Consider the following 144,179-nt stretch of genomic DNA (forward strand, 5'->3'; position numbering starts at 1 on the left):
TTTAACCATGCTCGCTGTGGTACAAACGCTCGGCAGTGCCTGTGTTTTTAACCATGCTCGCTTTGGTACAAACGCTCGGCAGTGCCTGTGTTTTTAACCATGCTCGCTTTGGTACAAACGCTCGGCAGTGCCTGTGTTTTTAACCATGCTCGCTTTGGTACAAATGCTCGGCAGTGCCTGTGTTTTTAACCATGCTCGCTGTGGTACAAATGCTCGGCAGTGCCTGTGTTTTTAACCATGCTCGCTTTGGTACAAATGCTCGGCAGTGCCTGTGTTTTTAACCATGCTCGCTGTGGTACAAACGCTCGGCAGTGCCTGTGTTTTTAACCATGCTCACTTTGGTACAAACGCTCGGCAGTGCCTGTGTTTTTAACCATGCTCGCTTTGGTACAAACGCTCGGCAGTGCCTGTGTTTTTAACCATGCTCGCTGTGGTACAAACGCTCGGCAGTGCCTGTGTTTTTAACCATGCTCGCTGTGGTACAAACGCTCGGCAGTGCCTGTGTTCTTAACCATGCTCGCTTTGGTACAAATGCTCGGCAGTGCCTGTGTTCTTAACCATGCTCGCTGTGGTACAAATGCTCGGCAGTGCCTGTGTTTTTAACCATGCTCGCTTTGGTACAAATGCTCGGCAGTGCCTGTGTTTTTAACCATGCTCGCTGTGGTACAAATGCTCGGCAGTGCCTGTGTTTTTAACCATGCTCGCTGTGGTACAAATGCTCGACAGTGCCTGTGTTTTTAACCATGCTCGCTGTGGTACAAATGCTCGGCAGTGCCTGTGTTTTTAACCATGCTCGCTTTGGTACAAATGCTCAGCAGTGCCTGTGTTTTTAACCATGCTCGCTTTGGTACAAATGCTCGGCAGTGCCTGTGTTTTTAACCATGCTCACTTTGGTACAAATGCTCGGCAGTGCCTGTGTTTTTAACCATGCTCGCTTTGGTACAAATGCTCGGCAGTGCCTGTGTTTTTAACCATGCTCGCTGTGGTACAAACGCTCGGCAGTGCCTGTGTTTTTAACCATGCTCGCTGTGGTACAAACGCTCGGCAGTGCCTGTGTTTTTAACCATGCTCGCTGTGGTACAAATGCTCGGCAGTGCCTGTGTTTTTAACCATGCTCGCTTTGGTACAAATGCTCGGCAGTGCCTGTGTTTTTAACCATGCTCGCTGTGGTACAAACGCTCGGCAGTGCCTGTGTTTTTAACCATGCTCGCTGTGGTACAAACGCTCGGCAGTGCCTGTGTTTTTAACCATGCTCGCTTTGGTACAAATGCTCGGCAGTGCCTGTGTTTTTAACCATGCTCGCTTTGGTACAATTGCTCGGCAGTGCCTGTGTTTTTAACCATGCTCACTTTGGTACAAATGCTCGGCAGTGCCTGTGTTTTTAACCATGCTCACTTTGGTACAAATGCTCGGCAGTGCCTGTGTTTTTAACCATGCTCGCTTTGGTACAAATGCTCGGCAGTGCCTGTGTTTTTAACCATGCTCGCTTTGGTACAAATGCTCGGCAGTGCCTGTGTTTTTAACCATGCTCGCTTTGGTACAAATGCTCGGCAGTGCCTGTGTTTTTAACCATGCTCGCTGTGGTACAAACGCTCGGCAGTGCCTGTGTTTTTAACCATGCTCGCTGTGGTACAAACGCTCGGCAGTGCCTGTGTTTTTAACCATGCTCGCTGTGGTACAAATGCTCGGCAGTGCCTGTGTTTTTAACCATGCTCGCTTTGGTACAAATGCTCGGCAGTGCCTGTGTTTTTAACCATGCTCTCTTTGGTACAAATGCTCGGCAGTGCCTGTGTTTTTAACCATGCTCACTTTGGTACAAATGCTCGGCAGTGCTGACTGCATTGCAGCATCAACCACACCAGCACGGCAACTGACCAAGAGGTTCAGGCTTACCGAACATCAGTCACAGGCCTGCAGTGGCTGACATTATGTTTGGGAAAGCTGGGGTTTCTCTCCTGTGTGATGTTTCAACCAATCACCCTTGCCCCATAGTGCTTGCAAACTGCAGGCAGACTATTTTTGACTCCATAAATGCCTTCTCGTATCTGGGCTGGAAGGCCTCGCAAAAGCTGGTTGCACTAAAGCTTGTGTGGCATAGCCTTAGAAAGGACGTACCTGACTGGACTGAAGCCTGTGTGGAGCGGCAGTGGGCAAAAAGTAACCATCATGTCCAGGCGCCATTGGCATATTTTAATGTTTGACCATGTCAACGTGGACCTTGTTGGCCCTCTTCCCTGCCCCCCCCCCCCTCCTTGGGATCACGCACCTCTTTACCATGGTGAACCGGACCACCAGGTGGCTAGAGGTCGTCCCTCTAGCATTGATGATGGCTGCAGACGTGGTTCAGCACCCTATCTGATATTTGCTCTGACTGAGTTCCCCAATTCATATCAGATCGCCTGGGCTGCGATGGCCCAGAACCTCGGCATTAGGGTAGATCACACCATGGCGATTCAGCTGCAGTCCAATGGCCAATGCGTGTGTTTCACCGTGCCTTAAAATCTACTCTGATGGCATGACTGTCCTCCATGGGTCCTGCTGAGGCTCAGAAGAGATTCAAAAGAGGACCTTCAGTTGTCTACAGCTGAGTTGGTATATGGGTAGCCTCTCATCTGCGCCCCAGTCTTCTCAGTAAATTCAATTTCTTCATGCCTATTCCTACCTCCCATTATAGTGTGCAGCAGTCTGGGGTTCCTGTGGAACTACACCTCCTCCCTCACTACCATCCAAGGCCCTAACCAGTTCTTCCAGGTGAGGCGACACTTCACCCGTGAGTCTGTTGGGGTCATTTACTGTGTTTGGTGCTCCCAGTGTGGCCTCCTGTATACTGGTGAGACCCGACATAGATTGGGAGACTGCTTTACCAAGCACCTACGCTCCATCCACCGGAACATGTGGGATCTTCCAGTGGCCACCCATTTTAATTCCACTTCCCATTCCCATATGTCTATCCATGGCCTTCTGCACCGTTGTGATGACGCCAGACTTGGGTTGGAGTAACACCACCTTGTACTCCGTTTGGGTAGCCTCCAACCTGATGGCAGAAACATCGATTTCTCAAACTTCCAGTAATGCTCCCCCAGTCCCCTTTTCCCTGTCATGTCATCTCACCAATCTACTTCCCAACTCTACTTTATCCTGCCCCCTCGAGGTTTTACCTATCACCTTGTGGTTCTTGCTCCCCTCCTCCTCACCTTTTAAATCTATTCCTCAGCTTTTTTTCTCTCCAGTCCTGCTGAAGTGTTTTGGCCTGAAACATGGACTGTAATTTTTTCCATAGATCTGGTCTGCTGAGCTCTTCCAGCATTTTGTGTGTGTGTGTGGCTACATTCCACCTCATTTATTTTTGTCCATCATGATGCAAACCAACATCTGCTTAGGCCCATTTCGTGCTTTGGAACAGGAAGAAAAGATATTTGTCATAGATGAGAGAGGAAAGCCTGAATATATTTTGGTGGATCACCTTAAACTGGCCCACCAAGATCTGGAGGAATCAGCTACCATGTTCCTGCCATCACAACTTGACGATGAGCATGTCAACACACCTTTGGATGAGTCAGAGACCCCTGCTGTTCCTCCACCCACGGAACATAGGACCCAAGCTGGAACCCTTGTTCAAGCACCGAACAGGCTCACACTGGCAGTTTTAGTTAATTTTGGGGGTGAGCCACTGACGGGTAAAGTAATTGGTGGAAATGTCTAGAATTCAGAAGTTATCGTTGGGTTGGGGTTCACATTATTTGTGGAATTCTTTGCCACAGGCAGCTGTGGAGGCCAAATCTTTATGTACATTTTAGGCAGAGCCTGATAGATTCTTAATTGCTCAGGGCATGAAAGGATACATTGAGAAAACAAGAGAATGGAGTTATCAGTCATGATGAAATAGTGGACCAGAGTCGACAGACCAAATGTCTTAATTCAGCTTCTCTACCTTATGGTCTGACATGAGGAGGCAATTACATAAAAGACTTCTACTGTTTTGTGTGCAGTTGTTTTGGTATTCAGTGAGTCAGTTACTACAGTTTTTTCTCAACCTCACACTTGTGCTGTTTGTTTGTGAAAACCTGCAGAACCTCATCTGGAACCTGAACTGGAGCGGTACTAACATTCTTGCAGGAAAGTTTGCTAGTGCTGCTCGGGGGGTGGGGGGGGGGTTTAAACTAAATTTGCAGGGGGCAGGGATCCAGAATGTGAGAGAGGATAGCGAGATGAAGAATAAAGGACAGGTGGGGACTACACGGTTCCGGAATATTAAGTGTGTAGTAGAGAAAGGTGAGGCGGAACAAGTGATAAGGAGGACACATGTACAGAGGGATGGTCTGACGGAACATGGAGTTAAATGTGCAGAAAGAATAAGTAAATTTAGGAAGGACAACAAAATTCAAGGGGCATATAGCCCGATGGGAGTTCGGGGAGCTGGGTTAAGCACAATAGGCAGCGATTTAAACAGAGAGGAGAAATGGGCTAAAAATTCTATATCTGAATGCACGAAGTGTCAGAAATAAGGCGGATGAGCTTGAAGCTCAGGTGCAAATGGGTGACTATGATGTCGTTGGGATAACGGAGACATGGCTGTAGGGAGATCAGACCTGGGAAATGAATGTACAAGGGTATACATGCTATCGTAGGGACAGAAATGTAGGCAGAGGGGGTGGGGTGGCCCTGTTGGTGAGGAGTGAGATTCAGTCCTTTGCAAGGGGGAACATAGAATCAGGAGAAGTAGAGTCTGTGTGGATAGAACTGAGGAACAGTAAGGGCAAAAAGAACCTAATGGGTGTTGTCTACAGGCCACCAAACAGTAGCATGGATATTGGGTTCAAGTTGAATAGGGAGTTAACATTGGCATGTGGCAAAGGTAATGTCGCAGTAGTTATGGGGGATTTCAACATGCAGGTGAACTGGGAGAGTCAGCTTGGTGCTGGACCCCAGGATAGGCACTCTACAAACTCCCTACGGGATGCATTCTTGGAACAGCTTTTACGAGAGCCGACCAGGGACAAGGCTATTCGGGGTTTAGTGTTGTGTAATGAACAGGATTTGATAAGCGATCTTGAAGTAAAGGAGCCATTAGGAGGTAGTGACCATAATATGATAAGTTTTTATCTGCAATTTGAGAAGGATAAGGGCAGATCGGAGGTGTCAGTGTTGCAGTTGAACAAAGGAGACTATGGAGCCATGAGGGAGGAGCTGGCCAAAGTTAACTGGACGGATATCCTAGCAGAAAAGACAGAGGAACAGCAATGGCAGGTACTCTTGGGAATAATGCATAAAGTGCAAGATCAGTTCATCCCCCGGAGAAGGAAGGATTCAAAGGGGGGAAAGGGGCTACAGTGGTTGACAAAGGAAGTCAGAGATTGCATAGCATTAAAAAAAAGTATGACAGAGCTAAGGTGAGTGGGAAGACAGATGATTGGGAAAATTTTAAGGAACAACAGAACTTAACTAAAAAGGCAATACGGGGAGAAAAAATGAGGTACGAACGCAAGCTAGCCAGGAATATAAAGGAGGATAGCAAAAGCTTTTTTAGGTATGTGAAGAGAAAGAAGATAGTTAAGAACAATGTTGGGCCCTTGAAGAATGAATTGGGTGAAATTGTTATGGGGAACAGAGAAATGGCAGAGGAATTTAATAAGTACTTTAGATCTGTCTTCACTAGGGAAGACACAAGCAATCTCCCAGATGTATGGATGGGCCAAGGACATAGGGTAACAGAGGAAATGAAACAGATTGACATTAGGAAGGAAACGGTGATGAGTAGACTGATGGGACTGAATGCTAACAAATCCCCAGGTCCACATGGTCTGCATCCTAGGGTACTAAAGGAGGTGGCTTTGGAAATTGCGGATGCATTGGTAATCATTTTCCAATGTTCCTTAGATTCAGGATCAGTTCCTGAGGATTGGAGAATGGCTAATGTTATCCCACTTTTTAAGAAAGGAGGGAGGGAGAAAACAGAACTATCATCCTGTCAGCCTAACATCAGTAGTGGGGAAGATGCTAGAGTCCACTATTAAAGATGAAATAGTGGCATATCTAGATAGCAGTGATAGGATTGGGCCGAGCCAGCATGGATTTACCAACGGCAAATCATGCTTGACTAATCTATTGGAGTTTTTCGAGGATGTAACCAGGAAGTTGTCTAGACAAGGGAGATCCAGTGGATGTAGTGTACCTCGATTTTCAGAAGGCATTTGATAAGGTCCCACATAGGAGATTGGTGGGTAAAATCAAAGCTCATGGCATTGGGGGGAAGATAGAAAGCAAAGGGTAGTGGTGAATTGGTGTTTCTCGAAATGGCTAGTGGGGTGCCACAGGGCTCGGTATTGGGACCACAGCTGTTTTCAATTTACATCAATGATTTAGATGAAGGCATTGAGAATAACATCAGCAAGTTTGCTGATGATACTAAGCTAGGTGGGCAGTGTGACATGTGATGAGGATGTTAGGAGAATTCAGGGTGACTTGGATAGGCTGGGTGAGTGGGCAGATACTTGGCAGATGATGTTTAATGTGAATAAGTGTGAGGTTATCCACTTTGGTAGTAAGAACAGGAAGGCAGATTATTATCTGAACAGTGTAGAGTTAGGTAAGGGAGAAATACAAAGAGATCTAGGAGTCCTTGTTCATCAGTCACTGAAGGTGAATGAGCAAGTGCAGCAGGCAGTGAAGAAGGCTAATGGAATGTTGGCCTTTATTACAAAGGGAATTGAGTACAAGAGCAAGGAAATCCTTTTGCATTTGTACAGCACCCTGGTGAGACCACACCTGGAGTATTGTGTACAGTTGTGATCTCCAGGGTCAAGGAAGGACATCCTGGCTGTAGAGGAAGTGCACCGTAGTTTCACAAGGTTAATTCCTGGGATGTCTGGACTGTCTTACGCAAAGAGGTTAGAGAGACTGGGCTTGTACACGCTGGAATTAAGGAGATTGAGAGGGGATCTGATTACAACATACAAGATTATTAAGGGGTTGGACAAGATAGAGGCAGGAAATATGTTCCAGATGCTGGGAGAGTCCAGTACCAGAGGGCATGGTTTAACAATAAGGGGTAGGTCATTTAGGACAGAATTATGGAAAAACTTCTTCTCCCAGAGAGTTGTGGGGATGTGGAATGCACTGCCTCAGAAGGCAGTGGTGGCCAATTCTCTGGATGCTTTCAAGAAGGAGCTAGATAGGTATCTTATGGATAGGGGAATCAAGGGATATGGAGACAAGGCAGGAACCGGGTATTGATAGTAGATGATCAGCCATGATCTCAGAATGGCAGTGCAGGCTTGAAGGGCTGAATGATCTACTTCTGCACCTATTGTCTATTTGTGGTACTGAGGTTCTGCATTGGACAATTGAATTATGAACTGTGAGCTTCTTCAATCTTCTGGCTTTTATCTGCTGTGTTTTTACCCTTATTTTGTTAGCATGTTTTGTTAGTTTTCTGTTGTGCACGAGAGGGGGTGGGTTCGGCACTGATTATCTTGTTGATGTTCTTGTTTGTGTGGGCGCAGGGCAGGCTTGATTTTCTTATGAACCACTTCCATGCTTTCCTTTTTCTCGTGGCTATCTGGAGAAGATGAATTTCAGAGTTGTGTACTGCATACATACTTTGGTTATAGATGGATCATTTGATCTGAAAGTAGTTGTGCTGCTACTAGGACTGAAGCTTGGATACACAAAGGACTGTTGTTTAATTTGTGAATGGGACAGCCATGCTAAAGAATCTCATTACATTAAGGAGGATTGCTATTCCATAAGCAGTTGGTTCTAGGGCAGAAAAGTGTGCCACATAAGCCACTTGTTGACCCAACAAAGATATTTTTGACTCCTGCCTCCTCTTCTTATGCAACTGGGGCTTATGAAAAATTTTGTGAATGCAATGAAGAAGGAATGTGAAAGATTTTGTTATTTGAGACAAATGTTTCCCAAAATAATGGATGCCAAGATTAAATACGTTATTTTTGTTGGTCCACAAATAAAACTGGTAATCAATGACAGGTAATTCAAAGAACTTATGGGACTGGAGAAAATCTCACGGAAGGCATTCAAAGATCCAGATTTTGTTTTTCTTGGCAAATGCAAAATACCAAACTATGTGCAGCTGGTTGGAAACTTGCTTCAAGCAAACAAAACCATGAAGTGCCACATGTCACTAAAGATTCATTTTCTGCATTCCCATTTAGACTTCTTCCCTGCAAATTCTGGCTCTGTCAGTGACAAGCACAGTGAAAGATTTCACCAGGAGCTTGGTATCATGGAGAAACATTATCAGAGTATCTGGAATTCATCAATGCTAGCTGATCATTGTTGAGCATTTAAGAGGGAAGCATCAGTCACTGAGTACAAAAAATCATCAATAACACATTTTTAGCGTAGTTGAACTATTGCATGGTGTGAGCACCATTACACAATTAAATGCATTATATTCAATAGAAGTTAATTTCTTGTTTCTACAAATTCCTACGTGATACTGTTACGAAGGATGAACAACTCTGATGGTCAGAAGGGTGCAGAGTTACCCATGCCCCGCCTTTTGGAGAATCGCAAACAGGTACTATTTCGATGCTGCTAACAAGAGAGTAAGAGAGACAAAAGAGAACAGGCAAGGACATCTGTTACTGATAACAGCCTGAGAGAGAGTTATGTTTATCCTCCATGTTATGACTCCCGAAAGACTTATGGCTGTGGAGAGGGCTGTTTATGTGGTATCATCCTGCTCATTAAAATTCCTCAGCGGACATCCAGAGTGGGCTGGTTTGATGGGTTAAGTCATTCAAACCTGATTGACACCAGAGACCCCGTGAGTGGGGATAAAAGTGAGGGCTGAGGTGGTACCCCTCAGGCGCACCAGGAGACACACTAGTGAGCATCAGAAACCCACGAGAAATTGTGGGGCATCGGGGACTGAACAGATCAGTCAGTTTTACCTCACAGTGTTTGTAGCCAGGCCGGTAGGGGCTTGTGTGTGTGTGTCCACTCTTGCCTGGGTGACGAGTCCACCACGTAAGAACAGTCTAGCTAAAGGACAGAGGGGTCATACTTGAATGGCCACAACAACACCATCGACGGATCAAGATTGTAAAGGAAGGTTTGCGAGGACAATAGCTGTCACTGTTTGATCGCCCTCTCTCTTTCTCCAACAATTACAACACATCGACCAACAACTACCTCAGCCTGCACGAACTGAACTGAACTTTATATACTCCCATGATAATTCCTTATCCCCAGGTAACAATAGAGTTTGTTTATTATTGATTATTATTATACCCACACTTTTAGGTTTAGTATTGCTAACGTGTATTATCTGTATATTTGCATTGATATTGATTTGTATATTTTTACTAATAAACCCTGTTGAAAATAGTACCACCAGACTCCAACGGACACTTCTATCTTTGCTGGTAAGACACCCAGTTACGGGGTACATAACAAATTGGGGGCTCGTCCGGGATTTGATACCAAATTGGGGGGCCAGTGAATTGGGCTATACGTCCAGACTTTGATCTGGTTGCATGGGTAACCAGACAGGAAACCAGAAAAGATGGATTTAGACAAATTTTTAGCAAGTCCGACTTTGAAGGCGCTAGAGGATGCCACAAAGACGGACTTGGTGAATATTGCGAAAGGTTTAAATATCACAGAGGTGAAGTCGTCAATGAAAAAGTGGGAGATACAGAGGGCCATAGCCCAGTATTATATGGACAAGGATGTGTTTTCGGCTGGGGTATTGGATCTGTTCCCGGAAAAGAAACCAGTTGTTGGGATGGTTCAGTTAGAGTTGGAAAAATTAAGGTTGGACGTGGAAAAGTAGAAAAGGGAGTATGAGCTCCAGCTAAGGGAGTTAGAGGCGAAAAGGGAGAAGGAAAGAGCTGAAAAGGAGAGGGAGCATGAACTTAGGTTAAATCAGCTGGAAGCAGAGGAAAAGGAAAAGGAGAAACAGAGGCAGCATGAGCTGGACATGGAGAAGTTAAAGCAACAGGGAAGAGTCCAAGGGGCAGACCAAGCGGAGAAGTTTAATGTTAGTAGGGAGTTTAAGTTAGTACCTCCGTTCGAGGAGACACATGTTGACAGTTACTTCTTGCATTTTGAAAAGGTGGCAGTGAATCAGAAGTGGCCCAGAGATCAGTGGGTGGCGTTGTTACAAAGTGCATTAAGAGGGAAGGCTCAACAGGCATATGCGGCATTGTCCATGGACGTGCCTACGGATTATGAGGAAATAAAAGAGGCTATCCTTCGGGCCTACGAGTTGGTACCTGAGGCATATAGACAAAAGTTCAGAGATTTAAAGGAAGTGTGGAATCAGACGCATGCAGTGTTTGCCTATGAAAAGGGTGTGCTCTTGGATCATTGGTGTGCTGCTGAAAAGGTGGAGGAGGATTTCCATTGATTCAGAGAGTTAATTCTGATTGAGGAATTTAAAGGTTGTGTTTCGGATAATATCTGGATGTATCTGAACGAGAAGCCGAATAAGTCTATATCGGAATTTGCCAGGTTCGCAGATGAATATGCCCTAACCCACAAGGCAAAGTTTTCCTCAAATTTGAGTTACCAGAAAGGTAGTAGGGATGGTAAAGAAAGTCCACCGGCTAAGGTAGAGAATAAGCTGGGAGTTAGTAGTAAAAGTAAGGAGGAGGAAAAGCAGGCTGGCAGGAAAGTTCCTGGCTTGACCTGTTATAATTGTGGAAAGGTTGGTCATATTGCATCTAAGTGCTTTGCTCTGAAGAAGGAGACAGGAAAAGGGAAAGCCGCAGTCCCTACAGGGTGTATTGAGTCGATCAGCAAATCGACGAGAAAGGCCAAGGTAGATAAAATACGAGAGGGGCGTGAGAAATTTATTTCAGAAGGGACGGTGTCTGTGAAAGAAGGAGAAACCCCAGTTCCTATGAGGATCTGGAGAGATACTGGGGCTGATCAGTCATTGATCTTAAGTAAGGTGCTAGATTTTGGTCCTGAGACTGGAGAAGTAGTTTTGAGAGGCATAGGAAAAGGAACAGAAGCTGTACCTTTGCATGGGATCATTATAAATTGTGACCTGTGTTACGTATTCAGGCAACAATAAATATATGTGAGTTAGGCAAGGGTTTTCATAACAAATAACACGTTTATTAAATACTGAAAACAAACCCCCAAAAGTAAACAAATCACTAACGTAACCAGAAATCTTCTGCTGTGTGGCAGCTTAAACAGCCCTTAAAGCGATGCAGCTCAAACAGTTCTTAAAGCGATGTTGCAAAAACAGTTCTTTAAAGTGGTATTGCCAAAAGTTCAAAATGCTCACAGTCCATTTAAGGGAGAGACTTTTTAAGATGATTTAAATTCTTTTTCACATCGTTTTTCTTCAGTTTCCAAAGTCAAACTCTTCCCATGAAGAATTTTATGAAATGTAACGGCTTAAAGGCACTGACCTTTCCTTTAATACCATTCTCAAATCCTTTCTGGTCATCCCAGGGATTAACATGAGAATAGTCAACGAAATCCTTCCGAATAAGGATCAAATAAGGTCAAACCTTTTTCACCGTCGAAAATTGATTCTCCTCGATCTTTAACTCCCGAACTCCGATCTTCACTCTCCACTGATACTTAACCAACAGTATTGTAAAGAAACTGCTGGCAATGACCTTTTAAACTTTAGGCATTAGATAAAACTTCATCTTTCAACTAAACTGCGTCATCACATTAAATCACGCAGTGGCATGAAGTCAACATGGCAAATCCAGCCACGAACTGCCTCACCTCACAGGGAGGGGTCCTCCTCTTATACTCTGTAAAAAAAAACCTGTCACATGATCTCTACTGGTGGGAAAATGACGTCACTCCACCATCATAAGACCATTACCTCAAGTCCAGTATAGCTTCAACCCCAGTCACGTGACAAGGGTACCACTGTCACGTGTCACGAGTACGTAACACCTGGTATCTGGTCCAGTTGAAATAGGGGTGTGGTCAGAATTACCGAGAGACGGCGTGGACGTCCTTCTTGGTAATGATTTAGCAGGTGGTGAGGTGAGGTCAGCAGTGTAACTGACAAGCAAGCCTGTGAGTGCTGTGGACCCGCCCCTGGATTCTAAGATCTATCCTGCATGCGCGATCACTCGCAGCATGTTGAGAAAGGCAGCTGAGAAAGAGGACAGTTTAAATGAGTCCAGTGTTGATTTGGCTGAGACATTTTTACTGACCCTGTACCACGGAGAATAGGGAGGTGAAAGGGAGTAAAGGAGAGGAGGTAGACCTACCCTTAGCAAGAAGAGAATTTATAAAAGAGCAGGGACGTGATGAGGAACTGGTGGCATTGAGAGAGTCAGTTCTTTCTGAGACAGAAATTGAGAAAGAGCCAGAGGGTTACTGCCTGAAGGAGGGTGTGTTAATGAGGAAGTGGAGACCAACCACAGTACTGGTCGATGAGGATTGGGCGGTGGTACATCAGGTGGTAGTTCTGAAGGTGTATCGGGATGAAATTTTGAACTTAGCTCACAAGGGACGTTTAGGTGGACATCTGGGAGTAAGGAAGACAGTGGATAGGGTTATGAAAGATTTCTATTGGCCAAACATGAGAAAAGATATTGCTGATTATTGTAAAAGGTGCCATACATGTCAGGTGGTAGGAAAGCCAAACCAGGTTATCCCTAAGGCACCTCACAGACCAATACCCGCTTTTGAGGAGCCTTTCTCCCGAATCCTTGTGGATTTTGTGGGCCCTTTACCTAAAACTGTGAGTGGGCAACAGTAAGTCATGACCGTGATGTGTGCAGATACACGATTTCCAGAGGCTGTGCCTCTGGGGAATATTAGGACCCCTGCAGTGGTGAAAGCCCTCATTAAATTCTTTACCACAGTGGGGCTACCTAAGGAAATACAGTCGGATCAGGGGAGTACATTTACATCCAAAGCATTTCAGCAAATGATGACCCAGATGGGAGTCAAACAAATTTTAGCTTCTGCATACCATCCGGAATCCCAAGGAGCGTTGGAAAGATTCCACGCTACACTAAAGACCATGATTAAAACTTACTGTCAGGAAAACTTTCGAGACTGGGATGATGCATTACCACTTCTGTTATTTGCAGTAAGGGATACAGTTCAGGAATATCTGGGGTTCAGTCCGTTTGAGCTCGTTTTTGGTCACAGGCCCAGAGGACCTTTAACCCTACTTAAAGAGAAGTGGTCTAGTCCGAACGTTCAAGTCAGTGTGATTGACTACGTTTTGAAATTCCGGGAAAGACTCCATAAGGTATGCGCCTTGGCAAAAGAAAATCTTAAAGACTCCCAGACAAGAATGAAACAATGGTATGACAAACGAACGAGAGAGCAAGAATTTCACGTGGGCGATAAGGTTTTGGTCCTATTTCCTGTAGTTACCAACCCCCTACAGGCAAGGTTTCAAGGACCGTATAAAGTGATTAAGAAAATAGACTCACTGAATTATGTGATTGAAACACCTGATAGACGAAAGCCGAGCCAGTTGGTTCACGTGAACATGATGAAAGGTTATCATGAAACGACCCCCGCAGTGGTCGGTGCAGTCACGAAAACTGATGAGGCAGAAAGGAGTGTTGAGGAGGAACCAGAGCGGTTTGAAAAGATAAGCATAGTACCCAACAGATTAGAGAACTCTGTTATTTTAACAAACCTTGCTGATAAAGTCAGTCACTTAGAGCCTGAACAAAGAGAGCAGTTAACACAGCTCATTAAACGGCATACAGATTTATGTCCAGATGTTTCAAGGAGGTGTAAAGGAACAGAGCACGATGTGATTGTTACCTCGACCCAGCCTATTAAACAATCCCCTTATCGGATGAATTCAGAAAAGAGCAAGCTGGTAGAAAAAGAGATTGAGCATATGCTAGCTGCTGGTATAATCTGCGAATCCTCTTCTGCGTGGGTCTCTCCCTGTGTACTCGTACCAAAACCAGACGGTACCATAAGATTCTGTACCGATTACAGAAAGGTGAATGCTGTCATGCAGACAGATGCTTTCCCTGTCCTTAGGGTGGACGATTGCATTGATAAAATGGGGAAGGCGAGGTACATCTCTAAGATTGACTTGTTAAAGGGGTACTGGTGCGTTCCTTTAATGGACAGGGCTCGAGAAATTTCAGCCTTTGTCACACCATCCGGGTTTTACGAGTACAATTTTTTGCAGTTCGGAATGAAAAATGCACCAGGGACATTCCAGAGGATGATTGACACAGTGATAAAAGGGTTAACCAACACCAAGGCTTATATTGACCATGTGGTAGTTTGGAGTGACACCTGGGAGGAGCACATTGAGGCTGTAGAAAACCTGTTTAAAAGAATGTCTGCAGCCCAACTTACAGTGAACCTTGCAAAGAGTGAATTTGGTCATGCCACAATCATGTACTTGGGGTATGTGGTAGGACAGGGGCATTTGCCTCCTGTGCAAGCAAAAGTGCAGGCTATTTCCGAGGTTCCTGTACCCACCAATAAATGAGCACTGAGAAGATTTTTGGACATGGTGGGATGCTACCGAAAATTCTGTAAAAATTTTGCAGATATTGCCCTCCCACTTACAAAACTCCTATGAAAGGAGGAAAAATTTGAATGGAGCAATTCTTGTCAGGATGCTTTTGAAAAGTTAAAAACCATACTGTGCCATCACCCTGTGTTAAAGGCACCTGACTTGTTAGAACCTTTCTCCCTGGCGACTGATGCAAGTGATGAGGCTGCAGGGGCAGTCCTAATGCAGAAAGCAGGGGATGGAGTGGAACACCCGGTAGCGTATTTCTCTCGGAAGTTCAATGTGCACCAGAGGAATTACTCTACCGTGGAAAAGGAATTGTTGGCACCTGTTTTGGCAATACAACATTTTGAAGTGTACATTTGTTCAGCACAAAGACCCTTAATTGTTTATACAGATCACAACCCGTTGGTATTCCTGGCTAACATGAAAAATAAAAACAGGAGGTTGTTAAGTTGGAGTCTGATGCTGCAAGAATTTGATATTAAGATACAACATATTAAAGGAAGTGACAATGTAATCGCTGACTGCTTACCTAGATGCTAAGTTGAATGTATATCTGTATTGCTCTGTAGTAAAAAAAAACCCTTCTGTATTTTGTTAGATTCTGTAATTCTGTAAGACTCTGTATTAGTTAATTTTCCCCTTTGGTGAAAATTCCTAGAAGGATGGGGGTGTTACGAAGGATGAACAACTCTGATGGGCAGAAGGGTGCAGAGTTACCAATGCCCCGCCTTTTGGAGAATCGCAAACAGGTACTATTTCGATGCTGCTAACAAGAGAGTAAGAGAGACAAAAGAGAACAGGCAAGGACATCGGTTACTGATAACAGCCTGAGAGAGAGTTATGTTTATCCTCCATGTTATGACTCCCGAAAGACTTATGGCTGCAGAGAGGGCTGTTTATGTGGTACCATCCTGCTCATTAAAATTCCTCAGTGGACAGCCAGAGTGGGCTGGTTTGATGGGTTAAGTCATTCAAACCTGATTGACACTGGAGACCCCGTGAGTGGGGATAAAAGTGAGGTCTGAGGTGACACCCCTCAGACGCACCAGGAGACACACTAGTGAGCATCAGAAACCCACGAGAAAGTGTGGGGCATTGGGGACCGAACGGATCAGTCAATTTTAACTCACAGTGTTTACAGCGAGGCCGGTGGGGGCTTGTGTGTGTGTCCACCCTTGCCTGGGTGACGAGTCCACCACAGAAGAACGGTCTAGCTAAAGGACAGAGGGGTCATACTTGAATGGCCACAACAACACATCGACAGATCAAGATTGTAAAGGAAGGTTTGCAAGGACAATAGCTGTCATTGTTTGATCGTGCTCTCTCTCTCTCTCTCTCTCGCTTTCTCTCTCCAACAATCGACCAACAACTACCTCAGCCTGCATGAACTGAACTGAACTTTATATACTCCCATGATAATTCCTTATCCCCTAGACAACAATAGAGTTTGTTTATTATTGATTATTATTATACCCACACTTTTAGGTTTAGTATTGCTAACGTGTATTATCTGTATATTTGCATTGATATTGATTTGTATATTTTTACTAATAAACCCTGTTGAAAATAGTACCACCAGACTCCAATGGACACTTCAATCTTTGCTGGTAAGACACCCAGTTATGGGGTACATAACAATACAAGGAGGCTGAAACTATATTTGTGTTCAGCTTCAAGCCGTCTATCATAAGCAAAAAAAAAAATTCTCAGGAAACACCACTTTTGAAAACATTTCCTGTCTAGTGTTCCACTCTACGCTGATTGTGGTTTGTAAAGTACGTACATGAACAGCTCGCTGCAGTTCATCTGGTGACAGTGTTCTCAATGTGGCTCATGATGGAATTCGTGGATTTAGAGCAGATGACAAAATATATCCATATATATTCAGTGGCCTATTCATTAGGTTCAGGACTGGAACCCTGTGTGGCCTTTGGTTGCTGTAGCCCATTCACTTCAAAGTTCGACATGTGTGTTCAGAGATGTTCTTCCGCACACCATTGTTATAACGAGTGGTTATTTGCGTTACTGTCACCTTCCTGCCAGCTTGATCTAGCCTGGCCATTCCCCTTTGACCTTTCTCAATAACAAGGTTTTCACCCACAGAACTGCTTCTCAGTTGATGTTTGTTGTTTTTCATGTCATTCTTTGTAAACTCTAAAGACGATTGTGGATGAAAATCCAAGGAGATTAGTTTCTGAGATACTCAAACCACACAGTCTGCCACTAACAATCATTCCATGGCTAAAGATCACATTTCTTGTCTATTCTGCTGTTTGGTTTATACAACAACTAAACCTCTTCACCATGACTGCAATGCTTTTATGCATTGGCTGATTAGATATTTGCATTGATAAGCACTGCTAATAAAGTGGCCACGTAGTGTATATGATCAATGGCTTGGAGATTTCTGTGTTTCTGTTGCCGTCAGTTCTCAGTGGTGGGGCTGACATATTTGGGAAGCATTGTCAAGGTAGACTGGGGCGAGTCCATGTTATAACCATATAACAATTACAGCACGGAAACAGGCCATCTCGACCCTTCTAGTCCGTGCTGAATGCTTACTCTCACCTAGTCCCACTGACCTGAACTCAGCACATAACCCTCCATTCCTTTCCTGTCCATATACCTATCCAATATTTTTTTAAATGACAATATCGAACCTGCCTCTACCACTTGTACTGCAAGCTCGTTCCACACAGCTACCACTCTCTGAGTAAAGAAGTTCCCCCTTGTGTGTTACCCCTAAACTTTTGCACTAACTCTCAACTCATGTCCTCTTGTTTGAATCTCCCCTACTCTCAATGGAAAAAGCCTATCCACGTCAACTCTATCTATCCCCCTCATAATTTTAAATACCTCTATCAAGTCCCCCCTCAACCTTCTATGCTCCAAAGAATAAAGACCTAATTTATTCAATGTTTCTCTGTAACTTAGGTGCTGAAACCCAGGTAACATTCTAGTAAATCTCCTCTGTACTCTCTCTATTTTGTTGACATCTTTCCTATAATTCAGTGACCAGAACTGTACACAATACTCCAAATTTGGCTACACCAATGCCTTGTACAATTTTAACATTACATCCCAACTCCTATACTCAATGCTCTGATTTATGAAGGCCAGCATACCAAAAGCTTTCTTCACCGCCCTATCCACATGAGATTCCACCTTCAGGGAACTATGCACCATTATTCCTAGATCACTCTGTTCTACTGCATTCTTCAATGCCCTACCATTTACCACGTATGTCCTATTTTGATTATTCCTACCAAAATGTAGCTCCTCACACTTATCAGCATTAAACTCCATCTGCCATCTTTCAGCCCACTCTCCTACCTGGCCTAAATCTCTCTGCAAGCTTTGAAAACCTACTTCATTATCCACAACGCCACCTAGCTTAGTATCATCTGCATACTTACTAATCCAATTTACCAGTCCATCATCTAGATCAGGGGTGTCAAACTCATTTTAGGTCACGGGCCGGATTGAGCAAAATGCAGCTTCATGCGGGCCGGATCAGTCGGACGCATGCGAACGCAACTTTCATTGCCTCCGTTTTTTCAGCCTGCTCTCAGGTGTCTCAGTCTCTGCTATAACTACAAAGTGTTTCACTTTACAAATTCCGTTTTTTATGAAGAAGACTGTCGAATAAACACTAAAAACCCTGAAAACCTGGTACCTGAATAAACTTAGCATTAGCCATATCATACGCCATAGGCGCTTCGATTACTGGGGCCAGCTTTAATAGTAATTAGATATTATCTCGCGGGCCAAAGATAATTCCACCGCGGGCTGGATTTGGCCCGCGGGCCTTGAGTTTGACATATATGATCTAGATCATTAATGTATATGACAAACAACATTGGACCCAGTACAGATCCTTGAGGCACACCACTAATCACCAGCCTCCAACCTGACAAACAGTTATCCACCACTACTCTCTGGCATCTCCCATCCAGCCACTGTTGAATCCATTTTACTACGTCAATATTAATACCTAACGATTGAACCTTCTTAACTAACCTTCCATGTGGAACCTTGTCAAAGGTCTTACTGAAGTCCATATAGACAACATCCACTGCTTTAAGCTCATCAACTTTCCTAGAATCCTCTTCAAAAAATTCGATAAGATTTGTCAAACATGACCTTACACGCACAAATCCATGTTAACTGTTCCTAATCAGACCCTGTCTATCCAAATAATTATATATACCATCTCTAAGAATACTTTCCATTAATTTACCCACAACTGTCATCAAACTTACAGGCCAATAATTGCTAGGTTTACTCTAAGAAACCTTTTTAAACAATGGTACCACATGAGCAATACGCCAATCATCCGGCACCATCCCCATTTCTAATGATATTTGAAATATTTCTGTCAGAGCCCCTGCTATTTTTACACCAACTTCCCTCAAGGTCGTAGGGAATATCCTGTCAGGACCCAGAGACTTATGCACTTTTCTATTCTTTAAAAGCGTCAGTACTTCCTCTTCTTTAATCATCATAGTTTCCATAACTTCCCTACTTGTTTCCCTACCTTACACAATTCAATATCCTTCTCCTTAGTAAATACCAAAGAAAATAAATTGTTCAAAATATACCCCATCTCTTTTGGCTCCACACATAGCTGTTCACGCTGATTTGCTAAGGGATGAATTTTATCCCTCACTATCCTTTTGCTATTAATATAACTGTAGAAACCCTTTGGATTTATTTTCACCTTACTTGCCAAAGCAACCTCATATCTTCTTTTAGCCTTTCTAATTTCTTTCTTAAGATTCATTTTACTCTTTATATTCCTTGAGCACCTCATTTACTCCATGCTGCCTATATTTAGATAGATAGATAGATAGATAGATACTTTATTCATCCCCATGGGGAAGTTCAACTTTTTTCCAATGTCCCATACACTTGCTGTAGCAAAACTAATTACATACAATACTTAACTCAGTAAAAAAATATGATATGCATCTAAATCACCGTCTCAAAAAGCATTAATAGCTTTTAAAAAGTTCTTAAGTCCTGGAGGTAGAATTGTAAAGCCTAATGGCATTGGGGAGTATTGACCTCTTCATCCTGTCTGAGGAGCATTGCATTGATAGTAACCTGTCACTGAAACTGCTTCTCTGTCTCTGGATGGTGCTATGTAGAGGATGTTCAGAGTTATCCATAATTGACCGTAGCCTACTCAGCGCCCTTCGCTCAGCTACCGATGTTAAACTCTCCAGTCCTTTGCCCACGACAGAGCCCGCCTTCCTTACCAGCTTATTAAGACGTGAGGCGTCCCTCTTCTTAATGCTTCCTCCCCAACATGCCACCACAAAGAAGAGGGCGCTCTCCACAACTGACCTATAGAACATCTTCAGCATCTCACTGCAGACATTGAATGACGCCAACCTTCTTAGGAAGTACATTCGACTCTGTGCCTTCCTGCACAAGGCATCTGTGTTGGCAGTCCAGTCAAGCTTCTCGTCTAACTGTACTCCCAGATACTTATAGGTCTTAACCTGCTCCACACACATATTTATTGTAGATATCTCTCTTTTTCTGAACCAAATTTCTAATATCCCTGGAAAACCATGGCTGTCTCAAACTTTTAACCTTTCCTTTCAACCTAACAGGAACATAAAGATTCTGTACCCTCAAAATTTCACCTTTAAATGACCTCCATTTCTCTATTACATCCTTCCCATCAAACAAATTATCCCAATCAACTCCTTCTAATTCCTTTCACATCTCTTCAAAGTTAGCCTTTCTCCAATCAAAAATCTCAACCCTGAGTCCTTCTCCATAATTATACTGAAACTAATGGTATTGTGATCACTGGACCCAAAGTGCTACCCAACACATACCTCTGTCACCTGACTTATCTCATTCCCTAACAGGAGATCCAACACTGCCCCTTCTCTAGCTGGTACCTCTATGTATTGCTGCAAAAAACTATCCTGCACACATTTTACAAACTCCAAACCATTCAGCCCTTTTACAGAATGGGCTTTATAGATGGTACACAGCTAGTGGTGAAAGGTATCAATATTTTAAGTGGTGGGAAAGTGGTTTTATGGGTGCTACCAAACTTCCTGAGTGCTGTTGCAGTGCCATTCAATTGAACAACTCGAGGTTATTCCATGTCACTCCTGATGTCAACCTTCTGATGAAGAAAACCTTTGGAATATGAATTGAGGTATTTATGTGCTGATATCCAGCTTCTGACCTGCTCTTGTTGAATCACTTATAACAAAAGTTAACATTCTGCTAGCTAAGTTGAGCCGGAAAATCCTGATAACTCAGCATTTGGCTGTTGTGTTAGTGTTTTCAGAATCCACTTGTTACTCCAGCCTATGTCTGAAGCTCCCATTCACTATCTCCTGTGCTCCCTATACCAAAATAAAGCTCTGGTTGCCACAGGACTTCTAACATACTAGAGCCCTGATTCCTATTCCACATATTGGACCCCTGGTTTCCCTACTGCTTCTAACATTATCAGGGCCATAGACTCCATGCTGAAGTATGACTCACTGGAACCCCCAGCTCCTACACTCCAACTACAGTCACCAGAGCTCCAGTGCAATCTTACTGGAAAAAATAAATATCAAGCTGTGTAACGTTAAACAAAAAGTTGCTTTTTTGGAAGTCCAGAAAATCTACAAATTGACCATCAAAGACCTGAGTGTGCTGGACTAGCAGAGTTCAACTGCAGATGGCTGGCCCCTTTGGGATTGTAATCAATGGGTGATTCCACAGGATGTTGGGAGTAGGGGTTTTGGTAATGTCATCCCATTGAATGTCAAGAGTAGGTTGCTGCAGTCTCTGACTGGAGATGATACTTGCCTGGTGCTTTTCTGAAGCGCTTATCACCCATTCCTGAATGGTACCGAGGTCTTGCTGCATGCAGTCATTTCCTGAGGAATATTGAATGGAATGAAACATTCATTAATATTGCAACTGCTGACATTTTGAAGGAATGCAGCTGAAGATGGTTGAGCCTAGGAACTCCTGCAGTGACTTCCAGGGTAGGGACAATTGAGCTCCACCAAACACAATATGCAGCTTTCTCCGGCAACAGTTGGAACATTTTCCCCTTATCACCACACTTATTTGAAGTGTTGACTTGATGTCATGTGCAGACACACTTGCTTCACCTTTAAATTTTAGCTTCTGGATTCATGTTTCAACAAAAACTGCAGTAAGTGTTGGATCCTGTTCGCCTGGGAGAAATTCAGCCTGAGTCCATTCAAACTGAAACATTTGTGTTAAAATAACTTGTTTCAATCTGAATGCATTACTACTGTTCATACAGTCAGGCAGTATGCAAACTGATTCTTTCACCCAGATACTCCATATTAGCCAACATACTGATCCAAACTAGTCCCATTTGCTCAAGTTTGGCCTAAGGCATTATAAACCTTTCCTGTCCACGTATCCAAACAACTGTCTTTTAAAAGTTGTTATTGTACTGCATCTGCCTCAACCACTTCCTCTGACAATTCAATTTACATATGTACCACCCTTTATAGTTGCCGCCTTGAGAGGCAACTATACTATTTAAAAATAGTATAGTTGCCTCTCAAGTTCCAAGTACATTTTTCCCCTCTCAACTTCAAACTAAGCCCTCATGTTTGGGGGTTCCCAATCATAGGAGAAATATATTCATCCTATCAATGTCCACCATTATCTCTGTAAGATCGCCTCTCATTCTCTTATGAAGGAAAATAATTAAAGCCTGTCCAGCCACTTCCCTATAACTCAGTCCCTTGAGTCCTGGCAGCATCACTGGAAATATTTTTGGCAATCCTATTGATTTAATAATAGTATTATATAGCAGGATGACCCAAAGCTGAACACCATACTCTGACTGTAGCCTCATCTGCCTTTTGTGCAGCTGCATCATAACTGGCCAACTTCACCGTTAATGCCCTGACTCATGAAGTCTGCTGTGCCAAAATCCTTCTTCACCACTCTACCTTGATTCTACCTGTATGGAACCATGAACCTGAACTTCACGGTTCCTCTGTTCAACAAAACTCCCTTCACTGTGAGAATTCTATCTTGAATTGACTTTCCAAAATGTAATACCAGCCAATTATCTGAATTAAAGTCCATTTCCCATTCATCAGCCATTTACTCAGCTGATGAAGATCTAATTTTGGATATCCAAATTCCTCCAGCCCACAGAGAGTCACCGATGTACACCGGCACCATCAGACTCCAAGACAGAGAAGCCAGAAATCCATGAGCTGGGTATCAGAGGATCAGATTTGGAGAGGGTCAGTAGCTTTAAATTCCTTGGTGTCAGTATCTCAAAGGGCCTGAAATGAACCCATCAGAAGTAACCCCACCCCCCAACCATTGAACACATCTACATGAAAGGTTGCCATAGGAAAGCAGCATCCATCGTCAAAAAAATCCTCACCATCCAGGTCATGTTCTTTTCTTACTGCCACAATTGGGTAGAAGATACAGGTGTCCCAGACTCACACCATCATGTTCAAGAACAGTTACTACCCCTCAACCAACAAAAGGGGATAGCTCCACTCATTGAAGGACTCATGACACTCATTGTAATGTCATGCTCATTATTTAATGCTATTTATTTTATTGCTATCTGCATTTGCACAGTTTGTTTACAGTGAACAGTTCCTGATGTTTACAGTTTCTGTACTATCGTACGCCTAAGGAAAAGAATCTTAGGGTTTTGTGTGGTGAAATGTACTAACTCTGCTAATAAATTTTACTTTGAACTTTGACATCCTTCACTGTTGCCGTTCCAGCTGTTGTTGATATAATCTATCATTATTAGACTCTTTATCTAATCAGCCAAGTCCTGGCGTGTGTTTCCTGTAGATTTTCACATGGCATACCTGCTGTCAGTCCCAATAATGAAAGTCAAAGTTCAAAGCACCCAATCCATATCTGAAGATTTAAGTTTATAGTTGTGTTTACACAGTTCGGATGTATTTCAACAACTTTTTTCGTTATTTGCTTAGGTAAATGGTACTGGCTCACAACTGTCAAATTTGTCTTTGTTTACACAGCTGCATACATAATTTTAGTTGTTAGCTGTGAAAAGCACTGACAGTTTTTAGAACAGAAGAGACAGGAACAGGCAATTCAGCCTTTTGGGACTGTGCCATTCATTGAGATAATGATATACTGTCCCTCAGTTGCATTTACCAGAACTGTTCCCTTAACCCTACATGTCCTCACTATCCAGAAATCTATTTATCTCTATTTTGATTGAACTCAATGACAGGATCTCCACACCCTTCCAGGCGAGAAGAATCTAAAGATTTACTCGCTGTTACAGAAAGAAATTCCAAGGAACACGCACAAAAATGCTGGAACAATGCAGCAGGCCAGAGAGCATCTATGAAAAAGAGAAACAGTTGACATTTCAGGCCAAGATCCTTCATCGGGGCTGGAGAAAAAGATAAGAAATCAGATTACGAAAGTAGGGGGAGGGAAGGAAGATGTACAAGGGGGTAGGTGATAGATGAAAGAGGGGTAGGGATTAAGTTAAGAGCTAGGAAGTTGATTGGTGAATGAGATAAAGGGCTAGAAAAGGGGGAATCTGATAGGAGAAGACAAAAGGCCATTGAAGGAAGGGAAGGGGAAAGGAGCATCAGAGGGAGGTGTTGGGCAGGTAAGGAGATAAGGTGAGAGTGGAAAATGGGAATGGGGAATGGTGAAGGGGAGAGGGAACAATTAACAGAATTTTGAGAAATTGATGTTCATGTCATCAGGTTGGAGGCTACCCAGATAGAAAATAAGGTGTTTCTCCTCCAACCTGAGTGTGGCCTCATGGTGGGAGTAGAGGAAGCCATGGTCTGACATGTCAGAATGCGAATGGGAAGTAGAATTAAAATGGGTGACCACTGGTCGATCTGGCTTTTTCTGACTGAGTGTAGGTGAAGCCGTCTCCCAATCTAAGTCGTGTCTCACCAATTTACAAGAGGTTAATCGCCTGGAACACCGGATAGAGTAGATGAACACAACAGACTCACAAGTGAAATATTTGCTCACTTGGAAGCACTGTTTAGATCCTGAATGGTGATGAGGGAGAAGGTGTGGTACTTGTTCTGCTTGCAAGGATAAGTGCAGCAGAGAGATCAGATGGGAAGGATGAATGGACTAAGGAGTTGCACAGAAACTCCTTCCTGCAGAAAGTGGTATTTCTAATCTATCTACGCCTTTTATAGTTTTATATGCTTCAACAGCTTGCCCCTCTGGTATTCTTAATACAATCCATCCTCTCCTTATGGCAAATATTCTCCAGTCCAGACAACATCCTGGTAAAACTCTCCTGCACCCTTTCCATATACTTCCTATTATGAGCAGACAATGTTCAAAATGTGACTTAACCAAAGTTTTATATAGTTGCATCATGGCTTTCTCATTCTACCCTGACTGAGGAAAGTATGCATACCGATTCCTTTTGTTTTACTGCTCTATCTACTTGTGTTGCCATTTTCAGGGAGCTGTGGACTTTCACAATATTCTTCTGCATGTCAGTCCTCCTAAGAGTCAGCCGTACCACTTACCGTACACTTATATCTTTGGCCTCTCCAGATAAAGAAGAGGGATGCTTATGAGAGAATGCTGTTCGGACTACAGTTCAGCATTCAATACCATAATTCCTTCGAGGCTCAACAAGAAGCTCAGAGACCTCGTCCTTCACCCTGCCTTGTGCAGTGGGATCCTGGACTTCCTGTCAGATCACCAGCAGGTGGTAAGAGTGGGGTCCCTCACCTCTGCCTCTCTGACCCTCAACACAGGAGCCCCTCAGGGCTGTGTCCTAATCCCCCTCTTTTACTCTCTATATACCAATGTCTGTTTCACCACCCATGACTCCAATCTGCTTAATAAATTTACTGATCATACCGCAGTGATTGGCCTAATCTCTGTAGGCAGCTTCATTATTATTTGAGAACTCATCACCCTAACACAGTGGTGTCAAGAAAACAACCTCACCCTTAATGTCGCAGAAACAAAGGAGCTGTTTTGTGGACTACAGGAAGACTGGAAACAGGCTAACCTCTATTGACATCAATGGATCTGGGGTTGAGAGAGTGAACATCTTTAAGTTACTTGGCATCCACATCACTGAGGATCTCACATGGTCTGTACATACTGGCTATGTGGCAAAAAAGGCACAACAGCATCTCTTTCACCTCAGATGGTTGAAGAAGTTTAGTATATGCCCTCAAATCCTAAGACATCCAACAGGGGCACAATTGAGGGCATCCTGACCGGCTGCATCACTGCCTGGTATGGGAACGGTACTCTCTTTTTATATCTTTTTATTAATTTTAAACAAACATAAGAGAAACATAGATACAGAGAGTTTGAGAATACATAATTACCGGTAATAGGTTAAAGTATAAATACAAATAGATGATAATCCACATATAATAACCTCCCAAACTCATAGTAATTATGAAAAAAGGAGTAAATAAGAAAAAAAAAACCTCCAAAAAAAAACCTAACCAACATGGGCCATTGCATTATGTCAAATATACACAGTAGCGTCAATAACTCTGTACCTCCATCCAAATAATTAAGGATAATAAAAGTAAGGTTTAGGAAAAGTCAGTTTAGCTCATATGAAAATATTGAATAAATGGTCTCCAAGTTTCTTCAAATTTAATTGAAGGGTCAAAAACAACACTTCTAATTTTTTTAAAACTCAAACAAGAAATAGTTTGAGAAAACCACTGAAATATGGTTGCAGGATTAATTTCTTTCCAATTCAATAGGATAGATTTTCTAGCCATTAGCATAACAAATGCAATCATCCACTGAGCTGAGGGGATAAACAACTATTATCCACCATTGGTAAACTAAAAATTGCAGTAATAGGATGCGGTTGCAGGGAGCTGTACTCTCATTCGCAGGATTCTGCAGAGAGTGGTGCGGACAGCCCAGCACATCTGTAGATGCGAACTTCCCACTATTCAGGTCATTTTCAAAGACAGGTGTGCAAAAAGGGCCTGAAGTATCATTGGAGACCTGAGTCACCCCAACTACAAACTAGTCCAGCTGCTATCATCTGGGAAAAGGTACCACAGCATAAAAGCCAGGACCAACAGGCTCAGGGACAGCTTCTTCCACTAGGCCATCAGACTGATTAATACATGCTGACACAATTGTATTTCTATGTTCTATTGACTGTCCTGATGTATATACGATTTATTACAAATTACTATACATTGCACATTTATAGAGAGATGCAATGTAAAGTTTTTTTATGCAAGTAATAACGTCAATTCAATAACTCACATCATATCTCCGCCCAAATTTTCAATGAATCTAACGTATAGCCTGCTGCATCAGTTGACAACCTTTCTGAATACCCACGATTTGACCAACAGGCATGTAGATACAGACAACACACAGCATATACGGTAAATCACATAAAATATACAGGACCATGAAGAGAGGAGGGAAAAAAGACTGCAAACACAAGATCATGATGCAAGAGACAATCAGAGGCAAGTCCATGGTAGTGGTAGTGCAAAACGTGGTCCCTCGTGTTTATTGCTGAGGCAGGGTCGGGGTTGTGCAGGGCAATTCAAGAACCTCACATTTGTCAGAAAGTAGGCTTCTGTACCTCCTGCTTAACCATAGCAGTGTTGTAAAGTGAACAACGTCACCAGAGAGACACTGAAGCTAGTGGATATAGAAGTGTTTTTTATTTAGCAATAAACAAGCAACAGGCATCATTCAGCATTAGAGGCACTCTTGGAAGGAGAGGCCTGCCAGACCCAATGGTATACTGCGTCCAGTGCTCTACGAGACTCCCTTGTCCACTCATCCCCCCCCCCCCCCATCCCTTCCCACCAATCTCCCTCCTGGCACTTATCCTTGTAAGCGGAACAAGTGCTACACCTGCCCTTACACTTCCTCCCTCACCACCATTCAGGGCCCCAGACAGTCCTTCCAGGTGAGGCGACACTTCACCTGTGAGTCAGCTGGTGTGGTATACTGTGTCTGGTGCTCCTGGTGTGGCCTTTTATACATTAGTGAGACCCGACGCAGACTGGGAGACAGTTTCGCGGAACACCTACGCTCGGTCCACCAGAAAAAGCAGGATCTCCCAGTGGCCACACATTTTAATTCCACGTCCCATTCCCATTCTGATATGTCTATCCATGGCCTCCTCTATTGTCAAAATGAATCCAAACTCAGGTTGGAGGAACAACACCTTATATATCGGCTGGGTAGCCTCCAACCTGATGGCATGAACATTGACTTCTCTAACTTCCGTTAATGCCCCTCCTCCCCTTCTTACCCCATCCCTGACATATTTAGTTGTTTGCCTGTTCTCCATCTCCCTCTGGTGCTCCCCCCCTTTCTTTCTCCTGAGGCCTCCCGTCCCATGATCCTTTTCCTTCTCCAGCTCTGTATCACTTTCGCCAATCACCTTTCCAGCTCTTAGCTTCATCCCACCCCCTCCGGTCTACTCCTATCATTTTGCATTTCCCCCTCCCCCCCTCTACTTTCAAATCTCTTACTATCTTTTCTTTTGGTTAGTCCTGACGAAGTGTCTCGGCCTGAAACGTCGCCAGTGCTTCTCCCCATAGATGCTGCCTAGTCTGCTGTGTTCTACCAGCATTTTGTGTGTGTTGTTGTTTGAATTTCCAGCATCTGCAGATTTCCTCTTGTGAGACCCAATGTTATACTGTATAACATTTTTCAAAGCTACAATCAAATGTAACAGCAGGATAATTCTATAGACACAATGTTTCTACATCGCTCCCTTTGAATTACATATAACTTTGAACCCCTTCCATCTAAACACCCACTCTCCAGGCACCCAAAATGAATGTTAATTCCCTCTAACTCAGGGCTGTATTCATGCACATGCAGACTTCTACGACCAAATGGAGTGTTTCTTTGTCTACAACAAACCCCCAAAATGCAGCATTATTCAGAGCCACAGTTTAAATTCAATCTATAATCGACATTGAGGTCTGAAGACTGGCTGCTGTAAAAATCAGTATTTGCTTTATTCCATAAAGCAACAAGGCCCTTGGAAACCCATAGGCAGTCGTTGCTAAGTAACTGATCTATGCAGTTGGAGCATCAATATACATAACCAAGAAAGACAGACAGACACACACACACACACTCACAAAGAAACAGTAGTACAGCAGTCATTCTCTACAAATACAGCAGGGAAAAACGGATATACGATTTGCATAAAAACAATCGGAGAAAAGGACAATAACCTAATTAACATAATTTAAAAAGCATAAACTACCCCTCTGAACTGAATGCACTTTTCCATTGCCGTTTAACGAGTGTAATTTAATAACTTCGCTTGTGCTACCAGAAATAATATATTTTATCAAGAATATATTAAATATAAACCAGCTTACAATTAAATATTTAACTTTCGTAAGGCAGGCACTGCGGACCTCGATTTGCATATCTTACTTATCTTGCTTACTTATCTTATTTGCATATCTTACTTATCTTGCCTGTGAGAATTACAGCCCCAAAACGGATATCGACATGGGCGGGGGCGGGGGCGGGGGCGGGGGCGGGGGGGGGGGTGGATTGGAAATAAAACATTGTACGAAGAGAGCAAGAAACCATCAGAGGCAACAAATAAACTGACGCATATCCGGACTCCGAATCCCTCCCACTCTTACCCACCGCCCCTGTAGAAAAACGGTGAAGTTGATGCTGATTCGACATGTTGTTCTGCTCTCATTTCCTCTCGCTCTTTCTGTTGTTGTCGTTGGGATCTTCAGGTAAGATTCTAACCACCACGGGACAGTGGAAAACATATTCTCATCTCAGTACCTACTGATAAATTTTGCCAAATGTAAACTCCGTTATTGGTTCTTGGTGAGCGGGGGAGGGGGGCGTGATTGTGGTCGTCATCACGGTCCAGAATTCTTAATGGCCAACGCTATTTATTGTTCTTGTTTTAAAATGTGTTCATGGGATTCTGGTGGGACGTTTATTTATTGTTACATTTTAGCTTGGGTTATACGGTTAATTTGCTTGTAGGTCACCCTGTTACCGGGGTGCGTATTAATCACCTACCCGTCTGTATGTGACTGAGTGGGTTCTCTGCTCGGGTCACGGCGCCCGCTTTGTTTTTTGTGTTCGTCACAAGAGGGGTCCTCCCAGTCAGATCCCTCCGTACGCCCGGAACATCGTTTCCACACCCCGCTACCCACGAGAGGAATGCAATGGGGGCGGAATCAGTAACCCGCCTCTTTGCGCATCGAAGAAGGATGAAAGCTGGTTTCACGCTTCATCCCCGGCAGCTGCGTAGCAGAGGACTCTCTGATCTACGGGCTGTTCCCGGATACAAACATCCGGTACTGCTGGCAGATCATCAACTTGGTGAAAGACGCTGTTTGTTCGGCCCAAAACTTGATGGACATCGAGGTGTCCATGGCAGAATGCTGCCAACTGGCAACTTCTCGGCTGCAGGGGTACGCGCTGAGGGACGCACTGAAACTTGGTGCAGCCACCGCAAGGACCTGGTGGGGAAGGACCACGGTTTAGGGCTCTTCTCCCGCGGGAGTAGGGGGGGGGGTTTGTGTGGCGGGAAGTATACCCCCTCAACAATGGTTATGCAATATGAACTAGTAAATTGCCACGTGAGTGGCTGAAATCGTGAAACTGTATAGAATATAATTGTACTGTCTGTAAAGCATTCACAGTTATTGAATGGTTTATTGTTAATAATTGTGAATAAAGTATATTTTAGTAATAAAAAAACAGCTGTTGAGTTAAACAAGCTCTTCTCGTCTGTCATCATGGTCTGAAAGCTCACCACAGTGGTGTCAGGAGTGATGATGATATTGAAGAGCTATGACATCAGATGGAGCACCTGAAAACTGAGGGAATAAGTCAAGGGAGTGAGCAGTATGCCTGCCCCTGCACTGGCCTCCTGAAGATGAGACCTGGAGGGAGGACCAGGAAACCAAGCATCCTAGACCGACCTCACTCGTGGCCCACATCGGGGACCCAAAGACACTATAAATGTGGGAGAATGTGCAACATGGTAAACACCACCGATGCTGCCAGAACAGGAGGAAGACCAAAGGGCCTCAGCAATTAATGCCACAAGGTTGATCCTGAAGATCCCCAGGTACCGGTCACCTGGAACCTTACCTGGTGCAAGTCAGTCTTGTGGCATGGCACAACAGGTGGAACCCCACCGAGACGGCGGTGCACCTCACCCTGCAGATGGATGCCCTCCCCAACCTAATGCCAGCTGAGTAGTGTGACTATGGGGCTGTCGTTGCAGGACTGGAGCGGTGTTTCAGGCAGAGGCTGTTAGAGGAAGCAATGAGCGAAGAACTGGGCAGTTCACAGCATCATGTGGAAGAATCCTTGGGGGCATTCACAGGAGATCACTGCCACTGTACTCCGCATGGCTACCCCTAGTTCCCTCCCGCGGTCCAGGAAGAGCTTGCCCTCCACGCTTCTGTAAAGGAGCTGACACTGGAGTGCCTTCGGCAGCATGTTCACCTGAAACCACCATCATTGCTGGTCGAGGCACTGGCAGAGGGGGAGAGGGCAGAAGCAATTTTAGCCTCCCAAGCTGTTCCAGCGTCGCCCCGCACGCCGCTTACCCGGGCTTGTATCACCAAGTCGGAGGAGGAAACTGACGAGGAGGATCCCGTGAGACAGGTCCGACCTACTCCGCGTTCGCCCTGTCACGTGCCAGGGAGTGATCTCTGCTACCGTTGTGGTGAGTCAGGCCATTTGGCCCGGGGCTGCCTCACTGCACCACACCACAGACTAGTGCAGCCGTGGGGAAACGCTGAGCACTGCCCGAGACCTCCAGCAGAATCCTCTCTGTTATCACCTCTCCAGGTGGGCCGTTTGGGTGAAGAGCAGGCTTATGGGAGGACTGCATGTTGGAGGGCTTCAGATGCCTTGTGTTGGTGGATACGGGGTCAACCAGCACCATCAAACATTTGAGTGGACCGGCCATCCCCATCTAGGTGGACAATGGTGGCAGTCCAGCTGGCTATGATCTCTAGTGACTATGTGGCAATGAGAGGGAAGGGTTCACTGGGCATTGCAGTGGTGGAAAGATGGTAGAGCACAAGGTGTGGCTAGCCAACTGCATCCCAGGCAGCGGCATCGTACTCCACCAGGACTTTTGGGACTTTTTTGTGGAGTTTGGAGCTGCTGGTGATGGCTGACCCTTCATGTAGGGGCAGTGTGGCATTCTGGGGTTCATCAGCCCGCTCCAGTGTTCCTAATGGCCAGCGGTATTTATTATTGTTGTTTTCAGATAGATTCATGTGATTATGGTGGGATGTTCAAGTTCGTTTATTGCTACAGTTAGCTTGGGTTATACAGTTATTTGCTTGTATGTGGGTCATTCTGACTGTAATTGGGGTGTGTAATAATCACTCACTTCCCCATGTGACTGGGTGTGTTTTCTCCCTGGGTCATAGTTCCCTTTCTGTTTTTTTTAGTTGTTACAATAAAGTGGCTGTTGGGTTAAATGAGTTCTCCTCGTCTGTCATCATGGGCTGAATGCTCACCACAATATATTCCAATGCATGGCATCGGATCTGTTAGTATTTCATACTTTGAAGCCATATGATGCACATACCCTCTACAGTTAGAGGGTCTAGAGCTGTGTCTAGGTGGGTCTAGAGCTGTTTGATGTGGAGAGTGCCCTGGATGTTTAGATTGGGAATACAGAGTGAACTCCCAATGTGGATCTAATGCTCTCAAAGCTATCTGAAATGCTCCCTATGTTAAATACCTCAGAATTCCCATTAGTTTAGCTGATCTTATACTTTTTCAATAAGGCTTTGAGAAATCCTCAGGTGCTATCCTCCGTATAGCTGGCAAACTCAAACCATGACAGACCTCTCTGTCATTACTTTTTGCATACTTAACACCTTTCCCTCCCCTGTTTATAATCTCCAGTATTTCCATTCCTGCGGTATGCACCATCTCCATAGTTCCTTACAACATAACCCATCATCTATGCCAGCTCACAGAGGAATCCCATCCCTACCCCATTTCCTATTGGCTGTTCTTCTGGCATTTCTGTACACATTACCATCCAAACTGCACAGCAGACTACTTACATTCTTCACTAACCTGCCAGGCTGGTGTTGTTGGGATGTTGGAGGAAACCAGAGTACCCAGAGAAAATCCGCATTGTCACAGGGCGAATGTGGAAACTTGAGATAATGCCAGAGGTCAGGATTTAAACTAGATTACTGGAGCTGTGAGGTTGAGTGCCAATGTGCTGCATTCTGTGTATCCTGTAGTACATCCACCAACATTCTACCACTTCCAGCACACCCCACCCATTGTCAGAGACTCAGCGTAGAATTGTGTTGAATATGGATCTCAAATACTCCAATTGTACTCTATTTATGAGGATCAGAAATTACCTGAACCTCATTAAAGGAGACGTATAAAGACATTGGTTAAGGAGTGTGATAAAGCCCAGAGTCAAGGCAAATGAAGTTTATTGTCATTTTCACAAGTGTGGTGAGGTATGAGGTGATGGAAGACTTGCTTGCATCAACATTATGGGCATGTAGGTTCAGAGATCACACAGTTTAAAGTACACTAGACAGTGAAGAAATAAAGATGTTGTTGGAAAACAAAATGATAAATCCATGGTTGTGCAAAATATTCCTTTGCTGAGGTTGTGCAGATTGGTTCAAGAACCTGATGGTCATAGTAAAGTAGCTGCTCCTGTGGAGCTGCAGACTTCTGAACCTCTCGTCTGACGATAGGAATGGGACCCTTGTGGTGGGGTCCTTGATGGTAGCCTTGAATTACCCAATTACACAATTAATTTCATTTTGAGATCCATGAACTCCCACCACAGCCTAGAACATAGAGCGTTATTAAAAAAGGACACTGCCTGCAGATAAAAGGCAGTTTTTCCCCCCAACTGCTCTCATGTTGGATCAGCTGGCTGTCTTATTAAATTGAGAAGGAACTCTACCATAATATTTTACTACTCAATTTGCAGATGAAGCTTGACTTAATTGGGTGTGCAGATACTGCAGCACCTGATGCCAGTCACACACCTGTATCACAATCCTGATAACACCTACTCACATTCCCATAGCACTCCTAATAACTGGTTCTGGATAAACATATACCCACATTCCCAGCACAATCTTACAAACACATCCTACCTGTGCTCTGGATTGTAGCTCCAATTTCATTCCTGATCTTAGCTCCATCTTCCCATCCTTGTATACTAAGGCTCCTCCACTCTTGGAAATATCTTCACCACATCTATTCTGTCTAGACTTTTCAATATTCAATAAATTTCATTTCACCTTTTTCCTCACGCCCCCCATTCTTCAAAACACCATAAACCCAGAGCTGTCAAACACTCCTCAAATAGTAACTCTTTTCATTCCAGAGATCATTCTTGTTTACCTCCTTCACTGCCTATCCTTTCTTAGATAAGGGGCCCAAAATTGTTCACTATATTCCAAGTGTCGTCTAACCAGTCTGTTATTAGTTCTCAGAATGATTTCCTTGTGTTTATATTCTAGTCCTCTCAATATGTACGCTAATGTTTCATTTATGTTGCTCACTACTGACTGAACCTGCAAGTTAATTTTGAGAGTATCGTCCACTAGGACTCCTGAGTCCCTTTGCAACTTTGATTTCTGAATTTGATCCCTGTTTAGAAAATCTTCTACATCCTTTTTCTTTCTACCCAAGTGTGAAACTATACACTTCCCTACATTGTATTCCACCTGCCACTTCTTTGTTCAGAGCCCTAATCTGTCAGTCCTTTTGCAGACTCCCTACTTCCTCAGCTGCACTTTTGTCCATGTTTGAATGTTTTTACATATTGAATTGCTGTCCCATGTTTGGCTGATTAGATATTTGCATTACCAAGCAGGTTTACCTGATAAGGTGGCTAAGACAGAGGTATAGAGTTCCAAAAAGGGAAGAATGAACCTTGTGAAGATAGGATCCAGGTGGAAAAAGGTAGCACAAGTAATGAAATATTGAGTTCTATTTTGATTCTAGGACACAGAATCAGTACAATAATTTGTCAGAGTCAAGTTTATTAAAACATAAAATTTGTTGTTTCACAACAAAGACATGGTACGAAATGTAACATTTTAGAAATGAACCAGCAACAATAGGTTACACATGGAGTCTGGTTCTGATGTTAAAACCACTATCTTTATTAGTAACTATTTATGGTATAGTAATTTAAAGAAAATAAACAGAAGTTAACAGATTTATATGTATATGTGTGAAAGTATAACTCCCAGACTATTGAGCTTGGGGGAATAAGACTTAGAGTCTTGAGATGGTGAAGTAGTAAAGTTCAGTCCTCCATGGAATAAATGATAGGAAAGAGATATTTGTAATCCACTTTGTACTGGAGAGAGAAGGCAAGTACGAAGTATCCACAGGTTCCATGCTGGTAAATCAAGATAACAGTCGCCGTAAATCTTGTCCGTATTGACATTCCAAATCCATATTGTTATGCCGTTGGCCCCCTCCTTTGTGAAAATCGCAAGAACTCTAGTTAAGGCGGGTCAACTGACCCAAGAGAGAGAGACGTGCGGAAGACCACGTTCTCCCAAGAAGCAGAATAAAGGTGACTTTGACTATTGTCTCATGGAGACCACCTGAAAAGCCCTCGGGCAAAGTGGGCTGGTTGAGAGAGAGATCGCATTACCTGCAACTTGATTGACACCTGCGATCCCGTGAAGAAGTATAAAGGCGGGTCTGAGGGGAGGACCCTCAGATGCACCTCAGACGCACCCAGATGCACCAAGGAAACACACGAAGGAGAAACGCTAGAAATCCTGCGACAGCGTTTTAATAGCTACAGCCGGTGGTGGGGTTCGTGTGCGTCCTTCCCTTGCCTGGGATTGGCGACTTCACCACGGAAGACGGCCTAGCTACAGGGGAAGCCACAGATGAGAGTCCATTCCCCCAACGAGACTTCCGACTACCTCCTACAGGTTGGAAAACCTGTCGGGTAAATGCTTCATGTTCTCTGTCTTTCTAACAAAAGTGCACCAACGCGACACTTCCGCCGGCAACTAAGTGAAACTGCCGTGATCTAAAAGACTTTTAGATATCCAGCGAACGATATAAAATCTACATTACCCCTAGACGACGATCGAGCTTGTGTTTTGAATGATTATTACACCGGTGTTTAGATTGAGTTTTGACGATGTATATGATCTGAATGTTTTGTATTAACCATACGTTTGTGCCCCTTTTTGAATAAAACGTTTGAAAATAGTAGCATCCGACTCAGCTGACCCATCTATCTTTGCTGGTAAGTTACCTGGTTACGGGGTTTACGTAACAATATACAAATTATTACTGAAAGCGACCTGTCATAGGAATATCATCTTCCAGTGGTTACCACACAACATACCCAGGCAAGAGCTACACAAGTGGTTCCACAAGATATCCCAAAATCCACTCCTATGGATTATACAAAGTGACAGTCCTACATTTGTTGTGCACCGTGTGCCGATGTTTAACACAATCTTTTGGGCTTAAAAGAGTTCCAAACCATAGCAGTGACAAGCTGAAGTTTCAGCTTGCTTGTCCATTCTTTTTTTTCTTTTTCTTTCTCTCCCTCTCTCCATCTCTCCCTCCCCTGAAGGTCGTTCTCTCTCTGTGTAAAAACCTGAAGCAAACCCCTTCAGCCTGTGACTGACGTCATAGTCCTGCCTCACTCAGGCGCTTAAAGCAACAGTCCACAGTAAACAAAACCTGTGGGTTCATAACAGACAAAACATTTCTATAAATTACAGGATAAATAAAAAGAGCAAAAATAAGGCAGTATCCATGTGTTCATGAACTGTTTCTAAGTATGTTGGTGGAGGGGAGAAGGTATAACTAAATCACTGAGTGTGGCTTTTTAGCATGAAGAAGGCATGCCCTGAATGTTGTGCGCGCTTGGTGATCAATACCCAAAAGCGTCCAATATCCTCGCAGGCAAGGTACAACAGAGCTGTTAGGGAGGGTTTACTCTAATTTGGCATGGGAATGGGAGTGATAGGGCTGAGGAAGGGATAAACAGAAATAAAACAAAGATAGCGTGCAACAGAGATGATAGAAAGGACAGGCAGGAGATGAGGCATAATCACAGCCAGTGGGATGAGTTACATAGAGGCGTGGTGCCGTTAAAACAGAAAGCAACAAATACTGGACTGAGAGTGTTATATTTGAATGCATGCAGCATAAGAAATAAAATAGATGATCTTGAATTTCAGCTACAGATTGGCAAGTATGACATTGTGGCCATCTCTGAAGGATGGCTGTCATTGGGAGCTGAATAAGGATATACAGTGTATTGGAAAGATAGGTTAGTCCACAGAGGGGGTGATGTGGCCCTGTGTATAAGAAATAATATTAAATCATTAGAAAAGGATGACATAGGTTCGGAACGTGTAGAGTCTCTATGGACTGAGTTAAGAAATGGCAAGGCTAAAATGACAGTTGTATACAGGCCTCCAAACAGCAGCTGTGATGTGGATTGATGTGGGTGTGGATTGCAAATGTGGATTGATGTGGGTGTGGATTGCAGGAGACAGAAAAGGCGCGTCAGAAGGGCAATGTCATAATGATCGTTGGGGATTTTAACATGTAAGTGAATTGAAAAAACCAGGCCAGTACTGGACCTCGAGAGAGAATTTGTAGAACGTCTCAGTGATAGCGTTTTAGAACAGCTTGTTTTTGAGCCCACTAGGGGATTAGCTGTGCTGGATTTGGTGTTGTGTAATGATCCAGAGGTGATAAGAGAGCTTAAGGTTAAGGAACCTTTAGGGAACAGCGCACTCAATATGATAGTGTTTACTTTGAAATTTGAGGTGGTGAAACTAAATTCCAGTGTTATGATACGGGAAAAATGAATATAGAATTGGGACAGGTTTTTGATTAACAAATAAAACATTTGTTAAACACTGCTCAATAAAAATGACAAGTAAGCAAATGACTAATAACTGGAAGTTAACTGCTATACAGCAACTCGAACAGATCCTAAAACGATAAATGTGAACACAGTTCTTAAAGCGATAAATGCGAAAGTCCAAATGATTTGTACAATCAATTAGGAGAGACTTCCCTGAAGTAACAAATTCCTTGATTCTCTCCCTGAAGTAACAAATTCCTTGACGACGTGATGTTACTGCTGATCCCAGCCAAAATATGCCTTGCCCAAAGGATTTACGATGAAGGAAATTAAAAACTGCTTAAAAGCACTGATCTTCTCCTTAGTGAATAACCCTGCTCCAATTCTTTCTTCTCTTATAGCAGGGACTATCTCGGATGCAGGTTACTATCTTCTTTAAATGAGAATTCATTAAGGTTGCTTCTGCAGTAAACTGCCGACAACACCAAATTTTCTCGATCCTTTGGGTTTTCCATATTTCGGTAAATTCTTCACTCTCTGAATTGCAAAGGTAGAAGCCAAATCACAACCGGCAGTGGGTTTAGAAACTGCTGGCACACTTACAATAGAAAGTAAAACTCCGCTTTAAAACAAGACTGCGTCATGAGACAAATATGCAGCATAATGGAGTCACTGACGAATTAAACAATGAACTGACCTGCGTCACAGCAAGGCTTTCCCGTTTTATACCTGTTGAAACAGGCCATCACATGACCTCTCACTGGTGGGAAAATTACATCATGTGACCTCACACTGGCAGGAAATTTCATCACTCCGCCATCACAAGACCGTTACATCATGCTCACCAGATACTGAATTACATCATGATCATGCGACAGTCACAAGATACCCACAGGGTATGTAAAGCCAGTGTGTCATTATTTCAGTGGAATAATGGAAATTACAATGGCATTAGAGGAGAACTGGCCAAAGTTCGCTGGAAAGGGACACCAGCAGGAAGGACAGCAGAGTAGTAATGGCTGTAGTTTCTGCAAAAAATGAGGGAAGTGCAAGACAGATATACTCCAAAAAAGAAGAAATTTTCAAATGAAAGGACACTACCATGGCTGACAAGTGAAATCAGAGCTAAAGTAAAAGGAAAAGAGAGTGCATACAAAGAAGCCAAAGCTAGTGGGAAGATAGAAGACTGGGAAACTTTTAATAACTTGCCGAAGGAAACTAAGAAGTTCAGTAGGAAGGAAAAGGCGAATTATGAAAGGAAGCTGTCAACTAATATCAAAGAAGATACTAAAAGCTTTTTTTTTTAAGGATATAAAGGGTAAAAGAGAGTCGAGGGTAGATATGGGACAAATAGAAAATGATGCTGGAGATATTGTAATGAGATGTGCAGAGATGGAAGAGAAGTGAATGCGTATTGTGCATCAGTCTTCAGAGTGGAAGAGAACTGCAGTATACCGGACACTCAGGAGTGTCAGGGAAGTGAAGTAGGTGCAGTAAAAATTACGACTCAGAAGATGCTCAGGAAACTTAATGGTCTGAGGGTGGACCTGATGGAATGCACTCTCGGGTTCTGAAGGAAGTAGCTGTAGAGATTGCAGAGGCATTAACAATGATATTTAAAGAATTGATAGATTCTGGCATTGTACTGGATGCCCGGAAAATTGCAAATGTTACTCTGCTATTTAAGAAGGGTGGGAGTCAGCAGAAAGGAAACTATAGACCTGTTAACCTGACATCAGTGGTTGGGAAGTTGTTGGAATCAATTGTTAGGGGTGAGATCACAGTCTACCTGGATGCACATGTCAAGATAGGCCAAAGCCAGCCTGGTTGCCTGAAAGGAAAATCCTGCCTGACAAACCTACTGCAATGTTTTGAGGAAATTACAGGCAGGGTAGACAAAGGAGTTGCAGTAGACGTGGTATACCTGGATTTTCAGAAGGCTTTTGACAAGGTGCCACACAAGTAGCTGCTTAGCAAGATAAGAGCTGATGGAATTACAGAGAAGTTACTAGTGTGGGTGGAGCATTGGTTGATTAGCAGAAAACAGAGAGTGTGAATAAAGGGATCCTATTCTAGCTGGCTGCTGGTTACCAGAGAAGTTCCACAGGGGTTGGAGTTGGGACCGCTACTTTTTATGATGTATGTCAATGATTTGGAATTAAATGGATTAATGGATTTGTGGCTAAGTATGTCAATGATACAAAGTTAGGTGGAGGAGTGGGTAGTGTTGAGGAAATGGAGCCTGCAGAGGGACTTAGATAGTTTAAGGGAATGGGCAAAGAAGTGGCAAATGAAATACAATGTTGGAAAGTGTATGGTCATTTACTCTGGTGGAAAAAATAAGTGGGCAGACTATTATTGAGATGGGGAGAGAATTCAAAATGCAGAGATGCAAAGGGACTTCGGAGACCTTGTGCAAGATACCATAAAGGTTAACCTCCAGGTTGAGTTGGCATGAATGTTGGCATTCATTTCTATAGGTACAGAATATAAGAGCAGGAATGTGACGTTGAGGCTCTATAAGGTATTCTTGAGACCATACTTGGAGTATTGTGTGCAGTTTTGGGCTCCTTATTTTAGAGAGGATATACTGACATTGGAGGCCGTTCAGAGAAGATCCACGAGAATGATTCCTGGCATGAAAGGGTTACCGTATTGAGGAAGGTCTGGCAGCTCTTTGGCTGTGTTCCCTGGAGTTCAGGAGAATGAGGGAGCATCTCATAGAAACATTCTGAATGTTAAAAGGCCTGAACAGATTAGATATGGCAAAGTTATTACCCATGGTAGGAGAGTCTGGTACAGGACGGCACAACTTCAGGATTGAAGGACGTCCATTTAGAACAGCGAGCAGGAGAAATCACTTTATTGAGAGGGTGGTAAATCTGTGGAATTTGTTGCCATGAGCAGCTGTGGAGGCCAAGCCATTAGAGATGCAGTTAGGTTCTTGATTAGCCAGGGTATCAAAGGGTATGGGGAGAAGGCAGGGGAGTGGCAATGACTGAAAGAGTTAAATCAGCCAATGATTGAATGGCGGAGCAGACTTGATTGGCTGAATGGCCTATTTCTTCTCCTACATCTTATGGGCTTATGACGGATGTTACCTTTTTAAGTTATTGTCTTTTGAAGTGATCCTTGATGGCGAGGGTTGTGTATGCAATGGGTTTGGCTGAGTTTGCAAACTTCTGCAGTCTTTGGTGACGTAATAATTCTTCTCAAACTCTGAAAGAATTAGAGCTGCTGGTGTGCTGCTTTCACGACTGCATCAGTGTACTGGGCTAATTCCTCTGAAGTGTTGATTACCAGGATCTTGAAGCAGCTCACTCTTTCCACTGATCCTGAGGACTGGTATGTGTTGTTCTGACTTATCTTTCTGGTCCACAATCAATTTCTTTATCTTCCCGTCAGCGATTACAGTTTGTTGTTGCAACAACATGTTACTAGCTAATGTCTCACTCCTCTGTCCTCCGCTTTGCCATTTGAGATTTTACCAACAATAGTGTTGTCATCTGTGAATTTATAGATGCGGCATGAATAGTGCTTAGCTACACACTCGAGTGCAGAGAGAGTACAGCATTGGACTAAGCACACATCTGTGATCTTACTGCAATGCAAATATAGATAGTGGTTAATGAGTAAAAGAACATACATAGGAAGACAGGCGCTTTTGCAGCTGTTGAACTTCCCTTTAGTTGTGTATACAATACTATATTTATTGGCACAGCTGCAAAGGCAGTTTACCATATTTTGATAACATTAAGGATTGTTTGTCACAAAAACAGAACTTTAACCGTCCAGGTTACTACTGTAATCGGGTAATTGCAGTTTCACTAATAATCAGGAGCTGACGACTCACTTACAAGAGGATGCCTGTAGTTTATATAGTTTGACAATATTTCCCTGATCATGATTTCTGTCTGATGAAGGCTCATTGATCTAAATTACTTGCACTTCTCCATAAATGCTGCCTAACCTGTTGTGTGTTTAAAACATCACGAGTCACCCAAACTGAAAAACTGCCTGTAAAAACATGGAAGGTGTGGGCAGGAAATTGATTTACAATAGTTTAATATTATTAGCTCAGCCATGATTAAATTAAATAGAAAGATCTGGGCCCTTTGGCTGAGGCTATAAAGAGTCTGCATTGTACTGAACTTGTAGCTGCAGAAAAGCTATTTGTGTTATATTAGAGATAACAAAATTTCATAAATGCAATGAAGTTGTCATGACTTGCAGGAAGAGTGAAGCTACCACGGAAGACCTGAATCCCACAATATGTTGGCCCCTAGCACCAGGGAACGCCTAGATTGGTTTCGTATTGGATCTAACTATAATTTCAAAGATCTGTTACAATTCAGAGTTCAAAGTAAATTTATGTTCAAAGTACATGTATGCTACCATATACAACCCTGAGATTCATTTCCTTGTGAGCATACCTAAGAAATCCAAGCGGGGGGCAAACATAAGTGGAGATGTGGAGAAAGCGAACCAGCTGAACAACTTCTTCAACAGGTTCGACAGCACAATCTCATCCTCACCGCAGAAATCCACACCAGGCTTACTTCCCTCACAGGAAAATAGCCACTCACAGGAGACCTTGCCCACACCCAGGATTACGGCTGAACAGGTGGAAGGTCAACTGAGGAAGATCTGTACCAGCAAGGCGGCTGGACCGGATGGAGTTTCCCCACGATTACTGAGGGCCTGTGCGACTGAGCTGGGAGAACCACTACAGCGCATCTTCAACATGAGCCTGGAGCAGAGAAGAGTACCCAGACAGTGGAAGACATCCTGTATTGTCCCGGTACTGAAGAAACCACAACCAAAGGAGTTGAATGACTTCAGACCTGTTGCCTTGATGTCGCACGTGATGAAGACCATGGAGCGGCTGATAATACAGAATCTGAGGCCACAAACCAGGCACGCCCAGGATCCTCTTCAGTTTGCGTATAAGGAGAAGGTGGGAGTGGAGGATGCTATCACGTATTTGCTGCACAAATCACTCTCTCACCTAGATGGGGTCAGTTGTGCTGTGAGGATTACATTCCTTGACTTCTCTAGTGCCTTTAACACCATCCAGCCCAAGATCTTAAGGCACAAACTAACGGAGATGGGAGTAGTCTCTCACATGGTGGATTGGATAGTGGACTACTTGACAGATAGACCTCAGTATGTGCGGTTGGGAGACTGTAGGTCTGACACGGTGGTCAGCAGCACAGGAGCGCCGCAGGGAACCGTACTCTCTCCGGTCCTGTTCACCCTGTACACATCAGACTTCCAATATAACTCGGAGTCCTGCCATGTGCAGAAGTTCGCTGATGACACGGCCATAGTGGGGTGTGTCAGGAATGGACAGGAGGAGGAGTATAGGAAACTGATACAGGACTTTGTGATATGGTGCAACTCAAACTACCTGCGTCTCAATATCACCAAGACCAAGGAGATGGTGGTGGACTTTAGGAGATCTAGGCCCCATATGGAGCCAGTGATCATTAATGGAGAATGTGTGGAGCAGGTTATGACCTACAAGTATCTGGGAGTACAGTTAGACGAGAAGCTAGACTGGACTGCCAACACAGATGCCTTGTGCAGGAAGGCACAGAGTCGACTGTACTTCCTTAGAAGGTTGGCATCATTCAATGTCTGTAGTGAGATGCTGAAGATGTTCTATAGGTCAGTTGTGGAGAGCGCCCTCTTCTTTGTGGTGGCGTGTTGGGGAGGAAGCATTAAGAAGAGGGACGCCTCACGTCTTAATAAGCTGGTAAGGAAGGCGGGCTCTGTCGTGGGCAAAGTACTGGAGAGTTTAACATCGGTAGCTGAGCGAAGGGCACTGAGTAGGCTACGGTCAATTATGGAAAACTCTGAACATCCTCTACATAGCACCATCCAGAGACAGAGAAGCAGTTTCAGCGACAGGTTACTATCGATGCAATGCTCCTCAGACAGAATGAAGAGGTCAATACTCCCCAATGCCATTAGGCTTTACAATTCAACCGCCAGGACTTAAGAACTTTTTAAAAGCTATTATTAATGCTTTTTGAGATAGTGATTTAGATGCATATCATATTTTTTTTACTGAGTTAAGTATTGTATGTAATTAGTTTTGCTACAACAAGTGTATGGGACATTGGAAAAAAAAGTTGAATTTCCCCATGGGGATGAATAAAGTATCTATCTATCTATCTATCTATCTATCTATCTATCTATCTATCTATCTATCTATCTATCTATCTATCTATCTATCTATCTATCTATCTATCTATCTATCTATCTATCTATCTATCTATCTATCTATCTATCTATCTATCTATCTATCTATCTATCTATCTATCTATCTATCTATCTATCTATCTATCTATCTATCTATCTATCTATCATAGAATCAATGAAAGACCACATCAACTGGATGTTTAACAAGTGTGCAAAAGACAACGAACTGTGCAAATACAAAAAGTAAGTATAATTATAAATAAATAAGCAATAAATATTGAGAACATGAGATGAGTCATTGAAAGTGTCTATAGATTTGGGAACATTTCAGTGATTAGGCAAGTGAAGTTATCCACTTTGGTTCAAGAGCCTGATGGTTGAGGGGTAATAACTGTTCCTGGACATGGTGGTGTGAGCCCTGAGGCTCCTGTACCTTTTTCCAGATGGCAGCAGTGACAAGATTGCATGACCTTGGTGCTGAGGGCCCTTGATGATGGATGTTATGACAACACTCCATGTAAATGTGCTCAGTGGTGGGGAAGCTTTACCTGTGATGATCTGAGCTGTAACCACTACATTGTGTAGGATTTTCCATTCAGGCACTTTGGTGTTTCCATGCTAGGCTGTGGTGTAGCTTGTGAATACACCTTCCACTACACATCTCTGGAATTCTATCAACTTTTGGATGCTATCCCAAATCTTCACAAACTCCTAAGGAAGTAGAACTGCTGCTGTGCTTTTTTCAAAATTGCACTTGTGTGCTAGGCCCAGGATAGGTCCTTTGAAATGAAAACACTGAAGAATTTATCATTGCTGATCCTTTCCACCCCTGATCCTTTGAGGACTGGCTCATGAATCTCCGGTTTTCTCCTCCAGAAGTCAATAACCAGTTCCTTGGTCTCACTGAAATTGAATAAGAGGTGGTTGTTGTGGAACCACTCAGTCAGATTTTCATTCTCTGTCCTATATGTGATTCATCACCAGCTTTGTTTCGGCCTATGACAGTGGTGTCATCAGCAATCTTAAATATGGTATTGTAGCTGTGCTTAGCCATACAGTCTCGAGCAGGGGGTAAACATGCTGCCTGGTGGTGTACCTGTGCTGATGGAGATTGTGGAGGAGATGTTGTTGCCAATCTGAACTGACTGGGGTCTGCAAGTGAGGAAATTGAGGATCCAGTTGCACGGTGAGGTATTTTGGCCAAGATCTTGAGGCTTATTGATTAGTTTTGAGGGGATGATAGTATCGAATGCCGAGCTGTAGTGAGTGAAGAGTCAATGAGATGACATTCTATGTGAACCTGTAGTGCCAGTAGGGAAATTGGAGTGGCTACAAGTCACCTGTCAGGTGGAGTTGTTGTGTTTCATCACCAACCACTTCATCACTATGGATGCAAGTGCTATTGGATGCTGGTCATCGAGGTAGGTCACTGTTGTTCTTAGACACCGGTATAAGTGAAACCTGCTTGAAGAAGGTGGACTGCCAAAGCGAGAGGTTGAATATCTGAGTGCACACTCCAGCCAGTTGATCAGCACAGATACCCTGTCTTGGCTAGGTACCCTATTTGGGTTGGATACATTTCGTGGGTTCACCCTCCTGAAGAATACACACACACGTCGGCCTCAAGGACTGAAATCACAGGTTCATTGGGGCTGCGTAGGTTACCAATGGTTCTTCCATGCCTGTTATCTGCTGAAGTATTCTGTGGATTACCAGTCCTGGCCCAGCATCTCCCCAGATGATATGGTACACAGATTCTGGTTTTGTCGATTCTCAAAGAAGTGGATGCTGTGCTCTGTAATGAGAGTGAAAGGGAGTGAAACGTTTCTCCGATTCCTGCTTTAGGAATGTAGGAATTGTTTTACTACTGAGGTTAAAGTGTAGAAAAAAGCCTTTCAATATTAAACATTTTTTTTCTGAAAATCCTAGATGGTTGTATTTAAGAGTCATGTTGGCATTCAGTATTGTTTTTTTTATTAGTTTTTTAATACATTTTCTACATCGCTATAGATTAAAAAAACCCAGATCGAAATGAAGAACATTAATACAGTGCAAAAATAAACATACAATAATAATATAATATAAAAGAAGATAATTGAGAAAGCACCCAAATTGAAGTTATGTAAAATTAGTATCCTCCCCAAGCCCCGCAACAAAAAAAGAACTCCAGACCAACCACAACACAATCTAGAGAGTATACATCAGGACATTCAAACCCCCAAAACTGTAAATACACTTAGCAACAGCAGATATTAATGCCTACTACCAACAAAAAAGGAGCTGAAAAAAAACCTTAGTTAAGAGGAAGGTTATGAAAATACTCAATAAAAGGTCCCCAGACCTTGTGGAACTTTGTATCCGAATTAAGAACTGAATAATGAATTTTTTCAAGGTCTAAGCAGGACATAATATCATTAAGCCAATGAGCATGTGTGGGCGGGGCAACATCCCTCCATCTAAGGAGGATTAAACGTCTAGCCAGGAGAGAAGCAAAAGATAATATTCAACACTTAGTCGAACTCAGACGTAAATCTGTCTCACCCAAAAAACCGAACAAAGCAATTAAAGGGTTAGGTTCTAGGTGGTGATTCAGAATACAAGATAACGTTATGAAGACGTCTTTCCAAAATTTCTCCAAGCTAGGACAAAGCCAGTACATATGAATGAGAGAGGCCTCGCCCCTTTTGCATTTATCACAGAGAGGACTAATGTTAGGGTAAAATCGAGATAGTTTAGATTTAGACATATGGGCTCTATGAACAATCTTAAACTGTAAAAGGCAATGGCGAGCACAAAGAGAGGTTGAATTAACCGATTTGAGAATCGAATCCCAAGTCTCATCAGATAAGGAGATATTTAAATCATGCTCCCAAGCCATTCTAATTTTATCCACAGGGGCACGCCGTAAGGATGCTAATTTATCATGAATAAATGATATTAAACCTTTACCTAGTGGATTAATAGAAAAAAATAAATCCATAACATTTTTCTAAGGCATTTCAGGGAAGTTAGGAATTAAAGGATTAATAAAGTGTCTAATTTGGAGATATCTAAAAAAAATGAGCATTGGGCAGATTGAACTTAGCAGAGAGCTGTTGAAAAGATGCGAAGCGATTATCAATAAAAAGATCTTCAAAATGTCTAATGCCATTCCTATACCAATCATGGAATGCTGAATCATTTATTAATTGGGAAAAGTTCGCTCTTATGTAAATTAAGTTTATAGCCAGAGAACTGGCTAAACTGATCAAGAAGTGAAAACATTGGAGGTAAGGATGTAGATGGATTTGAAAGAAAAAGTAATAAGTCATCAGCATAAAGAGAAACTCTATGCTCAGCACCCCCTCTCCAAATCCGACAATTTCAAAATGCTATCGCCAAAGGTTCTATAGCCAAATCAAAGAGAAAGGGACTTAAAGGGCATCCCTGGCGGGTGCCACGTTTGAGGTTAAATAACTGGGATTTCTGAAAATTAGTCAAAACAGAGGCAGTAGGACACAAATACAGCAATTTGATCCAAGAGATAAAACTTCAACCGAAGTCAAATTTTTCTAAAACTGCAAAAAGGTAGTTCCACTCTATACGATCAAATGCTTTCTCCGCATCGAGGGAAATAACACATTCAGGAATCCCAGTTGGAGGTGAATATAAAATGTTAAATAAATGCCGAATGTTTAAAAAAAGGAAGACGGTTTTTAATAAAACCAGTTTGATCATCAGAAATAATAGAGGGGTTAACAGTTTCTAATCTATAAGCCAAAACTTTGGCCAAGATTTTAACATCAACATTGAGCAAAGAAATCGGCCTATACGAGGAACACTCTGTTGGGTCTTTACCCTTTTTTAATAAAAGAATGATAGATGCCTCATTAAAAGAGGGTGGCAATTTACCGTAATTAAACGAGTCAGATAATACTGAGAATAACTGAGGGGAAAGAAGTGAAGAGAATGATTTATAAAATTCTACGGGGAACCCATCAGGTCCAGGAGATTTCCCTGAAGACAATGCAGAAATTGCAAAAGATATTTCTTCTGATGAAATAGGCACATTAAGTTTGGCTTTAAAATCAGATGAAAGCGAAGGAGTATTCAGATTATTTAAAAAGTGATCAACAGAGATATTGTCATTCAAAGATTCAGAGGAATAAAGTCGAGAATAGAAATTTTTAAATGCGTCATTGATTTCTAAGTGATCTGATGTAAAGTCTCCATTCTCCTTCCGGATCTTTGTGCTATGTTGTTTGGCTTTGGAACGTCTCAGCTGATTGGCTAGAAATTTACCAGATTTGTCACCATGAATATAGAAGCGACTCTTACTTTCAAGAAGTTGGCGTTCGACAGGTTGAGTAGACAGAAGATTAAATTTAGTTTGAAATTCTACACGCTTCTTGTATAATTCAGGATTCTTAGTTTGAGCATACAGTTGATCCAATTCTTTAATCTGATTAATGAGGTCTAATCGATCTGCACAGGACTTTCTATTAAGATTTGCTGTATAGGAGATTATTTGATCCCTCAAATATGCTTTCATGGCATCCCAGACAATCTGGGATGACATTTCAGATGATGTATTGGTGTTAAAATAAAAGGTTATCTGATCCTTAATAAATTTTAGAAAATCATCATCCGATAATAAAGTCGAGTCAAAACGCCAGTGTCTATTTCTCTGAGGGAGACCAGGAAAATTTAAAGACAAAGTAATTGGGGCATGGTCAGAAATCAGTATACTCTGATAGTCACAAGAATAGACAAATGGAATAAGTTGATTGTTGAGTAAAAAGTAGTCAATTCTAGTAAAGATATGGTGAACATGTGAAAAAAAAGAGTAGTCTCTCTCAGTGGGATGAAGGAAACGCCATATATCAGAGATACCATAATTAGAGAGAAGAGTGAATAGCTAAGGCAGATTTAGTAAGTAGTCTAGTAACACAGGACGATCGATCCAAATTAGGATCTAACCAACAATTGAAATCGCCACCCAGTATAAGAGAGTATGAGTTTAAATCTGGTAGCGAGAAGAAAAGACGTTAAAAAAAAATTAACATCATCAAAATTGGGAGCGTACAGGTTTGCTAGTACAACTTTAGTATTGTATAATTTACCAGAAACAATAATAAAACGGCCATTTGTATCAGATATCTTATTATGGAGTTCAAAAGGAATATTTGAATTAATAAGGATGGAGACCCCCCCCTCCTAGCTTTGGCAGCAAAGGTTGAATGAAAATGCTGACCTGCCCACTTTGACAGAAGCCGAGAATGATCAAAACTACGAATATGAGTTTCTTGAAGGAAAGCAATGTCAGCTTTGAGTTGTTTAATATGCAAGAAGACCTTCCTTCTTTTAACAGGATGATTCAATCCCTTTACATTCCAGCTCACAAATTTAAGTGTATTAACCATTACCAATTGTTAGTACATAGAATGTAGCAGGCATATAAAAAAAATCAAGCAGTACAATAACAGTCTGGGAGCAAAAATATAAACATAGATCCATAGAATCAAAACAGAGACATGTCCTGAATAACAAAGGAAAACAAAAGAAACAGTGAGTAGTGTTGGAACTGGAGAATCCCCCCCCCCGCAACCCAAAATTAGACGGCTATCTAAAAAAGCAACTAGCTCTACCAAAAAAATTAACCCAAGTATGACTTCCAGTTCTGTGTCGTTAACAAAAGTTCCGTATAAATAATATAGCAAATAATAACTAATTTATGCACTTGAAAACAGAATTATAAATAGGAACAACTTCAACAGAAGTATAAAACTTAATACAAAGAAAATCAGAAGAAAACTAAAACTAACCTACCCACGAAAAATTATAAAAGATTAAAAGAAAAAAAAGGAGGGAGAAAAGGGGGAAATTATAAAATTCAAAGAGAGTCCTTATCAGCCATTTACAGAAAAAAAAGGCAAAACTTAAACTATGAATCAACCAACAGGGAGGCCTTCAATAAAAACTCCAAACCTCCAAAACAAGTTAAAGACAATCGTAGCTCTCTATAGATAAGGTTATACAAAAATAAAATAGATTACACAGGTAAAATCTAAAAGTTCGCAGGGAAACATTAAACTTAAATTATCTATTTAGAAAAAACGCACCAAGTCCAGGGAGAGATTGACTACAGCCCTTAGAGTTTCAAAAGGGCATTCAGTATTGTAACACCCGAGTAACTTAATTGGCTGTGATTTGGAGCTTTATAAAATGTAAAGGAAGGCTGTTTTTGAATATGGTGATCTTCCCTCTGACCTCTTCAGGGAGCTTGGAGAGGCCAGGTGATTGTTGCTGTGTTTTAGAGGAATTTCAAAAGGTACATGAAAATGAAGGGAATCGAATGTTACAGATCATGTTCAGGCAGGTGCGATTTGTTTCATTTGTCATCATGGGCTGAAGGGCCTGTTCCTGGCTGTACTGTTCTGTGATGTGGATGAACCCATTAACTTGGTTGGCACTACTGATGGAAATTCTAGTTCCACAAGGCCAAGTTCCAAAACTCTAGGATGGCATTCTATAAACGTCTGTTGATATAATATATTGTGATTTGTGATTATACCTGTTATGTTGCTGAACAATCAGAGTTTTACCACTACAGTTCAAAGAATGTTTTTTTTTAATCCAAATTAGAGAAACAGAAAGTAGTAATTGGGACCATTGGTTCATCGGTTTTCCTGGATCCTGAACACCAAGGTGATCTCAGCAGGAGTGAAATTTTATGGACCTTCACCAGCAGCAACAAAAGCCCTGTTACTATTTTGGATTACGTTCCAGGTAAACCTGTGGAGGAACCAAATGAACAATTCAGATCCCGTTTACAGTTTAACGCTTCTACTGGCTGTCTGCTGGTAGACAGGATAAAACCTGAGGATCAAGGTGTTTATAATTTTGATGTAGATGAGAGAAGAACAACTACAATAGAATTGCTTCTCTTCTGTAAGTATTCACTTGTTTGAAAATGCTGAAGCTGTTGAATTATTTATTCATTTGCTTAAGAACTGTACACACAGGGTTTGTGATTATTGATACTATTGTAAATTAAATTAGTTTCTTCACCCGGAAGATTAACATTACAGGCCTCTATTGTATTTGCATATATATTTAATCTCCCTCCTGAGGAGTTGCTATGGAATTGTGGTCTACCATATAATTCTGTCCCGGTGAGATGAACCCAGACAAAAGAAAATGTGCAGTTGTTGCAAATCCAGGCAACACACACAGCAGGCCAGATAGCATCTATGGAAAAAAAACAATATGCGTTTCAGGTTGAAACCCTTTGGTAGGATTGGAGAAAAAAAAGCTGAGGAGTAGATTTGGAAAGTGGAGGAATGGGTGAGAGAACCACCAGGTGATAGGTGAAACCTGGAGGGGGAGGGATGAAGTAAAGAGCTGGGAGGGTGATTGGTGAAAGAGACAGAAGGCCATGGAAGAAAGCAAAGTGGGAAGGAGCACCAAAGGGAGGCAGTGGGCTGTCAAGGAGATGAGGTGAGACAAGGAAAAAGGAATGGGAAATAGAGAAGTGGGGGGGGGGGGAGGAAGGGGTTGGGATCATTACCAGAATTTTGAGAAATGAATGTTCATGCCATCAGGTTGGAGTCTACCCAAACGGAATACAAGGTGTTGTTCCTCCAACCTAAGTGTGGCCTCATCACAATAGTGGAGGAGGCCATGGCTGGATATTTCAGAATGGGAATGGGACGTGGAACTAAAATGGGTGGCCACTGGAAGATCGCACTTTTTCCTGGGAGATGGTGCATAGTTGCTCAGCGAAGCTGTCTCCCAATTTGCGTTGTGTCTCACCGGTGTACAGGAGGCCATTCCGGGAGCACCAAACACAGTAAATCATGCCAACAGACTCACAGGTGAAGTGTTGCCTCACCTGGAAGGACTGTTTAGGGCTCTGAATGGTAGTGAGGGCAGGTGTAGAACTTGTTCCGCTTGCAATGATAAGTGCCAGGAGGGAGATCAGTGGTGGGGGGGGGGGGGGGGGGGGGGAGAACGAATGATCAAATGAGTTGCATAGGGAGCGAACCCTGTGGAAAGCAGAAATTGGGGAGGGGTCAGCGAGGACAAGAGGAACCCTGTCCCTGGATTCATGATCCCAGTTGCCTATACCTGATATACACCTCTTTTGTCCTGACAGCTTCTATATCATCATTAGCCAGAATTCTAATTAAAAAAAGCAAATCATGCAAATGATAGAAAGAAATTACATTCAGAAATAAAGTTCAAGGAAGTATGTTCACAGTGACAAAGCCAGTCATCACTGCAGCAAGTCCAGGAGTCCGTTAGTCGCAGCCACGGCTTCAGTTTAGCGCAGAGATGAGTAAACCCCAATGAGTAACAGTCGGGAAGGCACAGGAGCATCTACACTTTGAGGAGATTGAGGCGTGAAAGGCTCTCTGCCCCCATCCAAGAACTTTGTACAGGAGTACCATTGAGTGTCCAGTCCGGCAGCATCATTTTATGGCACGGCAGCTGCAAGGCATCAGACTGCAAGACCATACTGAGGATAGAAAAAAACCGAGAGGATCATCGGAGACTCACTCTCCCCTATTTGTGACTTCTACTGGAAGTGTTGTAGACAGGGCACCCGAAGTATTGTTGAGAAACCCTACCATCCATCACACAATCTCTTTGATCCACTATCATCAGCAAGGAGTTAGAGGTGTATCAGTAGGATGACCAGATAGGGTAACAGGTTCTTCACTAAGGCTGTGAGATTAACCCTAACTCTAAATCTAATGAATACCCGGCTACCACCAAGGTCTCATCACAAGGACAGTGAACTGTTCCATTGTACAGTTATCTGTATGTATTTTTGAATGATAGTTTATTATTTATTGTAATATTGTTTTATGTGTGTGATATACATTTTGTATTATGGGCGCACTGTGGTCTGTAGGAACGTTGTTTGGTTGTATATACCTACAGTCAGAAGACATGAAACTTGAATTTGAACTTGAAACATAAAATTCTGAGAGCAAGAAACACTGGGCACAGGGATGTTTCCCCTTATTGGGAGTGTGATGGAATCTTAAGTTTTATTCATTAATGACTGTGCCTTTAAGAACCACCATCTGTGTGAGAGAGAGTGAGACGAATGGCAGCGGAAGACCAGCTGCAGCACAAGCAGCTTGTTAGAGAGAGAGAGAGAGAGAGAGAGAGAGAGAGAGAGAGAGAGAGAGAGAGGAGGAGCTAATCATGGACAGCTGGTTTTCAGTTCGATGGTATTTAAACGAGCGTTACTCCTTGTTTCACAGGACATGCAGACGCACGAAGGCTGGTGGTCAAAATTGTCACTGAACTTTTAAGTACCCACATAGGGTGGGGCTGTGGATTGATTAAGAAGAATCGATCCGTGACTATTAGTGTGTTTAAGGGCGACACTGGAATCTACCGGTGTGTCTAACCCTTGCCTGGGTTGGTAGATTATAACTTGAAGATGGCACTCTTAAATTGGTCACATTTGTCTGACTTGGAAGATTTGGAGGACATCAGGGATGATCGATGACACCTGTTTATTCAGATTACCAGTATCTCTCTCACTTCAATCCCATGCAATGAACTGAACCTTTCTTACATCCCATCGTAAGACTGTAACTCTTGTCACCTGAGCTTGAATAAGTTTGGGAACTTTATTTTTGTTTTACACCTATATATGCATAACACCTTTAACTCTTGATTTACCTGGTTTAAGTTACTATATTACGTAGTTACTAACAAAACAGTGTTAACAGCAAAACCAGACTCCAGATGTGTTCTGTTCCTGCTGATACTTTTACAGCATTGCGTGTACGTGACGAGTCTGATCCCTCCTATTAAAAGTTTCTGTACTATTTCTCTATAACCTTTTGTGACTGACTTGGTATTTAAGGCAGAAAATCCTTTTGGAAATGAGGAATTAATTTCTTCACCGAAGATTTGTCACTAGTAGGTAGAAATCCCCTGTCCTTCATTGGAACCTGGTAGTATCTTCCCTGCTTGCAGGCTTTGCAGGTTTAATTGTAATGAAGGCTTTGCAGGTTTTCGGGAGGTCTTATTAAAATGTTGGGTTCAATCACGCAGCCATTGAGAGCCAAACCCAGGATTGTCATGACAACAGACTCTCCTTTCCCCAGTCATTATTTCCATGGAGTTAGGAGCTGATGCACTGAGGACTTCAAACAGAAAAATAGCCTTGACTGCCATTCCATAAAAGGCGTTTATCGATACATTTACTGGTGACTCGTCTCTCTGCCTGCTGGAGGGCCCCCTGCTGGTAACATTGTGTAGTTGGCAGCAGCAAATTTCCAGCAGTAAATTCACAAACTTAGAAGCAACGTTTGGACTGGTATCATTTACCTTTTGTAGAAGAAAATTTTGAATATCCTTTCTGTAGAAAAGTGTTCAAATTTCATACATAAAGCATTGGCTCCAATTTCAAACTGTCTTATCATCCGCTGTTTTTTTGGTTTATTCTGTTGATCTACAATCATTCTGTGAAATGCATTTATTTTTTCATAACTCGACCAGTGAGGGCTAGTTTGAAAAAAAAAAAGAATGAAATATTACTGCTCATTATTCAACATTTTTCCTCCAGATGAGCTGTCCAAAACTTTCATAAGGAACTATAGCGCCACTGGCAACACCCTGAAACTGACCTGTGAGGTTAAAGGAAATCCTCATAAATATGAGTGGCTGAAAAATAGAGGGGAGATCTCCCAGCGTCACTGGCTAATTAATGAAAACAGAAGCCTGATCATCTTGACTGACTTGACAAATGAATGTGGAACGTACACCTGTGTTGCTACCAATCCTGTCAGCTCTGCCCAGGCAAATTACACCTTAAATCCCTCAGGTAAACTTCATTTATAAACAATATCTTAAAGCTATAAGTCACGATCTTTGTGGACATTGGAATGCAGGCTGTGTTAATCGAACAGTAGCAATGATTGCCAATAGTGGAATTAATAGATATTTTGCTACAAAGGGTTTGACTGAGTGAGGAAGGGTGACTCCTTCTGGCTGGGTGAATGAATTGCCAATTAGCTATCACTCAGAGAAAGATGCAGAGAAGGGTAATCAGGAGAAGCTGGTGGATCCTGAACTGCTCTCTGACAGGGATTGGGTGAGACAATGCCCTTTTGAATTCTGTGGGGGAAATCCAATTAGTTTTACAACATGAACAACACACACACACACACAAAATGCTAGACAACTCAATAGGTCAGAATATATCTACTGGAGAAAATGAACAGCTCAGGTTTCAGGTAGAGATCCTTCATCAGGACAGGAATGGAAGGAGGCAGAATCCAGAATATAAGGTTAGGGGGAGGGGAAGGACGACAAGCTGGCAGGAAATACGAGAATAGGGATGAAAGGGAATGAATGATGTGAGAGGCAAAGAGGTGATAGGTGGTAGCAATAAAGGGCTAAAGGAGGAATCTGGCAGGATAGTAGACCATAAAACAAAGGGAGGAAGGTGGGGAACCTGAGAGAGGCGATGGACAAGTCATGAGGTCAGTGTTGGCTAAGAGGTGAGGTGAGAGGCCACTGCAATAAGGGAAAACAAAGGACAGTGGTGGAGGCAGAGGTTGATGGGAAACAGTGTGTGGTTATGGGAAGTTAGAGAAATTGATGATCATTCTATCATGTTTTTTGTATGTTGCTCTAGATTTCCAGCATCTGTAGAATCTGTTGCGTATTGGTTTTACAATATTAGAGTTTCTGAATTTCAGATCCAAACTTTTCTCTTGCCACCCCACGGTCACGAACCGTCATATTGATTTGTTTAGTATCCTTTCTGTCATAAGAATGCTGAAGCCGAATTTCCTTGGTCTTCAGTTATCTGGCTCAAGCAGCTTATAAACCGGGCAGGTTTGACAGTAGGTGTAGAATATCGAGCTTCTTGGATATGACAGCGCTGTTCCTGGCAAGAATGCATAATCAGTGTAAGTGTGGAATTTACTTTACAGTGATTGCAAATGGGGAGATTTACTGATTTTTCTTTTTATCCTGATCATTGGGCATCGTCTCACCCAATTCCCGTCACAGAACAGTTCAGGTTCCGCCAGTTTCTCCTTGTTACCCTTCATCTTTCTTTAAGTGATATCTAATTGGCAATCCTTTTACCCAGCCAGAAGGAGTCACCCTTCCTCACTCTGTCAAACCATCTGTCAGTCTTTTGTGTTGAACTTTACAGTGATTGGAAATTGGGAGACTGACTGATTTTTACTTTCTTCTCATGTGGTATGTAGAACATTGATCACATCCTGATTGGCTCTGCATGTCAGAACAAATAATTCACTGCCAGTATTGAATGGGATTGGGATAAGAGACTACTTGGGTAAACAGGGCTTTAGATCCTCTGTAAGAATGTGCAGAGAAAATAAAGCTTAGGCCTACAGTGGGGAACGGAGATATCTGTTATTTTTCATCAACACACCTGTACAAAAATAAAATGTAGTATAAAACACTGTTGTTCAGTCAGCACCCACTCTGTGTACCATGTATGGCTAATTTCATTGATTGGTTCCCAGTCCTGATTATTTCTTCCTCCCTACCAAAATATTTAGACAGCTGCTGAGCTGGAACAATTACCTGATATCTTCTGCTTTTGATACCTGCAGTACATCTTTCTGTGCTTGTACACACACAACGGATCACCAAGTGCAGGGGACGGTGATTTTAATCAAATATGTTCGACTGTTCTTAGATTCAGTCCTTGAAGAAGAATTCTCCTTTCCTCGATTAATGATGACAGCAGTTGTTTTGGATGTCATCGTAAAAATCACAAGAGGCCTCTTTTTCTCTTTTGGAGAAAAATGTTACCTCTTCCATTTAACTCTTTATGGTATCAGCATCCTTTGCAAGCAGATTAAGTACTGGGTTAACTTCCTGAGGATGCACTGAAGTATCACCCAATGAAAACATGTCCTCAGCAACTTTCCATCAATTGACAATTTGCTCACTGTCCCTAATATAGGCTCTCAGCAGGTGAGAACTGACAGTTCTATTTGATAGTTCCCTGAGAATCAATGTGATGTCTTTCTGTTATTGCCCACTGTGACCCTTTCCCTTGGTGTCAGCTCTGCCTCATGTGGCGGTGTTCTCACCTCAATTCCAGATTGTGGGTTCAGATCTCATTCTAATATCTTAATCAGAATCAGATCCAGGTTTAATATCACTGGCATATGTCATGAAATTTGTTGTTGTGCAGCAGCAGTACATTGGAATACATAATAAAAATACAACCAGTAACTATATAATTAAATAAGTGCAAAAGAGAGCAAATAGACAAAAATAATGATTTAGTGTACCTGGTTTCAATGTCCATTGAAAAGTTCTATGGTTGTTGTCAAAAAGCTATTAGTAAAACATTGTGCATGTGTCTTCAGGCTCCTGTATGACCTCCTTGGTGGTCGCATTGAGAAGAAAATATGTCCTGGGTGATGGGGGTTCTTATTGCTGGATACCACATTTTGAGGCTTTGCCATCTGAAGTTATCCACGATGCTGGGGATGCAAGTGCCAATGTGGAGCTGGCTCGTGTGTAACTTTCTGCAGCTGTCTATGATCCTGTGTCGTGCCCCCTCCATATCAAACGGTGATGCAATTGGTTGGAGAGCTCCCCACAGTACATCTGTAGAAATCTGTGAGTGTCTTTGGTGACATACTAAGTCTCTTCAAACTCCTAATGAAATATAGCCACTGTTGTGCCCTCTTTGTAATTGCGTCAAAGTGTTGGGCCCAGTATAGATCTTCAGAAAAGTTGCACGCTGAAACTTGAAACTACTCACCCGTTCCACTGTTGATCCCTTGATGAGGACTGATGTGTGTGCCCTTGACTTCCCATCCCTGAAGTCCACAATCATTTATTTGGAATTACTGACACTGAACACTGGGTTGTGGTGACACCACTCAACGAGCTGATCTATCTTGCTTCTGTATGCCTCCTTGTCACCATTTGAAATTCTGCCAACAATAGTTATGTCATCAGCAAATTTGTAGATGGCGTTTGACCTATGCCTCGCCATACAGTTATGTGTGTAGAGAGACTAGACCATTGCTTCCAATCTATTCTGACTGTCAGCCCCTGTTGAGGAAGTCAAGGATCCAGTTGCAAAGGGAGGTACAGAAGCCCAAGTTTGGAGCTTGTTGATTGGTACTGAGGGCATGACGGTGTTAAACTGAGTTGTAATCAATAAACAGCAGCCTAACAAAGGTATTACTGTTGTCCAGGTGATCCATGGCTGAGTGGAGTGCCAGTGAGATTGCATCCACTATAGATGTATGTTGGTAATAGGCAAACTGCAGTGGTACAGCTCCTTGCTTAGGCAGGAGTTGATTCTCATCATGACCAACCTCTCCAAGCAGCTCATCACAGTAGATATGAATACCTCTGAGCAATGGTTGTTGAGACAGCTCACCCAGCTCATTTTGGGCACCACTGTAATGGTCGCCCTTTTGAAGCAGCTGGGAATCTCCAACAGCAGCAGTCAGAGTTTGATGATGTTCTTCAATATTCCCACCAGCTGGTTGGCACAGGTTTTCAGTGGCCTACCAGGTACATCAGAGCCCAACATTCTGCAAAGGCTTGCCCTCATGAAAAATGTTCTGACATTGGCCTCTTAAGACAAATTATAGGGTCACCAGCTGCTGCAGGGACCCACACAGGTCTAGTTTTATTCTCTCTTTCAAAGTCTTCATGAAAGGTGTTTAACTCATCTGGAGTTGAAGCATCAGAGACATTCGTAAGACCATAAGACATAGGAGCAGAATTAGGCCATTTGGCCCATTGAGTCTGCTCCCCAATTCAATCATGGCTGATTTTATTTTCCCCACGTCAGCCCCATTCCCCAGTCTTCTCCCCATAACATTTGATGACCTGTCTAATCAAGAACCTATCAAACTCTGCCTTAAGTACACCAACGACCTGGCCTCCACAGCTACATGTGGTATTAAATTCCACAGATGCACCACCTTCTGGCTAAAGAAATTTCTCCGCATCTGTTTTAAATGGATGCCCCTCTATCATGAGGTTGTGCCCCCTTGTCCTTGACTCCCTCACCATGGGAAACATCCTTTCCACATCTACTCTGTCTAGGCCTTTCAACACTTGAAAGGTTTCAATGGGATCCTGCCTCATCCTTCTAAATTCCAGTGAGTCCAGACCCAGAGGCACTAAACGTTCCTTGTATGATAATCTTTTCAATCACAGAATCATCTGCATTAACCTCCTCTGAACCTCTCCCCCCCAATGCCAGTACATCTCTTCCCACATCTTTTCTTATCTGAGGAACCCAAAACTGTTGACAATATCCAAGCAAAGCCTCTTCAGTGCTCCACAAAGCCTCAGCATCACACCCTGTTTCCGCACTCTAGACCACTTGAAATGGATGCTAACAATGCATTTCCCTCACCCCCGACTCTACCTGCAAGTTAACTTTTAGGGTTTCTGCACAAGGACTCCCAAGTCCCTTTGCATCTCAGATTTTTGGATTTTCTTGCCATTTATTAAATAGTCTACACATTTATTTCTTCTACCAAAATGCACGACCATGCATTTTCCAACATTGTATTTCATTTGCCACTTTCTTGCCCATTCTTCTAATCTGTCTAAGTCCTTCTGCATCCTACCTGTTTCTTCAACACTACCTGCCCCTCCACCAATCTTCGTATCATCTGCAAACTTGGCAGCAAAGCCATCAATTCTATCATCTAAATCATTGATGCACAGCATAAAAAGAAGTGGTCCCAACACTGACCCCTGTGGAAAACCACTAGTCACTGGCTGCCAACCACAAAAGCCATGATGTTAGGTTTCGCCCTGTAGGAAGCAATGGCCTACAAATACTGCAAGGTAAGCACATAATCCCAGAAGTGCTTTCTGAGCCATGGCCCTGTTTTGGGTGTGGTACTTCTTTCAGTAGAGAAAGAGAGGATCGAAGTAACCTGCAGAGAGTTGTAAAGTTAGCCAGTTCCACCATGTGCACTAACCTCTGTAGTATTCAGGACCTCTTCAAGGAGCGATGCCTCAAAAAGACAGAGTCCATCATTAAGTAACCCTATCACCCAGGTCATTCCTTGTTTTCATTGCTTCCATCAGGAAGGAGGTATAGAAGCCTGATGGCACATATATATACATACTGCAATTCAGTTTTTTAATCCTATTATATATATATATTGCATTGTACTGCAGTCACAAAGTCAACAAATTTCACAATGTATGCTGGTGATATTAAACCTGATTCTGATTGAGTTCACTCTTGTGCTCTGGAATATTTATCTCTCAACCAGTATTAACAAATTAGATTTTCTGTTTCAGCAGATTAAATCTTCCTCTTACAAATTGCAACAGTGAAATCATATAAGGCATCACATTCTCTAAGAATACACTGGATAGAACAAGGTTTTGTTTTATAACTACACATAAATTCACCAATGTCGGCAATGAGTTGAACAACCAACTAAATTAATGCAGGCCTCACTGAATAGACCACCTTCACCATGCATTCCTGGAGGCATGATAACTCAGTTGCAGTAATGCAGTGGACAAGAGCCTTCAGTCATTATGGATTTGAAGCAACATCAACCCTAACTTAATCTCAATTTCCTGACAGATGGGTATACCAAATGGCCTGTATTGAAATATGGGAGTACTAATAGTCATATTCTCTAATGCCTTTTTAAATTGTGTGATTAGATGGGCTTGGACTCACTGGTAAAAAGGAGGCTATCAGGTGGGTGATCATAATAGAATGTTAAAGGCAATCAGGAAAACGTTGGAAAGATGGATTGTCGCAGTCTTTTTCCTTGGGTAGAGGAGTCTAAAGCTAGAGGTCATAGGTTTAAGGTGAGAAGGGAAAGACTCGGGGAGCTGAAGGAAAGGTGTTTCACACTTGAGGGGGTGGGTATATGGATCAAGCTGTCAGATAAAGCAGTAGAGGCAATTACAAAATTTAAAATACATTCAGAGAGGTATATGTATAGAAAAGGTTATGAACAGGGGTTCAGGATCTTTATACACCACGGACTAATAGAATTTGGCAAGGGCCCCAGGTTTGGATGGTTATGGGCTAAAGGTAGGTAACTGGGACCATCTCCGAAAGATACTTTGGTCGACCTGGAGAAGTTGGGTCAAAGCACCTGTTTTTTTCTTTATAACTCTCTGACTCTGTTCTATTATGTGAATATTTCAATAACAGGTGCTTCTGGTGAAGACTCTATAATTATTATTGCATCAATCACAGGACTGGTATCATCTTTGGTATCTCACAGTGGATCCTTGCTTCTGTCATGGTTGGAGAAGAATTCAAACCAAGGTAATGTATGTGTTAAATGTTGAATAGGTTGGGAGGCTTCAATATCCATCACTGAGTTTTGCTGGGTATCACCTCAATAAATCAACCAGCTAGCCAGAAAGATATCACTGTCAGAATGGGTCCAAGGCATGGGAGGCATAAACTGACTTGGCTTTATCCTTCCTAATCCACCTGTAGCGGAATCTTCTGTCGACAATAGCGTTAGTGGAAGTGAGTGCCACACAAGCCTTGTGAAGGCAAGTCTTTGCACCTTCCATCATGTTGTATTTCTCTGCAAGCATGCTGAATAGGATTGACTTGTAGTAGAACAGATTTGGCAGCTTTAAAACTAGGCATCCGTGAAACATAGAAAACCGACAGCACAATACAGGCCCTTCGGCCCACAAAGTTGTGCCGAACATGTCCCTACCTTAGAAATTACTAGGGTTACCCATAACCTATTTTTCTAAGCTCCATGTATCTATCCAAAAGTCTCTTAAAAGACCCTATCATATCTGCCTCCACCACCATTGTCAGCAGCCCATTCCATGCACTCGCCACTGTCTGTGTAAAAAAAAACACTTAACCCCTGCATTTCCTCTGTACTTGCTCCCAAGCACCTTAAACCTGTGCTCTCTTGTGGCACATAGTGGATCATTTTCAATGGCAGATATGCATATGGATACAGCATGGTGTTAGTAGACTTTCTGGAGTGCAGGTCATCAATACTATAGATGAGATGTTATGTGTTTCATAGCCTTTTTTGTACCCAGTACAATCATCTCCTTCTCGATCTCATGTGAAGTGGATCAAACTGATTGGAGAATAGCCTCTGTAATGTCAGGGATCTCGCATTCAGACTGAGATGTGTCATTATCTTCTGGCTTTAACTTTTTTCACTTTTAAGAACATATCATTCTGTTCCCGGCATGCCATACCATACAGTTGCAACACTGACATCTGTATACTCAACCTTGTAGAAAGTTGGACAGGAGACAAAAAAGCCGGACAACTTCAATCCAACTAATTAATGCCGCATCAACCCAATTGGAATCAACAGCAAAGTGACTGAATCTGTCATTAAAAGTGCTATTAAATACCTTTTCACCAATAACTTATTCACTGATGCTCAGACAAGGGCGGTTAGGGACGGGCAATAAATTGTCAGCTGTACTGAAATACAATAAGACAAATACATTCAAAATATTTTACCTCAGAAACAGGAGAAAATCTGCAGATGCTGGAAATCTAAGCAACACACACAAAATGCTGGAGGAACTCTGCAGGCCAGGCAGCATCTATGCAAAAGAGTACAGTCGCTGATTGGGCTGAGTCTCTTCATCAGGACTGGAGGAGAAAAGATGTGAAGTCAGAGTAAGAAGGTGGGGTGTGTGGAAGAAAGAACACGAGTGATAAGTGAAACCAGGAGTGGGAGGAGTGGGAGGAGCGGTGAAGCAAAGAGTTAGGACTGGTGAAAGAGAAAGGGCTGGAGAAAGGTGAATCTGATAGAAGAGGACAGAAGGCCATGGAAGAAAGGGAAGGGAGAGGAGCATCAGGGGGAGGTGATGGGCAGGTAAGGAGATGCATGAGAGAGGGAATGGGAATGATAAGGTAGGGGGGCATTACCGGAAGTTTGAGAAATCGATGTTCATGCCAGTAGGTTGGAGGCTACTCGGATGGAACATTAAGGTGTTGCTCCTCCAACCTGAGTGCGGCCTCATCACAGCAGTGGAGAAGACCGTGGACTGACATGTCAGAATGGGAAGTAGAACTAAAATGATTAGCCACTGGGAGATCCCACTTTTTCTGGCAGATGGAGCATGGGTGCTCAGTGAAATGGGCTCCCAATCTACGTAGGGTGTCACTGATTTACAGGAGGCCACACTGGGAGAACTGGATACAGTAGATGACCCCAGCAGTCTCACAGATGAAGTGTCACCTCACCTGAAAGGACTGTTGGGGGCTCTGAATGGTAGTGAGGGAGGAGGTATAGGGGCAGGTATAGCACTTGTTCAGTTTGCAAGGTAAGTGCCAGCAGGGAGATCAGTGGGGAGGGGCAAATGCTCACAGGAATCTGGAATATACTTCCCACCCTGTTAATTGTAGAAATGCCATCCCCTTTGTCTCAATTCCTCCATCCTCACTGCATCTGCTCTCAGGATGAGGCTTTCAATTCAATTCAAGTTTAATTGTTGTTTAACTGTATATGAATACGAGTGAATATAGCCAAATGAGGTAGTGTTACTCGGGGGCCAAGGTGCAAAGACACATTAACAACAGTCACACACAGTAAGCACAGACAAAATATCAATCACGTAATCTTCTTCGGTTGTCCTCCTAAATCCGAGGATGACGTCCACTCTTTTTAACAGTGAGATCTTTGATTATACAGTCCTACCCTGGACCCACAAGCTCTATTGCAGGTGGGACGTGTATATGTGGTAGTGATGGCAATCATGGCTGCATTTCTCCTGGCTCTCTTCTGCTGTTTTCTGGTTGTTCTTTCCATCTCCAGAATACAAACCCCGTCCCTACACAGCTGTCGCCAAGTGTTACGCTCAGCAGCAACATCCTCCAGGTCCTTGGGTCTGATCTCGCACTTTTTAAAGCATTCTTCATCTGATCCTTATAGCACTTCTTCGGCCCTCTAGCTGAGCGTCGGCCATGATGTAGCTGGCTGTAGAACACTCTGCGGGGTAGCCGACATGGGGGCATCCTTATCACTTGCCCCAGCCACTGCAGCTGACGCTGGGTGATCATGGCCTCAATACTTCTGCAGTTGGTCTTTACAAGTATTTCAGTGTGAGGCACCTGCTCACACCAGGTAATTCCCAGGATGCGCTGGAGGCAGATTATGTGGAAGCGCTCCAGGGGCTTGATGTGATGGCTGTAGGTTACCCAAGGTTCACAGCTATAAAGGAGGGTGGTGACACACACCGCTTAATATACAGCGACCTTTGTGGGGTGACGAAGGACACTGTTCTGAAAGACTCTACACTGAAGTCTCCCAAAGGCAGCTGATGCCTTTTTAATGCGGCCCTGGATGTTGTTGTCAATGCCACTATCCTCAGAGAGAATGCTCCCCAGATATTTGATAGATTGCACTACTGACAGCTTTAATCACATAATAGGTGTCCTAACACCCATCACCTCTCCTCCCACCCCGCCCCATGACACAATTCCCAGTTCTTGCACATACATCAACAAGCCATATGGAGTATCAGTAAAAATACAACAATGCAGAATATGCATGTGTATATATACAGTTCATTCCAGAATTACGGAGATGTCCTCCTCCTTCAAAGAAAGGGGCTTCCTTTCTTCCACCATCTATGCTGCTCTTACCCGCATCTCTTCCATTTCGCGCACCTCTGCCCTCACTCCATCTCCTGCCACCCCTCCAGGGATAGGGTTTTCATCTCCTTACCTACCACCCCACCAGTTTCTGTGTCCAGCACATAACTCTCCATAACTTCTGCCATTTCCAGTGGGATCCCACTACCAAGCACATCTTTCCCTTCCACGTACTTTCTGCTTTCCACAGGGATTTCCTTGTCCATTTGGTTTTCCCCGCTGATCTCCCTCCTGGCACTTATCCTTGCAATTGGAACAAGTGCTACACCTGCCCCTACACCTCCTCCCTCACTACCATTCAGAGCACCAAGCAGTCCTTCCAGGTGAGGTAACACCTCACCTGTGATCTGTTGTGGGTCATTTACTGTGTGCAGTGTTCCCAGCATAGCTTCCTGTATATTGGTGAGACATGACATAGATTGGGATTTCGCTCCATCCGCTAGAGAAAGCGGGGTCTCCCAGAGTCCACCCATTATAACTGTACAGCCCATGTCCGTCCATGGCCTCCTCTACTGTCATGATGAGGTTACACTCAGGTTGGAGGAGCAGCAACCTGATGCCTCCAACCTGATGGCATGAACATCAATTTCTCAAACTCCTGGTAATGCCTCCCCACCACCCTTCAGCATTCCCCATTCCCATTTTCCCCTATTTCCCTCTCTTACATTATCTCCTTACCTGTCCATCACCTCCCCTTGGCGTTCCTCTCCCTTCCCTTCCCTTCTCTTCCATGTTCTTCTGTCCTCTCCTATCAGATTTCCCCTTCTCCAGCCCTTTATCTCTTTCACCAGTCAACTTCCCAGAGCTTTACTTCACCTCCCTCCCTCTCCTGGTTTCATCTAACACCTATAACAGAAATTCTGTAAATGCTGGAAGTTCAAGCAACACAGAAAATGGTGGAGGAACTCAGCAGGCCAGGCAGCATCTATGGAAAAGAGTGAAAATTCAACCAGTCCTGATGAAGGGTCTCGGCTCAAAACGTTAACTGTTTACTTGTGTCATATGTCTTTGGAGATGCAGTAGCGCTTGGGGATGGACTGCTAATATTTATGAATGAGTTTTTATACAGAACGGTGATGTCTGATTTGTAAATAGTAGGAGTTGTATTTGAGAAGGGCGCACTGTTAGGATTATGAACCAATAGAACTCTGATATGGTGTTGTGATTGGGAGTTGGATATTTTCAGCATGTGTTTAGAGAAATTTTATACAAGACAGTAGAAGATGTTTGGTGAGGTTGGTTCAACAACAAAAAGGAAAGGAAGGAATGTGCAGAGAAACTAATGGTTTTAATCAATGAATAATCCAGGTACACTTAGTATTTTATTGAAAGTGAAGCATAAGAGACAAAAATGTTGAATTTGGGAGAGTATTTCATAACAATCTATGAGCCATCAGTGTCACTGTCAATCTTACCCACCCAGGTCCCTTCAATATTACCTGAGATGATGGTTGTGTGCATTTTATTCATATTTATAAATAGCTATCAAGTAGGTTGAAGTGGAATTAAGCCATTCTAACGTTATTGTTATTTCCTCTGCAGTGTTTCAGAGCCTCATTAATTGCAACATTTTGTCTGTTGTTGCTACCTTCGTTGCCCTCATCTCCTGGATTGCGATTAACGGTGAGCACAAAGATATGTTTGGTCCACATCCTTCTCAAGCTCAGTGACCCTCTCCAAATGTCCTTTGTAAATTGTTATTGTACCCATCTCTACCACTTTCTCTGGCAGCTTATTCCATATGTCCAGTGTCCAGTACTCTCTAAGTGGAAAAACTGGCATCTCACATGCTCTTCGAATCTCAGGAACCTTAAATTTCCTTATCCTGGAAAAGGAATGTGTTCTCATGACTTGATAACCTGTATCAGGTCACTCCTCAGGGGAATCAATTCCAGTTAGTGCAAGTATAACACAATCTTCAGTACATTAAATTGGACCATAAGACCATGAGATACAGTAACAGAAGTAGGACATTCGCCCCATCGAGTTTGCTCCGCTATTCAATCATGGCTGATCCAAATCTTCCAGTCATCCCATCTCCCCTGCCTTTTTCCCATACCCTTTGATGCCCAGGCTAATCAAGAACCTATTCATGACTGATGCAGTGGAAGCTGTGTATTTAAATGAAATATCCAAAATTTGAAAGCTTATTCTGCATTGTTCATTCAAGGAGAAAGAACTATTTAGTAAGGAATAGAATGATTAGTAGGAAAGTGAAAAATGCAATGGAACAATAATTACTGGGTTCATCTCCAAATCCTTGTGGAGAATGTATGTAGTTCATCTGCTCATGTAAGAAGGCTTAGGTTCAGACAAAAATGAGGGTATCTAGATGAGGCTAAAACTACCTTTGTCAAGAAAATCAAAGCAATGTACAGGTCCAGATGTTATTCTTAATGCTTCAACCTACCATTGAAAATTCTTTTGGTTGTCCCACACTGTATTCACATTGATATTTTAGAAGGACATTTCTTTCCAAATCCGCACCTCAAATTGCCAAGGAAAGGACAGTAGGTGTATGAAGTCACAATCACCAATTGGTTCCTTTCCAAGTCATAACGATTCTGATTTGCAAATGTGTCTCTAATTTTCATTGTTGCTGAGTCTTATGTCAGTATGGGAGTATTTCCTGGTGCCTTGCTGTCTGCAAGAAGGTAATGGGAGGCCTCTTGCCCAGGAAGGTTAGAAATGGGCACGAGTCCAAGATCAACACCATTTCTCACCAATCTCACCGATGAAAGCAATGAAGAGGATTGAAACAGCAAGGCGAGTGTGGAATGTGAGTGAGTGTTCGGATGCCAGTCTTTTGCTCGCTGCTGACGGAGGAAGTTGTTTGCATGTGATGGTCTCTCCCACTTGCTCACTGCTACCAAGGGAAAATTCCCTGCACTTGAATGACCTCACTCTCCCTCGATGCTGACAGAGGATGATACCGAAGTTCTGGGTCTGCAGTTTATAGATTGGACTGTATTCCCTGGTTGCTCCTTTATCTGTTACTATTTTGTGCAACGTTGCAGCCTGTAGATAATGAATACTAAGCTGAACTGAATATGGACCATTTTGATTTTGTGTTTTATACTTCTGTGATTTTGATCATTCCTCCTTGTTCCCCTTTGCACGTGAGGGAGGTGCACTTGGGGAGGGGGTGGGGTTGATGTTTTTCTTTGAAAGGGTACCATGGTTTTCTTTGTTTTGTGGCTGTCGTTGGAAAAGATGAATCTCAAAGTTGTATACTGCATATATCCTTTGAAATTTGAATCTTTTGAATCCTTTGAATCTTCACCAGCTGTGCTCCCAAGGTCTACCCAGACCCCCAAAGTATGAATTTGAAACAAATTTATATGTGTTATGAATTACTAACCAGTATTGTTGAATCTTTCCTCCAGGTGCTGCCTTTATATCTGTTGTTGCATTATGCACTGTCTCTGCCCTGTTTTTGGCCATAATTACACCAATTGTTATTCTGAATTTTGGCTGTTCCTTTAATGGGAAATTCCAAAGAACAAAAGGTAAAGAACAGTTCATTATTGTACAAAATTTCTTGGTTTAACAGTAAAACTATACTTGCAACTAATTATATCATTTACATTTGACAGGATCTCAACCTTTCATTGCCTTGAGTGGTTTCATCATAATTCCCATTTCAATCACTGTCCTAAAGGAAGAGATTCAGCAAAACAGTGAGTCTAATGTTGCAAACATTGGCATTTCTGTGTACTCAGCATGTTTTTGAAGTTACAAGTACTGTGTGAAGTGGCCACTCCCATCACCATGGTTAAACCCAGATTAATCTGCAATCTATACATTTTATTTTCTATGGATGTACAAGCCTTACTTCAGTATTGGCTAAACAATCGAGCTGGTTGTTGATAACAGGGAGTGCACACACTCCTGTTTACATCAAAAGTTCTGATGTCGAGCGGATTGAAAACTTCAGGTTCTTAGGAGTGAAACTCACTAATTGCCTGTCTTGGTCTAACCATGTTGATACATAGAACATAGAATATTACAGCACATTACAGGCCCTTTGGCCCACAATGTTGTGCTGACTCTCAAACCCTGTCTCCCATATAAACCCCACCTTAAATTCCTCCATATACCTGTCTAGTAGTCTCTTAAACTTCACTAGTGTATCTGCCTCCACCACTGACTCAGGCAGTGTATTCCTTGCACCAACCACTCTCTGAGTGAAAAACCTTCCTCTAATATCCCTCTTGAACTTCCCTCCCCTTACCTTAAAGCCATGTCCTCTTGTACTGAGCTGTGGTGCCCTGGGGAAGAGGCGTTGGCTGTCCACTCTGTCCATTACTCTTTAATATCTTGTACACCTCTATCATGTCTCCTCTCATCCTCTTTCTCTCCAAAGAGTAAAGCCCTAGCTCCCTTAATCTCTGATCATAATCCATACTCTCTAAACCAGGCAGCATCCTGGTAAATCTCCTCTGTACCCTTGATGCCATGGCCAAGAAGGTGCACCATGCCTCTGCTTCCTTAGGAGGCTAAAGAAATGTGGTATATCCCCAATTTTTATAGATGCACCACAGAAAGCTTCCTTTTAAGATGCATCATAGCCTGGTATGGAAACTGTTTTGCCCAGGGCCATAATAAAGTGCTGGGAGAACTGGAAACAGCTCAGTATATCATGAAAATCTGCCTCCTCTTCATAGACTGTCTACACTTCTTGTTCCCTTGATAAAGCAGCCTCCCTGAACCCTCTCAGTCTTCTTGATAAAGGCCTCCCTGATCTCAGACATTCTCTCTCCTCCCCCACCCCCCCCCCACCCCATTTCCATCAGGCAGAAGATATAAAAGCCTGAAAACCAGAACCAGGAGACCCGAGGGCAGTTGTTATCCCTCTGTTATAATACTACTGAACGGCCCTCTAGTATGATAAGATGGACTTTTGACCTCAGAATCGACCTTGTCATGGTCTTGCACCTTGTCTTCCCACACTGTACTTTCTCTGTCACTATATTCTGCATTCTTTTCTTACTTTCACTTCTTTTCACTGCATTGATACAATCTTTTTTTCAGCGTGTCGCACCAGTCAGCCGGCCATTCTTGTCTGACGCGCAGTGTCAGGATTAACCGGGTGACGTGAACGTTCCTGCCTTGATCCTTTGTATTTATTATGAGGCCGAGTGGCTGGCTCGATACTCAACCCGGCACGGATGGAAAGCGTGCTCGGGGATGGTCTGACTTGGATTCGAAGTTAGGAGCCTTCGCTGTGGAGTCCAATGCTGATGTCATTGCGCCACCAGCTGGCCACTGATACAACGACCAGTATGGATGGCAGACAAAATTATTTTTTCACTGCACCTCGGTAAATTTAAAAATAACAAACCAATTTACCAACTTAATGTGTGGAGCGATTTTTCATCACGCTGATTCTTTCCATTTGTCACAGCTGTCTGCTTAAAAGCTCCTTCAGTGAGGTCAATCCTGATGCCATACTATTGGACATTGAAGACCCCTGCTGGAGTAGATTTTGTCTCCTCGCTCTACTCCATGCCACTTCAAGTGGCGTTCAATGTGGAGAGTTCTAATTAATTTGCTGAGGGAGGGTAGTTGGTGGTAAACAGGAGGCTCCTTTGCGTGCACTTGACTTTGGCTCAGGAATTTATGGAGTTAAGAATCAATAAAGAGGACTCGCATAGTCCCTGGCTTTTGCTTCTATACTACTGTGTGATTTCCTGCTGAGTCTTCGCATGCAAAGATCCAGCCAGGCATGGTGAAAGACTCTTGGGGCATTTGATACGGACCATGATGCCCAGTATATCCATTACTTGACTATTTTTTGACTCGAACTTCTCAATTTGGCACAAACTCCAGGTGGTAGAGTGTACATAATTGTGTTGAATGTGATTGTCCAGCACTTAGGTCTCCCTGTGTACAGGTATGCGTCACTTAACGTCCTCGATACGTTCTGTGAAGTTGGGCGTTATGCAATTTGGACGTTGTGTGAACACAATATTATATACTTTGCAAACCTATATGGAGTACTGTACTGTAGTGTGGCTGGTAGTGTAGTGGCATCAGTGCTGGACTTTGGGGCAAGAGGTCCCGAGTTCGAATCCGAGTTTGGCTCCCTTGCACGCTCTCCACCTGTGCCTGGGTTGAGTGTCGAGCTAGCAACTCGACTTCGTAAAAAAACCCGGAGAGGGATGGTCTCCGCCAGGTTTCAGATGCCCAGGACACGCTGTATGATGAGCAATCACCGAAAAAGATGGGTGCAAAAAGCTTGTCATGATGGCGCCCTGATGACTTCACCAGGAGTTATGGGAGTGCGCGCGCGCGCGCGCGCGCGCACACACACACACACACACACACACACACACACACACACACACACACACACACACACACACACACACACACACACACACACACACACACACACACACACACACACACACACACACACACACACACACACACCCCTGTAATGACTAAATAGCCAAGAACTTACACGTATACTGTACGCTATAATTTTGCTTCTGCTGCCTTTGCATTAGCACTTGCAGACTTATCACTGACTTTCTCATTATGCAACAAAAATCATTGTTTGAAGCGCTTTTTCTTTAAGCATTTTGAACAAGCTCCGAGCCTTAGCAGTGATCATCAACATGCTGAGAGGGATTTTCTTTTGTGTTTGGGAGAGGGAAATATTGCTAATGACATGGATTTCTCTTTTCAATCAATTGCATATTACGTCCATAGTCCTGATTGGACATTGTCCGAATGGATATTAAGCGGTGCATACCTGTACTGTATATCATAACATTTCCTTCTGTGGTATGGTGTCAAGTTTGTTTGCTAATGCTTATTAAAAATTCTTTGGGTTGTTTACCATGGTGAAGGTGCTAAATAAGTGTTGTATTGGGGGACATTCAATTTACACAGTGTTTCATTGTCACACATTTTCAGATCAAAGTTGTCACACCAGCATCTTAACATGGAGCATACCGATTGCATTATTGGTCAGCTGTGTTATTATAATGACTGTATTCCTTGCAACATATCGCTGTAAATACCGTAAGTATCAAATCATTTGCTCACTTTCACTTCCTGAAGTATTCAGAATGGATGACCTAAAATTTGTTCAGATATTCCACCAAGTCCTAAAACTAGATAAAGAGGACCAAATTAAATAAATAACATGAGGATGTTATACTTGTTCATTCATTTATTGAGAAAAGTGATCTGATATTACATGTATTTGTTGGAACAAGTATGTGAACCTTTGCTTTCAATAACTCTTATACATCAATAGCCTCAACCAAATGTTTCTGGTAACCACTGGTCAGTCCTGCACATCGGCTTGGAGGAACTTTAGGTCATTCCTTCTTACAAAACTGCTTCAACTCTGGGATGTTGGTGGGCGTCCTTGCATGAACTGCTTGCTTCAGGTCCTTTCACAGCACTTCTATAGGATTAAGGTCAGGACCTTGACTCAGAAATTCCAAAGCACAATCTTTCTCCTTTTGAAACCATTCTGTTGTTGATTTAATCTTGTCTTCTGGATCATTGTCTTCTATTAAGCTTCAGGTGATGGACTGTGATTCTGACATTCTCCTGTAAAATGTGTTGATACAGTTTTGAATTCATTGTTCCTTCAATGCTTGCAAGATGTCCAGGCACTGAGGTAGCCCCAATCACATGATGCTCCTTCCACCATGCTTCACAGTTGGGATGAGGTTGAGGTTTTGGTGTTGGTTTGCAGTGCCCTTTTCCTTCAAACATAGCAATGTGCATTCCTGCCAAAGAAGTTCAACTTCTGTCTCATCTGTGCTCACAACATTGTCCCAGAAGCATTGTAGAACATCCAGGTGGTCTTTTGGAAACTTTAGAAATGCAGAAATGTTTAGTTTTTGGAGAACAGTGGTTTCCTCCATGGTGTCATTCCTCCATTCTTGTTCAGTGTTTTTCTTGTACTGGACACATGGACAGAGACTTTAGTAAGTTATAGGATTTTCTGCAGGTCTTTTGCTGTTACCCTTGGGTTCTTTTTCACCTCCTTCAGAATTGCACATTATGCTCTTGGTGTGATCTTTGCTGGATTCCCACTCCTAGGGAGAGTAGCAACAGTATGGAATTTCCTCCATTTGTAGACAGTTTCTCTTAGGGTGGACTGAAGAACACTCAGGTCTTTAGAAATGCTTTTGTATCCTTTTCTAGCTTGATACATCTGTACAATTCTACTGATAAGGTCCTCTGAAAGTTGTTTTGATCAAGGCATGGTGCACACAAAACAGATATTTCTTGAGAAGATCAGGCTTTTTCAGTAACCTGACCTTGTATGTCTGTTCTATAGGGCATGGCATCTGTGCAACCCACTCCTCCAATCTCATCTCATTGATTGAAACTCTGGACTCCAAATAGCTTTTGTAGAAAGCATTATCCCAGAGGTTCATAATACATGTAATATTGGATATTTTTTCTCAATAAATAAGCAAACAAATATGATGTTTTTTGTGTTATTTATTTAATTAGGTTCTCTTTGTCTAGTTTTAGTGAAGATCTGATCACATTTAGGTCGTATTTATGCAGAAATTGAGAAATTTCTACAGGGTTCACAAACTTTCTAGCACCACTGTATATCTGTTGAGTCCAGGAGTTTATATCCAAATAAAATTATTTATTTAACAAGATTAAATCTTGCAGTGTTACAGGAAAGGTACTGATATGAATAAGGAATGGCTGACAGGCAGGAGGCAGTGAGTGGGAATAAAGGGGGCATTTTCTGGTCAGCTGTCAGTGACTAGTGGCGTTTCTCAGGCGTCAGTACTGGGACTTAAATTTTTTCAATATTGTCAATGATTTAGATAATGTAATTGATGGCTTTGTGGCAAAGCTTGCAAATGATACAATAATAGGTGGAGGGGTAGGTAGTGCTGTGGAAGCAATGTGATTGCAGCAGGACCTAGACAAATTGGAAGAATCAGCAAAAAAGTGGCTCACTGGAATTCAGAAAAAAATGCAGGGGGATCTCACTGAAACCTACTGAATGTTGAAAGGACTAGACAAGTTGGATGTGGAGAGGATGTTTCTTGTGGTGGGGTTATCCAGAACTAGAAGGCATAGCCTCAAAATTGAGGGGTGACCTTTTAGAACAGAGGGAAGAAGCAAATTTATTTTAGCCAGAGAGTAGACAGTCTGCAGAATGCTCTGCCAAGAGCACAGTGGAGGCCAAGTCTGTGGCTATATTTAAAGCAGAAGTTGATAGTTTCCTTATTGGCCAGGGTGTCAAAGGATATGGTGAAAAGTCAGGTGTATTTGGTTGAGTGGGATCTGGGATCTACCATGATGGAATGGCAGAGTAGACTTGATGGGCTGAATGGCCTAATTCTGCTCCTTGTGTTCTTACAGTCTTGAAGTCACAGACCACTTGAATATAATTTCACGGTACACCCAATGAAATCAGCTCCACAAAATGAGTAAAATGATTTTACGTTGATGATTTAGACCTCTTCTAGTGTCTATTGTTCCTGAGATCCCTGTGGTATGTTCAATTACAGCTAAAGGGAAACCCCATTTACCGGACCAAATATGAGCAATCGAGTCAAATCTGACTTTTCCACAGAAAAATGGTGATGAGGAGTAAGATTCTTTGTTAATTATCTGGAATTTATAAAGATTTATTTCATTTGTTATAGACAGAAATGAAAATGCAAGCATTGAAGTAAGACAGCAGGTATGTTATCATCTAAATGTCTTTAATTGTCCATGACTGTGTTATAAGGCGAGTTTAACATGTGTTTACTAAAATGTGATGTAATACTTGCTTTGGGCTAGTTTAATGTGGCAAATCTGGTTTCAGCCAGAGAGTGGGTTTGAGGGTTTAATATCATTGAGCATGTACCAAAGTTTTCATGATTTAAAGTAATTTCTAAAATCTGTTGTTCCATAGAATTGTTACAATGCAGAAGGAGGCAATTTGGTCCATTAGATTTATGGAAGATTTATTACAGAAATCCCATCAGTTTCATTCCACTGCTTTCTGTGGCCTAACCGCCCCCCCCCCCCCCCCCAATGACTTGCAAATAATATTTTCTCATTTGTCTGAGTAATTCACTTCTGAAAGCTTTGATTGATATAGTTTTAACCACAGTGAGTTCCAGATTATCGTCATGACCATCAGGAGAGGTAAGGGGAGTAAGCACTTAGAGCAGGGTTCAGAAGCCGAATCAGGTTTATTATCATCGGCATGTGTTGTGAAATCTGTTAACTTAGCAGCAGCAGTTCAATGCAATACGTAATATAGAAGAAAAAATATAATAATAAATAAGTCAATTACAGTGTGTGTGTGTATGTGTATATATATATATAGAATTGATTAAAAAATAGTGAAAAAAAGAAATAACATGTATATTAATGAAGTGAGGTAATGTTCACGGGTACAATATCCATTTAGGAATCAGATGGCAGAGGGAAAGAAGCTGTTCCTGAATCACTGAGTGTGTGCCTTCAGGCTTGTGAACCTCCTACCTGATGATAACAGTGAGAAAAGGGCACGCCCTGGGTGCTGGAGGTCTTTAATAATAGGCACTGCCTTTCTGAGACACCACTCCTTGAAGATGTCCTGGGTAATTTGTAGGCTAGTACCCAAGACGGAGCCGACTAAATTTACAACCCTCTGCAGCTTCTTTCGGTCCTGTGCAGTAGCCCCTGAATACCAGACAGTGATGCAACCTGTCAGAATGCTCTCCGCGGTACATCTATAGAAATTTTTGAGTATATTTGTTGACATACCAATTCTCTTCGACCTCCAAATGAAGTATAGTTGCTGTATTGCCTTCTTTATAACTGTATCGATATGTTAGGACCAGGTTTGGTCCTCAGAGATCTTTACACCTAGGAACTTGAAACTGCTCACTCTCTCCATTTCTGATCCCCCTATGAGGATTGGTATGTGTTCCTTTGTCTTACCCTTCCTGAAGTCCACTCCCTGTGACCATTCCCGTCAGCAACAAGTATGCCCCTTTGGATACTGGCGAGTGGAGGGTGGATGACCTATCAGGGTGCTGCAGCAGCAGCCAGGCCTGTGGCAGTGTGTCTGGCTCTGATGCTCTGCCAGGAAGAATGCAGTCATGTCATCAGAGACTCAAGAGTTACAGGGATGGCCAGGAGATTCTGTGGCCATGAAAGGCACACCAGAATGGTGTGTTGCCTCCCAGGTGCTAGAGTGCAGGATGTTTGAAAGCAGCTGCAGAGGGTTTTCAAGAGAGAGAGTGAGCAGCCAGACATTGTGGTGTATAAATGGCACCAATGACATGGGTAGAAAGGGGAAAGAGGTCCTGTGCAGTGAGTGTAGGGAGTTGGGGAAGAAGCTGATGATCAGGACCTCCAAGATCGTAATATCTGGAGTACTTCTGGCATGTGCTTGTTAGGGCAGTAATAGGATGATTGTGCTGATGAATGAGAAGCTGAGGATGTGGTGCATGGGGCAGGATTTCAGACTTCTGGATCATTAGGATCTTTTCTGGGGAAGGTAGGACCTGTACGAAAGAGGCAGGTTGCACATGAACTCAAGCGGGACCAAAATCGTTTGGGGAGGTTTGCTAAGGCTGCTAGTGAGTGTTTAAACTAATTTGGCAGCGGGTGGGAACTGAAGTGATTGGGCTGAGGACGGGCAGTCGAAACATTGTGTAGTGAGTCTGTGAGGCAGAGCAGGCAGATAATAGGGCAAAATTGCAATCAATTGGATGAGATGAAATGCAATGTGGTGGCAAAATTGTGATGAATGCAAGACTGAAGGGGTTATATTTGAATACATGCCATATACAGAATAAGGTAGATAATTTTGTAATGCAGTTAGAGACTGACAGGCATGACATTGTAGGTACATTGTAGACATTGTAGGTCGTGGCTGAAAGAACATCATAGTTGCAAGCCTAACATCCCTATTGTGTTGAAAGAAGAGGCAGGTAGGCAGAGGGTGGCTCTGTTGGTTAAAAAAGATGAAATCAAATCCTGACAAAGTGGTGACACAAAACTGGAAGATGTTGAATCCTTGTGGGTGGAGTTAAGAAATTGCAAGGGTAAAAAGAAACTGATGAAAGTCAGATACAGGGCTCTGAACAGTAGCCAGGAGGTAGGAGAGAAATTACAATAGAAGACGGTAAGTACATGTCAAAAGAGCAATATTACAATAGTCATGGGAATTCTAATGTGCGGATAGATTGGGAGAATGAGGTTGATGCTGGATCCCAAGAGGGAGAATTTGTGGAATGCCTATGAGATGGCTTTTTAGAACAGCTTGTGATTAAACCCACTGGGGGAATATTGTTGTATATTGGATGTTGTGTAATGAACCACATTTCATTAGGGAGCTTAATATAAAGAAGCCCTTGGGAGTCAGTGATCTTAATATGTTAGAATTCATCTTGCAGTTAGAGAGGGAGAAGCTAAAGTCAGTTGTCTACACGGACTTTAGTAAGGCCTTTGACAAGGTCCCACATGGGAGGTTAGTTCAGAAAGTTCAGACACTAGGTATCCGTGGAGATGTTGTAAACTGGATTTGAAATTGGCTGTGTGGGAGAAGACAGGGTGGTAGTGGATGATTGTTTCTCAGACTGGAGGCCTTGACTAGTGGTGTGCCTCAGGGATTGTGCTGGGACCATTGTTGTATCAATAATCTAGATGATAATCTGGTAAAATGGATGAGCAAGTTTGCTGATGACACTGAGATTGGAGGCATTGTGGATAGCAAGGAAGGCTTCCAGAGCTTGCAGAGGGATCTGGACCAACTGGAAAAATGCGCCAGAAAATGGCAGATGGAATTTAATGCAGAGAAGTGTGAGGTGTTGCATTTTGGAAGGACAAATCAAGGTAGGACATACACAATAAATGGTAGGACACTGAGGGGTGCAGAGGAACAAAGGGATCTGGGAGTTCAGATACATAATTCCCTGAAAGTGGCGTCACAGGTAGACAGGGTTGTAAAGAAGGCTTTTGGCAGCCTGGCATTCATAAATCAAAGTATTGAGTATAGGAGTTGGGATGTTATGGTGAGGTTGTGTAAGACATTGGTGAGGCCAAATTTGGAGTATTGTGTGCAGTTCTGGTCACCTAACTATAGGAAGGATATCAGTAAGATTGAAAGAGTGCAGAGAAGATTTACTAGGATGTTGCCGGGTCTTGAGGAGTTGAGTTACAGGGAAAGATTGAACAGATTAGGACTTTATTCCTTGGAGCATAAAAGAATGAGGGGGATTTGATAGAGGTTTACAAAATTATGAGGGGTATAGACAGAGTACATGCGAATAGGCTCTTTCCACTTAGATTAGGAGAGATAAATATGAGAGTACATTGCTTTGGGGTGAAAGGGAAAAGGTTCAGGGGGAACATTAGGGGGAACTTCTTCACATAGAGAGTGGTAGGAGTGTGGAACAAGCTGCCATCTGATGTGGTAAATGTGGACTCACTCAAGTTTTAAGAATAATTTGGATAGATACATGGAGGTCTGGAGGGTTATGGACTGGGTGAAGGTCAATGGGTCTAGTGCAATAAATTTTCAGCAGAAACTAGAAGGGCCAAATGACCTGTTTTCTGTGCTGTAGTGTTCTATGGTTCTATGTAACAACATTACAGTGGAGGAAACGGAATTAAAAGGAATGATAGAAGAACTAGCCAAAATTGATTGGAATCAGACACTAGCAGGGATTATGGCAGAAGAGCAATTGCCTGAGTTTCTGAGTACTTATTGGAACGTGCAGGATAGATACGTCCCCAAGATGAAGAGGTATTCTAAAGGGAAGGTGAGGCAATTGTGGCTGACGGAAGTCAAAGACAGCGTAAAAGCAAAACTAAGCATATAGGATAGCAAAAATTAGTATGAAGTAAGAAGTTTGGGATGTTTTAAAAACTCAACAGAAGGCAATTAAAATGCCTTACAAAAAGACCAAAACGTCGGCAGAGTATTCATTTCTATGGATGGTGTCTGACTTGCTGAGTTCATTTAGCATTTTGTGTGCATTGCTCTGTATATCCATCATCTGTAGAATTTCTTGGGTTTCTGGCTTGTTTACTTAGAGAACAGATGAAATAAGAAGGTAAGGTAGACAATTATATAAAAGAGGATATCAAAAGATCAGATATATAAAGAGTAAAAGAGATGCGAGAGTGGACGTTGGACTGCTGGAAAATGATGCTAGAGAGTTAGTGATGGGGGACAAAGAAATGGCAGATAAACTTAATAAGTATTTTGCATCAATCTTCACTGTGGAAGACACTAGCAGTATGCCAGAAATTCATGAGGAAGACATGAGTGTCATTGCTATTATGGAAGTGCGTGGGAAGATGAATGATCTTGAAGGTTGATAAGTTTCTGGACCAGATGGACTACACCCGGGGTTTTGAAGGAGGTAGCTGAAGAGATTGTGGTGGTATTACTAATGATCTTTCAAGATTCTGGAATAGTTTCTGAGGGATAGAAAATTGCAAATGACATTCCATTCTTTAAGAGGGGAGGGAGGCAGGCAGAGCTGTTGAAGTCCACTGTTAAAGATGTGATTTTGAAGTACCTGAAGTCATAGTCCACCAAATAGCCAAAATCAATATAATATCTCTGCCTTTGCAGCTAATGCTATTAGTTATGAAACTTGGATTTCATACCCATTGTGAATTGCTACCAAAACATGCTCTGACATTTTCACATACAGTACTGTGCAAAATACTGTATAGCTAGTGTGCTGAAGACCTTTAGACAGCACTGCAGGAATTTTATGTGGTGCACTGTATTCCTGCTGCAGCAAAAAAAAAATTCATGATTTGTGTGAGTGATGATAAACCCGATTCTGATATGGGTCTCTATTGCAGGCTGAAAGTGGGAAGGGGTAAAAGAGAGGGGAGTCATAGTTGGGAAAAGGGGAACTGAGAGAGGAAGAAGTGGGAAGCACCAAGAGCCATTCTGTAATGCTCAATAAACCAATTGTTTGTAATCAAATTACCTGGCCTAGTGTCTCTGGGCTGGGAATGTCTGCACCCACATCAACCCCTGCTCATGTTTCCTGCCCTTAAGTCTATTTCTAACCCAGCCAATCATGAACCTTTAATTTCATGTGCCAGAATTTTGCTAACTAATGCATTATTTGTGAAATGCATGTAGATGATATATGTTTTCCCTTCTTTATTAGAATATTCCCCACAATGCATCTGGTATAAGGATCGTTGTAAACTTCCACTGTCTATTTTGCCCATTTCTCTGTTCAGTACTATTTTCTACTGCTGGCAATTGGAGAAAATGTTTGATTCCTGCATATAACCAATATGCTTTGTTCTTTTTAGGATAATGAAGACTTGTAAGATTTCAGTATTATTGACATGGAGCTGGGTGTTAACAGCCGATTCGCTTCAGGCTCTTTAAAATGGATATACCGGGTATCAATTTTGGAACTGAGTACCAGTGGAAAAACTTTGTCCATCAATAGGGCAAATACATGTCTTCATTCCTATGGAATGGCATTGTTATTTGAAACATATTGTTACAGCCCTTTGTATGATTTCAGTATTTTTTTTACTTTCAAAGCACTGTTAGGATACATTACTTGGTGTCTGATATAAGAAGCACCCTCACCAAACTAAGAGTTTCTGACCAGAGAATCAACCTTGAAATGGTGTGGCAGTTTTTTCACATTGTGTTCGAGTTTGATGTGAACAGAACATCAATGGAGCAGTAATTGTAGGACTTGCACTTGACTACTGCCATTTGGTGGACCTGAGGACTGAAGGCAATACAGAGTCTACAGATGCCGGAATCTGGAGCAAAAGAAGTAAACTGTTTGACAAACTCAGAGCAACAAGCAGAATCTGTGGAGGCAATGCGGCAGCCGAAATTTCAGATTAAGATCCTGCATCAGGGCTGAGAGTGTTGACTGAGAAATAGTTGCTGTTTCAGAAGGCTTGTGCATGATAGTTGATAACAAATAATGGATGGAAAAGGTAACAAGGGAAGGGGGAGAAAACAGATGTATTCGTGGGGTGTAAATGACCTGAAATTAGAAAATTCCATACTTATACCAAATAAATTACCCAAGGGGAGTAGGAAATGTTTTTATTGGATTACAGTACTGATTGGTGTTTTCTTGAGTCTCTTTGTTTTTTTTTGTGTACAGTATAGTTTTAGTTTTCATTACTTATTTGTATGACCACTTGTAATATTTCAGATTGTGTTGCAGCATAAAGGAAGAGCATGAGTTTAAGTTCTTAATGTTTTGCTTTTACTTGCTGGTTACATGAATTTTCAAGATGGCACCAGTGACCAATGAGACCACCAGGGATGTCCTGCATACATTTCATTAAATTACTACTACTTCTCCGTCTTTTGAATTTGTTTCTAATACTAAACTGTGTGCCTGTAACTTACATTTTGACAATTTGTTTTTGGGACAATTGAGTGATCTGGTGCCCTTGCTGTCTCCAAGAGAATTTGGTTTGTTTGAGAATGGAGTGTGAGGCAAAATGGTGGAATGTGAACCCAAGATTGGCTGCGTTACTCAACAATCTCACCAGTTTATGCATCAGGTAAAATTGAAATCGACAAGGATGAAAGCAGAAGGCAAGCAGGTGTTAAGTGCAGTCTGCCTGCATCGACCAGTCTCCCTCTCCCTCTCAGACATTGCCGCAGGAGTCTTGGGGCTTGGGCACGGCTTGATTGGTGCAGTTTGTGGATTGCTCTTTTTTTTGAATAGGGTCTGTGGTTGATGTTACATGTGTTTCTCTTTTTATTGCTCTTTAGCCCAATTTTGATTGGAGCTCTTTGTCACAGACGGGCTCTGCATCTGCAGTCAGTGAATGAGATAGTGCTAAATTGAACTGAACTAAACTGTTTCAAGCACTCTGTGGTTTGATGTTGAACATTCTGTGTGTTAGTTTGCTCAGTTTTTTGGTTCCCTTTGTGTGAATTGTTCTTTTTTATAATGGTGTGCTGGGTGTTTGATGTTTTCTTTGAATGGGATCCATAGTGTTTCTTTGTTTTTTGGCTTTCTTTGGGAAGGATGCATACATAATTTGATAATAAATATGTATATTTTGAATACTTTGAATTTTTTTGAATCTTCCTGATTTTACTTGCTGTCATTTAATGACACTTTCTGACCACACACACTCTGATGATCCAGTTGGATAAGACTGCTGAAGAAATCAGAACAAAATATACTGCCAATCCCGACTCTAATGTAATATTCACCAGGACACTCGAATGTAATATGTCAGGTGGATGATATTACAAGAGCATTGGGCAAGATCCAGTGAATGCATGAGGGAAAGAAGAAAACGAAATAGACATTCGTAGTCTTATCACAACTAGGAGAGAATGTGTTAGTAACAACGTCAGCATGACAAAGACTGTGAGATCTAAAGAATAGATGTGTGTTAACTGAACAAATGAGAAAGGAAAAGGAGATCTGTGACAAATTATATTCTAGTCCTCTTGAATGCTAACATCACATTTGCCTTCATCACCACAGAATCAATTTGCAAATTAACCTTCAGGAAATCCTGCAGAAGCAAGTCCCTTTGCATCTCAGTTGTTTTTATTTGTGTGTAGTTTCTCTTTATTTAGAAAATGGTCAACTTTCATCCCTTCTACCAAAGTGCATGACCATACACTTCCTGACACTATTCCATCTGCCAGTTCTTTGCCCGTTCTACTAATTGGTCTAGGTCCTTCTTTAGCCTCTATATTTCATCACTTCTACCTGCCCTTCCACCTATCTTTGTAGAGTCTGCTACAAAGCCATCAATTCCACATAATGGAAAAAGAATCGGACCCAACACAGACCCCTGTTGTACACCACTAGTCACTGGCAGCCAACCCACAAGAAGCTCCCTTTATTCCCACTCTGCCTCCTGCCAGTTGGCCACTGCTCTATCCATACTAGAATCTTTCCTGTAATAGCAGCCTCATGTGTGGCACCTTGTCATATGCTTTCTGAAAATCCAAATACAAAACATTCATTGATTCTCCTTTGTCTTTCCTGCTTGTTATTTCTTCAAAGGATTTTAACAGATTTGTCACCTACTGACTACGGCCAATTTTATCATGTGCCTCCAAGTTCCCTGAAACCACATCCTTAGTAATTGACTCCAAAATCTTCCTAACCACTGAGATCAGAGTAACTGGCCTATACTTTCTTTTAGCCTCTCTCTCTCTTGAAGAGTGGAATGACATTTACAATTTTCTACTCTTCCAAAAACTAGTGATTCTTGAACGATTACAAACAACAGATACAAAATGCTGGTGGAACACAGCCGGCCAGGCAGCATCTATAGGGAGAAGCACTGTCATCGTTTTGGGCCGAGACCCTTTGTCAGGACGAAGGGTCCTGATGAAGGGTCTCGTCCTGAAGCGTCGACTGTGCTTCTTCCTATAGATGCTGCCTGGCCTACTGTGTTCCACCAGCATTTTGTGCGAGTTGTTTGAATTTCCAACATCTGCAGATTTCCTCATGTTTGCTCTTTAGATTCATGAACGATTGCTACTAATGCCGTCATGATCTCTTTAGCCACCTCTTTCAGAACCCTGGTGTCCACACCATCTGGTCCAGATGACTTATCTACCTTCAGACCTTCTCAAGGATTTCCCAAGAACCTTCTCCCTAGAAATGGTAATTTCTCACAACTCATGACTCCTGACACCTGGAACTTCCGGCAAAATGCTAATGTCTTCCATAGTGAAGACTGATGCAAAATACTTATTATTTTCATCTGCCATTTCCTTGTTCCCCATCACTACCTCTCCAGCATCGTTTTCCAGTGGTATAATATACACTCTCACCTGCCTCTACACTTTATGTATTTGTAGAAACTTTTGATAGTCCTTTTTAATATTATTGGCCATCTTACTTTTGTATTTCATCTTTACCTTGATGACTTTTTTAGTTGTCTTCGCTTGGTATTTGAAAGCTTCCCAATCCTCTAACTTTTGCTCTATTATATACCCTTCCTTTGGCTTTAATATTGGCTTTTATTTCTCTTATTAGCCATGGTTGTGTTACCTTGCCTATCGAATGCTTCTTCCTCTTTGGAATGAATATATCCTGTGCCTTCCGAATTGGTTTCAGATATTCCAGCCATTGCTGCTCGACTGTCATCCCTGCTAGTGTTCTTTTCCAATCGTTTCTGGCCAATTTTTCTCTCATGCCTCTGTAATGCCCTTTACTCCACTGGAATACTGATACATCTGACTTTAGCTTCTCCTTCTCAAATTTCTGGAGGAAATTCAATTATAAAATTATCACTCTCAGCATTTCGAAAATGTCCTGAATTGACCGAGATTTGGAGAGGGGGTGTTGAGCATAAAGTCTCTCTCTATGCTGATGACTTACTACTCTTTCTCTCATATCCGTCTACATCCTTACCTCTGATGTTTTCACTTCTTGACCAGTTTAGCCAGATCTCTGGCTATAAACTCAACTTACTTAAGAGTGAACTTTTCCCAATTAATAAAGAAGCACAAGAACTAATATTTCGTGATCTCCCTTTTAAAGTAGTCCATAATCAATTTACTTATCTTGGAATTACAGTCACAAGGAAGTTTAAAGATCTCTTTCGTGAAAACTTTGTCAATCTTTCATATGCCACAAAACAGAATCTGGTACAATGGTCACCTCTATCTATGTCCTTGGTAGGTCGTATCAATGTTGTCAAAATGTATGTTCTCCCCAAATTTTTATACTTATTTCAATCTATCCCAATTTTTATTCCTAAATCCTTTTTTGATTCCTTAGACTATTATTTTGTCATATCTGTGGCAGAATAAGCGCTCTAGAATTAATAAAAATCCACCTCCAAAAATCTAAAAAAGAGGGTGGCATGGCTTTACCTAACTTTCGCTTATATTACTGGGCAGCTAATATACGTTGTGCTGCCTTCTGGTCTTTCTTCCACGGTCAACCTGAGTGCCCTAACTGGGTGGCAATGGAGTTGAGCTCCACTAAAGAATTATCTATATCTGCACTTCTTGGCTCTGCACTCCCTAGCAGTCTGCCCAGATCAATAGCTAATCCTCTGGTTAGACACACTTTGCGTATATGGGCTCAGTTCAGGAAATGCTATGGTTTCCAGGGGTTTTCCGTTTCTAGCCCTGTCGCACACAATCACCTTTTTTTACCTACCACGTTCGATTCAGCATTCCATGTTTGGTACAGGAAGGGCATTAGACATTTTGAAGATCTCTTCATTGATAACCGCTTCGCCTCTTTTCAACAGCTCTCTGTTAAGTTCAACCTGCCTAACGCTCACTTTTTCAGATATCTCCAAATCTGACACTTTACTGCTCCTTTAATTCCTAACTTTCCTGAAATGCCTGCGAAAAATGCTATGGACCTATTTCTCTCCATTAATCCACTAGGTAAAGGTTTAATTTCAATTATCCAAGATAAACTAGCAGCCTTACGACGGGCCCCTGTGGATAAAATTAAAATGGCCTGGGAGCAGGATTTAAATATCTCCTTATCCGAGGAGAGCTGGGACTCAGTTCTCAAATCGGTCAACTCAACCTCTCTTTGTGCTCGCCATTGTCTCTTACAGTTTAAGATTGTTCATAGAGCCCATATGTCTAAATCTAAACTATCTCGATTCTACCCTGGCATTAGTCCGCTCTGTGATAAATGCTTAAATGCTGGACTTCGGGAGAGAGGTCCGAGAGATTCGAATCCAACCGTTAAGAGCTGGTGATCTCTTAAAAAAACTCACCCGGCAGAAGGCAATGGCAAACCACTGCTGTATTGCCTCGAACATGATTTCCCAAAACATCAGAGCATTGCGACCCCCCCCCCCAAATAAAAAAAACCCGCAGTGGCGTGTGGCACAGGCAGCGAACCAGGGATTACTACCTTGGAGGTCCTGTTTCTCAGCTTTCTATCTAGCTCCCTAAGATCTCTTTTCAGGACCTCCTCACTTTGTTTACCTATATCATTGGTGCCAATCTCTCACCCATGAGAATGCATTGGACTTGATCTAAGACATCTCTGACGCTGGACCCAGGGAGGCAACGTGCCATCCGATATGTCTATCGTGACTATGGAACTCAATCTCATTTCATCTGATCAAGGAATCTATCAACAGTGCAGTTCACCTCTCCGCTCTTCTGAGCCACAGCACCAGACTTAGTGCCAGGGATCTTTTGTCTGTGTCTCCCCTCCCCCGGCAGTTTGTCCCCCTTAATAGTATCTAATGTTGTTGAGGGGAATGGTCACAGGTATACTCTGCACTGGCTGTGCATTTCCCCTCCTTCTCCTGACAGTCATCCAGTTACTGGTCTCCTGCAACCTCGGCATTACTACCTCCCTGTAGCTCCTGTCTCTCACCTCCTCATTCTCCCGTGTGAGTCAAAGATCATCAAGCTGCAGCTCCAGTTCCATAATATGCCCTCTCTGGAGCTGCAGCTGGCGGAGATGTGTTTATCCCGGAGGCTGGATGTTTCCCAGACTTCCCGCATCCCATATAGAGTACAAATCACTGCCTCTGGAGCCATTCCCACTAATCTATCTGTTGTTTTGTATGGCGGGTGTTTTTCTCTTCACATTTCTAATTGGTTTTTGTCAAGATGATGAAGAGAGGCCCAGGAGGGGCAAACGTGATTCTGTCTGTTCGGGAGCCGCGGTTTGATCAATCTTCGTATTGCATCTTGTCCACAACCATTGCAACATGGGCGGCCCGAGATGGCTTCACCTGATGGAGTCCTTGAAGCACACAAGCCTCCACACGACGTCAACATGTTGATCCAAGTTGTGGCGGACGAATCTACTATGCCAGAACAGATGAATAATGAACAAATAAGGACACACAGACAGAATAACTTGTAAGACAATATACCTCACCCAAACCTGATGGGCAAAAGCCACACTATGGTATAGTCAGTAGAATGGCCGCTTCGCTTGTACATGAATTATTCCTATGGGCCCTTTGAATCCTTGTTGATTGGTCGCTCCAGAATTTTGCCTTTAAAATCTCGATTCAAAGGTACATTTAATGTCAGAGAAATGTATATAATATACATCCTGAAATACTTTTTCTTCTGCTTAAAAGAGACCTGTTTTTACGCAGCCCTTTTATACATTATCAAACCCAGAGAAAGCTGGCGCGAAGCTATGCTTTTAAATCTAGAACACGGACCTGACTACAAGGTAGCTCTTTTTACACACTGCCTCTGGTTGACTGAACACAGCAGGCTAGGCAGCATCTATAAAGAGAAGCACTGTCGACGTTTCGGGCCGAGAGTCTCGGCCTGAAACATCGGCAGTGCTTCTCTTTATAGATGCTTCCTAGCCTGCTGTGTTCCACCAGCATTTTGTGTGTGTTGTTGTTTGAATTTCCAGCATCTGCAGATTTCCTCGTGTTTGCTCTGGTTGATTTGTCGCCCGACAAGTCAGAGAAACTGCAGCGAAGCTCTGCCTTTGAAATCTCGAACGTCTTTATTAAAAGGTGGCTCTTATGTAGCCTGGCGTGAATAGTCCAATTAAGAGAAACCTGGTGCGAAGCTTTGCTTTTAAATCTTGAATGTGGACCTGGGGTTAGTATTCTTGTAACCTCCCACACAGTGCCTAGCCCATTCAGCGACCGTGATTAAATCACTAACCAGCCAGAAGATGTTGAACACATTCCTGAAGATGGCAAAGCTCAGTCTGATGACGATTGTTATTTTTGCTTTGTTACTAATCTTATCCACTCACGACATACAGGATGAAATGACTCATAACGTGTGCAGGCATCAAATCAACTTTCAGATGCAGTTAATTCCTCTGGATGTTGGATATCCCAATACATACCAGACGCAGTACAAAAGTAGCAGTGCAATCACTTGAGTCGAGTATGATCTTCCCCTAAAAAGTTGTCTCTTGGAGGATCTTCATGGGGTGGTAGAGGCCAATCCAAGATCCACATCCAGTATTCTGATCTCACAATCCTGTCCCCATCGCTACTTGCGTATCACCACACCACAAGACTTAATCCAGGATGTTAAGGGGGATTCCCTTAATTGAGAACACCTGTGCGTGAGCTTGCTTAATGTGGGGAGGCTGATGCATGGGCAGCCAACACACAGTCCTTGGCAGATCAGGATCAGTGTTCAGTAACAGGGACGCAAGATGACGGGATACTTCACCACTACAGCCTTCCTCCACATCACTGCCATTGTGATGCATCATCATCTGCCAGCTGCACAATTTAGGTCATGGTTTTATCGATGTTTGGAACCTCCCCTTGACCTGACTGGCTTGGGTGGCACTACCAGGGGCTAAGAGCCAGATGGTTAACCTCCACATGGCATTGTTCTTGGGATTTCAGGAGCTCCCAAACCTCTCCACCACGACAAAGTGTCAATCTTCGGAGAAGAAACATTACAGAACTCGCCAATGTTAGGTCTTATTGTCGTCGTCGTCATGGCTATCCTTCTAGTTCGAGGATGATGGACTTCGTTCCGTTGAACCCACAGAGTGAAGAGGCCTGTGCGTGTATTTGTTTAACATGTGCTTGATGTTGCACTCAAAGAAGCACACGATACTTCACAAATCAACCAATTGATTCCAATGGCATGGAAACCACGACGATTAGAGCTGATGGATTTGTTGCAGCCTTCATCCGCCTTTACAGCCTGTCTACAGGTACTTAACAATCACATGATCCTTTCCTTGTCCAGCATTGTGACCTAACAACTTTGTGTCCTTCTTTAATTCTTCTCAGGGATATTATGGAAACACAGTGACGAAATTGGTCACACGCCATCTTAATCTAGATCATTTGTGCCAAAACTAATTGCCTCATCTATTGACTTGTCCTATTTATGCATTCATTTGGTGTATGTGTAAATTCAAACCTCAGATCTGTGATAAGGTTAATTCCCTTCAGTTGCTCACTGTAAAGTCTGCCTTTTGCATGAGTTCTAAATATGACCTCTAGGGTATAGATCAGGTATCGCTGATCTAAATGTAATTATGACTACAATTTTCATTGGACAACGTTCATTGTGTGCTTAGCGTGTCGTCCTGAAAGAAGTCTCAGTTTATGTTGATAGTGGTGGTTGTTAATAGATAGCATGATTATTGCTATCTATTGCAATGCGTCCTCTGATTTAGGAGGGTTTTAAGTATTGTGTGGAGTTTTTATAAATTAAGAACTCCTATTAACCATGAGTGTCATTCAGAATCAAATGTGTTTTGGTAGTCAATACGACACCATGAAAGATTTCTGTATTTCCTCCGGGATTGATTTGGAATTAGAGTCTATTATCAATTGTTCGTTCCATTCTTCCATACCCTTACGGCATAATTTCTGCTCTTCTGTAAGTATATTGTAGTTATCTAAATGACCTGGATCCACTGCAATTTGCCTATTGCCACAACAGCTCAACGACAGATGCAATCTCAATGGCTCTCCACACGGTCTTAGACCACCTGGATAATACAAACACCTATGTCAGGATGTTCCTCATCGATTATAGCTCAGATTTTAACACCATCATTCCCACAATCCTGACTGAGTAGTTACAGAACCTGGGCCTCTGTACCTCCCACTGCAATTGGATCCTCGACTTCCTAATCGGAAGACCACAATCTGTGTGGATTGGTGATAATATCTCCTCCTCACTGCTGATCAACACCGGTTCACCTCAGGGGTGTGTGCTTAAGCCCACTCCTCTACTCTCTCTGTACACACTACCGTGTGAGTAGCGTAGCTCAAATATCATCTATACATTGGCTGATGATACTGTAGCGGTGTGCTACACACAGCGCTGAAATAACGACACGCAGTCGGTGAGTTGCAGTTGCAAAAGAGACTTATTCAAACTTCGCGGCCTCGCTTTAAACCCTTCCTGTTCCCACCCTCCCCGGGCGGGAATGCTATAGGGGGCGCGTATTCACTGTCCCGTCCCGCGCGCGGGCTTTTCCCCTTGCTGGTGAAGCAGGCTTGGCGCCCCCTTTGGGACCGGCCTTAATGCCGGCGCGAGCCACTTTGTGAGCCGGTTCGAGTGAGCTGAGAAGTGGGTCGCCACATAACCCCCCCCCCCCCCCCCGCCCCCAGAACCGGCGATATACCCCCAATGTCCACAGTCTGGATCGGTCCCTGTTTGGGAGGTCTGCCTCTGCGCCGCGTTGCCTCAATCTCGACCGGCTGCGCCAAGTCCACATGGTCCGGTTTGAGTCGGTCCACTGTGAAAACCTCCTCTCTCCCCCCAATGTCCAGCACGAATGTGGACCCGTTGTTTCTGATCACCGTAAATGGCCCCTCGTCGGGCCGCTGTAGCGGTGGCCGATGTCCGCCCCGTCGTACAAAAACAAACTTATAGTTCTGCATGTCTTTGGGTACGCAGGTTGGGTTCTGCCCATGCTGTGAAGTGGGTACGGGGGCCAGGTTACCGAGCCTTTCACGTAGTCTGTCCAGGACTGCTGCGGGTTCTTCCTCTTGCCCCCTTGGGGCCGGTATGAACTCTCCTGGGACGACCAGGGGTGCACCGTAGACCAACTCGGCCGACGAGGTGTGCAGATCCTCTTTGGGCGCCGTGCGGATTCCGAGCAGGACCCAGGGAAGCTCGTCCACCCAGTTAGGCCCTTTGAGGCGGGCCATGAGAGCCGACTTCAGGTGATGGTGGAAACGCTCCACTAGTCCGTTCGACTGTGGGTGATAGGCAGTTGTGTGGTGCAGCTCTGTCCCCAAAAGGCTGGCCATAGCTGACCACAGGCTGGAGGTGAACTGGGCGCCTCTGTCGGAGGTAATGTGGGCCGGTACACCAAAGCGAGATACCCAGGTGGCAATCAGTGCTCAGGCGTAGGATTCGGAGGTGTTGTCGGTGAGCGGGACTACGTCTGGCCATCTTGTGAACCGGTCTACGATAGTCAGGAGGTACCGCGCTCCTCGCGACACTGGCAGGGGGTCCACGATATCCACATGAATGTGGTCGAAACGCCGGCGGGGTGGGGGTGGAACTGCTGCGGCAGAGCTTTGGTGTGCCGCTGCACCTTGGCTGTTTGGCAGTGCATATACGTTTTGGCCCATTCACTGACCTGCTTGCGGAGTCCGTGCCAAACGAACTTGTTGGAGACCATCCGGACGGTTGTCCCGATGGAGGGGTGCGCTAAGTTATGAATGGAATGGAAAACGCGCCGCCGCCAGGCTGCCGAGACGACGGGGCAGGGTTGGGCGGCGTTGGCCGGTGGTGACGTCACAGAGTACGGTCCTCTCACCTGGGCCTACGGGGAGGTCCTGGAGCTGCAAACCAGAGAATGCAGTTCTGTAACTAGGGTTCTCCTCGTCTGCCTGCTGCGCCTCCGCCAGCGCTTCATAGTCTACCCCCTAGGACAGGGCTTGGATGTTAGGTCTGGAGTGAGCGTCCGCCACGACATTGTCCTTTCCTGAGACATGCCGGACATCCGTCGTGTATTCGGAGAGGTAGGACAGATGTCACTGCTGGAGGGACGACCAGGGGCCGGACGCTTTCGTGAACGCAAAGGTAAGTGGCTTGTGGTCCGTGAACGCGGTGAAGGGCCTACCTTCTAAGTACCACCTGAAATGCCGGATTGCCAGGTATAGCGCCAACAGTTCCCGGTCGAAAGCACTGTATTTAAGCTCGGGTGGTCGTAGGTGTATGCTGAAGAACGCCAGGGGTTGCCAGCGCCCCTCGGTGAGTTGTTCCAGCCCTGCACCGTGTTAGATGCGTCCACTGTGAGGGCGGTTGGGACGTCCGTTCTGGGGTGCACTAGTATCTGGTTTTAACGAAAGCGGCTGCAGACACGTCGTCCCAGATAATGTCCTTGCCCTTACCCGACATTAGGGCGAACAGGGGGCGCATGATTCAGGCTGCTGAGGGGAGGAAGCGGTGGTAGAAATTCATCATACCCACGAATTTCTGCAGACCTTTGTGTTGGGTCGGGGGAAGTGGAGAACCGTGTTTACCTTGGCGGGCAGAGGGGTTGCCCCGTCTTTAGTAATCCTGTGGCCCAGGAAGTCGATGGTGTCGAGCCCGAACTGGCACTTGGCCGGGTTGATTGTTAGGCCGTATTCACTCAGTCGGGCGTAGAGTTGACGGAGGTGGGACAGATGCTCCTGACGACTACCGCTGGCTATGAGGGTGTCGTCCAAATAGATGAAAGCGAAGTCCAGGTCGCGTCCCACCGCGTCCATTAACCGCTGGAACGTCTGTGCGGCATTCTTTATGCCGAACGGCATACGGAAGAACTTGAAAAGGCCGAACGGGGTGATGAGTGCCGTTTTGGGGACGTCGTCCGGATGCATCGGGATTTGATGATATCCCCGGACGAGGTTTACCTTGGAGAAGATCCGTGCGACGTGCAGGTTTGCTGCAAAGTCCTGAGTGTGCGGCACAGGGTAGCGGTCCGGTGTTGTAGCCTCGTTCAGCCTGCGGTAGTCGCCGCATGGTCGGTCTCCAGCCCCCTGTTGCTTTGGGCACCATGTGCAGAGGCGAGGCCCATGGGCTGTCGGACCGCTGTATGGTCCCCAATTCCTCCACCCTCTTGAACTCCTCCTTCGCCAGTCGGAGCTGGTCCGGGAGAAGTCTTCAAGCACGGGAGTGGAGGGGAGGTCCGTGGGTCGGGATGTGGTGCTGTACTCCGTGTCTGGGCATGGCTGCCGTGAACTGCGGTGCCAGAACCGATGGGAAATCCGCCAGGACTCTGGTGAAGTCGTTGTCAGACAGCGTGATGGAGTCTAGGTGTGGGGCCTGCAACTGGGCTTCACCCAGGGAGAACGTCTGAAAGGTCTCGGCGTGGATCAGTCTCTTCCTGGGCAGGTCGACCAGTAGGCTGTGAGCTCGCAAAAAATCCGCTCCCAGGAGCGGTTGGGCTACGGCGGCCAGTGTGAAGTCCCACGTGAACTGGCTGGAGCCGAACTGTAGCAGCACCGTACGGGTGCCGTAGGTCCTTACTGTGCTGCCGTTCGCGGCTCTCAGGGTGGGACCCAGTTCTCTGTTGCGGGTGTCGTAACTCGTCAGAGGTAAGACGTTGATCTCGGCTCCGGTGTCGACCAAAAAGCGGCGTCCCGACTGCTTGTCCCACACATACAGGAGGCTATCCCGATGGCCAGCCGCCGCAGCCATCAGTGGCGGCTGGCCCTGGCGTTTCCCGGGAATTTGCAGGGCGGGCGACAGCGGCGGGCTTCTGCGCCCCACCGCTGGTGGTAAAAGCACCATTGTTCTTTGGCCTCCTCACCCCTGCCTCTGGGGTTAGCGGGCTCTGCAGCCGGGCTCGGTCTGGTTTGCTGCTGGGAGCGTGGCCTGGTGATCTGTGCGACGGACGCCCCACTCTCCCTCTTGGCTTTCCACAGCACGTCTGCCCGGGCCGCCACCTTCCGGGGGTCGCTGAAATCCACGTCGGGCAGCTGCTCCAGGAATGCCTGCTCAAACATGAGGCAGGGCTTGTGACCTCCAGCCAGGGCCAGCATCTCGTTCATCAAAACCGATGGCGGTCTGTCTTCCAAACCATCCAGGTGCAGAAAGCGGGCAGCTCGCTCGCGCCGTGAGAGTCCGGAAGTCCTTATGAGCAGGGCTTTGAATTCTGCGTATTTGCCATCCTCCAGGGGCGACTGTATGAACTCCTCAAACTGGGCCGCTGTTTCCTGGTCGAGGGAGCTCACCACGTAGTAGTAACGTGTGGCATCCGAGGTTATCTGCCGAATGTGGAATTGGGCTTCTGCCTGTTGGAACCATTGGTGAGGTCGCAGCGTGCAGAAGCTTGGCAGTTTTAACGAAACTGCATGAACAGATGCGGCATTATTCATCTCCAGTCCAAATATCGTTTGGGCCCTCGGGGTCACCAATTGTAGCGGTGTGCTACACACAGCGCTGAAATAACGACACGCAGTCGGTGAGTTGCAGTTGCAAAAGAGATTTATTCAAATTTCGCGGCCTCGCTTTAAAGCCTTCCTGTTCCAGCCCTCCCCAAGCAGGGATGCTGTAAGTCCCGTCCCGCGCGCGGGCTTTTCCCCTTGCTGGTGAAGCAGGTTTGGCGCCGTTTTTGGGACCGGCCTCATTGCCGGCGCTCGCCAGTTTGTGAGCCGGTTCGAGTGCGCTGGGAAGTTGGTCGCCACAATACAACCATTGTTGGTAGATGGAGACGAGGGTGTAGAGGAGTGAGATATACCAACTAGTGAAGTGGTGCTGCAGCAACAATTTTGCACGCAACATCTATAGGACGAGAGAGCTGATTGTGGACTTCAGGAAGGATAAGACGAAGGAATATTTACCAATCCTCATAGACAGATCAGAAGTGGAGATAGTGAGCAGTTTCAAGTTCCTGGGTGTCAAGATCTCTGGGGAGTTAACCTGGTCCCAAGAAATTGATGCAGCTGTAATAAATAAATAAGTCACAGTATATGTATAATGAATAGATTAAAATCATGCAAAATCAGAAATACACAAGAATGATTCCAGGAATGAAAGGGTTACCGTATGAGAAACGTCTGGCAGCTCTTGGGCTGTATTCCCTGGAGTTCAGGAGAGGGAGGGAGGATCTAATAGAAACATTCTGAATGTTAAAAGGCCTGAACAGCTTAGATATGACAGTTATTTCCCATAGTAGGGGAGTCCAGGACAAGAGAGCACAAATTCAGGATTGAAGGTCGTCCATTTAGAACAAAGAGGCGGAGAAATTACTTTATAGACAATAGGCAATAGGTACAGGAGTAGGCCATTCGGCCCTTCGAGCCAGCACTGCCATTTACTGTAATCATGGCTGATCATCCCCCCGTAATCAGTACCCCCGTTCCTGCTTTCTCCCCATATCCCTTGGCTCCACTATCTTTAAGAGATGTATTTAACTCTTCCTTGAAAGCATCCAGAAAATTGGCCTCCACTGCCTTCTGAGGCAGAGCATTCCACAGATCTGCAACTCCGTGGGTGAAAAAGGTTTTCCTCAATTCCGTTCTAAATGGCCTACACCATATTCTTAATCTGTGGCCTTTGGTTCTGGACTCCCCCAACATCGGGAACATGTTTCCTGACTCTAGCGTGTCCAATCCCTTAATAATCTTACATGTTTCACTCAGATCCCCTCTCTTCCTTCTAAATTCCAGTGTATACAAGCCCAGTCGCTCCAATCTTTCAACATATGACAGCCCTGCCATCCCGGGAATTAAACTCATAAATCTACGCTGCACTCCCTCAATAGCAAGAATGTCCTTCCTCAAATTTGGAGACCAAAACTGCACACAATACTCCAGTTGTGGTCTCACCAGTGCCCTGTACAACTGCAAAAGGACCTCTTTGCTCCTATACTCAATTCCCCTTGTTATGAAGGCCAACATGCCGATAGCTTTTTTCACTGCCTGCTGTACATGCATGCTTACTTTCAGTGACTGATGAACAAGGACACCTAGATCTCGTTGTACGTTCCCTTTTCCTGACTTGACACCATTCAGATAGTAATCTGTCTTTCTGTTCTTGCCACCAAAGTGGATAACCTCACATTTATCCACATTAAACTGCATCTGCCATGCATCCGCCCACTCACCCAACCTGCCCAAGTCACCCCGCATTCTCATAACATCCTCCTCATATTTCACACTACTACCCAGCTTTTTGTCATCTGCATATTTGCTAATGTTACTTTTAATCCCTTCATCTAAATCATTAATGTATATTGTAAATAGCTGTGGTCCCAGCACCGAGCCTTGCGGTACCCCACTAGTCACTGCCTGCCACTCTAAAAGGGACCCGTTAATCCCTACTCTTTGTTTTCTGTCTTCCAACCAATTTTCTATCCATGTCAGTACCCTACCCCCAATACAATGTGCTCTAATTTTGTCCACTAATCTCCTATGTGGGACCTTATCAAAGGCTTTCTGAAAATCCAGGTACACTACATCCACTGGCTCTCCCTTGTCCATTTTCATAGTTACATCCTCAAAAAATTCCAGAAGATTAGTCAAGCATGATTTTCCCTTCATAAATCCCTGCTGTCTCAGACTGATCCTGTTACTGCTATCCAGATGTGCTGCTATTTCATCTTTTATAATTGACTCCAGGATCTTCCCCACCACTTACGTCAGGCTAACTGGTCTATAATACCCTGTTTTCTCTCTCCCTCTTTTCTTAAAAAGTGGAATAACATTAGCTACCCTCCAATCCTCAGGAACTGATCCTGAATCCATAGAACATTGGAAAATGACTACCAATGCGTCCACAATTTCTAGAGCCATCTCCTTAAGTATCCTGGGATGCAGACCATCAGGCCCTGGGGAGTTATTTGCCTTCTGTCCATTAAGTCTACCAAACACCATTTTCTGCCTAATGTGATTTCCTTCAGTTCCTCCATTACCCGAGGTCCTCTGGCCACTATTACATCTGGGAGATTGTTTGTGTCTTCTCTAGTGAAGACAGATCCAAAGTACCTGTTCAACACGTCTGCCATTTCCTTGTTCCCCATAATAAATTCACCCATTTCTGTCTTCAGGGGCCCAACTTTGTCTTAACTAATTTTTTCCTCTTCACATTCCTTTACTATCCTCCTTTATATTCTTGGCTAACTTATCATCTTTTCTCCCCGAATTGCCTTTTCAGTTATCGTCTGCTGCTCTTTAAAAGTTTCCCAATACTCTGGCTTCCCACTCATCTTTGCTATGTCATATTTCTTCTCTTTTATTTTTATACTGTCTTTGACTTCCCTTTAGTCAGAGGGTGGTAAATCAGTGAAATTTGTTGCCACGAGCGGCTGTGGAGGGAAAGCCATTGGATGCACTTAAGGCAGAGATACAGTTAGGTTCTTGATTAGCCAGGGTGTCAAAGAGTACGGGGAGAAGGCAGGGGAATTAGGATAACTGGAAGAATTGCATCATCCCATGATTAAATGGCAGAGCAGATTCGATGGGCCGAATGGCCTACTTCTCCTATATCTTAAGGTCTTAAATAATATACAGTATGTTAAAAAATGATGTAGTGTTCCAGGGTTCCGTGTCCATTTATGAATCAATACAGCTATAAATAAGTCAAGAAAGTGACTATACTTCATTAGGAGTTTGATGGGATTTGGTATGTTAAAAACTTCTACAGATCTATTCTGGAGAGCATTCTGACAGTCTGTATCACTGTCTGGTATGGGGTGGACTACTGCACAGAAAGGGTAAAATTAGTCAGCTCCATCATGGGTACTAGCCTACAAAGTACACAGGACATCTCAGAAAGGCAGTGTCTATTAATAAGGACCTCCAGCACCTCGGGTATGCTGTCAGGTAGGAGGTATAGAATGTAGGCACACACTCATTGATTCAGGAGCAGCTTTCTCCCCACTGACCTCCAAATCCTAAGTGGACATTGAACCCATAAATACTACCTCAATTTAAAAATATATATTATTTCTGCCTTTGCACAATTTAAATCTATTCCAGATACATATACTGAAATTCATTTATTTATAATTTTTTCCCTTTTATATTATGTATTGCATTGAACGGCTGCTAAATTAACAACTTTCATGGCACAGACCGGTTCTGGAGATTATTTGTGAGCTGCATGATATTACAATTTTAGAATTAGTTTCTAAATAAGTAGTAGGACAATATTTTGATGGATCATTTGTGATTTCTCCTTTAGGTAAGAGATTTTTTATCATCTGTCCAAAATTCGAGCACTTTTCCAGGATTAAAAAGGAAAGTTTTATTATGTGTTAATAGCTATGTATGAAGGCAAGTCATTTTTGATATCAATAATTTATGAATATTATCACTGCTGGTACTTTTCCAGTTGTCGTTCCCTTTTATAATCACTTTTGGCATATCCACTGTAACTTCAGGTGTTTGTTGTATTCAATTGTGTGAGTGCATTCTTTTTTCTCCCTAATCCAGCTTGCATCACCCTGTTGGACCAGTGACTAGACCAACATTTTTTAAAAATCTGTTTGCTGGTAATCCTGGCCTAGAGTTGGTGACATTTTGTTGTGTCAAATTTAGTTGAGGTGTCCTGTATAAATCTTTTTCACTGTTCCTGAACTGATCACTATTGGGTTTTTTTCTGGCACACTTAATATATCTATTTGGTATGGCCTTGTATGCACCATGCCTTTGTAGTGTATCTATAAATTCTACAATACTTCTATTAGGTTGAGCGTATCTTGTATGGACCTTTATCTTCTTAGCTCTTTTTTCTTAACTTTCTTGCTTGGATGATCTATTTTATACTCCATTAAGCGGGGGAAGGGGGGGTGGTATTTCTGCTCTTAAGATTTTTTAATCTCTTCTGACATTCTGGTGTTCTCATTTCATTACTCAGTTTTGTGTTTCTATTAATGAATGCCTCTATTGTGGAAACATTTCACTGCACGGCTGTTAGTCTGGCTCATTATGTTATTGTGAGTAGTTCTTCAAATGTTTCTAGTTTTCCTAAATATTGTGGTAATATAATATCATTGAGAGTATTAACAATTTTTGCAAATTTTGTTGACGTGTTTTGTTTTGGGTCTTTTCATTGGACCATTTCCGTTGTATTCTGTTAGTGTGCTGTTAAATGTTTGCATAACTGTGGGGGAAAAGGGTTAATGAACTACGTGACTAGGGACAGTGAACCTTGTGTGCAAATAGAGAACAGTACGTGTTAATTCTTACGAGCTAAGGTACGAGTCTAATCTGCTGCGACCACAGAAACAGAAACTAAAGTGCTGAGCTCTGCAAGATAGTTTAACTTGTAACTGCTCCTTTCACCCTGTTTTTTTTTGCTGAAGGGTAATTTATTGTTAGTGTTGTGATATTTCTATACAACGATTCGATATGTTATAATAAGTTGCTATTTCTGTGCTGAACTGTATAAAACAGGGGTGTCAAACTCATTTTAGGTCACGGGCCGGATTGAGCAAAATGCAGCTTCATGCGGGCTGGATCAGTCGGACGCGTGCGAACGCAGCTTTCGTTGCCTCCGTTTTTTCAGCCTGCTCTCATGTGTTTCAGTCTCTGCTATAACTACAAAGTGTTTCACTTTACAAATTCCGTTTCTTATGAAGAAGACTGCCGAGCAAGACTGCTGAATAAACACTAAAAACCCTGAAAACCTGGTACCTGAATAAACTCAGCATTAGCCATATCATACGCCATAGGCGCTTCGATTACTGGGGCCAGCTTTAATAGTAATTAGATATTATCTCGCGGGCCAAAGATAATTCCACCGCGGGCCGGATTTGGCCCGCGGGCCTTGAGTTTGACATATATGGTATAAAAGGACGCTATTGTAACAGGAGAGTAGAGTTGGGAGCTGATGGAGACTAGCCCTCTCTCTCCTTAGTACCAAGTAAAATAAAGGTCCCAAAACGTGACTCGGGAGTCGAGTATTCTTTTCACCTGACTAAGGTCAAATTTCCATGAGAATAACATTATTATATTTTTTCTCCGCTCAAGTGGGTACATTCTGAGGTATTGGCATAGCCAAGCATGCTTATTTCTCAATTGCTAGGATCTTTCGAACTATTCTAATGGTATTTAGTACTGCGGCCTTCTGGAGATTTACGTAGATATTGTTGTGTATCCCTAACTCTTTAATGCTACTGTGTAGTGACTTTGGGATGATACCTGTTGTAGATATAACTATTGGGGCAATGTATATCCTCTTCATATTCCATAGTGATTTTTTTACAAAAATCCTTTATTAAATTCCTCTTTCTGGTGATTTTTCACTTATTATTTTCTGTATGTTACGTGCGCTTGGAACGGCTGTATCTCTTAAGTAAGCCATTATTGCTTGCTTATCCTGTACTATTATATCCAAACGGTAGTTATGGATTGTTCTGTCTGTAATAACGGCTCGGACGTAACATAATTTGTTGTACTTTGACACCAAAACTGCATCACGTTATGGTCGGGTCCGAAGTCCGCATTCCGGTTCTTAATCTGGTCCGCGGACTCTGGGTCCTTTGACCACCCCTCATTTCGCCTTGAACTCAAATACTCACACCTGAGGGTCCTCTTAGCTCGGTTGGGCTCAAGGAGGTACACCTGATGCTTATTGGTTGGCTGTGAATATAAGGGGCTCTGGGATTGAGGATAGTTGATGGGGATACAGAGAGAGATGATGAGAATTAATCTAAGGGAATTGGGGGTGCAGGAATTCACATTAAAAAGGGTTGCTGGGCATGGGTGAGAGAACACAGGTCAGGGTATTTTTAGCTTTCTTAAGGGGTACAGGGTTTTTTTATAGGATATGATGGATAAACAGAAATAGGGTACTAGGATGGGGAGGATAAAGTGTAGGTTAGGGTATGTGTATGTGTGCGATTGGGTGAAGGGATTTAGAATGTGAGTCCATCGCATACTCCGGAGCAGAAGGTGGCGGTAATGCACCATTAAGCTGGGTGCCAACCGCCGTAAAACAAGAACAAGAGAGAGAGGATAGTTGAGGGGTCATCCTGTCCGTCCCCGCTTGGAGTGCCACCGTTAACAACGAGTTTTGTGAGTGAGTTATGGACTGGGCTGCTCCATAGCCCGCCCGAGTCTTCCAGCTGCAGTGAGTCTTGAAGTCACCCTGGACCGAGCTCCCTTCCTATCCCTTGCCTCCGTCGGATAAGCCAGGCCAGAATTACCGTTGCCTGGCGGAGGGCTCTGCCCCTTCCAATCCCTTGCCTCCGACGGGTTGTGCCCCACGACCTGCCCAGACCCCTGTGTCCTGCCTGGGAGGTCCGGGTCCCGCCCAGGAGTTCTGCAGCCCGCCCAGGGGGCTATTCTCCCAGCATTCCTAGACCCAATAACCCCTGCCTCTAGCCAAGCCTCAAGACCCCTGCCTCTAGCCAAGCCTCAAGACCCCCGCCTCTAGCCAAGCCTCAAGAGCCCCGACTCTAGCCAAGCCTCGGGACCACCCTGAACTCCTAGATCACCTCTGAACGCCACGGTCTCCACGAACGCCACTGTCTCCACACCTTGTCCTATCCTTTAGCTTATCCCGTGCTGCCCCTCGTACTTCGGTGCCTGCGTCCTGCATTTGGGTCCAGTCTCATGTCCCCTCATGACACATAAAGCTTGTAGTTATAGTATGATGTGGTTTCTTTTATGAGTTTGATGTTGGGGAATGATTGTGACATGGAGTATTGACAGGGACCTGTCCACCATGAGGTAGACTTTTCCCCCAGTATGGACCGGAAAGGCTACGTGGACAAGTATATTCAATATGCACTCGCCTCAGGCTTATCAGACCCTCAACTTCATCTGTGGGAGCACGGTTCTGTTTTTGCAACCAAGAAAGACGGGAGCCTGAAACCTTGCATAGATTACAGGGACTTAAACAAAATAATAATTAAGAATCGCTACTCTTTTCCACTAATTAAAAAAGCGTTCGAATTGTTGCAAGGGGCAACTATTTTCACAAAACTGAACCAGAGGAACGTTTATAATTGAACTTGTATTTGCGAATGGGACGATTGGAAGTCAGCTTTTATTACCCCGACAGGCCATTATGAATACTTATTGATTATCTTTGGGCTGGTCAACACTCCAACCGCCTTTCAGATATTTATTAATGAAGTTCTTCGGCAAATGCTTAATAAGTTCGTGTTTGCGTGCCCCGATGACATTTTGAGTTTTTCGTACCCCTACGTCGGAATATGTAACACACATAAGGCTGGTTCTTCAGTGCGTATTAAAGAAACGACTGTTGCAAAATGAGAGAAGAGTGAGTTCCACAACTCCGAAGTTTCTGCTTTGGGATTTCTCATCCCCAAAGGAATATTCTAGTGGTCCCTGGGAAAAAACATATGGAGCGAAAGTGGCTCCCAGCTACTTCTGTTTAACAAGTTCAACGGATTTTGGGGTTCGCATATTTTTACAGGAAGTATATTCGAAACCTTAGCTCAATAGCGGCCTCTCTGACGAGATTGACCAGAAAGGCATCGGGTTCTTGCCGTTGGTCCCAGAAGCTGAGGCTAAAGCAGATTTTAATAACTTTAAAACTGTTTTGTTACTAGACAATTCTGCGCCCTCCTGAGCACATTGTTGAGGTAGATGCCTCTGATATTCGAGTGGGTGCCGTTTTATCTTAGAAATCTACAGATGAGCCAGAAACTACATCCCTGTGCCTACTTTTCAGGACGTCTGTCATCGGCTGAGTTGAATTACGGCATCAGGAATAGAAAACTCTTTGCGGGGAAGTTGGCACTGGAGGAGTGGTGGCATTGGCTTGAGGGGGCTAGGCATCCATTCATCCTGTGGACAGATCAGAAAACTTGACTTGTATTCAGGACGCGAAAAGGCTGAATTCTCGTCAAGCCCGCGTCATTTGTCGGCGTTGAGCTTCAGTCGTTTAAGTTCTTTGTGACATCGTCCCGGATCTAAAAATCAGAAACTTGATGCGTTATCGAGACAATTCGATCTCCTAGATTAGGTGGAGAGGATAGAACCCATTTTTATACCGGGCGAAGGTTTAGTGTCCCCCATGTCGTGGGATATAGATTGCCAGTCCTAGAAGGGCATAACCAGGTTCCAGCAGGTGGTATTCTGGTTGATTATTTGTTGCGATCTGAGGTTCTGAAATGGGATCAGACTTCTAAGATCACAGGTCACCGGAGTATCGCACGGGTTCTGGAGTTCATTACAAGAGGATACCGGTGGTCGGGTATATATAACATTAACTTGTTCATGCAGGCGTATGACATTTGCGTTTGTAACAAAGATCCCAATTCCCCACCCCAAGGCCTTCTTAAACCTCTACACATTCCTTCACGCCCCTGGTCTTACCTTTCTCTAGATTTCAAAATCGGTCTGACCCCCATCACGTTACTTACCCAGTATTTTAGTTGTGATCGACAGATTCTCCACGTCTTGCCGATTCGTTTCTTGAACTATTGTGCCATCAGCACGAAAGACCGCAGAACTTCTCACACACTAGGTTTCCGTATTCATGGTTTTCCTATTGATGTTGCTTCGGACAGAGGACCCGAATTCACCTTCAAATTTTGGCAAACATTTTTCAAGTTGATTGGGAGCTACCTCTAGTCCTATCTTTGGGTTCCATCCTCAGACTAATGGATAGACTGGGAGGATGAACCAGGACCAGGAGCGAACCCTTCGCTGCCTATTGTCCGGCAACCCTTCCTCCTGGAGTGACCATTTAATCTGGGCACTTTTCGCCTAAAATGCGTTTCACCATTCATCATTGGGTATGAACCCTTTCGGATGTCAATTTGGGTATCAGCCCTCTCTCTTCCCTATTTAGAAGGCACAGATTGGAGTTCCCTCAGCGAAACAATTTGTTTAGAGATGCAAACAAAGCGGCTCGAGGCCAAAGAAACTCGAGAAGCTTTCTGACCGGCAACAAACCCAAGGCGCAAAGAAAGAGGCGCCTGCGTCTTTCTTTCTATATTGGTCAGCGGGACAGGCTTTCAACTAAATATCTTTCATTTAAACTAGAATAGCGAAAATTAGCACACGCTTTATGGATTCAGTTAAAGTCGTTAGTAAAAGTAACCCGTAACATTCACGTTACAACTTCCCCTTTCTATGAGAATTCATCCCGCTTTTCATGTTTCCCAATTGAAACCTTTACTTTCTAGCTCCTTGGCCCGGATTCCCAAGCCCACTCTACCAAGTGTCATAGACGGCGAAAGTGCCTACACAGTCCTAGACAGCTTAATTCACGGACAAGTTAAGGGGACAACTACAATACTTGGCAGACTGGGAGGGATATGGTCCGGAGGAACGGTGCGGGGTTCATCTTCCCGGGATATTCTGGATTCTGACATTATTTCAGAATTCCATTGCTTACAGCGAGATAGTTCCGGGCCGTTAGATGCCGGCCGTAATTGTAGGGAATCTGTCACAGCCTGCGGGCTAAGGGCTATGAGTTTTTTTTGCCGTTGTCTTTTTTTGTATTCTCTGCGTTTTATTAATTACAATTATGATGTGATCTTGCGCTTTGGGGTTTTTATGCGTTGTAGTTAGGTCTTCTCTAGTTTACATTTAAGTTGCAATTGTGCTTGGATACTTCCAATTCTCTTGGAGATTTTGCAGGTGTACGATTGACTTTTGAAATTAGAATAGTTATTTGCAACATTCGTAAGACTCTTGGGCTTAATCGCCTTGCGAAAGATTGCTTTGTGTACTACACAGTGCTAACTACTCGGTGCTAGGTTCTAGCGCTGATCCTTTCCTAGTGATATTCCGGCTGAGTTGTTCCGAATTATCCAAGACCTTGTAAGTTCTACTGTGCTTTTTTTTTGTCTCTTTCTCCTTTAAAAAAATCCTAGTTTTGCTTAACCTTTCAGAGTCTCTGTGTAAACTTGCTCTTGAATCCAAAGTTGCAGCTTCACACGATGCCTATTTCACCTTGTATTTACATATTGGGTAGTAATAACAGGAGAGACGAATCTCTGGAATTCTCTACTCCAGAGATTAGTCAAAGTCTAGCTCATTAATTGTATTTAAAATTAACAGGGGTATTTTTTTTGAGACATAAAGAATTGGTGGCTATGGGGCTTCTTAGCTATTTTGGATTCTAAGATCCAGACTGACTTTTTCACCTCGAGTCCCTGATTGTTATCCTTGACATTAGAGTCCATGTGCCGATTGTTAGCAGCAGCTGAACCGGAAGCTTGGCAAACCAAAGCCTGCAATTCCATGTAGAGTACTGTAAGATCATTTCTCGTACTCAATCATACAATTGCCTCAGGAGATTGATCTGTTCCGAGTCCACATATATCTAAAACGGAAAGGTGAATTTTCATTTTGTGCGATAGTGTTTGAATCGGCGACATGGAATTGTTACGTTTTTCTACTTTAAGAGAAAGGGCTAGAGTTTCAGAAACTCACACAAAATGCTGGAGTGACTGAGCGGTTCAGGCGGCGCCTATGGAAAGGAATTAAGACGGTTCAGGCGGAGACGCTTTATTCCTTCTATCGATGCTGCTGAGTTCCTTCGGCATTTTGTGTGTGTTACTTTGGATTTACAGCAACGACAGAATCTCTTGAGTTTAGTGTTTCCAGATCGATAGTTTTCTGTTTGAAAGTGTTGAAATGTCAGGTTGTTTAATCTTGATTGCAATATCGATTGTATTGTGGAAATGGCTTCGACCAGTCCTGGTGTGATCTATGGTGAAAGCTCATACGGTCACTCGCTCCCAGTAGCAGCTGTTTGTCCTTGCCAAACTGCCCTGAAATTGTCTTCAGTGCAATTCACAGTTTGAATCTCAAAAGACACCTACCTCTCTGTCTTATCAAGTTCTGCGCACTGCAGCGGTGATAACACACGAATAATCTTCAATCAACGGTGTTTCGGCCATCCAGAAGCAAATGTTAGTTGCATTAATGAGAAGCTTTATTTGTTGTTTCTGATAAAACTGAAAACTTATGAAATGTAAGAGCGACTGAAACAGACCTCATGGGTATCTCGCTAAGGCTGCTCTGAAGCTATAGCGAGTGTTCCAGGAAGTAGACATCACCCTGGTGTCAAAACGCTGATCATAAGTTAAATTAATGCCCATTCGTGAATCTGTGCCCTGATGGTGTTTGTTGGGGCCAGAGATTTATCAGCCTTTCTCACCCGCGATTGACGAGAATCAGAATCGATATCTCAGGACTGAAAGCGGCCTGACATTACTGCCATAAATTCAACTTATCTGAACACACACAACCTGCAGCAAAATGCATTTTAGTGAGAATTCTGGATTGTGCACCGCTATTCTTTTCACTTTTCTCTTTGTTGATAACGGTAAGAAGTTCCACGATTAGTATAAGAATTTATATATTTTAAATTTTCTTTGGAATTTGGATGTGATCAAAGGGGTTATAAGCTATAAAACGCGGTGGAAGTGATGTGCTGAGTCGAACAGCCAATTCAATAAACAAAACAGCTTTGGTAAGGTAACATACGATAAAACTGCGGGAAACTGAAGCGGGTGTGCGTGGCTGGGGTGTAGAGGGCAGTGCTCCGAAGCAGAAAGGTTTTTCAAAGGACTGGCACCTGCTGGATGGACCGATTAACCTCGGTCTGTGTATTTTCCCCATTCCGAACAGAATCACAAGTTACGGAATGAAAACTGTCTGGAACAACTGAGGGACCGAACTGAAGCCGGTTCTACTGAATACATTATCAATTTAGACAATTTCACAACACCAGCGTTGTTTTCATCAGTTGGTGCATACTGTAAACAATTTGGTTTTCAGTAAGGTGCCACACGAGTCGGTCTTTCCACTGATTCCAGTCTATCGTTAGTAATAAATATTACCGATGTCGAAGAATGTCTCAGACATGGCGAGAGGAAAGTTCCAGCGGTAAACCCGTCGGATTTAAGAACATCACGTGGTGTTGAAATATATGAAGCACAGTGAATGTTTGCAGCAATTAATAATACTATGAATTAAACAATTATTTCATTATTCAGGTATTGTCCATTTATATTAAAACAGTTACTATTTCCTATAGTCGTTGTAACACCGAAAGTACATCAGGAACGATTGAATGGGACCGTTGGCCAGACCGTACATTTCCCCGCCTGTCATAAAGTTTCAGACATTCAAGGGTATCTGCGGATCAAATGGAGCAGAGCAGGGAAGGAAATTGTGGATTATCGTTGCCCGTCCAACAGAACCCACAGTTTTGCTGAATGTGGACAGCTAAACACCACTTCCGACCAGTATAAACACCGGACAGCTTTTTCTCCGGAGAATGCATCCTTGCTGCTGAGAGATTTGCAGATCAGCGACAGCGGGGTTTATGGATTATCCATCTCCCACAATACGGGAACGGAAAATTGCAGCTTCAATTTGACAGTCCATCTCTTGGATATAACCGACACGGGCAGCAGGACCGAAACCGGGAATGGGACCTACTCCGGCAATGGAATCTACACCGGGAATAGAACCGACACTGCGAATGAAAAAAGTTGGTATATTTCCTAGGTTTGAAGTAGTTTCGTCCAACTGTTAAAGTTTCACCACTTAGACACCGCTCCTGCACTTAATTTGATCTTGGCAGGTCATTTTCCTCATCCCCCTTTCCCAACAAACCTTTTATTCCCTTTATAACCGAATTCATTTGAATCAGTCTTGATTGTTCCGGGCAACCAAACATTCAAAGCGGGAAAATACCGAAGAATTCCGGAGTAGCGCAAGAAGAAAGTTATTTTCCAAAGTCTCACTACTCCTTTGGAAAATAACTTTCTTCTTGCGCTACTCCGAGATGTGATTAGATTAGACATCCCATCCAGGGGAAACAACATTTTTGCATCTATTCTTCCACGTCCCATGGAATCATGTATTATGTTTCAATGTGATCATTTGTTATTGTTCTGAGTATTGTGGAGGCCCAGGCTGTTTAATCTGTCTTCATATGACACATTTTAAGAATCAGCCGAGTGAAGGTTAATGAAATCGCTTCATCAGAGGTAGTTAAGGAGACAGGATCTGCACACGATATTCTAGGTGCAGTCTCTCAAAGGCTTAATGTTATAAGGGTAGAATATTTTCTAAATGGAAAGAAAATACAACACCGTGAGGTGCAAAGGGACTTAGGAGTCCTTGTGCAGGACTTCCTGTAGGTTATTTGCAGGTTGAATCGATGGTGAGAAAGCAATTCATTTCAAGAGGACTAGAATATAAAAGCTTGGATGTAATGTTGAGACTTTGTAAGGCACTGAGACCTCATTTTGAGTACTGTGAGCAGTTTTGGGCCCCTGATCTTAGAACAGATGTGCTGACACTGGAGAAAGTTTGCAGTAGGTTCACGAAAATATGATTCCGGGATTGAGTGACTTGTCGTATGAAGTGTGCTTAATGGTTTAGGGCTTGTATTCGTTGGAATTCAGAAGAATGAAAGGGGGCTGAATTGAAACTTTTTGAATGGTGAAAGGCCTTGATAGAATGTATGTGGAGAGGATGTTTCCTATGGCAGGATAGTCTAAGACCAGAGGACATGGCCCCAGATTAGAGGGGCGTCCATTTAGAATGGAGATGAGGAGGAATTTATTTAGCCAAAGGGTGTTGAATCTATGGAAAACTTTGCCACAGGCAGCTGTGGAAACCATCTTTATTTATGTTTCAGGTGAAGGTAGAAATATTCTTGATTCATCAGGGCATGAAGAAGTATGGGAAAAAGTGAGGTGACCGGGACTGGGAGGAAAATTCGATCAACTATGATCCAATTTAGCCTAATTCTGCTCCTATATCTTGTGGTGTTCTACAAATCCATTGTGGTGTATGGAGAGCTATCTGAGTGTAAGTAATATCGTTCACCTCTTGAGTATTTTCACCAGACTGAAGTGGAATAAATAAGATTTCTTTTTCCAGAAATAACTATTTGGCATATTATTCCTGTGTGGGCTCCTTGAGATTAACCTCACTCTTAGTCCTTTTTGACAGTGGTATAAATGTTTCTAATTTATGCATTTGTTCTATTTCCTTTTGCAAAGTATTACTGGAACAGCAATTACCTAATTCTTATCTATTCCATAGAGGATATTCTGCAATGATTTTAATTCCTTTCATGTTATCTTTCATTCTTTTTACACCTGCAGTCTCATTCTATAGATCTCTCTGCAACAGAAACAATTTCTTCCTAGTTTCTTTTGTGAAAACCTTTATGATTTTGAGCATCATTTTCAATTGCAGAATGAAAATTAAAAAAAAAACTCAAACCTTAAAAAAATTGATGTCGTTTAATCTAAAAAAAAATGCTTCAAAAATGCTTTGGCACCTCTCAATACATTCACATCTAGATAGATAGATAGATAGATAGATAGATAGATACTTTATTCATCCCCATGGGGAAATTCAACCTTTTTTCCAATGTCCCATACACTTGTTGTAGCAAAAACTAATTACATACAATACTTAACTCAGTAAGAACTAACTCAAAAAGCATTAATAATAGCTTTAAAAAAAAGTTCTTAAGTCCTGGCAGTTGAATTGTAAAGCCTAATGGCATTGGGGAGTATTGACCTCTTCATCCTGTCTGAGGAGCATTGCATCGATAGTAACCTGTCGCTGAAACTGCTTCTCTGTCTCTGGATGGTGCTATGTAGAGGATGTTCAGGGTTTTCCATAATTGACCATAGCCTACTCAGCGCCCTTCGCTCAGCCACCGATGTTAAACTCTCCAATACTTTGCCCACGACAGAGCCCGCCTTCCTTACCAGCTTATTAAGACGTGAGGCGTCCCTCTTCTTAATGCTTCCTCCCCAACACGCCACCACAAAGAAGAGGGCACTCTCCACAACTGACCTATAGAACATCTTCAGCATCTCACTGCAGACATTGAATGACGCCAACCTTCTAAGGAAGTACAGTCGACTCTGTGCCTTCCTGCACAAGGCATCTGTGTTGGCAGTCCAGTCTAGCTTCTCGTCTAACTGTACTCCCAGATACTTGTAGATCTTAACCTGCTCCACACATTCTCCATTAATGATCACTGGCTCCATATGAGGCCTAGATCTCCTAAAGTCCACCACCATCTCCTTGGTCTTGGTGATATTGAGACGCAGGTAGTTTGAGTTGCACCATATCACAAAGTCCTGTATCAGTTTCCTATACTCCTCCTCCTGTCCATTCCTTACACACCCCACTATGGCTGTGTCATCAGCGAACTTCTGCACATGGCAGGACTCCGAGTTATATTGGAAGTCTGATGTATACAGGGTGAACAGGACCGGGGAGAGTACGGTTCACTGCGGCGCTCCTGTGCTGCTGACCACCGTGTCAGACCTACAGTCTCCCAACCGCACATACTGAGGTCTATCTGTCAAGTAGTCCACTATCCAATCCACCATGTGAGAGTCTACTCCCATCTCCGTTAGTTTGTTCCTTAAGATCTTGGGCTGGATGGTGTTAAAGGCACTAGAGAAGTCTTCCTTAGATTTTGTGTTCAGAGCAGATCATAATCCACATGGAGCTGGCCATTGTGCACAAAGATTTTGTTATATTGCCCTGTAAATAAAAACCCAGATCATTACAAGCTCCTCAATTTCTTCTGACTCTTCAGATATTCTTGTAACTTTCTAATCCTGCTCCATATTTTAAATACCATTTGTACTAACCCTACTTGCTTTTAATATTTCTGTTGCACACGATCTGTCATATTTCTACCCATGGCATTATTCTATGTATGAATGTACTAAAGCACTACTTCGCTTGTTGTTTATCAGATTTCAATGTTTTCTGTCTTTTGTGGTCTTTGCAATCATGAATTTTATCCTCATTTAGATGATTAATATACACCAAAGCTATTTGTACCCAAAACACTGGAATGTGTTGCTGTAATTGTGTTCTACCATACAGTGTGATACAATTACTACATTTAAAAGGCATTTGGGAAGTGCTTATATAATTATGGTGTGGAAGGATATAGATGTAATGGGCAAAATCTTTGGTGTGGATATGGTGATCTGAAGAGCCAGTGTCTGTGATGTATAGCTATATCACTTTACTGCCATGAATAATTTAATATTTGAAATAAAGAACATGATTTCATAGTTTCAACTGCTCTTGATGCTGAGCAGTTAATCGATTAATACCTGGAATATTTGTGAATTGGGTTGTGCAGAAAAAAATGATGCTGTAATGAAGGTAAGTAAGCTTTTATGGAAGGATAAAGTATAACTAATGCTCTTGAGATCTTCATGGCTGTTAAAGGAGAGCAGAGGTTTGTCTTAAGAACACCAACTTTACATAATTAGTTTTCGTTATAAATTCAGACATAAATATTTACCAGTTTTCAGTAGATTTATCGTGTTATGTGGTAGAATGTGATTTCTTTTTTCAATTGGCATGTTGCTTCATTCTCTGGATGTCTAAGGCCTGCTTTGATATTGCGTTCTCTCATATTGTGTGATAACTTGCAAATTTAATTCTGCTAATATGTTTATTTTCAACATATCAAAATGTATTTGTATCTTTTTTGCCAGAAGTTATTATAACTTCATAAGGTATAATCTGTTTCCAGTTTAAAATGATGCTGGTGAATATTAGTGACATCTGGTTGGTGGCCAATGAAACAAGGAAACCACTAAATCTTAATTCATAACCAGATACTAACTCAGGATAAGAATTCATTCATCTAGAAATGATGAATGCAGTAATGAGCCTGGAAAAGTTAACAATTCGGGTTATAAGCTCTATGGTTATTTGCAATTATCCACTTGATGAGGTGTCTATATTCAGATATTGGGCATATCAAGGTTGAAATCAATGGTCTTTTAACATCCAGGCAAATCAACAGATATGGAGACAGATCAGCTTTCATGCCAAATGTTCTTTTGTTTTTCTGTGTAGGTTCACAGTCAACACTTGCATTCATCCTTCCAGCTGTTGGCATTGCTATTATTATTATCTCCTTGCATTTCTCCATGAAAATGAGAAGAGGTAAGTCATTATGCTGTGATTAGTTTTGGGCAATGTCCTGTCTGCATGCTACTTTCTCATTCAAGGTTCAAAGTAAATTTAATGGTGCTGTACGTATCTCACCAAATGCAACTCTGAGATTCACTTACTTGGGCAGCAGTCACAGTAAATACAAGAAACACAATAGAATCAATGAAAGACCACACCCAAACAGAATGAGCAAACAACTGATATGCAAAAAATTAACGAAGTGTGCAAATACAAAAAGTAAGAGAAAGAAATAATAATGATATTGAATAAATAAGCAATAAGTATTGAAAACATGGGATGGAGTTCACAGGTTGTGGGCACAGTTAAGTGATGTGAGTGAAATTGTGTGAAGTTATCCCTTTGCTTCATCAGCCTGATAGCTGAGGGGTAATAACTGTTCCTGAATCTGGTGGTATGTCGTGAGTCTTCTGTACCTTCCTGATTGCTGCATTGAGAACAAAACATAGACTGGATGGTGGAGGTCTTTGATAATGGATGGTGCTTTTCTATAACAGAACTCCATGTAGATTTGCTTTGTGTTTGTGAGGGTTTTACTCATCTCCACTCCATTCTTGTAGGCTTTTGCATGCAAGGGCATTGGTGTTTCCGTACTGGGCTGTGAAGCAACCAGTCAATATACTTTCCACCATACAGCTGTAGAAGTTGTCAAAGTTTTAGATTACATGCTGAATCTTTTCAAACTTCTAAGAAATAGAGGCACTGCTGTACTTTCTACACAATGGCACTTGCATGCTGAAACCAGGACAGACCAGCTGAACTGATATCACAAATAAATTTAAAGTTGCTGCCCCTCTTCACCTCTATTATCCCGATGTGTATGGCTCAGGATTTCCAGTTACTCCTCTTGACATTTTGTGAGAAGTTGTTATAGCATCAGTCAGTTATGTTTAATCTCCCTCCAATATGCTAATTTGTTACCACTTTTCAGATGGCCAACACTGGGTGAAATGAGCAAGTGTATATGGCATTGGAACTGTGCTTATCCCCATAGCTTATCTAGACAGTCATAACTATAAAGTGCGTAGAGGAGGTGGATAAGTGCACAGCCTTGGGCTGCTTCTGTGCTGATGGTGATTGTGGAGGAGATGTACTTGCCAATCTAAACTGAGTGGCCTCTGTAAGTGAGGAAATCGAGGATCTAATTGCAAAAGCAGATATTGTAGCCTAGGTATTGAAGCTCAGTGATTAATTTTAAGAGTGGATAGTATTGAATGCCAATCTGTAGTCAATGAAGAGCATCCTAATGTATGAATCCTTGCCATCCAGACATTTCAGTATTGAGTGAAGAGCAAAGAAAGTGGTATCTGCTGTTGATCTGTTATGACAGTACACAAATTGGAGTGAATCCAAGTCACATCTCGGGCAGGAGTTGACATATTACATTATCAATCTTTCAAAACTCTTCACCTCAATGGGTGATAGTGATAGTTATAATAGGATGATAGTTATTGAGTATGCTACCACATTCTTCATAGTTACCCTACTTGAAGCAGATGAATACCTTACACTGCTGAAGTGAGTGTAAAGATATTGGTGAATACTCCAACCAGTTAATCAACACATGTTTTTAGTACTTGATCAGGTACCCTGTCTAGTCCAAATGCTTTCTGTGGGTTCACCCTCCTAAAAGCTGTTCTCATGTCAGCCTCAGAGTGAAATCACTGGATCACTATGGGCTTAGAGAGTTCATGAAGGCAACTCCATGTTCTGACGGTCAAACCAAGCAGAAAAGTTGTAGGGGAGAAGAAAGGAAAGGATAATAAATTTGAATGCATTGCTAGGGATGAAAAGAGAGGAGGAGGTGGAGAGTATCTTAAATGTATCTATTTTAATGCTAGGAGCATTGTAAGAAAGGTGGATGAGCTTAAAGTGTGGATTGATACCTGGAATTATGATGTTGTAGCTATTAGTGAAACATGGTTGCAGGAAGGGTGTGATTGGCAACTAAATATTCCTGGATTTAGTTGCTTCAGGTGTGATAGAGTAGGAGGGGCCAGAGGAGGAGGTGTTGCATTGCTTGTTCGAGAAAATCTTATGGCGGTGCTTTGGAAGGATAGATTACAGAGCTCCTCTTGGGAGGCTATTTGGGTGGAATTGAGGAATGGGAAAGGTGTAGTAACACTGATAGGAGTGTATTATAGGCCACCTAATGGGGAGCGTGAGTTGGAAGAGCAAATGTGTAAGGAGATAGCAGATATTTGTAGTAAACACAAGGTGGTGATTGTGGGAGATTTTAATTTTCCACACATAGATTGGGAAGCTCATTCTGTAAAAGGGCTGGATGGTTTAGAGTTTGTGAAATGTGTGCAGGATAGTTTTTTGCAACAATACATAGAAGTACCGACTAGAGATGGGGCAGTGTTGGATCTCCTGTTAGGGAATGCGATAGGTCAGCTGACAAATGTATGTGTTGGGGAGCACTTCGGGTCCAGTGATCACAATAGCATTAGCTTCAATATAATTATGGAGAAGGACAGGACTGGACCTAGAGTTGAGATTTTTGATTGGAGAAAGGCTAACGTTGAGGAGATGTGCAGGGATTTAGAGAGAGTGGATTGGGTCAAGTTGTTTTATGGGAAGGATGTAATAGAGAAATGGAGGTCATTTAAGGGTGAAATTATGAGGGTACAGAAACTTTATGTTCCTGTTCGGTTGAAAGGAAAGGTTAAAGGTTTGAAAGCGCCATGGTTTTCAAGGGATATTAGAAACTTGGTTCGAAAAAAGAGGGATGTCTACAATAGATATAGGCAGCATGGAGTAAAGGAATTGCTCGAGGAATATAAAGAATGTAAAAGGAAACTTAAGAAAGAGATTAGAAAAGCTAAAAGAAGTTACGAGTTTGGTTTGGCAAATAAGGTGGAAGTAAATCCGAAAGGCTTCTACAGTTATATTAAAAGCAAGAGGATAGTGAGGGATAAAATTGGTCCCTTAGAGAATCAGGGTGGTCAGCTATGTGTGGAGCCGAGGGAGATGGGAGAGATTTTGAACGATTTCTTCTCTTCGGTATTCACTAAGGAGAAGGATATTGAATGGTGTAAGGTGTGGGAAACAAGTAAGGAAGTTATGGAACCTATGACAATTAAAGAGGTGGAAGTACTGGCGCTTTTAAGAAATTTAAAAGTGGATAAATCTCCGGGTCCTGACCGGATATTCCCCAGGACCTTGAGGGAAGTTTGTGTAGAGATAGCAGGAGCTCTGACGGAGATCTTTCAGATGTCATTAGAAACGGGGATTATGCCGGAGGATTGGTGTATTGCTCATGTGGTTCCATTGTTTAAAAAGGGTTCTAGAAGTAAGCCTGGCAATTATAGACCTGTCAGTTTGACATCAGTGGTGGGTAAATTAATGGAAAGTATTCTTAGAGATAGTATTTATAATTATCTGGATAGACAGGATCTGATTAGGAGTAGCCAGCATGGATTTGTGCGTGGAAGGTCATGTTTGACAAACCTTATTGAATTTTTTGAAGTAGTTACGAGGAATGTTGATGAGGGTAAGGCAGTGGATGTAGTCTATATGGACTTCAGCAAGGCCTTTGACAAAGTTCCACATGGAAGGTTAGTTAAGAAGGTTCAGTCGTTAGGTATTAATGCTGGAGTAATAAAATGGATTCAACAGTGGCTAGATGGGAGATGCCAGAGAGTAGTGGTGGATAATTGTTTATCGGGATGGAGGCCGGTGACTAGCGGGGTGCCTCAGGGATCTGTTTTGGGCCCAATGTTGTTTGTAATATACATAAATGATCTGGATGATGGGGTGGTAAATTGGATTAGTAAGTATGTTGATGATACTAAGGTAGGAGGTGTTGTGGATAATGAGGTGGGTTTTCAAAGCTTGCAGGGAGATTTATGCCGGTTAGAAGAATGGGCTGAATGTTGGCAGATGGAGTTTAATGCTGAGAAGTGTGAGGTTCTACATTTTGGCAGGAATAATCCAAATAGAACATACAGGGTAAATGGTAGGGCATTGAGGAATGCAGTGGAACAGAGAGATCTAGGAATAACAGTGCATAGTTCCCTGAAGGTGGAGTCTCATGTAGATAGGGTGGTGAAGAAGGCTTTTGGAATGCTGGCCTTTATAAATCAGAGCATTGAGTACAGAAGTTGGGATGTAATGTTAAAATTGTACAAGGCATTGGTAAGGCCAAATTTGGAATATTGTGTACAGTTCTGGTCACCGAATTATAGGAAAGATATCAATAAATTAGAGAGAGTGCAGAGACGATTTACTAGGATGTTACCTGGGTTTCAGCACTTAAGTTACAGAGAAAGGTTGAACAAGTTAGGTCTCTATTCATTGGAGCGTAGAAGGTTGAGGGGGGATTTGATCGAGGTATTTAAAATGTTGAGAGGGATAGATAGAGTTGACGTGAATAGGCTGTTTCCATTGAGAGTAGGGGAGATTCAAACGAGAGGACATGATTTGAGAGTTAGGGGGCAAAAGTTTAAGGGAAACACGAGGGGGTATTTATTTACTCAGAGAGTGATAGCTGTGTGGAATGAGCTTCCTGTAGAAGTAGTAGAGGCCAGTTCAGTTGTGTCATTTAAGGTAAAATTGGATAGGTATATGGACAGGAAAGGAGTGGAGGGTTATGGACTGAGTGCGGGTAGGTGGGACTAGGTGAGATTAAGAGTTCAGCACGGACCAGGAGGGCCGGAATGGCCTGTTTCTGTGCTGTGATTGTTATATGGTTATATGGTTAAAAGGCATTGAGTTCAGCTGGGAGCAAAGCCTTGATGTCACCTATGTGTGTACAAATGTACCTAAACTTACAAATTTATGAGGATTATTATTGTAGTTAATGTAATCCTACACGTGGAATTGAAGGAGCTACTGCTTCAATTATTATAGTGTTCTCTCTTATTGTGGGGAGAGCCAGATTAACAAACTGAATCACTTCTGAGCAATTGATTTTACTACATGGAACCAGGTATTGCATCCTTGACCAAATTCTGAAGTTTTACTTTCAGCTATTTTCCAGTTGTTACAGAGTGATAGAGTCATAGAACATTACAACACAGAAACAGGCATTTCAGCTGATCTACTCTGTGCTGAACTATTTATCTTGCTAGTCAATCGATCTGGACCCAGACCACAGCCCTCCATACTCCTCCCATCCATGTAACTATCCAAATATATCTTAAATTTTGAAACTGAGCCCACATAAATCACTTCCACTGGGAGCTCGTTCCACACTCTTAATGGCCTATTTATGTTCCTCTTAAGTATTTCACCTTTCACTCTAACTCGTAACCTCTATTTCTAGTCTCACCCAACCTCAGTGGAAAAAAGCCAGCTCACCCCATGTATCATCATTATCTTATCCACAACCATGGTTGCTTTTGGCAAATATTTTTGACAGAAGTGGTTTACTGTTTCCTTATGGGAAGTGTCTTTACATGATTACTGACTCCAGCCATTATCAACACTCTTCAGAGATTGATTGGCTTGCATCAGTGGTCGCATAGCCTGGACTTATGATATGTACCAGTTGCTCATACAACCATCCACCATCTGCTCTCCGGTTCCATGTGACCCTGATCAGGAGGCTAGGCAGGTGTACACCTTACAGGCTGTCTGAGGTGAGGAGTGCCTTACATCTCCTTTGGTAGGAATGTATCACCATGCCACCACCCAAATGTGTATATTTCTATTAAAGCTCCCCTATTATTCTGTGCTGAAGAAAATAAAATCCTACCTTATTCAACCTTTCGCTATAACTCAGGTCCTCAATTCCTGAAAACATCCTTGTAAATTTTTCTGCACTATTTCTATCTTATGGACCTCTTTCTAGTAAGTAGGTAACCACAACTGCACACAATACTGGCAAATTAGCCCTCACCAATGTCTGGTACCATTTTGACATAACATTCCAGCTCCTGTACCCAATACTTTGATTACAGAAAGCCAATGTGATAAAAGCTTTCTTTACGACTCTATCAATCTGTGATATTTCTTTAAAGGAGTTATGGATTTGTAATACAAGATCCCTCTGTTCTACAACACTCTACAGTGCCAAATGCTCAGTATGTGTATAACCTACCCTGGTTTGTCCTCCCATGTGGAACACCTCACTTGTTTGCATTAAGTTCCAACTTCCCTTTCTCAATTTGGTCCAAATCCTGGTGCAAGTATTGATAGTCTTCCTCGCTGTCCACTGCACTGCCAATCTTGGTGTCATGCACAAATTTGCTGATCCAGTTATCATTCAGATCATTGATGTAGGTGACAAACAACAATGGATCCACAATGATCCTTGCAGCACACCACAAGTCACTGGCCTCCAGTGAGAGTGGCAATCATTTCCTACCATGTTGTGCCTTCTCCTGCAATGACAATTCTAATGCAATTTAACACCTCAACCAGTTACCAAGCATTTTTAAACATGTAGTAAAAAGTGACTGCTTATTTTTTTATGACTTTGACAGAAAACTTTGCTTGAAATGTAAGACTTATTAACGTGATTTTGATCCTACCCACAACTTCTATGGATTTTTAAAATATCCAGTGATTTTCAAATTAAACACTCATTGAAAAGTATAGCTATTACATTGATATTGTTTTGTTACATTTCCTTTGAACTTCCTCTGGGTTTGTACGTTTCCTCCAGTTTGTTTCTAAGCCTTTTCTCTCCGTAATCATACAGCTCTTTATTTTGGGATACATTTTATTTCTATCTAAGTGTATCTGTTCCATGTGATTGTGATTGTTTCCAAAAGTTCTGATATTTCCTATTTTTGCTGAATTTCAGAAGAAAAGTTACTCCTGTTTTAAAAACACAAAACGCTGGCAGAACTCAGGCCTGAAACATCGTCACTACCTCCTCCCATAGATGCTGTCTGGCCTGCTGAGTTCTGCCAGCATTTTGTGTTTTTATTTTTTTCCAGCATCTGCAGATTCACTCATGTTAATGTCAGAGCATGAGTCTAATTTATATGGAGTTGGCAGCATTTGCAGATAATGTTATAAGGAGTAACTTTCCTGTAGAATTTCAGTAGGCTACAGAAAATATTGGAAACAGTTTATCAACTTATAATGCAAATACATGGAGTAGGTAATCATAAAAAAAATCTTATCCCTAACAATGAGCTGGGTTATTACAAGGAATTAAGAAATTTAGAAGCGATTGGCTACCAGGGGTGTCAAACTCATTTTAGGTCACGGGCCGGATTGAGCAAAATGCAGCTTCATGCGGGCTGGATCAGTCGGATGCGTGCGAATGCAGATTTCGTTGCCTCCGTTTTTTCAGCCTGCTCTCATGTGTCTCAGTCTCTGCTATAACTACAAAGTGTTTCACTTTACAAATTCCGTTTCTTATGAAGAAGACTGCCGAGCAAGACTGCTGAATAAACACTAAAAACCCTGAAAACCTGGTACCTGAATAAACTCAGCATTAGCCAAATCATATGCGATAGGCGCTTCGATTACTGGGGCCAGTTTTAATAGTAATTAGATATTATCTCGCGGGCCAAAGATAATTCCACCGCGGGCCGGATTTGGCCCACGGGCCTTGAGTTTGACATATATGGGCTAAACAATGTTAGAGTGAACTGTATTTCTGGTTTTGTGGTAGTATTTTTGAATATGAATGTGCATTTATGTTCTGAAATTAAATACTTTATGGAAGATGTTGGTCTATTTTGGGTTGATTCCTTCTGGCCAATCAAGTGTCTAACCACAAGGAAACCACGATATTTTATTAGTTTCCAATTCAGGCTGCTTATGAACTCGGCACTTGTTTACCTGCACTTCACTTACTCAAGCCTATGTCTCTCAGCTTACACTCTCATTTACAAAACCCAAATACTGCAAATGCTGGTAAAGCAAAATAAGGTCCAAAAATACCACAAGCTCTTTTAAATTCAGGCAGTGTATTTCACGAGGATAATAAAACAGAGTTAATGTTAAAGTTGACAAGCCTCAGATAAAATGTTATCCAACTGAAACTGTAAACTAGTTTTCTTGCTCAATTGATGCTGCCTGACCTGCTCAGCACTATAATTTTAATTAGTTGAGATTGATTTCTTTAGTCAAGGAAGTTTACATGGAGATTGACAGAGGAGTTATAGATCACCAGGAAAGCATGGGATTGCTACTGATGTTTAACTAAATAAACAATACAGTTTAACACTATAGAGAAAGATTTAACTTACTGCCGGTAGGTTTACTTCCATTGACACAACATATCTACTCAGCCCCACTGCCATGTCAGCAGTTCCAAGGTGTTCCAGGAAAACATATTAAGTGGTTTGTATATTGTAAGTATATACTCACAACTTTTGAAGGGCCTGCATGGATTTATGGTAATGCTCAGTTTGTTTCTACTTGCTAAGCTTTCAACCAATACTCCAGATGTGCCATACAGCTGGGAATCGGTATTTAAACAACTACTGAGAACATCAGTTTTATTGAGAAAAGATAGGAAAAGTTAAGAGCTGCTGTTAGTATTAGAAAGATACTTGCATGGATAGAGCATTGATTGATTGGCTGGAGACAAAGAATGGGAATAAAGGGAGCCTTTTCTGATTGGCTGCCAGTGACTAGTGGTGTTCCACAAGGGTCTGTTTTGGAACAGCTTTTTATGTTGTAGTCAATGATTTTGATGACCAAATTGATGGCTTTGTGGCCAACTTTGTGGACAGTACAGAGGTAGATGGAGGGGCAGGTGGTGCTGAGGAAGCAGAGGCTACAGAAAAACAGATTAGGAGAATGGACAATGAAGTGGCAGATGGAACAGTGTTGGGAAGTGTATGATCATGCACTTCAGTAGAAGAAATCACTATAGACTAATTTCTAAATGGAGAGAAAATTCAAAAAAATATGAAGTGAAGGAGGACTTGGGAGTCCTCAGGCAGTATTTCACAAGGATTAATTTGCAGGTTGAGACAGTTGAAAGCAAATGCAATGTTAGCAATCATTTCGAGAGGACAAGAACATAAAAGCATGGATGTAATGTTGTGGCTTTATAAGGCACTGGTGAGGCCTCACTTGGATTATTGTGAGCAGTTTTGGGCCTCTTGGTGAAGAAAGTATTTGCTGACATTGGAGACAGTTCAAAGGAAGTTCACAAAAATTATTCTGAGATTGAAAGGCTTATAATATGTGGAGAGTTTGATGACTGTGGGCCTGCACTCACTGGAATTCAGAAGAATGAGGAGAAGCTCATTCAAACCTATTGAATATTGAAAGGGCTCAATGGAGAGGGTGTTTCCTATGGGAGGAGAGTCGAAGACCAAAGGACTCATCTCAGAATAGAGAAACGTCCATTTCAAATTGAGATTAGAAGGAATATCTTCAGCCACGGTGTGGTGATTATGGAGGCCGTCTTTGGTTATACTTAAGGCAGAAGCTGATAGATTCTTTATTAGGCGAGGCATGAAGGGATACGGGAATTGGGGCTGAGAGAGAAATGGATCAGCATGATGAGATGGCGGGACAGACTCATTGGCCAAATGGCCCAATTCTGTTTCTATATCTTGAGGTCTAATAGGAAATAAAGCATAAGCACCAGCATGTACAGATTTGTCTGAATCTGCCTTAGTGGTATATAATCCCATGTAATATCTTGAGGAAGGACAGTGTTTCCATTAGGTGAGAGGTGATACTCCTTCAAGCCATTTCCACCTGTGCCATAATTGCATGTAGTTATTCTAGTGTTAAAATCTTACTTGACCCAACCTCAATGTCTGAGGGGAGTGGCTTATAGGCTTCTATTACCCTCTTGTTGGAAAATGTGCCTTTTGTAAACAGTCCTGAAAGGCCCTGTTCAATTTTTAAAGCAATGCTCCTTTGATCCAGACTTTCTCAAACATCAGATTCTTTAATCACTTCATTTCATACCACGTCATACAACAGGGCATATGCCGTAGGTGCACTTAACAAAAGTGCCACCTTGATGAACCCGCCATTGTGGTTAAATCTTCCTGCCATGCATTGCTCAGAATTAAGCAATGGGGAGATTTTTCTGGGTACAGCAACCAACCAGACACATCGGCTAAGGATCAACTGTTGGGAGTTTGCAAGCTCTGGATAGAGAGTTGCACAGTGAAAAATCATCAGTTATTTCTGAAATCTCTCAAAACTTCTACCTTTTGAGTCTAAACCCATCTGCTGTTGTTATCCAAGGATTACCTCCGATCCTTTTGCTTTCTTTCCAGATAACTCTGTTCTGTAGAAAAACCCCTGACAAGAAGCCATTAATCTAAAATATTAACCTTTGTCACTCTCCATAGATAGTTATTGAACTGTTGGCTTTTCTTTCAGATTTGCAACATTCTTAAAATTTTTCAAATGTCTTTTTAAAAAGTCTCCACAAGTAGAATTTTGCACACACAACTGCAAAGTAAAAATGCAGTAATCCAAAAGTGAGCATAACTTAGTGCCTATCAAACATAAACACATTTTTGGAGTTACTGAGCAGCTGCCAAGATAATTGTCTCATTTATGTGTTTGTGTTTGATTCTTCCCATCACTTGTTAGGCCTAAAACTTAAATTAACCTAACTACAAGATCCTTGTGGCTGGAAATTTAACAGTTTATGTAGAAACTTGTAGAATAATAAAGTCTCCCAGGAGACTCTGCTTTTTAAAGGTCAGTGGTCAAACCATTGTGGTCAGTGAGGTCTGTGACACCACCCCACCCCCTACAAACCTGAATACAACCTGGTGTGTACCTTGATTGGTTTGGTCCTGGAGGTCAGAGTACACAGTCACCTTCGTCCTGCCAGCATTTGTATCATTCCAAATTGCCACTGCCGATGACTTCTGCCACATCTTAAGAGAAAGCACCTACTCAAAGATACAAGAATTTATATATTTTTCAGTGAGCCTACTGGAGCAAACTAATTAAGAATACTTGTATTGGAGATATTCCCTGAAGCACAAGCATTCACAGATGGCACACGTGTCCTTTTAAGAGTCCTCCCTGCCAAACTCTCTCCATGTTTTAGATAAGCAGTTATATTGATCATTTGTATCTGTCAGTAGTTCATTCTTTCCTTCAAGCTGTGTGGGTCTGCAGCCAGTTCATTTTTCTTAAATATACGATTAGTGTAATGAGCAAGCATTGATGACAACTATGTTTGCAATAAGACCGACAACTGACTGATGCATACCAGATGATTAACAAAAGTTTTCCTCCTCAGGTTGCAAACAAGCCCAGGAACAAGCAGTAAAGCTCAATAGCACACTGGATCATCAGGTAAGTCTAATGATGTACAGATAGTATTGTTTCACAAGCTTGGGTGTTTGGTTCTGAACTATTTCCAAACTTTCCATTTTCCTAGCAACTGAATATATTAGACCTTAATTCCAGCTTGCTGCTTGATGTACTTCACACAGATTGATACCTATTGTAATACTTCCTCTCTAACTGTTTTAACTTTTGTGCTGAACCTGCCGTCTCTATCACAGGGATATAGAAAGTATAAATGTATGCAATTTGCTTTGTACACTTATCACCACTTTTAGAAGGCAGCGTTGGACAGTCGGAAGACCGCAGGTCTCCTCGATTCTGCCAGTAGGAAGTTTATGAAATTCTGAGATTTATGTGATTATTGGTCTGTAGTTTATATTACTTTCCTTCAGTTTTCTGTGTTTTTGTTTTTGTTCCCGATTTGTGGGTTGGGTTTCTGGATGGGTGATGTTGGGTTTTATGTGAGGGAGGGTTTGGAGATCTGGGGTTTGATGTTTTATTTGTGTGTGGCTGATATGTTAGTTTTTTTGTGTGGGAGAGAGGAGCTAGGGGGTGGTTCGTGCTGTTGGCAGTATTCTAGTTTGTGCAGGAGGAGTTTGGGGATTTGATTTTGTTGTAGTTTTTTTGTAAGGGAGGGGTTAATGATTTGGAGTTTTTGATGTTCCAGGTAGGTGTTCTTTTGGGTTTTCATATGAGGGATGGTTTGGGGGAAAGGGTTGGACTTTGTGAGTTTTGTTTCCTGTTATTTTCATGTGGAGGGGGGAGTGGCGTTGGTATCTTTTCTAGCAATGACTACCATCGTATACTGTATTTCATGGCTATCTGGAAAAGTCAAATATTGGAGTCGTATTGTATGTGCATACTTTGACAATAAAATGAATCCTTGAACCTTTTTTTAACCAGCTCAAATGAACTGTTCTCCAAAAGCGATTAGAGATAAAGCCAAAAGCAGAGTTTCAAATGTGTTGAGTTAGAGATATGTGAAATATAAATAGAAATAAAATGAGATTAAGCAAAAATGTAGCTTTGAAGAAATTACTGGAGTGGCTATTGTTTGAGTTGGGCAGTGTTCGAGTGGTTCAACTTTGTCTCAACAACTTCATTGAGAACAGCTATAGGTAAACAAAGATGCAGGGTATAAATAAGTCTGTGGCAATTTTTTTCCTGTTACTACCTAACTAATGCACTTTAAATGTCCATATTTAATAGTATGTTGCTTGTGTGAGATGTGGGTACTTTGGCAGTCCTCTATCCTCCCTGATAACTACATCAGTATAGAAGTGCACTAAGCTGCACCTCCTTAGAGACTGTTTTAAGGAACTGGAGCTGCAGTTCAATTGTTTTTGGCTCAGTCAGGAGAATGAGGAGGTGATATATAGGAGCTAGAGTGAGGAGTTGTGCTACATTGGTACTAATGGCACAGGTATGAAAATTGATTGAGAAGCTGAAAAGTAGGATCATCAGGGTAGGAATCTATGGATTTCTGCTTGTGCCTTGTGCCAGTGAAGGTAAGGATAGGATGATGTATCTGAGGAATTTGTGGGTGGGGTATTGGAGCAGGGGACAGGATTTCAGATTTCTGAATAATTGGGATCTCCGCTGAGGAAGGTATGACCGGCACATAAAGAACGAGTTACTCCTGAACCTGAAGCTGACCAATATCCTCATGGGCAAGTTTGCTGGAGTCATTGGGGAGGATTTAAACAAATTTGGCAAGTGTACGGGAACTGGAGTGATAGGACTGAAAGTGGGGCAGTTGGTATACAAGTTGATGCAGTGTGTAGCGGGACTGAGGAAGGATAGTAGGGCAAAACTACAGTCAGTAGGCTGAGATTGTGTAACATAGTGGGATAAAATCAAGAAGGTCAATGGCTATAGGGCTGAAGGTATTATTTCTGAATGCATACAATATATGGAATTAAGTAGATGATGCTGTAGTGCAATTAGAGATTAGCAGGTACCTCGTTATGTGCATGACTGAATCGTGGCTGAAAGAATACTATAATTCTGAACTAAACATTGAAGGATACACTTTGTATCAAAAGGAAAGTCAGGTAAGCAGTTAGGCAGAGGGGGTAGGGCGGCTTTGTTGCAAAAAAACTGAAATCAAATCTTTAGTGAGATGTGAGATAAGATCAAGGATCTAGAATCCTCGTGGGTAGAGTTAAGAAGCTGCAAGGGTAAAAAGACGCTGATGGCCTCCAAATAGCAGCCAGGATGTGGGATACAAATTACAATGGGAGATGGAAAAGGCATGTGAAAAGGGAAATGTTACAATAGTTATGGAGGGCTTCCATATGCAGGTAGATTGGATTCCATGAGTGAATTTGTAGAATACCTGAGTTGGCTTTTTGCAGCAACTTGTGGTTGAACCCATCAGAGGAAGGGCAATTCTAGATTCCGGAGCTTAAGGCAAAGGAACTCTTAGGAAACAGTGATTATAATATGATTCAATTCACCTTGCAGCTTGAGGGGGAGACAATGTATCAGTATTACAGTGGGGTAAAGGGAGTTACAGAGGCATTAGTGAGGTGCTGGTCAAAGCTGATTGGAAGGGGACATAGACCATAAAATCAAAAGAGATATGGGCAGAATTGGACCATTCAGTCCAATGAGTCTGCTACGTCATTTCATCATGGCTTATTTATTCTCCTTCAACCAAATTCTCCTGTCTTCTGGTAACTGTTCACAGCATGACTAATCAAGACTCTATCAACCTCTGCCTTAAATACACACAATGACCTGACTCCACAGCCACCTGTGGCAATGAATTCCATAGATTCACCACGTTCCTATTCCTTGTTTCTGTTCCAAATTGATATCCCTCTATTCTGATGTTGAGCCTTCTGGTCTTAGACTGTCCCATGCATGGAACAATCTTTGCCATGTTCATGCTAGGCCTTCAGTTATTTGAGAGGTTCCAATGAGATTTCCCCTCCTCCCACTAATTCTTCAAAATCACCATGAGTACAGGCCAAAACCCATCACATGCTCCTCATATGATCCCTGTGTACGACACTAGCAATTCAGAATGTGCAGGATAGGTACATCCCAAAGATGAAGTATTCTACAGGGAGGATGATGCAACCTTGGCTGACAAGAGAAGTCAAAGACAGTACAAAAGCAAAAGTGAGGGCATATAGTGAAGCAAAACTTAGTGGGAAGTTTTGAAAAGCAAACAGAAGGCAATTTAAAAAGCCATTAGAAGAGAGGTGATGAAAAATGAAGCTAGCTAATAATATAAAAGAGGATAGCAAAATAATTTTTCAGATATACAAAGAGTAAAAGAGAAAAAAAGTGGATATTAGACAACTTGAAAATGAAGCTGCAGAGGCAGTGATTTGAGACAAAAAATAGTGGATTAATAGTAAGTATTTTGTGTCACTCTTCACTATGGCAGATACCAACAGTATGCCAGGAACTTGAGAGTGTCATGGGGTAGATTTGAGTGCAGTTGCTAAAACTAAGGAGAAAGTTGTTAGGAAGTTGGAAAGTCAGAAGGTAGATAAATCACCCTGACCAGAATGACTTCACCCCAGGGTTTGAAAGTGGTAGCTGAAGAGAGTGTCGGACCTGGTCTGTAATGATTCCAGAAGACTGGAGAAATGCTAATGCCACTTCACACTTTAAGAAGGGAGGAAGGGAGAAGAAATGAAATTTTTGGCCAGTTAGCCTGCCTACAGTGGTTGGGAGATATTGGAGTCCATTACTGAGGATGAAGTTCTGTGTTATTTGAAGGCACATGGTAAAATAGGCCAAAGTCAGCATGGTTTCCGTAAAGGGAAAACATTGCCTGAATTCTGATGGAATTCTTTGAGGAAATGGCAAGCAAGATAGACAAAGGAGAGGCAGTGAATGTTGCTTACTTGGATTTTCAGAAGGTCTTTAAGGTGCCGCACATGAGGCAGCTTAACAAGATACTACATGATATTACAGGAATGATACTAGCATGAATAGAAGATTGACTGATAGGTGGTTGGCAATATGTGGGATAAAGTGGAACTTCTCTGATTGGCTTCTGGTGACTCATGGTGATCTGCAGAGACTGGTGTTGGAACCACTTCTTTTCAGATTATATGAATGATTTGTATGATGGAATTGGTGGAGTGTAGCAGAATGGGGATGGGGTGTGATCTCATTGAAACCTATTGAATATTGGAAGGTTTGGATAGAATGGATGTGGGGCAGATGTTTCCTATAGTTGCTGAGCCTAGGATTAGGGGGAAATAGCCTCAGCCTAGAGAGACATCTATTTAGACTGATCTGAGGCCAGTTTTCTTCAGCCAGATGGTCATGATTTTGTGGGATTTATTGCCATGGAGGCCAAGTTATTCATTATATTTGAAGTGGATAGTTTGATTTTTAGTTAAGATATCAAAGGTAACAGGGAGAAGGTGGGAGAATGAGGTTGGGAGGGATAATAAATCAGCCACGGTGGGATGGCAGAGAATACTCAATGGGCCAAATGGCCTAGTTCTGCTCCTATGTCTTATGGTATTGTCTAAATGAGCATGTTTGCAGGTGACACTAAAGACCATTTTAGCAAGACTAATTATTTTCGAACATGAGGCAATGCTGAGGCAGAATAGCTTGAGGATAAAAGTATGACAAACAAAATTGAAGAAGGTAATGCGGTGATTGTGGTGTATTTGGAAATCAGTAAGTATTTGACTAAGAGTTCCCATGTAAGCACAGTATGAATGTCATGAGGCATGAAATGCAAGGAAACCTGGATCTGTGGGTTTGGAATTTGTTTGCCTACAGATGGCAGAGGGGGGTAGTAGATTAAACGTATTCTGCCTTGAAGTCCATGATGACGTGTGTTCTACAAGGATCTGTTCTGGGGCCCTGATCTTTGTGAATTTTAGAAATGACTTGGTTGAAGAAGAAGGATGAGCCAGTGATTTTGCATATGACACCAGGGTTGCAGAGTGGCGGATAATGCAGAACGCTCTCAGAGGACATTGTCAGGATGCAGAACTGGGCTGAGAAGTGGAAGGTGCAATTCAATCTAGAAATGTGACAAGTGATAAATTTTGGAAGGTTGTACTTGATTGCAGAATACAAGGACAATAGCAGGTTCTTAGCACTGTGGAGGAACAGAGGGATCTTGCAGTCCAAACCCATAGATTTCTCAAAGTTGCTGCACAAGTTGATAGGATGGTTAAGAAGTTGTGTGGTATACTAGTAATTATTGTTCAGATGATTGATTTCAAGAGACACGAGGAAATGTTGCAGCTCTATCAATGTCTGATCAGACCAAACTTGGAGTATTGTGTTGAGTTCCGTTCACCACATTGTAGGAAGGATGTGAAGGCTTTAGAGAGAATGTGGAGGAGATTTGCCAGGATGCGGCCTGGGGTAGAGACATGTCTTTTGAATAAGTTTGAGTGAGATCAGGCTTTCTAATTGGAGTAAAGGAGGATGAGAGATGACTTGATAGAGGTGCATAGTATGATAAAGGGCATAAATAGAGTGGACAGCCAGTGCCCCATTCCCAGAATGCTAATGGCTATTACAAGTATGAATGGAAGTATAGGGGGATATCAGAGTCAGTTTCTTTCTAGACAGAGTGGTAAGTACTGCCAGACATTATTGTAGATGCAGATACGTTAGAGACATATAAGGACACTTTCAGATAAGCATGTGGGTGAAAGAAGAATGACTATGTGGGAGGGAAGAGTGAGACTGATCTTGAAGTAAGTAATAATGTCAGCACAAAACTGTGGGCTGAGGGGCCTATACTGTGCTCTTTTGTTCTATGTTCTGTTCTCCTGTGACTAAAAGCACTATCTGTGGTTAGGATTTGACCTGAAACAGTTGACCCAGGAAATATACTGCACTTGTATTCAAGTAAATGCTGGTGTTCATTACAGATATTTTAAACAAATAGTTTTAAAATTATGATTGAAGGAATGAAAAAATACATGTCTAATCTGTGTTAATGCAAAGGAAACTGACCAAAAATATATGTGAACATCTTAAGCAATTGTGGTTCTCACATGCATTGCAGGCATAAATAACTTGAAATCATCAGTTGTATAATAAATCATTACTGACACTTTTTTAAAACTGTAATAAAATAGGGCAGTTTACTGTGATTTCCTGTTCTGCACAGATTACTGAATGATTTGCATCACTTTTTTTTATTAGCCTCGGTAGAGTAGGTTGAAATAACATTTTGGCATAAGGTTTCCCAGTCAAGTTGTTAAGAATCATGAGTTTCTGGACTTTGGCATCAATGCAAATTATTTCCACTGTAAGTGCGTATTTTGTAAATGAATGTTCATGTACTTGTGAGTAAGGTCTACTTAAATAATTTTCCCCTTGGCTAAATTATCATTTATTACTATTTCAGGAGAGAAACAGATGATTACAAATGGTAAGATTGCCAAATGAAGAGGGTTTGGGTTGACAAGGTCTTCTGTTGCACAGAAACATACAAAGGTCTGAGAGGGTTAACAGGACAGATTTAGGGTGACGTTACCGTTGTGTAGTTTTACAATAGTATATGAACAAGAAAGGAGAAGGGGCTACACTTTAGATATTGACAGGATTGAAAACAGAAGATGGCTGCAGTAGAATGGAAACAATAGCGCGGACTGGTGAGGTTGCAGGGTTTTGTACTCAATATCATATTTATATCCTTAGACAAACAGAACGCTTTCATCGAAAGAGACATGCATTTCATCAGTAATTGATGCTACATTGACAGCTGATTGATCAGTTGGAAATGTGCTCTTGGAGGTTAACCAAACTTGTATAGGCTGGTGAAGAATAGTACTGCAGGAGATAAATGGGCACACGCTAAAATTTTGATGGCATGCAGGGCTACACATATAATAAAACGATATATAATGACTTTCTTTACTGCAAAGCGAAGCAGTAAAATTGTATTTTTTTTCCAACCTGTGAGCAATAAGTTATTTTCAAGGAATTGTCACACTCCTGCTTGGTGCCAGCTAGACAGTTGCGAGAACATGTGTCATTATATAATGCATTTTGAAATCCTTGCAGGTGTGGAGTACACATCAGTATTTGCTGGTAAATCGTTCCAATAACAATACTACTTAGAAATGATATTTCTCATTTATCTTTTAAAGATTAATATTAATAATTTTGAACAGGTTTTCTAAAATATTTCATTTATTTTATTCTGTCTGTTATACTTATATGAATAGCTAAAGAGTAATGCATGTAAATAAGCAACAGGACTCGTCTTTTTTTCCTTAAAAGGTTGGCATTGAAGATTTGCTGAAACATGTAGTTTTCACACCTGAGAAACAATGACATTTCTGTATCATAAGTGGTAAGATGGGATGAAACACATTAAAAAAAAAATATTTCGGGGTTAAATTAGCTTGAGAAAATTTCAAATCAATCTGAGGAAATCTGCACTTAGAGAAGTATGATCATAAGGAGAATATTTCCCTTTAAGTTATTAACAACACATCTAACTCTATCAGCATTATGCTCATCAATGAGACACAATAGGCTTCTGTATATACAACAATATGTTGCTGCTCATCTGGTATTGTTTGAATATTTGTTACAAATATGTTCTAATCTGTGCCATTAGAAATGATGCTTAGTTTGGAATGTTCTTTCTTAACAAAGTATAATATGGATAATAAAATGATTCAAATTATTTTTAAAATAATTGGATCAAATTTATTGTCATATAATTAAGGTGCATTGTAATTCTTTACACACATGAAACTGCAATTGTGAAGAACATAATACTTGTATTTTTTCAATATACTGGGCACAGGGAATGGTTTATTATGCAAACAATCTGATTGTTACAAATTGTTAATAGCTAACTCAGTCATGTATTAGATGTTTAATTCTTTGGTGGTCAAGTAACCACATGCTACAGATGTTGCTGCATTCAGCAGGCAGTAGATCTTATCTTTATTTCCAGTTTCCGCTTGGAGCTCATCTGAGCCGTGTAAAACTCAACTGATGTCAGCCCACAAAGTAACTGAGAAAATAGCAAGTGAGAATGTATCAGATATACTGGCTATAGGGGAACTTCAAACGTTTTCATGTAGACTAGTGTACTAATGACGTAAAATGCAAGGTGGAAAGTAAATTGCAAAAGGTGAAAAAGATAACTTTTGCATTGAATATGTTTGCAGTGTCTAGTACTGGTTAGTGGTATGCCACAGGGGTATGTTTCACTGAACTTTTCTGTGTATGTATCAGTTCTCCAGGTCTGTTGTATTGTGCTCTTTAATTAGAAGTGATCTGATCTGTCTGGACTAGAATAAAACAATTAGATAATACAACAATAATTATGCTATTTTGGTGCTATGGTAGTGTAGTGGTTAGTGAGATACTATTACATCAAGAGGTATTGGAGATTCTGAAACTGTCTATAAGAAGTATGTATGTCCTTCCTGTGAGCATACGAGTTTCCCCAGCTGCTCCAGTTTCCTTCCATGTTCCAAAGGTGTACCAGTTAGTAGGTTAACTGGTCATTGTAAAATTCATCCTATGATTAGGCTAGGGTGGGTGGGTTGCTGGATGGTGCAGCTCGTCAAGCCGGAACACCCTGTTCCATGCTATGTTTTTAATTAAAATAAATTAAAGAATATGTACAATGTCCTGTGTATGTTACTAAAAAGGGCTTCTTTGGTTTGTTACGAGTAGGAATGCTTCTTTGTCTGTTAAAGGTTTCTCTTGCCGTTGTTTCACTTTAGAATGGCTGATATGGTAATTGTATTCACTTGTTAATCAATGGGGAATGTTATTGTGTTTTGTGAGGCTGGGACCTTGGGGGAGGGGTTGCGCGGGCTTTGGGAGTCCGGAGGGAGACGCTGAGGAAGGAGGACGTGCGCTCGGGAGACCACCGGGGAGTCCGAAGTGGGATTGTAACTTGTAACTCATTGTTAATTGTTAATTGTTAATTGTAACTCATCCTATGATTAGGCTAGAGTGGGTGGGTTGCTGGATGGTGAAGCTCGTTGAGCCGGAATTCCCTGTTCCACGCTATGTTTCGAATTAAAATAAATTTTAAAAATTAATAAAATTGAGTGTGGCTTGTCTATTCAAAGAGGGGTAGAGAATTCAAATACTGAGTTGTATGTGAAGACAAGAAAGGGAATCCACACAGATCTTTCAGGGTGATTGAAAAATGTAGAGATTGAAATAACTAAGGGAAAGCAGGTTCTAATAATGATGTTTCTTGGTGCAGGAGATGGGATGCATAAAAAGAATGTAATTTAAAGTGATGGGTTTGAAGAAGTATCCCCTGTTCAGGATGAAACATATCTCGCATCAATAAGGGAGAGATTTATAAATGTTATGGTCTTTAAATCCTCCTGTTTGTTCACCACTGATAATAGTTCAACTGGCCTGCTCATTACAAGTTGTTCTTGCCTTTCAAGCCTCCTTGATGGAATGTTGGTGCACTGGAGGGTTTTAAGTTCTATAAGTCTCCTAAAAAAGGGAAGATTGATCAAATTTGCCATTACCAAGTCAGTTACACTTTTATCAGAGGTGAATAATTAGTTAAAAACAATAAAATGCGTCAAAATTAATTGAAATTAATAATGTATAGGCCGGCAGCTAAAATACAGTGCAGATTTATTAATAGAAACTTATAGTTTACTATCTTGTTTGAGGTCTTTGAAGGTGTGTAAGTATTATTGGGGGCCATGTAGTTGATGATTCTGTATAATTTCAAAAGAAATTGTCATAATTGACTGAAGAGATACAGTAGTGGTGAGCAATGATTTTTCAGATTGCAGAGAACTACACAATAATACTCCCCAGACTTCTGTTCTTTGTGATCTGCATTGATTATCAGATCATAATGGGTATGAGTTATGGGTAACCCTAGTAATTTCTAAGGTAGGGACATGTTCAGCACAACTTTGTGGGCTGGAGGGCCTGTAGCGTGGGCTTTCTATGTTTCTATGTAATTGGAGTTTTGAAAAGCCACAAAGCTTGCAATTCAACAATGTGGATAGTAGATGGAATGGAGATGAAGAGGAATTTATTTAGCCAATGGTGGTGAATCTGCGGAATTCATTGCCGCAGGTGGCTGTGGAGGCCAAATCTTTTGGTATATTCTGAGGTTTGGAATCAATTTTCAAAGAAAATTGGGTATGTGGTTGGAAATATAGAGCCATTGCATGGATATTGAGTGGATTTAATAAAGATCTACCAATGAACCAGCATCAACAAAGCAATCAAATGGCTCTCAGTGGTTAATTATGAGATATTGTCATTGATGATGGGACTCCCTGCATCTTCTGCTCAGTCAGGAAGTAACCAATAGAGTATCTTTGTTTAAAAAAGGGAAGAGAAGATACATTTATTAACAATAGACTATTTAGTCTTGTATATTCCATGCAAATAGAGTTCAAACCATAATTTAAAAGTGTAACATTAAACATTGAAAGCAACACACGCAGCCACAAATGGATAGATCAGTACCAAATTAATAATTTAAAAAGTGACTTAATGCAGACATAAATGAAATGGATCACCTGTATTTTTAAAAGATAGTCCATAAAATGTTTCGTCAGAGTTTGTTTCAAGTGTTCAGATGCATAATAGTAGAAGTGATACCAGAGCACTATCTGCAGGACAGTTGGAGTGGAGAAGATTGGAAGTATAATACTCCAGACACAATGTTGAGATCTATCTTGTTGCTGAGAAAAATAATTAGTGGTTGACAGACAAAAGATTCCCACAGCTCATCTAATGAAATACAAATGGGACTTTTTGGCAAGCATATAGTGTCAACTGTGAAAATGTAGCTTTGTGGTCAGAAGTTCATCTGCAATAAAACACCTCTGCAAAATTGCCTGATGCTGCTCCCACCTTAGTTCAACTGTTGAAACACTTATGTGTGCTTCTAACTGCTAGGCTAGACCACTTTAAAGGTTTTTGTTGCCTCTCACATTTTATCAAAGTGAAGAACATATTGGTATTTTCCTCTCAATCATTTGTACCCACATAGCTTCCATAACCAGCTAAAGACCTTAACTATATCATGCCTTCAATGTCATAAACTGCTGAGGAAAATCAGAAAACAAAATTTGATATTTGTCCACATAAAATATGTGATTCAAAGATGTGGTTAAAGAGAGCTTTTTTTAAAGAAGAGTCTTGTGCAGGCCAGGAGCATTTGGGCAGAGCCATGACTGCTATTGGAGTAATCCAATTAGAGTTTATTGTCACATGCACAAGTAATTGTACGCACAGGTGCAATGAGAAACTTCCTTGCAAAAGCATTACATACAGAACACTCACTTATTTTTATGTGCAAAGTGATCATGGTGCTGACAAACTGTAATGATTATGGTTGTGCGGGTTGGTTCAAGAACTGCTTGGCTAAAGGAAACTAGCTGTTCTTGAACCTGGTGGTGTGGAACCTCAGACATTAATGCCTCCTGCCCTATGGTAGCTATGAAAAGGTTAGCTGCACAATTTGAACAACACTCCATTATGCCCCCTCATATCTACTTCCTTGACTTTTCTTCACAATCATAGAAGAGACAATAATATTGTACCAACTCAACATCTCTTGTTGGTAAAGTCTGTCAAGAGTAGGTGGCTATCAGAGCTGGCCAACTTGTGCAATAGGTTTGAATAGGAACTTCCAGAGGAGAAAGTAACACATTAATGGGTAATGAGGCAAGCTTCCCCAGACACTTGAAAATGCTGTGTGCAGATAACGCTGCTGGATCTCATTTGATTGCACCGTTTCTCAGCCTCACTCATTACTACAGGTGCTTTGTCTGTACGCAGGCACCTCTATGTAAGGGGATCCTGTTTCCAAAAAAAAAAAAACACTTTTAATGTGTTCTGGCATCAGTAGCAAAGGGTAGCTGACCATGAAACAGCTGGAAGTAGTAATTTATCTCACACACAAATCTCTAAATTGTGCCAAATCACTGTCTGCAAAATGTCAATGGTTTGTGTATGATATCAATTAACAGTTTCCTTCACAGTTTAGCACAATATCTAAAGGTGATTGGTGCCCATTTATGGATTAATACTTGAATATGGTTCAAGATATGTAGAATCAAATATTTAACACAGTCATCACAACAGAGAAGACACAAAGACTCTGCTTTAGATAAGAAAGCCATGATTAAAGGAACTTGTAATACTCCATGTAAAATTCAAGGAACGTTAAATTTCTGCATCTGAAGAACTGTTCCTGCAGATGAAGTATCAATATTGAATGAAAATGTGCAACCAGGTATTTTCTTGGGAAATGGAGATTTTAAGGTGCAGTAGTGCCAGCCCATCATGGGTCATTAACCTCGGCTTCTATCCCTGCAACTGGGACCAAGTGGCCCTTTTAAAGTGATCCAAAAGGCAGTAACAGCGGAAAGATGTTGAGTGCTACAGGGTGCAAGTGTAATCACTGAAGTCATGAGACTGACTTGGTGGAAATGAGGATTCAGAAGGCTTGAACATTGCTAAAGGATCATCTAACAGATGCCAGTATTCTCCAGATTTCTGTACAGAGGCAGGGAAGTGAGCCACATTTAATAACTTGTTGCTCCAGAGGAGAAATCTTCTGAGGCGCACAAAGTTCAGCCAGCACCTGCATCTGAGGCAGAACATTCCATTGTACCTGCCCCCATGGAACACCAGGTCTGATATCTGCATCTTATGACAAAAGATTGGAGTTCAGGGCACATTTCACATGGAGAACCATTTAGGACCAAAGGGGTCCAATCAGGCAGGAGAAGAAAGGAAACTCCTTTCTTCATTTCATCAAATTTGAATGAGATCAGCTACGTGTCAATGGGGCAGGATAAGCCCAAAGAGGAGGAGGTATTTCGAAGAAGATTATTTGTAGCCATTCTAATAGCCTTGGCCCAGTGAGAGGAGCAGATGTGGGAGGGATTCCATGCACAAAGTCTCTCGGTTGCCTGAGAACCTCATGTTTACTTTGAAAGAAATTTATTCTTCTGAGCTGGGCAATGGGACTACTGAGAAAACATAATGGTGGAGGAAAGAATTTGCAGCCATTGTCCTTGTCTCCAGAGCTTTGCTAATCCTGAACCAGCAGCAGGGAGTTTTCAAGAGCGAGTTGGACATCTGTACTATAGTGAGGGTATATTTCCAGACTTGCTTGTGTTAGTTTGTAAGATCATAAGATATAGCAGCAGAATCGGGCCACTCAGTCCAAAATGTTTGCCCCCCTATTTCAGAATGTTTGATTCATTTCCCTCTCAACCCTATTCTCTTGACTTCCCCCATAACCTTTTATGCCCTGACTGATCAACAATGTATCAACCGCCACCTTAAATGCACCCAGTGACCTTCCCTCCACAGCTGCCTGTGGCAAAGGACACCAGAGATTCACCAAACACTGGCTAAATAAATTCCTTCTCATCTCTGTTTTAAATATCATTCTTCTATTTTGAGCAATTCCCTCTGGTCCTAGACTCTCACCCTCTCCCCCTACCAAAGGAAACATCCTCTTCACATCCACTCTATCTAGACCTTTCAGCATTCAATAGGGTTCAATGAAATCACTTCTCATTCTTCTGAATTCATTTGCGAACAACCCAAAGCCTTCAATCACTGCTTGTATGATAATCATTTCCTTCCTGACCTCATTCTTGTGAATCTCTAAATTTCTTATTTCAGCACATCCTTTCTTAAAAAAGGGGCCCAAAACTGTTCACAATACTCATCACGTTATACAGCCTCAGCATAACATTATTGCTTTTATATTCTAATCATTTTGAAATGAATAATAACATTGCATTCATCTTCCCTTCTGGAGACCATGACAACAGTCCTGCAATCTGTTCAGAACTACTCATCTACATTATTGCCTGACTAGTACCATGAAGCTGGAGTTGGCAGTCTTGAATATCAAAATGCCTCCTGCAGCCAGTAAGTCATTATTCTCACCCATGAACTGAAAACGTTTCTTCCTCATGTAATGCATAAACTAGCTGACACATTGAGTTTATTGTAGACCTTGGTATCTCAAAGCAAAGAACAGCGTCATTTCTCCAACAGCTGGGTTGCAGATGCTGGTGAAGCAGTGTGTTGTGGTAGAGTTATGGATATACATGAAACCAGAAGAAAAACCAAGAATTAGTGTCAGAAATGGTTAATCATGACAGTAAGGTTTCTTTCCATTTAAATATTTTACATTACTTTAAGGTCATTGTCTCTCCATGTGGAAAGCTAATCCTGAGTAACGTCACTTAATATAACTTAATGCTTCTTTATTTCTCAGTTCCAGACCAGCAACTCAACTGGAGCATCCGAGTAAGTACTTTGGCTATTATAGGGCTTCCCACAGCATGCAACTACCCTGCTCACACCATCTCTAAGACAGAAATCCTGAATGTGACAGAATAGCCTAAATTCCTCTAATTTAACAGCTATCAAGAAATTAACACTATTGTGGTCTAAATGGCCCATCCACCTCCCTAAATATTAATTTCATAAAAAACATTCAAAAAATGTAATAGAGAGTTCCTGGGAATTCTTGGGAATTATAGACCAGTTTGTCTTACGTTAGTGCCGGATAAACTTCTGGAGAGAATTCAAGGTGATGAGATCCATGAGCTTTTGGAGAATCATTGTCTTATTAGGGAAAGTCAGCATAGCTTTGTGAGGGGCAGATTATGTTGTAGAAGCCTAATTGAGAAAGTGGCAAGCTGGTGAAATTAGGTTGGGGGGTGTCCAGTGTTTGTGGATTTTGGGAAGGTGTTTGACAAGTTTCCCTGTGGTAGGCAAATTCAGAAGATCATGAGGCATGGCTGTGAGGATTTGGAATTGGCATGCCCACGGAAAGCAGGAGGAGGTAGTAGATAGTGCATTCTACCCACAGGTCAGTGATGAGTGGTGTGCCACAGGGATCTGTTTTAGGAACCTGGCCATAGTGATATTTATAAATGACTTGGACAAGGAGGTGAAAGTGTGGTTTAGTAAATTTGTAGTTGACAGCAAAGTTGAACATGTTGTCAATAGTGTAGAAGGTTGTTGTAAATTAAAACAGGATACAGACAAGGTGCAGAACAGGGTGGAGAACTGCAGACTGACTTCCATTTGGGAAAAGTGTAATGAGATACCCTTTGGAAGGTCGAACTTGAAGGTGGAGTAAAAGAATAGCAGGATTCTTAGCAGTGTGGAGGAACATAAGGATCTAGGGGTCCAAGTCCATAGATCACTCAAAGTTGCCATACAAATTGATAGGGTTAAGACGCTGTATGGTGTGTTGGTTTTCATTAGTCCTGGGATTAAATTCAAGAGCCAAGAGGCAGTGATGCAGCTCTGTAAAACTCAGCTTGGACCACTTGTAGTATTATGGTTAGTTCTGGTTGTGTTTTTGGCAGGATGTTGAAACTTTGGAGAGGTTGCAGAGAAGATTTACCAGGATGCTGTCTGTCCTGTGAGGATAGGCTGAGTGAACTAGCACTTTGCTCTTGGAATGAAGGAGAATGAGAGGTGATTTGATAGATGTATGTAAGATTATGAGAGGCATAGACAAGAGAGCCAACACCCACGGTTGCAATGGTTCATAGTAGAGGACTTGCATCTCAGGTTGATGGAGGAAATCCATGGAGAGCTACCAGAGGTAGTTTCTCATTTTATTTTTCATTTTCAATTTTTTTATGGATTTTTAAAAACAAAAATGAATAGATACAAATCAGAGAAGTTATATCAAATACATAATGCAATAAACGTACAAACAACGAAAGGGATATATACTGTCAGAGTTATATAATTGAAATATTAGGCTAGTGTGTATAACCAAAGAAACACAACTCCTCTTGGCAATTCATACAAAAAAAAAAGACTGGAATTTTTTTTATAATAAAGGGGAGAAAAAACCAGTAAACTAACCTAAAATAAAAAAAAAGAGACTGGGCAGTCCATTTGAGGATAAAATTATAAAAGAGAAAAGAAAACATCCTTCTGGTCAGTTCTGAACCTTCGTGGAGAAAGAGGGAAAAAAAGAAAGAACAAAAATTTTTACCAAAAAAAAATAAGGAAAGAGAAAGAAAAAAATTAGATCATATGAAAACATTGAATAAAAGGTCACCAGGTTTGCTCAAAATTAAAAGGTGTGTCAAATGTCCAACTTCTAATTTTCTCCAAACTTAAACAGGACATAATGGAGGAGAGCCAAAGAAAAACAGTAGGTGGATTAGAATCGTTTCAGTATAACAAGATAGCTCTCCTAGCCAATAAAGTTGAAAACGTTATCACATGTTGAGCAGAAGCAGGAACACTTCCTGTTTCCTTTGGAATAATCCCAAAAATTGCCATAAGTGAATTAGGTTGTAAGTCCAAACCTATAACTTTTGTTAACATTCTAAAAACATCCCTTCAAAAATTATTTAACTTTGCACAGGACCAAAACATATGAGTTAAAGTAGCCACCGCAGCGTTGCATCTGTCACAGGTGGGGCTTATATTAGAAAAAAAATGCGCTAGTTTATCTTTTGACATATGCGCCCTGTGTACTATCTTAAACTGAATTATGGAGTGACGTGCGCAGATAGATGAATTGTTAACTAAATAATAAATTTTACTCCATTGATCATCTGAAAGTGAATGCTGAAGTTCCATTTCCCAGGCATGTTTAACCTTATCATTAGGCATTATACATGCATTCATTAACTGTTTATATATAATGGCTATCAATTGTTTTTGAAATGGTTTAAGCTGAAAAATAGCATGTATCATATTTGGTAAATGAACAAATGGATAATTCAGTTAAAATCACATAAAAAATTCCTAACTTGTAAGTATTTAAAAAAATATGTGCATTAGATATATCATATTTATCCACTAGTTGTGAAAACGACATTAAACAGTCCTCTAAAAATAAATCTAAAAAAGTTTTTATTCCCTTAGTTTTCCATATTAAAAAAGCCTTATCCAGAGTTGATGGTTTAAAGAAAAAGTTAAAATGGATATTACTAGAGAGTACAAAGTTATTTAAATCAAAAAAATCTACAAACTGAAAACAAATTTTTAAATAAGCTGCTCGCCAAATTTTTAAAGTATGATTCACAATAGGACTAAGACCTTGTCTACCTATCCTGGAGATCAAAAAAGAAAGAGGAGCTCCCTATAAAGAAGCTAAAGAAAACCCCCTTACCGAATTCTCCTCTAAATATAACTATGAAGGACAGTCCTGGTTATCTGTACCGTGAATCCAAAAGGTGATATAATGAATATTAATTGCCCAATAATAAAATCTAAAATTTGGTAATGCCAGTCCTTCACCTTTTTTTGATTTTTGCAATAAAGATTTATTCACTCTGGAGCTTTTATTATTCCAAATGTATGACAGGATCATGGAATCTATTCTATCAAAAACATTTTCGGAACAAAGGATGAAACTGCTTGAAATGTATATAAAAATTTCGGTAAAATGACCATTTTTATAGCATTTATTTGACCAATTAATGACATTGACATAGGCGAGCATTTGGAAAACGTTTGTTGTATATATTCAATTAGAGGAAAGAAATTAAACTTATATAGGTCTTTAAGATTTTTAGTAATTTTAATACGAAGGTAAATAAAATATTTTTAGCAATATTAAAAGGTATTTGATCATAATAATCAGAGTAATTATTAATAGGAAATAATTCACTTTTATGTAAGTTTAGTTTATATCCAGAGAAAATACTAAATTCAGTAAATATAGATAACATACAGGGAATAGATTTCCTAGGGTCTGAAATGTAAACTAATAAATCATCCGCATGTAATGAAACCTTATGTAGTTTATTCCCTCTCTTAATACCCTGAACAGAATTAGAATCCCTAAGAGCAATAGCAAGTGGTTCTAAAACCAAATTAAATAATAAAGGACATTTAAGAGACTCTTAGATATGCACAGGGCTGTAAGAAAAATGGAGGGTAATGAGCTGTGTATGAGTGAAATGTTAGAATGTTTGTGGAGTATGCTTATATAGGTTGGCACAACATCATCGGCTGATAGGTCTGTACTGTACTGTTGCACACACAGTTTCCACTTCATTAGGTACTTCCTGTAGCTAATAAAGTAGCCTCTGAGTGCATGTCTGTAGTTATCTGCCACTGTAGCCCATGCACTTCAAGTTTCGACATGTTCTGCATTTCAAGATGCTCTTCTGCATACCACTGTTATAATGTGTGATTATTTGAGTTACTGTCACCTTTCCATCAGATTGAACCAGTCTGGGCATTGTCCTCTGTCCGCTCTCATTAACAAGTTGTTTTTACCCACAGAACTGCCGCTCACTGGATGTTTTTGCTTTTCACCCCATTCTCTGTAAGCTCTAGAGATTGCCATGTGTATAAATGCCAAGATATTAGCCGTTTCTGAAATACTCCAACACCCCATCTGGCACCAACAATGATTTCATGGTCAAGGTCACTTTGATTACATTTCTTCCCCATTCTGATGTTTGGTCTGAAAACCAACTGAATCTCTTGACCACGTCTGTTTGTTTCTACACGTTGAGTTGTTGCCACAAGTTTATCTGATCAGATATTTGCTTTAATGAGCAAGTATGCTGATTTGTCTAATAAAGTGGCCACTGAGTGTATGTTCTACTTCCTTTATTCTAAACCACAAGGAAAATACAACATACAAAAATGATGGATCCACTTCTTTCCAGATACCTTGCTATTTCTTCTTTAATGATATTTTCAAGCATTTTCTGAACTATAGATATTAAGCTAACTAGCCTATAGTTACCTGCCTTTTGCCTACATCCTTTGTTTTAACAGTGGTGTGACATTCACTTTCTTCCAATCTGTCAGGACCTGCCTAGCACCGACCCCAGTGGCACACCACTTAGCACTAATTGCCAAGCAGAGAAACACCCATGTATCCAAACTCTCTGCTCTTTATTGGTTAACCGAACCTCTATCGATATTAATACATCACCCGCAACTCTATGCATCCTTATCTTATGGATAAGTCACCTTATCGAGCGCCTTCTGGAAATCCAAGAAAATAATGTCCATCTGTACCCCTCTGTCCACTGCATTCATTATATCCTCAAAGATCTCCAGTAAGTTTGTCAAACGGGACCTGCCTTTGCTGAATCCATGCTGTGTCTGCATGATAGATCCATTTCATTCCAGGTACCTTGCTATTTCTTCTTTAATGATATCTACAAGCATTTTCCCAACTATAGATATTAAACTAACTAGCCTATAGTTACCTGCCTTTTGCCTACATCCTTTTTTTCAACAGTGCTGTGACATTCACCTTCTTCCAAGCTGTCAGGACCTGCCCAGAGTCCAGAGAATTTTGATAAATTATCACCAAAGCCTCTACTATAACCTCTGTCATTTCTTTCAGTACCCTGAGATCAGGGGACTTGTCTATCTTTAGACCCACAAGTTTGTTTAGTACTACCTCTTTAGTGATAGCTGTTGTATCAACATCCTCACCTCCCATCGCATCCATATCATCCATCTTTGGCATATTAGATGTGTCTTCCACTGTAAAAACTGACACAAAGTAGTCATTCAAAGCCTCAGGCATTTCCTCATTGCACAATATCAATTCCACCTTGTCCTACATTCACTTTGACCACCCTCTTTCACTTTATATAATTATGAAAACTTTTACTATCTGTTTTTGTAATTTGTGCTAGTTTATTTTTATAATCTATCTTGCCTATCGTTATTGCTCGCTTAGTGGTTATTTGTTGCTTTCTAAAGTTTTCCCAATCTTCCAGTTTCCCACTATCTTTGTGACTCTGTACACAAGAGCTTTTAGTTTGGCACCTTCCTTTATTTCCTTCGTTATCCATTGCTGGTTCTCCCCACTGTCCTTGCTTTTAACTGGAATATACTTTTGTTGAGCACCATGAAAAATCTCTTTCAAAGTTTTCCACTGTTCCTCAACCATCCCACCATATAGTCTGGGTTCCCAGTCCTCCCGATCCAACACCTCCCTCATCCTGTTGTAGTCTCCCTGGTTTGGGCATAATGTACTGATTTTAGGTCAAATTATTGCACCCTCCATTGGTAAGAGAAACTCAGTCATACTATGATCACTCTTTCCAAGAGGATTCCTGACACCAGATTGCTAATTTTACCTGTCTCATTGCACAAGACGAGATCCAAGGAGATATGTTTCCTAGTTGTGTCAGTAACATGCCATTCAAGAAAGCGATCAGGTATGAATTCTATGAAGTCTTCCTCAAGACTGCCTTGACCAGCTTGATTCACCCAATCTGTGTGCAAGATAAAGTCCCCCACAATAACTGCTGTTCCATTCTTACATGCTTCAGATAGTTCTTGGTTCATTGCCTGTGCCACTGTAATGTTGTTATTCAATGGCCTATAGACAGCTCCCTCCAGTGATTTTCTTTTGCTTTACTATTCCTAATCTCTACCCAGATGGATTCAACATGCTGCTCCTTTGATCTTATATTGTCTCTCACTGTTACTCTGATGTCCTCCTTAATTAAGAGTGCTACCCCACCTCTGTTACATTCCTGTCTATCATTCCATATTATCTGATATCCTTGGATATTTAATTCCCAATTCTCTTCACCCTGCAGCCACGTTTCTGTAATGGCCATGAACTCATACCCCTTCATACTGATTTGTGCCACAGGTTCATTGACTTTGTTATGAATGCTACTAGCATTCAGATAAAGTGCCCTTACAATCATTGTGCCTTTAAAATCTAGAAATCTTGTCTTAACTTTTTGCACTCCATCCTTACTGTTCTCTGTTTTAACACTTGCTTCTATTTAATTTTTATCCACACTTTTCTCTCTTACTTTGTCTATACTTCTCCATTTCACGTTATATGTTAATTATCTGGATGATCTTCGTGCCCGAGGTTACGGATGATACAAAGTGGAGGGCAGGGAGTCTGCAGAAGGACTTGGACAGATTAGCTTAAATGAGGCTTCAACTCTGGGCAAGGTTCTGTTAAGTTTCCCTTTTTTCTTACTGTGTCAGGGGTACTTAGTGTATGTAGTTTAAATGGCCATTGTGTGTTCTTTATGCCGGATGTTGGAGTTCTGGGAGACCCAGAGTCTCCCAGGCAACTACATCTGCGTGAAATGTATCCTAGAAGATCATGTTAGGAATCTGAAGCAGCAACTGGATGATCTTTGACTTGTGTGGGAGAGTGAGAGGATAATCAATCAGAATTACAGAGAAATAGTCACCCCTAAGTTACAGGAGGTGGGTAGCTGGATGACTGTCAGGAGAAGGAATGGGATGGTGAATAGGCAGTTAGCACAGAGCACCCATGTGGCCATTTTCCTCAATAATGGATATACCATTTTGGATGCTGTTGTGGGGATGATCTCCCAGGGGAGTGCCATGGAGACCAGGTTACCGGCACTGAGCATGGGTTCGTGGTGCAGAAGGGAAAGAACGAGAAGAGGGGAGCGGTAGTGATGGGGGACTCGTTAGGCAGAGGAACAGATAGATTCTGTGGACGTGAACGGGACACCCGGATGGTATACTGCCTCCCAGGTGCCAGTGTCAGGGACGTCTCAGATCACATCCACAGTGCTTTGGAGGGGGAGTAGCCAAACGTCTTGGTACATATTGGTACCAATGACATAGGAGGGAAAAGCAAAGAGGTCCTGAAGAGAGCACAGTGGAAAGCTGAGAAGTAGTATTTTCAGTTAAGTAAATTCTGAATTTCTACCTGTAAAGGTAGAAACAGGATGATTTGGCAGATAAAAGCATGGCTGAGAAGCTGCTGCAGGGGGATGGGTTGGGGCTGTTGGGGAGGATTTAAACTAATTTGGCATGGGAATTGGAAACAGAGTGAAGGGACTCTGGATAGGAGTGATAGCTTGCAGCTAGACAGTTAGGATGGGCAGGCAGATGATTGGATAAAATTACAGCCAGCAGAGTGAGTATCAGTGCAGTAGGGATGCTGAATCAAAAAGGGCAGCAAATATAGTACTCAAAGTGTTATATCTCAGTGCTTGGAGTATTATAAATAAGGTGGATGATTTTTTTTGCATCTTTACAGATGGTTGGGTATGATGTTTTGGCCTTGATTGAATCATGGCTGAAGGATGGATGTAGTTGGAAGATGAATGTTCTAAGTTACAGATTGTATCAGAGGGATAAGAAGGTAGATAGAGGGTTGGTGTGGCACTGCTGGTAAAGAATAGCATCAAAACAATAGAAAGATATGACATAGGACTGGAAGATGTTGAATCCTTGTGGGTTGAGTTAAGAAACCGCAAGGGTACCCTGACCCTGAATGCAGTTATATACAGGCCTCCAAACAGTATCTGGAATGGAGACTACAGAAAGCAATGGAAATAGAAAAGGCATGTAAAAAGAGAAATGTTATGACAGTAATGGTGAATTTAACATGCAGGCAGATTTGGAATATTAGGTTGGTAATGGATCTCAAGAGTTAATTTGTTGAAAGCCTATGAGGTGGCTTTTTAGAGCAGCTTGTCATTGAGCCTAGCTGGGGATCAGTTATGCTGGATTGGGTGTTATGCAATGAACCAGGGGTGATTAGGCAATTTAAGGTAAAG

At 42.2% G+C, this 144,179-nt stretch overlaps 1 protein-coding gene across 3 annotated transcripts; it reads left to right on the plus strand.

Moving 5' to 3' along the window:
• The first annotated feature begins 29,074 nt into the window (after window positions 1-29,074).
• On the plus strand, window positions 29,075-80,256 carry LOC140717090 (uncharacterized). 3 transcript variants are annotated; one of them, XM_073030301.1, is made up of 10 exons: window positions 29,075-29,232; window positions 50,187-50,492; window positions 54,139-54,396; window positions 60,790-60,861; window positions 65,737-65,817; window positions 67,581-67,703; window positions 67,791-67,874; window positions 71,122-71,229; window positions 73,851-73,888; window positions 79,483-80,256. In XM_073030301.1, the coding sequence occupies exons 1-10, from the start codon at window positions 29,175-29,177 to the stop codon at window positions 79,498-79,500; spliced, it is 1,146 nt and encodes a 381-aa protein (XP_072886402.1). In that variant the 5' UTR covers window positions 29,075-29,174; the 3' UTR covers window positions 79,501-80,256. The 3 variants fall into 3 exon arrangements, with proteins under 3 accessions (XP_072886402.1, XP_072886392.1, XP_072886382.1); XM_073030281.1 differs by having other exon boundaries at window positions 29,078-29,232; window positions 60,745-60,861; XM_073030291.1 differs by lacking the exons at window positions 73,851-73,888; window positions 79,483-80,256 and adding an exon at window positions 73,713-73,794 and having other exon boundaries at window positions 29,076-29,232; window positions 60,745-60,861.
• The last annotated feature ends 63,923 nt before the right edge of the window (window positions 80,257-144,179 follow it).

The sequence above is a fragment of the Hemitrygon akajei genome, chromosome 2, assembly GCF_048418815.1.
Source record: "Hemitrygon akajei chromosome 2, sHemAka1.3, whole genome shotgun sequence".
NCBI lineage: Eukaryota > Metazoa > Chordata > Chondrichthyes > Myliobatiformes > Dasyatidae > Hemitrygon > Hemitrygon akajei.

Bases quoted from the DNA above. Each gene is read 5' to 3' on its own strand.
- LOC140717090 (XM_073030281.1), top strand. From the start codon at position 29,175: ATGTTGTTCTGCTCTCATTTCCTCTCGCTCTTTCTGTTGTTGTCGTTG. The intron at 60,862-65,736 runs GTAATGTATGTG...TTTCCTCTGCAG, and splicing joins GGAGAAGAATTCAAACCAAG to TGTTTCAGAGCCTCATTAAT. The intron at 65,818-67,580 runs GTGAGCACAAAG...TCTTTCCTCCAG, and splicing joins CTCCTGGATTGCGATTAACG to GTGCTGCCTTTATATCTGTT.